The 144,179-nt window shown below is 40.2% G+C and overlaps 7 protein-coding genes and 1 long non-coding RNA gene across 9 annotated transcripts in view; 3 read left to right on the forward strand and 5 right to left on the reverse strand.

The window, feature by feature from the left end:
• The window catches only part of LOC133003753 (carotenoid-cleaving dioxygenase, mitochondrial-like), a 4,423-nt gene extending 354 nt beyond the window's left edge, over window positions 1–4,069 (reverse strand). Inside the window, exons 1-11 of the mRNA XM_061073554.1 lie at window positions 4,033–4,069; window positions 3,709–3,907; window positions 3,082–3,293; window positions 2,789–2,904; window positions 2,521–2,623; window positions 2,254–2,382; window positions 1,465–1,625; window positions 1,209–1,376; window positions 964–1,098; window positions 364–546; window positions 165–275 (exon numbers count right to left, since the gene is read on the reverse strand). Of these exons, the coding sequence (XP_060929537.1) occupies window positions 165–275; window positions 364–546; window positions 964–1,098; window positions 1,209–1,376; window positions 1,465–1,625; window positions 2,254–2,382; window positions 2,521–2,623; window positions 2,789–2,904; window positions 3,082–3,293; window positions 3,709–3,907; window positions 4,033–4,069 (1,554 nt within the window). The remainder of the gene's footprint in view (window positions 1–164; window positions 276–363; window positions 547–963; window positions 1,099–1,208; window positions 1,377–1,464; window positions 1,626–2,253; window positions 2,383–2,520; window positions 2,624–2,788; window positions 2,905–3,081; window positions 3,294–3,708; window positions 3,908–4,032) is intronic.
• Window positions 4,070–20,959: 16,890 nt separating this feature from the next.
• On the reverse strand, window positions 20,960–29,606 carry sdhdb (succinate dehydrogenase complex, subunit D, integral membrane protein b). Its single transcript, XM_061073100.1, has 4 exons — window positions 29,520–29,606; window positions 28,562–28,672; window positions 25,091–25,241; window positions 20,960–22,701 (listed from the first exon to the last, which is right to left on the reverse strand). The coding sequence occupies exons 1-4, from the start codon at window positions 29,566–29,568 to the stop codon at window positions 22,536–22,538; spliced, it is 477 nt and encodes a 158-aa protein (XP_060929083.1). The 5' UTR covers window positions 29,569–29,606; the 3' UTR covers window positions 20,960–22,535.
• LOC133003382 (uncharacterized) lies at window positions 28,190–31,563 on the forward strand. Of its 2 annotated transcripts, none has more exons than XR_009678279.1 (4): window positions 28,190–28,386; window positions 28,569–28,761; window positions 29,544–29,666; window positions 30,880–31,563. It is a non-coding gene; the product is annotated as an uncharacterized LOC133003382 (long non-coding RNA). The 2 variants fall into 2 exon arrangements; XR_009678280.1 differs by having other exon boundaries at window positions 29,544–29,644.
• A 270-nt stretch (window positions 31,564–31,833) lies between these two features.
• Window positions 31,834–35,302, forward strand: timm8b (translocase of inner mitochondrial membrane 8 homolog B (yeast)). The gene is made up of 2 exons (XM_061073178.1): window positions 31,834–32,021; window positions 34,568–35,302. Exons 1-2 carry the CDS (start codon window positions 31,920–31,922, stop codon window positions 34,733–34,735), a joined length of 270 nt encoding a protein of 89 aa, XP_060929161.1. The 5' UTR covers window positions 31,834–31,919; the 3' UTR covers window positions 34,736–35,302.
• Window positions 35,303–36,226: 924 nt separating this feature from the next.
• il4i1 (interleukin 4 induced 1) lies at window positions 36,227–41,541 on the reverse strand. Its single transcript, XM_061073618.1, has 8 exons — window positions 41,497–41,541; window positions 41,219–41,324; window positions 40,185–40,399; window positions 38,689–38,801; window positions 38,416–38,617; window positions 38,065–38,133; window positions 37,827–37,963; window positions 36,227–36,995 (listed from the first exon to the last, which is right to left on the reverse strand). The coding sequence occupies exons 1-8, from the start codon at window positions 41,539–41,541 to the stop codon at window positions 36,227–36,229; spliced, it is 1,656 nt and encodes a 551-aa protein (XP_060929601.1).
• Window positions 41,542–43,127: 1,586 nt separating this feature from the next.
• snx19b (sorting nexin 19b) lies at window positions 43,128–74,187 on the forward strand (the record flags this gene model as incomplete). Its single annotated transcript, XM_061073551.1, has 14 exons — window positions 43,128–43,182; window positions 45,117–45,403; window positions 45,560–45,754; window positions 46,077–47,273; window positions 48,123–48,321; window positions 48,500–48,600; window positions 48,717–48,836; window positions 49,027–49,151; window positions 50,029–50,122; window positions 50,263–50,422; window positions 53,371–53,500; window positions 67,607–67,791; window positions 68,209–68,296; window positions 70,664–74,187. Coding segments are annotated over 14 exons (3,060 nt in total), but the record flags the coding sequence as incomplete, so codon positions are not given.
• Window positions 74,188–80,446: 6,259 nt separating this feature from the next.
• Window positions 80,447–81,544, reverse strand: LOC133003673 (microfibril-associated glycoprotein 4-like). The gene is made up of 4 exons (XM_061073464.1): window positions 81,509–81,544; window positions 81,341–81,437; window positions 81,013–81,183; window positions 80,447–80,706 (listed from the first exon to the last, which is right to left on the reverse strand). Exons 2-4 carry the CDS (start codon window positions 81,420–81,422, stop codon window positions 80,447–80,449), a joined length of 513 nt encoding a protein of 170 aa, XP_060929447.1. The 5' UTR covers window positions 81,423–81,437; window positions 81,509–81,544.
• Window positions 81,545–86,254: 4,710 nt separating this feature from the next.
• Window positions 86,255–100,489, reverse strand: LOC133003676 (microfibril-associated glycoprotein 4-like). The gene is made up of 7 exons (XM_061073465.1): window positions 100,338–100,489; window positions 99,135–99,181; window positions 88,520–88,620; window positions 87,929–88,087; window positions 87,157–87,253; window positions 86,821–86,991; window positions 86,255–86,514 (listed from the first exon to the last, which is right to left on the reverse strand). The coding sequence occupies exons 1-7, from the start codon at window positions 100,487–100,489 to the stop codon at window positions 86,255–86,257; spliced, it is 987 nt and encodes a 328-aa protein (XP_060929448.1).
• Window positions 100,490–144,179: the final 43,690 nt, after the last annotated feature.

Raw genomic sequence — 144,179 nt, forward strand, 5'->3', positions numbered from 1 at the left:
CATCATTGAGATGGGAGGAAACAAGGGAGCTTAGTCTAGACCCCTTTATATATCCATGAACTATATCTTAAGAACAAATTACGGTATTGTGACTGGATTTCTATTGTTTGAGGTTGAAAGAAAATTGTCGCTTTGTCCAAAATCTTTCACTCAACCTGACTGACCTTGTTCGGGGTGATGACAACAGACAAGACCACACCGTCGTCCTCCTCCGTGGCATCAGGCGAGGGTACGAAGATTGGCTCAGATGGATAAAGACCCGGTTGTTCCCACACCTGTCAGAAAATCATCAGGACTCATCAGTCTTGCAGTTCGCTGCATCACAGCCAGTCTCTTACAGTTGGTAACATCTGAGGGACTCACCTTCATGTGTTTTCCATTGAGGTCCATCTTGATTAGTGAGTCTCCTACCAGGTGTCTGAAGCCGCAGCCGTAGAAGTAGCGGTACGGGTGAGTGTTGTACTTGCCATAGTTGATCTGAGGGAACTCCATACCACCATATTGGTCCAGGTCGTCCCCGTGGAGGTCCTCGTGGGTACAGAACACCTGCACCAAGAAGAAAAAGCAGTGTGGGTACGAGGGCAATCATTTTCAAATTAAAGTTGTTATTGTCAAGATTTTAGGCTTGACTGGTTTACTGGTTACTGTGGTAATATTATATGTGCAGTTTGCAGTATTACTACAGCATTTTGTGCATGAGTTTGAATATGTGATACTGTGGAAAGCGTTATGCAGCATACTATACGTACAAGGCCATAAGGTCGTAAACATGTATGTTTGCAAGACTGCATATCCTTTGTGTAAGTCACACCATTTTATCAACCGACCGTCTTAAGTTACTGATGGTTCTTTTGTGTTATCAGTAGGTGTTGGCATCTCTCACTTTTTTACTACACATCTATCAAAGACACGCTTGACATAGAAATGATAAGTGTGTTGATAAGTGTAGATCCCGTAGCCTACCTTGTTCTTGTCAGTTCTTATAGCAGTGGCTGTAGTGTTGGTCCGGTTCAAGTTCTGGTGATAGGGTGTATCATGGTCGACATTGAGAGGCAGCACGAAACGCCGCGGGAACGCTCTACATAAGGTGTTATACACCTGGCGAGGAGATAAGAATCTTTTCAGCAAACCAACTAACAGACCAAAAACTTACCATGAACACAACACGGAAGCATTGAAGGTACAGTTTGTTGACCGTGGCATTTTACCTCATCAAGAGCTTCTCCAGACTTTCGCAGATTCTGGATGTTGTAATTATAGATTGACTGTCCATCATCTGAAGCACACATATCGACGATCAAGAAGCTGTCCTCCTCGTATGAGTTGATCTGGTGGAAGGTTGACAACGCCTGGGCAAGATACTTGACGGAGCTCACCTGGAAGAGACGGGTGAAAGCAACCCACTTTTGGTTGATGTACATTACAACAGACTGCATTTTAGAGGGGTGGGTTTTAGAGACTCACCTTCCCTGTCTTCTTGTCAACCAAGTGGAAAACTGTCTTGAGAGATGGGTCCCAGGAAAAGCCATCACTGATGCTCTTTCCTCTCAGCTTGCCTGTTACAATCGTCATCAGGTTCATCTTGATGGGCTGCTCAATGAACACAATGTAGTTCTCCGACATTGCTGTGATGGATTAAAAAGATTTATATTAGTCTCTACCGTTCAAAATTCTGAGTGCATGATTCAGAATCAACAGCTCAACCCACAGTTGAGAAAATACCTTTCCCTGATACCAGGGCTCTCTCTCTATATATATATATATATCTCAAAATCTATACCAAGCTGCACAGTACTCACTGGGATTGTTTAAGAACTTAAGCAATTGATAAGTAGATCAAGTAATACACAATTAAGTAATCATTAGTCATTTATCCCCCCAAAAATAATGAAAAATTGCCAGTTTCTCATTGTCCTGCCTATCAATGTGATGATTTGCCTCTTTTCTTTTCCATACATCATGTAAACTGAGTATCTTTGGGTTTTGGAATTGAAGAAAAGGAATCTGCACATTCATCAATAATGAAACCAATTGCTAGTTGCAGTACCAAGATCATTCTTAGGAAGGCTAGCCAGGGATTGCTTTGACATTAGAAACTGAGCTGACAACCTGTGACTGAATGTTGGATATCTGAAACTCTGAATTTAATCACATTAAACAGGCAAATTTGTAGAATGCACAAATAGTGATTCTTGCTCCTTTAAATTAATGTTCAGTCAAAGCTCAAGTAATGAAGACTCTGGTTTTACCCACCAAAGCTGTGGTAGTAGGAGGGTTTATTCTTGTCATCAGGGGTAATGCTGCACAGCACTGTGGCTCCCTCCAGGGTGTCATTTTCTGTTTCTTTAGTTGGAGGCACCCGGATGATGTTGTAGAGTCCTCCTGTCAACACAGATAATATATGAAGTTTCTTTCTAAAGGTCTCCAGAGACACAGTAGTATTGTTCTGCCTCCTTGTCTCTCACTGCACAGGTTCCAATGAGGCCAGGTGAACACACTGAGTGATGTTTCCTAAAATACCTTTAGCTGAGTAGGAATTCCCCATGTTGTATGTTGTCCCATCAGGCTCAGTGTGAGGGTGGGCTGTGGCTCCATTCACAGCAATGAATTTGCTCCAGTTTACCTAACAGGAACACATACATGTTAAGATAGATAAAATGTAATTTAGATAAGATACTTATATGATACAATGAGTGACAGTAGCCTGCAACCCTGCTATTAACTCAGTTATATTGTCATTGCCTCTGGAAATCATTCATACACAGTCGTACATAAACCTTGATGTTACCTTTTTGGTTGTGTGTAGTGTCTCAGGATCCACCCGGTGCATGATATTGGTTTCCGTGCTGACATAATAATCTCCTTTGTAGGTCACAAAGCTCACATTGGCATTATCTGAGGGCTCTAGAGAAGAGGAGCAAGGTGTCACAGTTAATAACAAAGCCCAACCTCAACAACAACTCACTGTACAATATAGTATTTCACGTGACTCTATGTATGTGGAGAAAAGTCTCGTCACAGTCTTATTACATCTAACAGCATCAAAATATTTGTGTTCATGTATCTCAGTGTGAAACTCACTTGGCATCTCAAATCTTGACAGGAAGCGTTGGAAGAAGTTTTTACACGGGTCCGGCGTGGTGATCGTCCCAAACTCAGACACTACAATGCGGTTGCTCTCCTTGTTGGCTTTGTAACTGTCACTGGCCAGGAAGCGGCTTTTGTAAGTCACCTGACCGTGAGAAATTTTGAACTGGTGCAGTAGAGCCATACCATCAAACCAGTGGTTGAACCTGAGGAGAATGGAGGGAGCAGGAGAAATGAGGCAGCTGTGTGAGGTAGTGGCTGCACTGACAAGAGTCAAGTGTAATGGAAAATTCCACTGATCAATGTCTTACTACTGTGGAGAATGTGATGCCAGACAGCAGACGTTTCCTGTCTGCTCTCTGTTTTGTTTCCGGTTTATCACATTGTATAAATACCTTCCTTTTTAACTTCTCGTGGTTGCACTCTGGGCCATGTTGCTGACTGTGTAACCCTCTGCAGAGCTAATAATTAAACCTCTAAGACAAATCCGGTCTGAGAAACTTATTATTTCAAATCTTATGATAAATTTCCACGACACAAGGCAATTACATTAATATCTCCCAACATCTCAAATGAAAAATTATATTCTCACATCCCCCAAATTTATGCATTTGGACTCACTTCTGGTTTCCGATCTCGAACTTCCCAGGCCCATTCCTCAGGAAGCTCCCATTGATCCATTCTGGGATTTTGCCGATGATGGCGGTGTTGATGGGATCAAGAGTTTCCTCAACCGAGCTCACAAGCTTCTCAATGCAGGGCAGCCCCTGCACGTCTGTGAAGTGGTTGATTTGCTGCAGAGACTTGGATTTCTTGAGTGCTACAGAAGAACATTTTAAGTGCAAACCACAGTCACATTTTTGTCATATACAGCAAAGGGCACTATTATCAAATATTTGGTATTAAATTAAGTTCTAAAAGCTGCTGGTGCAACCAAATCCTTACCTGGGGTGCTCTTCTGTTGATGTGTGATGGAGTTCATGGCTGTAGCTTTGTATCTTGAGTATGTAGCGGAGTTGGAAGGCCTGCACACACTCCTCCTGTAGCGCTGCTGTTTCTCCCACTCTGGCACTACAGCTTTATATTGCTCTCCTTTCTGTCACACCCCCTGTAAACGGTCAGATAAAGCAGACTGTGATTTCATGCTTATGTAAGGGCTTAAAAAATAGTACTTTGTCATCACAAGATAATACAAGTGGTACAGTAACTTATTGAGCGATAATCACCTCATTAAACCGTGAAGTAGAAAAACCACCACGGCAGTATTTATAGTTTATTTCAAGTAGTTAGTCTGTCCTCATAGTTATCTCTTTGTCATGGTAAATAATGCAGGCAGATATGTGGTTATGAGGAAGGCAGATAAACTAGGATAAGTTGCTTGGAGGAAATCGAACACACCATCTTCCTGTTTATCCTTATTGCATTTTCTATTTCTGGAATAATTTGTAACTTTTTTCTACTTTTCAATATATCTCAAGCATTAGCAAAATACCCAATAGCTGCCTGTCATACAGTATAATTCACGGTACATGAATCAAAATTCGTAATTCACATGTAGCATACATGAATGATGTGTTACAGACACTGTACATGTATTACTGTATAAGTCATGTCCATGCATCAACTCTATATCACACAGAAAGAGGTGCACTAATGGTTTGATTCATTAATATTGTTTTTTTGGCATTTAATTTTTTTTACATTTTGCTTGTATCTTAACGTTGCTGTTGATCGTTACCGTTGCCAGGGAGCTGACGTCCCTGTTTGTCGTCGATTGGCGCAGAGCCAATCTGCATCTTAACAAATGCTCCACTGTAGGATGGAGGATCCATTTTTATGGAATACTAATAATAATAATTTGATCAAGATTTTTTTTTTTAAATCAAAATTTCAGTAACTCATATCTATGATTGTGTGAAATTTGGGTCAGATTGATTACTGAATGTAAGTTAACTTTTGGCCCAGGTATGAGCGCTACTGAATGCCATTCTGTTTTTTCTTATTATTTGTGGCCTTACAAAAATCTCATGTGCTGGTTTGATTCAATTGTTTATTATATTCTTTAATAGATTATTTAATTTAATAATCATTTTAAATTAGATATTTAATATGCATATCTTGACATGTTTAAGTGGTAACAGGCTAGATCATGTTCACAGTTTATCTTCATTACTTGATAGGACAGAACATCTTACAGGCACAGTTCATTCTTGTTTAACCATATAGCTTTATCAGCTCTTACTTTGTCTTATCTATATCAACACCATTGAACATTATGGGCCTGGTCTACCAAAGGTTTGCACGTGTAAAAACGTGTCCTAACTTGATGTCTCTAGTTGTGACTCACAAGAAGGTGAGATCACATTATATTTCCATAGTCATATGGTCATTCCAGAGGGTTCACACACTTTTTCATGCCACTGTATTGATAAAACAGATGACATCAGATTTTGTAGCAGGACAGACGCTTGGATTTGAGGCAGGTCTGTGCTTGACCATGTTTGACTGTTTTTAGTGGTTGTTCCTTTGAAATGTTGATGTTTATCTGGGATAAAGAACACTGCTGGAACACATGTGGTTACACTGCTCGAGGTGATGGACCTTATAGCATCACTGCTTGCTCTTCATGAAAGGACCTACGGCACATTTTCCACTAGGCACAGACAGAATAGCCTTGTTTACATTTATTTTCTAAGTTTACACAGTAACTTCTAAAATAGAATTGTCCCCAGCTATTTTGAGTTGCATGCACACATCGTACAGATGCAAATTACAGCAAACTTTGTTTTTTAGGTTATCTTCTAAACTCACCACCATTCTGCAATAACACTCCCTCTACTGTTCTTTGTGTATGTCACATCGTGAGTTGGCATGGCATTAATTCTTGGTGTGAAACCAATGCTTCAAATAGACAGAATATGCCAGGCAACCAACATGTGCACAAAATGGCAATGTTATTAGCGAGTTTATATCTTCCCTTAGTCACACTTTGTCCAAAGGTATCAAATCCACCTGTCAGCACTTCTAAACTTACTAAATGTTGTTTATTTTTTGCTAAACCTCTAAAAAAAATAACAAACAAAGTATGAGGTTCAAGGTATAAATGTGTTTTTCCATTTTGAAGGGCTATTGGGGATTGTTACTGTTCCTGCAGTTCAATAGCATCACACGGCGGCTCTCAGAGCTACTTCAATAGCATCACATGGCAGCTCTCAGAGCTACTTCAGTAGCAAAGACACAGCGCTACCCACTAGCCTAACCGCTAGGCAGCACTGCTGTTGTAAACAAAAAATGTGTGGTAAAATAACCCTATGGTTGTAAGGACACAATTCGTAGACAACAATACTTACAGAAGAATGACACAACTTATATGAAGAGCTGAATGTTATATACCTTGACTTCCCCAAGGGGGCGCTGTTTGTAACTAAACATTATACTACACATATGAGGGACTGAACAGTGATGATACATTCATTCAAAACATGATCAATACATAGCTTTGCATCAGTCTCCTTTCCCAATCCCTTAAAAATGAAATGTCAGAGCAAGAAAAACCTCAGTGTAACTATTCAACTTCTGGACCTAGTTTCAGGTAATTTCCCTTGAAAATAAAAACTGAATGCATTTCATTTCTACTCAAGCAGCTTCTGTGTGGCACATCCAGGAAATTCCCATAAAAACAACTCATGCCCTGCAGAAATCCCACCACTGATTATGGATTGGACACAATTAGAGAAGCATTATTAGGACATTTGTGGTATTTCCAGTGGTGAGACTGTGGCTGATCAGTCCTGGACCTTCACCTCCATAATCTTGTGAATGCTTCTGATTGTATGATAACATTTGCAACACTATTTTAGTATTAAAGCACATTTGTGTCTAGCCTTTTCAGTACAGTCAACCATTGACTTTTTGTTTTTGTTGGTCATCTCTGTTGAGGATGAGAAAGAAAGAAGTTGAGTTTAGACTGTTTAAACCCTAAGCCGCTAACCCTGTAATGCGATATTTACAAATTATTTAACTCTATTCTATGATATATCTGGGACATTATGAGCTCAAAATACCAATGATGCAACAAGAAACAAAGAGTTTCTTGTCTTGAGCTGAAGAAAAACAGCTGCTAGAAATATCAAGTAGAACAGAAAGCTGACATCATAGCAACAATCAGCTAATTACTGGTGAATGATAAACCAGGATCCATATTGCATCAGCAACATTGTGGAGAAGGTATAGTATCTCATCTCTAAATGTGTAATAGCTACGTTGGTCCACTAGGCAAAATGAAGTAATTTCCCAATTTGACCTCTCAAATTGTGAGATGCCTATGTTTTTATCTGCCCATTGTTTTGCATTGGCCTGTGCCCACGTCACGTGACTCAAATTCCTGTCTGCAAAAAGGAAAACATGGATGACATTCCTTGTATTTTCAGAAAAAAAGTCATTTTATAACATAGTTTGGGCATTAAAATATTTCACGCAGCTATGACATGTTTTGAGATGCGACTGGGTATGCGTATCTCCAAATTGTTCAGCCATTAAAGCACAAGAAAATGTTTTAATGACTTTAATAAAAAAAATGTGATTAATAATATCTTACTCTAAACCATGTTTATTTACTTTTGTTCCAAGTGTCAATTACGTAAAGACTTATAGCTTAACAGTCCCTCCAAAGTAAAAAATATATACAATCAGTAAATCTCAGTTTTTATCACAATATATTATTCTATTTTTAATCTACATTTAAACTGAAATATACGACAGAGGGTAAGGGACACTTAATGAGAAATTATTATGAGATTCTTCCTTCTAATAAAACTAAGACTTTCCTCTCAGCCAAGACTTTATTCTCATAATCAAAATTTCACAACTTTATGCGCATTATATATCGTGAAATTATTCTGGACATCCCAGTTTTTCCCTTGAATATGGCCCCCAATACTCTGTCATAGAAATTAAATGTAAAAATTATGGTTTGTGGTATAAATGGGGTCAAAAAATCCCTCTGCAAGTAATAGCTATGTACCTTTCTTCATCTCATTTGTTGAACTATTGGTAAGAAATAAAAAAGTTGGAAATCCCACTATCAGTTTTATCATTAGCGTAAAGTGCTTTTGATAAATCATGAAGCGGTGCTTCATGGACAGCTGATTTATCCTCATGGCTGTTTTGTTGTCGCCACAGACAAGGAAAGCAGAAAATAGAGGGAAAGGCCCGGCCACTAGCTACGGTGGAAAACGCTGGAGGCAAAGTGCCTAACAAAAATCTGTTCACCGGGAAATAAGTTTCACTTGGCCACAACTTTGGATCTCATGATTGGAAATTTTTGAGGGACTACACCACAATCAGACCTGAGAGGGTTACTCAGTATACTCTAAACATGTCTTATCTTCAACCTGCTCAAACTTTTGAATTCAGTGTTGGATTAAGTGTTGTGCCACTATGTGTGACCACCATGAAGTTTATGTTTATTACATATACACATATACAATGTTGATTAGTATGAAATGGTAGGTGTAACCAATGTATTAATGTAATTAGTTTATATTTCACCAAAAATCCACTTTAGTTCATGCTGTTGTTTTTCTATGTACATTTCTTGTGGGGAGTTTTACTTTGCTAAGTCATGTTCTCCTACTCATGACGTCACTTCCTGTCGATTCGCGCTGTTTCTCTCGGTTCCCGCCCTGCTGCTGAGAAGAGGTAAGGACGTGCTGCTCATTCCAATAGTTCAAGTGTGGTGAAAACGAACTGAAGTGAAAGGAGGCACAGACAGACATATTACTTTGTTCAGGTCACAGAACTGGTCATTGTTTACACAATGTGTGTTTGCTTTATTATACTTTGTATGACACTTTTTCTAACATGCTAGTTAGCTTTCTGAAGCTATAGGCTAGCCGAGCACAGATGGTTTTTCATGCAGTTCATTTTTCCGATAAAGATGTGCATGGAGACCTGGTTATGTGACACCTTGTGTTTCACACAGGTATGTGAGCTCCCCTTCAGTTAGTTTGTCATGTAAATCGGATATATGTTAATAATTTAGATTTTTACAGTTGTTTTATAACAATATATTTTTATATATTTCAAATCATGTTCGCGTTTCAATATAAATCCATAAAACCTTTCGGCTAGGGAGTTGGAAAATAGATGTAAAGGGATATTATGAAGACTTGTGACAAAAAAGTTTGTGTTACTGAGGAGAGATGTGCATGGAGACCTGATTATGTGTAGTTGCTGTACTGGAACCTAGTGTTTTACACAGAAAATAAATCCTCCCACGACTGGCAAGAGAGCAGCTGTGCTGGTTTTATTATCCGCAAGTCACAACACAACGCAGCCTTTGTAGTTTCAGCCAGACACGCTACATATACAGATACTATTTTTGTATTCATTATATTGTATGCCATACCTGCATATACCTATGTACATTAATTTCATATCTCCATATACATATGCACAAATACAGAATACATTATCTTGCAGAGGTGTGGACTCGAGTCACATGACTTGGACTCGAGTCAGACTCGAGTCATGAATTTGATGACTTTAGACTCGACTTGACAAAATGTAAAGAGACTTGCAACTCGACTTGGACTTGAACATCAATGACTTGTGACTTCACTTGGACTTGAGCCTTTTGACTTGATAAGACTTGCTCCTTTCCGCAAAACCCAAAGATTAAAAAGTATGTTATTAAGGAACGCTCTGTATCTTTCATTGTGTATGTGTGCGTCAGGGGTGTAAAGTACGAAACGCAAGGCAATTCTCACTGCAGTGGTAGATGCTGCATAGAGTGGATGACGTTCCCTAACGTGCACGTTCAACATATGAAAACTGATCGTAAAGTTCACTGTTCGCGAAAAATATGCGCGACAGGCACAACACTGCACAGGGATCCACTGCGGAGGGGCTGCAGAGCCGCGGGGTGCAGACCGCTGGCTACGGCGGAAGAGCGAATTGTTTACTGCTCCGCCGTTAAAGAGATGCGGACGTAAAACAGTAGTTCGGCTCTAATATTAGATGCGCCTCGCATTCTCTCCTCCCGGTCGCCAGCCTGTTATGCCTCCGCGCCGGAGGCATAACCGGAGGGGCGCACCATACAGAGAATCACTGCGCTACACAGGGGCAGTCCTAGCATATTTGGGGCTCTATGCAAGAGCCCCCCCCCTCAACAAAAAAAAGTTGAAAAACGGAATTGCAACTTTCAGACGGTATTTTGCCCTGTAAGACTGCATTTCATTTCAAATAAACACAACAACGATCGCAACGACATGGTGCAAGCATTCGTTTTAGACAGCGTCTCTCCTCAGGAGAAGGAAAACATTACGTAACGTTTCAGCTTGACCTCAGATAATATGAACGTGTTTACCGTTCAAATTCATTATTTGTCATTAAGTTGCGTTTAGTTCAACGTTCTCATAAAAATGAACGTGTTCATGGACAACACTGCCTGAAACTCAATAGCCTACTGGCCTACCTGCCTCGGCCGCCTGCGGGTGACTCTTCAGCTGTGCTGGATTGCTGTTCACTGCAAAGTGAACCCGGATGAGCTTTACTCACCTTGAAAATCAGCTGCTGCTCAAACTCAACAAGAAGTTTGTAGACTAGTGCTCTAAAGGTGGACCAAAGTTTAACCAAAAGTTTAAATATACAGTGGGGCAGCGGCATTTTAACTTTTTATTTTAGCTGTCATGTGGTTCATGTCTTGACATGTCCTCCCCAAAGTTCTTAAATGTTGTGTTGACATGTTAAATGTTTAATGTTTGACATGTTTAATGTCATTGCACTTAAATTTGTAAAGATCTCCTTTAATTAAAAATAACTGTTTTTGGATTGGATTTATGAGCCGTTGTCCTTTTTTGCACTGCATAGGAGCGGCTCCCGCAAGTTTTAATAAATAAATAAATAAATAAATAAAGATTTTAAAAGCATACATGATCTGTGTAAATATATTATTACTCTGTGATCAAAAGGACTTGAAAGGACTCGAAACTCAAACTGCAGGACTTGGACTTGACTTGAGACTTGTCAGTCTTGACTTTGGACTTGACTCGGGACTTGAGGGCAAAGATTTGAGACTTACTTGGGACTTGGAAAAAAAATGACTTGGTCCCACCTCTGTTATCTTGCATCCTTGTCCAAATACTCTTCTCTACCCGTATTATTGGCAAATAATTTGTTAGCAAACAAAACATTTTCAGGTATAACTCAAGGACCGTGGATGGGAATATGAGCACAGTCAAAGTCAAATGTGCTCTCTGATCCGTAGCTTCAACAAAACTTACTAAAAAACACACAGGTTGCACGTTGTGACGGAACGGCTCCGTCACTGACCGCCAGTGGTCTTCACACGCGCACCGCAGCCACACACACGCCAACAAACATTTCAACTCTTCCTGTTAAAGTTCCTAGTTGATCACGATCTAACCATCATCTCCTCTGTTTAGCGCTGGGCCGACCGAGGGTGCCCACTCGTTCAGCTCCGCGTCTGGCTTACACACATACACACAAACACACACATACATACATACATACATACATACATACATACATACATACATACATACATACATACATACATACATACATACATACATACATACATACATACATACATACATACATACATACATACATACATACATACATACATACATACATACATACACACACACACACACTCACTCACATACACACACTTACCAGCAGTTAGGGAAGCAGCGCATTCAGCTCGCTGACAACACGGACACAACTTCCTGTCCGGTTAAATAGCTTCTGGTTGTTTTTGGGCTTAAGATAATTAACAAGAGTTGTACTGTTTATGGTTGATACAGTTTTGTTAATGAAAGTCATTTGATTTGTTTAAAGATGTTTTATTTTGTGACAGGTAAATAGGTCATTGTAAACGCTTATGTTTTGGTTCAAGCACTGTATTTGCAGATAAATGTGTTTGAATTGGTAATTAAGCCCGATGGGAGGGGCTAAATGATTAAAAGGGCAGCTTCAAGCCTTTGAGGCTGAGTCTGGAGCAAGTTACAGAGAGGGTAATGTGGGAGCTCATGAGAGCAGTAGACAAGAGGTTTTCCTGCTGATTCGATTTGATTTGATTTAAAGGTATTTTCTTTGTTTTGAGTAATTCTTGTTCATGTCCAGGTCAGCATTTTTTGGAGCCGGCTGAAATAAATTTGAAAACAACATTTTTCGACTACGCCTGTGTTTGCACACTCTTTTGAGGAGTTTTTAAGAGAGACCCCGCCACACACGTCAACCATTTAACCAATCAAAAGCCAGGACTGCCTGTGGTCCCAATTGGTCCTAGTAAAGGCCCAAGCTGCCACGCAGATGTAAAACCGCCAAACAAATCAAGCATGACAGGAATATTTCACAAATGTTCCAACAAGGACATTTAGCACAGGGGCAGAGGCTCTTGGCTGCTCCTGATCCCCCCCGTCTGTACAACAGAGCCTTATTCTGTCTACATCCACCAGAGGGAACCTCATCATGCAGGTCAAGAGAGCACTTTGTACCCAGAAAGGGTTAGAAATTTGACACGATTAAAATCACACGGTTATTAATAATTTCATAAAAATGTACAGCCCCAGATCCTCCTGTTCTCAGCTGGGGTGTATTAAAATAAAACCAGCCCCTGAATCACTTCCCCTGCTGTGGTTTGAAAATATTGAACCCTCCGGTGAATTGAGATTATCACTGTGAACCAGCTGCTGGGTGATCTCTGAGGTTCGTTCACAAATTCAAACAACAGCGTAACTGGCTGACTTTAGTCAAACGAGATAGAAAACCATAAAGCCAATCAGTGAAAATTAAAGAGGTTGTATGTATGGTGAACTTGTGCTGACAGATTACACTGTTATCAGAGGGTTACAGGTGTGTTTTTCTTTTCTGACATTTTGGTTTCAGAGTTATCTCTCCAATTAGATCACATACTCTATATGACCCCTTGCCTTTTCGTTGACTGTCCTTAAGGGGCTTCTTATCTCTCATTGCTGAAGTCAGACAGAGGTAAACCCCTGTTAGACAAGGAGTTAGAGATTATTATAATAAGTTATTGATAAGATAGTCTTCACCCTGAACTCAAGAGCTGATATTTCTGTCACTGGTGCAACGTCATCATCTTTTAATGCAAACATTGGGAGTTTAATTAGCATACTAACACAAAGACATTCGGGGATTCATAAAAGGTGCTCTGTCATCAAAAGAATCTCAAAACATCCTGCTAGGAAGTTTGATCTCTGAGTGACCAACTGATCTGTCTCTTTTTTACATTAAAATAAAAACATCAGTGCACACATCTTCTGCCCTAACTTCATTCAGTTATTTTCTGAGGCTCAGGGTCAGAGCCTCTTCAGCTTTTGCAGGGAAATGGTCACAGATAGAACGGGAGCTGTGCTACCTATGGATGTTTGCATCAGGCCTCACTACTCAGGAGATGAGGTAATGTGCTCTATATGAAACCCCAAAGCATTCTGATGCTCTACTCTAACACTGTGTTAACGTCTGACACTTTCTCAACCAAATATCTTCTGTTCATCGGTTTCCATTCCATATAAATGAAGATATGAGAAGACAGACAGTTGATGTTAGTTAAAGAATGCTGTGTTATTATAAAATAGTAATTGTCAGTAATGAGTAGCAAAAAACTGCTCTAAGTCCAGGTTGATTTGAGTGAATCTAAAGAAACATTTTAAACAAATTAACCAATACTTAAAGTTGTACTACATTACATAGATGTCCTGATGATATTTAACAGGAATTGCTTCTTTATTTGTTTTTTAAACTATAGGGACTACAATGGGCAGTCCCTATAGTCCCTAAACACAGAGGGGAATTTGAGCAATACCGTAAGAAAAATAATACAAATATACCCACACGTATATATATATATTTAAGTATTTGTGCTGTTTCAATACAGGCATTTATTTGTTCTAGCTCAGACATTTAAAGAAATAAAGGAAGGTGTGGAGCCCACTGTGTTATTTACTCCGGCGTATTTCAGCCCTCTGGTGGCGGACTGCAGCACTGTCAGAGCCAAAACTGTATTTATAGTTTTTTATAGGGCTGGGCAAGTTAACTTGTTTCAATCGAGTTAACTCAAGTGATGAGTTAACTCGATTAATTATTTTATCTCGCATTAACTCAGGTTTGATTATTTATTGTTTTATTGTGAAAGTCAGGCTTTTTATTTTGTGAAAGTCTGTTGCTGACTGCTGCAGAACAGGAAAAAAGAAAAGAATTGGCGGATAAACAATCGAGTTAACTCATCACTTGAGTTAACTCGATTAAAACGAGTTAACTTGCCCAGCCCTAGTTTTTTATAAAAGCTTTTCTTTATTTTGCGGTTCTCTCCATTTCTCTGTCTTTTCCCCTTTTTGTTCTGTTTTTATGTTTGCACAGCATATTGCATCTCTATTTTTTATGACATATACTGTATATTAAAGTGCTGTATAAATAAAGTTATTTTTATTGAAACAGAATCAATAAGGGCAAAGGGGTGGATACTTCAAAATACATTGGAAATTAAAATGAACAATATGGAGTCATTAGTGAATCATTAATAAAAAAAATTATCGCATGTCAAAAAACATTAGAGAAACATGAGAAGTGAGAGAATAGGCAGATTTAAAAAACAGGATATGTTTGCACTTGAGGGAAAATGAAGGAAGGAACAGTTTCGCGTTCACCTGATACACGATGAGGCATTGTGGGTTCGTCTCCCGCCCTCAGTTCAAACACACACACACACACACACACACACACACACACACACACACACACACACACACACACACACACACACACACACACACACACACACAAAGGAGTGGCAGGAAACACTGCCCACAATGAGTGTCACCGGTCTCTTGCACCTATTTTAAAAGACCATGGGAAATAATCATTCAACAGTATGTCTGTATTTCACAGCCACTTGGAAATAAACACACAGACACACCCACAGACTGTATAACTTTGGTTTGAAGGCTCTTTGGCAGAAGTCTTGATTTGTCTCTCTGTGTAAAGGTGAGTGTGAAGGTGAACGTGCAGAGGACTGACAGAAGCTCATCAGTTTGCATCTTTACAGGTAAGTTCCAGATGTTTTGTCTATTCATCATTAACTCAGCACTGCTGCATAAAAATCCATGTTATAACACTTACAACTCTCTTCACGTCCGGTTGAATCTCTTCTGCTAGCTCATGATGTCCAGTGTGTGAAGCCTCAGGAAGGACCTCGTTGCCTGTTTTAAATTAAATGTGATCTGATGTTTTTACTGAACCCAAACATCCACAGTCAGAACTGCTGGACAAAATAAGTAGTGAACCCTTATTGGATTTAAACTCATCAAACCTGCCTCAGCAGCCAAAACACAAAACAAGCTCTTATGGCTAAAGATAGGAGGCACTCAACGGAATTTTCAATTTCTCACTAAGGAGGTTATGTTTTCACGCCTGTCTTTGTTTGGTGGCTGGTTTGTAGTTTGTTTGTAAACAAGATGACACAAACTGAATGGATTACCTCCAGACCTAGTGGAAGGATCCACAAATTGAGATGTGGATGTGTGGGCAGATCCAGAATAGTTTTTTTTCAATTCTTACATTTCAACCGTTTTTCCAGCGAAGAATGCAAGCATCTTGATGCGAACAAAACCTGTTTTCAAATGACTCAGCAGCTCTGATCAGCAGGGATCAAAAAATGACACCAAGGGAAACCTGAAAGGAAAGCTCTTTTGCAATGCTGCGGTTTATGTCTCTGACTGGCACTCAACAAATCTTGTTCTTCGCCCATTTGTTTGATTTTATTTGAACTTAAATCCTGAGCTAAAAGCGAAATGGAAAAGTGAGGAAACCACAGAATATATGGCCCCTCATTTGAATGTGGGATGTCAATAAGACTTTGCCAACTTTTCTGTGTAAAACCTATTTTTCACTGGGACATTGTCCCAGACATGAATACTGACCCACAAGCTTTGGCTATGGTTCTAAATGTGCATATCTTTACTTATTCATTGTAAATCATGTAATTTCTTATTGATCTAATGCAAACATCAGCTTTGTTGGAATCACAATAAAACTGGATTGTAATTGTAATCAAAATGTCCTGGTCATGAAATCTCCATCTCTTGATTTATGTTAAATAATAGATAGCTATAATGATGTTGGCCTATAATAATCTTTCTTTTTTTTACACTCTACTGACATCTAATTACATCTAAGGGAGGGTGTAGGTTGTTACATTTCAGAACCGTCTTCCACACCATCTCTACTGGGTTCATGTCTGAGTTCTGACTGCAACAAGTCTATCTGTAGTGACAAAATATGACACATCCACCCCGAGAGAAAATGTACCTCTATCAGGAACTGTGGAAAAATGGTGTAAAACATTCATTATCAGATTTGAGCAATGATTTGAAATAATTGCAAGTAAACTGCAAGAATTAAAAAAGTTTGCATCACTCAATAGTAGCTGTGGATATGTTGTTTTTCACCAGGTCCATGATGGCTGCCGATGACTGCTCCCCTGTTAGATTTTATGGTACATGCATGGACGCCTTCTACTTTGATGGTAAAAGCGATTTCATAATGTTATTCTTTTTCAGGTTACGAATGAGATGGTATTATTGGATTTATATATAACATTGAATGTTTTGTTATATTTATTACGATTTTCACCTAATTCCTGTTGTTTTTGAATGCTGTTATATAATATAACCGAAAATCTAATCAGCTGTTTTCTTCTCTCTGTTTAAAGTTGCTGAAGATGGTAAGGTGCCTCCGTGTCATAATTCCCCACTTAGCCTTCATTTGTAGTAGAAAATAAATGCAGGGATCGCACGTGTCTATGATGTCATATTTTTTCTCTCGAAAACAACCCAACAGTTTTGGATGGAGACGGTTTCACAGATTCTGGTGAAAGCCACACATACAACCTCCGGTGCAAGGACAACAAAATCCTGCTTCTTAATGCTGCAGACCAGTTTCAACTAGAGCACCTACGGACACAGGATCATTGTCATGCCGGTAAAATGCAGCCACATGAGTCATAATACTTTCACTTACACAAGCAACTGAAGATGTGTGATCAGCTCTAAGGCAGGAACCAGTCAGCGGCCTATAACACAATGCATTTACTGTACATCCAGAGAGAAAAGGCAATTGCTAACAGAATGGTATTAACCCAGACTCCGAAAATAGCTATTACATACTGTGAGGCAACTGTTGTGCACCCATGTGCTCCTCGGAAAGCCCAACTTCCCCAGTTGTGCAGTCACTCTTCCAACTTTGTTGTGTTCATGTGCTTTCGAAGTCGAATGTGGAAAAAACACGTAAAAAAAATTCACTTGTGAACAAACATTTTCGGGAATTTTTCCAATTATTCCAACACCACATGAATGCACAATGTGTTAGAGTTAAGCGGTGGCAACGACACAGAAGCCCCTGTTATATATTATAGATAAGTTGCATGAAATTCCTGCTTATTGCCACAACAAATCTTAGCACTATACTCTATTTTTAATCTTGACCTATTTAAACTACCAGTCAATCATAATTAGATCAAAACATGCATGTGACACATGCAGCTAGCAGTCATATATTTGTACATGCTATACATCTTGCACTAAATTTCATGACTTACATGTGTTGCAGTGTTAGCAGTGGAATAACTGTTGGTTACATTAGTATCTAGAATCTTACTCAGTAGAGCCCATATACCTCCGCAAAGGCCCGGCAGTCACCATAAATGAAAACAGGACACGTACATTTTTAAGCTCCACATTGGTGCTAGTTACATGTTTCATGCTCTTTTTGTTACCATACATTGGCTGACATATATTGAGCCTCCATATAAATCCACTTGGTCTAGATTTTTATTTTGATCGACATGAAATTACACGCACTGCATCGATAACAACCCCGGGAATGGTTTTCATCCAGATTCACACAGAATTCTCATTGATAAAACACTTTGCCATTTGGAAGAAAGTGCAGTTCCTGGATCCACCCTCTGACCTCCACCAACTTTGACAGGAATCCATCTATCTTTGTATAATCCTTCTAAGTGACAAACAGACACAGACAAAAACATAAACTCCTAGTTAGTGGTAAAAATAAGAGCTCAACAACCTGCACCTGCAGCTGTGGGTTGTGGTCGGAGAGCCGTGGTTCTAATTACAGAAATTGGTTTCATGGTTTGAGCCTCCGTTTCAGAATCGTCACTTCTAGTTTATGTTGATGCTGGAACAACACTGTGCACGTTATATTAGTTAGTGGTTCATTGGTAGCATTGGGTATCAGCTAATGGGGAACTACACTGAAACGCTGTACAGAGTTTCTTATTAAAGTTAGCTGTAGTGCTTCAGCTCTTGTGAGTATAACATCCTGTAAGTTAGAGGGTGTTTGCATTTCAAGTGGCTAATAGTAGTTGTTACATTTAAGTTGTGGCAGGGTAAGTCATCTGAGGATACTTCTTCTCGTCGTCGTCACTCAATATGATGAAGATGTAACAAGTGATGTTTCCACGTTTTTTCTTAAAAATCGCTCCAAGCCATCCATTGTCATATAAACTGATTGTGAGAGTCAGAGACCTCCGTCTTACTCCCACTGGCCCTTCCCTCCATCGTCCTGTGCACAAGCACAAATACCGTTGTTGCTGATTGGTCGTACTGGTGTAGTGGAGATCGGGTCATCCAGCTTTCTCTCTTTCCCAGTCACAGATCCAGAGTTGTGTATTTAAACCGATTATTTCCAGCATTTAAGCTATAGCTAGCTAGCTAATTATTACAATTCATTAACATGTCACCCCCCCCCCCCCCCCACCATCTTCTCTTGTAATTTTTTTTTAAGATTGCAAATTCAGCATCCACATGTATGATGATTTTTCCAAGGAGGAAGGCCCGGGGGTACCGGTCATGCTGTACGCCAACAAAAATGGCAAAAAGATAGTGGCGTGCTGCAAGGAGAACAATGAAATCTATCCTGAGGCAATGGTGAGGATGACACATAGTGTATTTACAGTGTGTGATGTGATGAGCGAAATGAAGGCCCTCTCTGTCTTCACTAGCCCTGGAAATTAGCTCACTGAGAAGTAGGGAGCGGCCACCTGCAGAGGGGTTCTGCTGCCAATGCAAACACAGAGGACCTGCCAAGTCATAAACATGCAATGAATTATGAGAAAGTTAAAGCTGCAGCAGGTTTATGTGTAAATATATCACTCATAGTAAACTGTGTTAACCTTTTATTTTACGGTTCATGCTGTGCTGCTTAGATTCTCTTTTTCTTTTATCCGGTTTGCTTCAAATGTTGTTTTTTTCTACAGGTTCTCCCAAAGGAAATTATTGATAATGAACACAAGGCCTTGTTCTACCTGACAAACCTCACAGCTAACAAGTTCATGTTCGAGTCCAGTGTGTACCGTTCGAAATTCCTGGGATTCACTTGTGTCGACGGGAATCCCTCTCTGAAAAAACTAGTCTTGCGGAAAAAAGGTCCCGATGGCGTTGAAGAGTCCTGTGAGGCTACTTTATATGAATGTACTGAATGATTTCAAAAAGTCCTCAAAAAACAGACCTTGTTTGTATCATTAAAAATAAATTGCTTCGTGAAAAAACCTGCTGTCCTGCTTGTGCCTAAAGCTTTTTCTCTCTGTGTGGAGCTTCCCAGCAAAGGACGGATCCATTGTCGCTCGCCTCCCACACGGTGTGCTGTAGAGTTATAGTAGCTTTAAAGGGATAGTTCACCCAAAAATTTAAATTCAATCATTATCTACTCACCACTATGCTGATGGAGAGGCGGGTGAAGTGCTTGAGCGAATGTATATATATTTTTTAAAAATGTGTTTACTTTTTTGGAGATTCAGGGGTTAACAGCGTTGCAGACAGATCAAATAGAATGGAAGTAAAGGGTGACCACTTCTTCAAACGTAAAAAAAATCAAAATGTCATTGGGAATACTGAACTTTTGTAATTTTTTAGAAATTGAATTTTCATTTAGCTTACCCTTAAGCATATGCAACTCCAGTGTTTAATAACATTAAATAAATAACATATTAAGAAATAAGTAGTCTGAGGAATTTAATGTGTATGATATAGATATGAAGAAACAGTATATGAAAAATACGTATTGAATCCCCTTAAAAGGAAATGTGACTTGAGCATTCATAGACACTGTTTTATCATAATTATTTTACTTAATTATACATGATTGCTTTTTTATTTTAGATCTTTTCCCCCACTGGTGCAAATGATTTGTGTTGTTTTATTCATAACTACAGTGGCACTCAGTACAGTGCATACCTTCATCAAGGTCCAACAGTCTGCTTATGAAGCCACATTAAAATTCTCTACAACTGGATATCTATTTGGATCTGCACACAATCAGAAATATCAGTCCCTTGGACATGTCAAGCTAAATGAATTATTCTCTGAGTAGTAATATGGAAAAAAATACCCAATCTCACAATGATAAACAATTTGAAAAGAGATTCCTGGATCCGCACCAACATTTAAAGAGTTCTTATCCCTGACCCATAACAAATCTTTTCACCAAGATTCATAGAAATCTATTGCGTTGTTTTTGAGACATCTTGCTCACAAACAAATGGGCAGGGGTGGAGGTGACTAATTACGTATAAATCGTGGTAACATCGAACACACCCTCAGAAGCAGCTTTGGCTTCAGTTCATTGGTCTTGATAATGAACTGACCAATAGTAAAGGTGATGCAGCCAAGCTAACTTTTCCTTCTTATTGCTCCGTTTCATTTCTGCCTTTCCATCTGGTATCACAGCAGTTTCATACAGGCTGCCTTCACTGACCCTCACCTCTGGCAGTTTATTGTTTCTGAAACAAACAGGTATTCAGAAGTGATTGTTGCTTTAAATGTTGTTCTTTAATATCATCCCACATCAATGTGTAAAAGTGAAGATGTGACTTTCCACAGATACATACTTCATACATACTTCTGTTAAAGAGTGTCGATTTCTGCTCAGTGATAATATGTCACAACCAATGAAACCATGAAGACAAGTTTATTCCACTGAAGCAGGAGCAGTGCACTCGTCTCACAATTTTGTGCGTGTAATCTGACAGGACATCAGCTGAACAGATATGACAAATTGACGATGGAGGCAAACAGACCAACACCAAACTCGTTAGCGCTCATAAACATTTACTGCATGAACATTGTGACAAAGGAGTGAATCCGTGAACCCGACCTGTAACCCCGCTCAGTCCAGCCACACAAAAATAACTGCTGGTAATAGCTGCATGCAAGGACTAGCAATTATATGCTGAGTAAATGTCCCAAGATTACATTGACATTTTGCCCTATTTGCCTAAAGGTTGTAAATAATTTGCAAGCGGTGAAAATAAAGGTTTGTTTTTTATCCCCCATTTGAAGTTTGCTGACTCACACAGTGGAAGGAGTTTGCAGTTCATACATTAAATACAACACAAGTCAATATGTTACAGAGGCATTCATATGACTGACACCGTTAAGGTCTTGAGTGATACTTGGTTGGCAGAGGACGGCATTTTGCAGCTGTTAAATTCAGACCCTGCTGTGGCTTCTACACTGTTTGCTGACGAGTGTTCTCTCCTGCAGGAGATGCACAGGTCGGCTGAGAGTTGCTGGATGGCTTGGATTTGAAATCTAGCCTCCCTTACCATTAATGAACCTTCACAAACCGGCCATTACAAGCAAATCCACTCAACTCTGCACAAAACAGTCCCTGCCCACTCGGCTGAGGAACACTTCTCACTTTAAAGCTGCAAACAGCGTTTGCTTCTGTCAGACAAGATACAGGAGTACGCTCTGAACTGTACTGTGATGAGGAAGCTGTTGCAACAATGGAAACATTTACCTTATGAATGGTTTATAAATGGTAGGAGAGGGGGGTGGAGGGTTAAGTCCCTCACAAACAAAGGCTAAATCTGTAAGTGCTGCCCTGTTATTCCTGAAGCGTTTACTCAGAGTGTTTGAAAGAAAGTACATTTAAGACGTCAGCGACAAAAAGGACCCAAACCTGGATAAAAATACCCGACTGAAATGAGAAGCTAATTATATGCATGTCCCTGGTAAGTATAACATCTGCAGATCAAGATACTGGATTTCTTGTATTTTGGAATATTGGGTCTTGACATTTAATAACCGGACATGTTGCTTAGTGAGAACACAACTTCAATTTAGTCGACACTGAACAAAAAGAGAAGCTCATCCCCCACATGCAAGGAAAGATCATGGATTTCTGTTGCCCAATTATTACCCAGACTTAGCTGTGCAAGAACTTAATAAAAAGACAGAGCCCGAACTGATAGACATGAATTGCAATTACACCCATGTCAATCACTGTCAAAATGGTCAACATGATATATATTTATAAGAATTTACATAGAACACCTTGAATTTTTTTTACAAACGGCCTCGTAAGTCCACAGTCATTCATTTGCTCCAGAGCAGGGCGAGGGCTTTGCAGATGCCGACGTCGTTGTAGTTGAAGTAGCAGAGGCCGGCGAAGGTGACGGTGGACAGGAGGAAGAGACCTGCGTTGGCGGCCTTGATCTTTGCGTCACCGTGAACGTAGTCTGTCAACACCTGCCCCAGGCCCCTAGGAGACAAACACAATGTGCAGAAAAGATGAGCAGTGAATGAGTAATTCAAAAATCGAAACGAGAAATACTGTTGAGAGTTGCTCACAATGTTTTTCAGCCTTGTCCTCCCGTTTGGAATTTTCCTTCATAACATCCTCAGTGTCAGTCTGGAGTCTCCAGATAATGTTACCATCATATGAGTTTATATCAATGCCACCAGTTCTTATCCTTTCAGCTAGGTGTTACAAACCCCTCTTTTACCCATGAGCCTCAGCTGCAACGGCTTCAGAGGAGAAGCCAGTCACAGAGCAGGTTCTTAATGTTTCATCATTGCAATTGATCCAGAGACGAAAAGGTAGTAAAACTTAAATAAAGTTAGTTTTATGACGAGTGTTTACAAGCTGTTTTATTTATTGTTGAATTGTTTGCCTCTTCTATGTTAGTGGTTTGGACATGGACCAAACCAAAAAGTCAAAGTAAACATCAAAAATCTAATTTGTTCGAACTTGATTTTTGGTCAAAGGTGACAGACCTGTATCCAAGTTTTGCAACTATTGGGCAAATAACACGCTGCTGATTTTTGAAGTAAATAAGTACAATCCCTGAAATTAAAAAACATTTAAAATAGGGCCGGGAAATTAACCGAAAATGTATCGAAACCGACATTTATAACTTCTAACTTACATGTTAACTATAAACAGCAACAATGATCAGAAGTTTCTAAGACACGTACAGTAAGTGTACCACCAGGATTCTTGAGCTCTCATTTTCACATTATATACTATGACTTCATGTCTTCTATTGAGGCCACATTCACCAGGCTGCCGCTCACTTCAAACATTCCTCAGTGCCATAAAATCCTATTAGGCACAGACACTGCTTATCCCCAGTCCCAGATGTTGTACAACCTTTGCTTTCTTCGACGCCTAAAGACATTGGAGTCTTGATCTAATCTGTTGTGGTCAAAGAGGTCAAAGCTTGACCCTTGCAGACACCAACCCGCCCCTGAGAGACTTGGCTAAAGAAGACTTATCACTAGTAATGCCTGGTCTTTGGCCTTAACCTGCCATGCTGATTGCACTGTAACTGATGGTGGAGCACATCGCTGTGACACTAAGCTAAAGCCACCTTCTCGAGTCTGCTAACAGACGAAACTAACCAAGGCTGAATTAATAGCCGCAGGCAGCTACGGTGAGGCGGATGAAAAAAAGCAAAACCCTGGCACAAAGTTAGCCTTGTGTCCGTTAAATCTTAGTACCGGGTCGAGACCTTTAGGTAAGGAGTTTTGAAGGCTTCAAAGGAATCTGACTCTACCCCAATGCTCTTGATCTGTTAAATCACAATGTGTGTGTGTTAAGATCACAGAGGTGACACTGAGTCAAATTAACGATTTCACACTGGACTGCACTTCCCTGAGGACCTCATGTGATGAAGGAATTCAACCTCCATGTTGGCTTTTTCCCAGGAAAGGTGAGGCTTGTGTGTGTCACTCAATGTCACTGCTTGTCTCAAAGGCTGAAGTTTGTGGCAATGCTCCATTTATTTATGAAGCGTATTTAAAATTCTGTCTCAGAATTGGAGCTATTTAATTCTGAGCCCAGGGTTTTTGAGTGAAAGCATAAATGTCCTAGTCTCAAACTGAAAGATCATGTTTTTGACATTAGTTACATCTGAGCAGGTATTCTCCTGCCCCGGTCTCAGTGAACAGACCAGACTAAACCTGCACCCCGTGCACACGCTGTCTGTGGGTTAAAACCAGTCCGCTCTGCTATGCTCCAGACTGAGGTAGACGGGCTTGGTCATGAGGGATGAATATTGTGATTGTTAACCCTCATGTGCAATAAGAGCATGTGTTCCGCTGAGGTCTGTCAGCCTGCAGAGGAAAGCTTTTGGAATTTCTTTTTATTATAAACGTGTGATGCTACGAGTGAGACTGTAGCAGACCCTCGCGTCACAGCAGCTGCAGGTGTGTGATGATGTGAGAACACCTTTGCACATGTTACCCTAGTTATTAAAAATGTTAAATTGTTTTTTTTTTTATGTGTCACGGACACTTCACAACTGTAAATAGAACATGGTATTCTTGTTGGTTACAGATTAGTGGCCAATTAATGAGCATCAGATTAACGATGTTCTTTTTTTAAATGTGCTTCCCTAAAATTGAACATGATCTTCGAGAAGGTCAAATTGATGTATCTAAGTATCTGACTGTAAATAACGACCCCTACAACTGTGAGATTAACTGGTCTGACTTTCCTAACCACTAACCAACCAGCAGAGTAAAACATGTCTGCTGTGTAGTAACCATGTAAAAAGGAAGTGAATCGCTGTCATTAGAAACCTGTGGGTTAGAGGTGAAGATATGGCACCATTAGAGAGAGTCTGACACCTTCATAAGTATCTTACCAGTGGCCATGCAGTGTCAGGGCAGCCGCCAGGGAATAGTCAATGACAGGACCGGGGCTACAATAGGCCACGGGTCCCATGGCCAGCAGCAGGATGCTCAGCACTCGCTCTGCTGTCCAGTGCATGGAGGCGGCTTTGGAGCCAGCGCCGGCTGAGGAGCAAGAGAAACAGCAAAGGGTCAGCATCCACAATCATTTGCCTGGTAAAACCACACAGTGTGTATCAAGGTGGAGGACAGGACTGCTCCTGAAAAATGAAGCCAATGCATCTCCATCGCCACCTGGTGGCAGTCTGCAGTATAAAGTCTAAACTGTTCCTCTTCCATGTTAGTGAAAGGGACATGAACCAAAGTAAAAAAATATAGTATACATCAAACATGTTTCTCTTAAAGATGATATCTAACATTTAAGGTAGATCTTATTAAACTGATGCAGGTCCAAGTGATCCTTTTTCAGATATGTTGGTTTTAATTAGTTATTTGATGCTATAAAAGGGAAACGTTGTGATTGAGGGGCCTCGCTACTTAGGCTTCATTTACGGATGGAGGGAGGAAGAGGAGACACGTCCTCCATGTTTACAGTCTGAGTTGAAATCAGTTGTGACCACAAACAACGAGCTGGATATTTGAAGAGATTTAGACACTCCTCCTTTGACCTGGCTAGATGACCCTCAAAGAGTTGTAAGGGAACAGGTCAGCACTGCAAAATATGAAGCAGCTGCCAGCCAAAGACAGATAATGAGATAAAGGGACCCAGAGCAACGTCCCCAAACTGAAACAGCACCATGGAGCTACATTTATATCTTATGTGTCTTTGAGTAATATTTTGTAATATTTTTGTGTCAGACAAAAAAGGGACTCTCGTAATGTGCCTGCCTGCACCTTGAAACCTCACTTAGTAATATAACTAAAGTTCAACAAGGGTGTGAATTAATGTGTCTCACAAAAAGTTGAACAACTCTACTTTATTATGTAACAACAGTAAGACACAGCCAGACAACACAATTACAAGAACAAATTAATCACAAAAACACACATCCACACACCTGTGTATAGATGTTAAACATAGCACTTTATTGAAACCACTCTTTTTGTCCATGTCCTAAAATATTGGAACGTGACAGGTGTTTCCTGTTGCCCATGTGTTCCCGTTTCGATGGATTGTAACCATAAAATAGCTCGTAGTGTCTGCTCTTGGGTTTCACCTGTGAATACTGCGTTTGCTGTTAAGAAGGATTAACGAGAGCAGATAGATCATTTTAAAAAGAGAGGAAAATCTATCAGGGCCATTGCATAAAGAGTGGAAATAGCTAATACAAGAAAAACTGAGAAGAACTCTGTGTACAGAGCAAGAGAACCTTAACAGGTCGGCAAAGGGAAAGCTCACATTGTGAGAGATGTGAAAGAAAAAGCTCAAATAAATCCTGGTTTACACCTAAATTATCAGGTATGCGCAGGTTGTTAAACGTAGGTAAACCAGTTTTTAAAAAAGGCGATTAACTCTGTTCCCATTGCCAGTGGAGGAGTTTGCCTTTCCGTTACTTACTTTTCCATGCAACAACAAACACCTTAAGACACATTAATCAACACCTTCTGAACTGGAGCGTGATTGGACGAGACTTCAAAAGGAAAACAAACATGGAGGAGGACCAATATTGTGTGTTTTGTTTTGCAGCAAAAAAAGAAAAATCTGGATTAAGGTGAGTTTTAATGTTGTTTTAAGTCGCAGCTGTACAAGTACACAACATCCGGTTTGTGATGCTTCCCGGTCAGCTTGCTCTCTTTGGCTTTTGCTGGTTTTTCTGTTGGAGCTGATTATCGTACCATGTTTTTCAGAAGAGGCTAATCGGATCTAAAGTCGTCAGATTATCCTCTAATGTGTAGTAGTCAACCAAAATGTCTTCTATGTGACCGACTTTTGGTGTTTGACAGATAAAGCTGACGGTAACTAACCTCACAGTGGGTCACAGTGGTGAGGTCTGCTGACCTGACATGAACCCGGTGTCGAAATACTGACACCACTGTAGCATCTGGTGTGCTAAATGTGGAGCACAACCACACAGGGCTGTGAGCCAGCTGCTGTCCTGTCAGACACAAAAACTGGAGAGGTACTTACACACGCAACATGTTACTTTTATACTGAGCTCTTTTACGGTTTTTGAATTCACTTGATTTAAAATGTCTCTTTTTTTTTATATTCTCTATGACATTGCTCTTATTGCATTGCTGAGCTGAGCTGACCGCTTTCTGTCCAACACTTGACACCCTTACAAATTCATCGGTGCAGGACTGGTCGATATAGCCCAAAATGATATTAAGATAAAAAAGTCCATACCAGCCAATATTGATAAGTATCTCGATAAATGTCACATTATTATTTCTTGCAAGTTTAAAATCAGATTTTTGCTGAGGGTGTGGTTTTAGACTCTTCTTCATCTTCGTTGATCTATAATGTGTAAAACGTCCTCACTTTCTGTTCCTGTTTCAATTTCCATGTACAAAAAGAAATTAGAAAAAATGCTCTGCTGTCTTAAATATTTGCTTTCAAATGAAAATGAGCTCTATTAGATTCTATTATTCCTCTGTATTTTTAGCATGTATTCTTCACTCGCTATATTTTTTCAGTATTAATATGGGAATTTTTCTTTTAAAGTATGTGAAAGAATTCGGATACATTTTTCTTTAAACTTGTGTTTGACTTTCATATTAGTCATTCCTGGTTTCCACCACACCCCATACAGATAACATTTCACTTTATATTTAGTATTTATGTTGTATAATATAAATTAAACTAAACTGTGTCTACACAATGTATAAGCATTATATTGACATATTGAACTTTTGTAATATTACTATTGATAAAAAATATATTTAAATAATTATTAATATTGTTTTACTGCCTGGTCCAAGCGCTACTACTGTAAATGCTGTACAACCAGAGAACAGAGTGGACAAATCCCTATCACACAAGTTACACAATGCATTGTGCGCTGATACCAGTGAGAGCTAAGTTACAACATGCTGCAGTGATAACGGAGTTCAGGTCAGTCGGAGGTGAACCTGTGTTGTGCTGCTGATTCATCTCTGGAATTATTCAGAGGCTGCTGTGAGCCACGCCTTCCGTTTGCTAAGTACTGAGGCTAAAAGACTTGAGTTTTTAACCTGCAAACATTTTTCTGAATTGATCGATTACTTTTCCAGTCTAGAACACGACGGCGAAAAGGCCAATATACTTTTTTTTTCTAGAGCTTATTGTTGCCAAACAGCCTGAACCTCATTCAGCTCAATTTGCCATGAGGTAAGATAGTAAAGTCTCTCTTTTGAGAAATGACGATCGATTAGCTCTTTTGCATTTTTTCCATGAAAAGTTAATCAAACAACTGATACATTTGACTGACTATAAATAAGTTTAACTGCCTGATTGTTGCTATACCAATGCTTGTATGTATGTATGCTGCCTGTATGACACTGACCGTACAGAGCCTGCGACCCATGGATCCTGGCTGTCAGCAGGTGGGGCTGCTCCTGGTAACTGTGAGGAACAACCAGCGGCCTGGACAACAGAGTGCTTTGGAACAACAGAGCTGAGGAGAAAGGACAACATGTCACATTTACAGCTAACATGGAATCAGCTGTATTCAGCTCACACTTAACCACATTTAATTCATATAAAGTAAGTTATTTAATCATGTCTCAACACACCAACGATTATTTACATATCCGACTCTGGTCTGTGATTGAAATCTTTCTGAATGAAATGCAACAATACATACAAACTATTCCACCTTCACCCCTGGCATATTTATTGTTCAATGCTATTTACTACAACTATAATAATACAATTTATTTCACACAGTTGCATGCTTTACAAGTTCAAATGTAAACCACATTATAAGGATGAATTTCATGAATGCATCATCAGAAGATATTTTCTGTTTTGGAGAACTGTATTAAGCCAATTAGAAGCTGAATCTGATTTTCTGAACCATAGAATGGGAACGGTGACTTGCATGTTCATGGTACACGTTGATATTTTAAGAATGAAGTCCCATGTTTAAGGATGGTTCCCACACAGTTTTAGTCAATACGTGCGTGAGAAGTTGTAATTCACAACCGCTGTGCGCAGTGATTAGCGCACAGCACGAACGTCACAGTGAGTTCAGCTGCCTCTGACTGAGCGTCACTGTCTAAACATGAACTATAAAACCCTGCATGACACCAGATGAGAGGGTTTAGTGAGTCAAACAGAGGTGGTTTTCACTAATAATCTAAACTACAGGCGACTTGATCTTGTTCGCTACAGTCGTGAACTTGGGGGGTCTCGAACACACCCGAGGTGTAACACGTCATCTCTGTCCGAACGCACAGTTTCACTGGAGTCAGCGCACACTGAGAAACACTCAAACACCGGGAACACACACAAGAACTCACGTCTCACTCCTCTGCGACACACAGAACTCAACCTGACGATCGCCGCCATGATGATACTCCAACCAAGGTCACCACGGTTACCCGGATGTAGTTGACGTGTCGTCAGCGGGACAAAGATGTTCAGTGTGAGAGATCACAGCCGCTACAGTACTACAACTTCTACTAATAATAATATTACTACTGCTGATACTGCTACTGCTACTACTAATAACATTAACAACAACAACAACAACAACAATAATAATAATAACATAAATAATAATAGTTATAAAACATAGTGACAAGGTGATGCACAAATAGAAAAATAGAAGTACATTTTTTTTAAATGACTAAAACACAAAGAAAAAACAGGTCGCTTTACTAAATAAAAGTGCAAAGATAGCAAATCATAGAAAAAGCCATGCCATACAGCAATGCAATAAAACAAAAAATAATAAAGTACAAACGTAATGCAACAAAACAAAAATAAAAAATAAATTCATATAAGAGAACACATTTGAAGTAACATAAGAACATGTTAAAATGACATTTAAAAGAAAAGGAAGTAGAAAATAAATACAACTAATTTTCTGAAAATTTTGGTAAGAATAATTTATAATATATAATAATAATAATCCTTACAATTTCAATAGGGCCTCACTGTCTGTCAGTGCCTGTCTGTGCTCGGGCCCTAAACAATTAAATTAAATTAATACTGCGCTGTCCACTTCTGTGCAGTAGGTAAAGAAAAAAAATTGTTTAAATTAAATTAAAAAAAATGTATATAATAACAAAAATCCAAATAAATTTCCTGAAAAAATATAATAATAATTATAACCAGGATTGCTCAACCCTTGAAAGTACCAACTATAAAATACAATTTCTAAAATTTGTAGGGCAGCAAGGCAGCACTGAGCGGGCCCGAGCACATGCATTTTGAAGCGGAGATAACTTCTCTCAAACGTTAAACATCTTTGTAAGTGTCACTTCTGGCGTCACATTAAAACGCTGAGTTATAAACTACATGGATGGTTCAGATGAGCGCGGGCCAGCGCAGCAATGCATGCCGGTCTTGCTTGCTCTGACGTCATTTAAACCTTCCAAATATGACCTCAGATGACCGAGGCGGCTGTAGATTTAGGTTTTGACGTTTCAGACACCTTTCACCTTCTGTTCCATACACACAGCAGCCATTCTGACATTAAATAGTAGGTAAACACGTGTAACTAAAAGGGAACCTCACAGATTTCCCACACACTTGTATAGTTACGATATACTTTATGAAGATGAGCACTGTTTATTTCTCGCCTTGTTGCCTGGACCCTGAAATACTGTTTTGTTGTCGAGAGTCCCCCAGCACTTTTTTTATGTCTCTTCACAGACTTTTGCCTACTCTCTGGCTGCGTGACAGAAACATGGGCGTCTCCTGGCCTGGGCATCCGGGGCTGAGGCCAAACCTGGGGGGATGAAACGTCTACAACACCTGAATGATAGAAAACACAACTAAATTAAATTTATGTACAAAGTTTTCCACCAGGCCTCATATTAAGACTCACGTTCATATTTTGATCCCTTCCACTTCCCAGTGAAATCCTGCATATCTGTATTAGAAACATTGTTGTAAGCAGCTCAAAAATATTTATTTGTATTAAAAGAATATGAATGACACCAATCCTGTACTTTTGCTAAACCTTGATGGTTTATATTACGTCGTAAATGTGTCGCAGTTGTAATCAAGAGTGTAAATAAGTTACAAAATGAAAGCTGTATAAAATATCATAATGTGAACCACTTTCACCATAAAATTCATATAACAATTCAAGCAAAAAGTCCTGTTTCACTTCAGATTGATAGTATACCAACTCACTAATGCACCTTTCAAATACTAAGTATTCTAACTAATTATAAATACCACCAGTAAGGAGAAGAGCTTTATATAGTGTGTACAAGATGTATTCATGTATTCCAAAATAGTGAGAGTGGTTTTGAAATTGAATCACACTGATTATGGCTCGTGGGATTATTGTATTTCTTGATATTGACTGTTTGTATTAAGCTTTGTCATCAGTCCGCCTTGCAAATAAACACTTAATAGTTCTGTATGTATATTTGTTCAGAGGCCCCTTCCAACACCATGAGACATTTGATCTTTTATTTACTTGACAGTAATATCAGGTGTTGGAGAGTGTCAGTGCTCCCTGCTGCCGCCTGCTCTCCATCCATTGACCAGAGGGGGCGCAGTTTGTGTTCATTTTCATTTAGACAGCCGCTCCATATGCCTTGTAGATCGGTGCTTTTCACCCACAATCCATTGCGGCCGGCTCCGACCCGCAGAAATCGAAGGTCACCTCGGTCCACCACGTTTCCTCCAGGAGCTCAGCACCGACCTGCCGCTGCCTAGCTACGCTGCGTAACGACGCCATGGACAATTTCGATAATTTCAACGCGTCGGAGAAGGCGGAGGCGTCGGAGCTGCAGCGGATGATCGCGGTGGAGCAGCAGAAAGCCCAGTTCCAGGCCCAGGTTGGTCTTATAACCGGACTCACCTGAACCGGTCCTGTAGCATCCAGTTCCGCAACACGTGAGCTCACACACCGGTGTTGATCTCAGGGCTGAGAGCCTCTCTCCTGCGGTGGGATTGTTGAGACATTCAGCGATTCCTCTGCAGTCTGGGCAGAAATAAGCTGTTAGAATGTGATAAGATACTCCAGCTGTTGTTTATGATATAACACCCTCATGGCTGTACCCGTGCTACGGGGGAGCTGGACTGTAGAGGCTAAGAAAACAGTCAGTTTCAGTTACTTTAAATAAATCTGTTTTTTGAAATCATTATTGACCACAAGGAAAGGTCAAACACAGCTTTCAGCACCGGACAGCGCCCATGCAGCCACAATACATACACAAACACATCCAGAAGAATAGTGTATAGATAAAAAGGGCTATCACAAAACTAAAAATTAAATCAAGAATATCCAAAGTGCAGCCACAATGACAACTGTGTGCAACTTGACAGTACCTTGGTTGTATTTACAAGTATCTTTAGCAAACAAGGATAACTTTGCATTGTTACAGAATAAGTGTCTGTCACAACTTCAGATGCAGGCCCAAGCCCCTTTAATTTAAGGACCAAGCATGGCACAGTGTAAATACATGGCTCATGGTTTTTGTTTGTTACTGCATTAAGAATGTTTTAGATGTTTAGAGACAGTTTACATGGACACCAACATTCTGATATTAACCTGAGTAAGACAAAAGTCTGAATAAGACATTGTCAAGTTAACATTTTCTGAGTACCTTGACAAGAATACGGCCATACTCTGAATAAGCTCTAATATGATGATGAAGTATTATGACCGTAGTTATGTTATATAGGTAATGTATTCATCTTAATTGCATCATAACGTCCTATTGGAGGGTTTTTTCACTAACCTTACCCAACCCATTTTGCAACATCGACATACAGCAATTACCCACAGCTTTGTGACACCTTGGGTTTGATTATAAACAAGTTGTTGGACACACTGTTGTCATGATTCATATCAGAATATGCTCTGTAACATCTCAATTATCATAGTAGAAATAGATAATACAGATGCCGGTGTTTGTTGGCCTCAGTATTTGCATGCAGAGCTATTTGGAAGGCATCATTACATTCCACAGCTGCACTGGCATTAATCACTGTGCCAACGTAACTGGGATTTGGCCAGTGTGTCCCATTACATGTGTAACAAATATCAACTGCTCATAAACACCTGCAGGTTTCCAGTTGACTTAGCTTTGATTCTGTCGCCACAATCTCACAGCCAATGATCAGATGCTGGTTCACTATAAACACATACTGTATATTACCATGATCTTTACTGAAAGGGACCAGCACATAAGGAAAAGACCCAAGGGAGAGACAAAGACCCCCTCCAGTGAAGATCAAGTTCTCAAACTTATGCAATCTTACGTTGGCAACACATTGTTTGCTGTTTGATAACATAGTCAAGCTAATGTTGTAGGGAGTGACACATACAATACATTACCATTCTGATACAAGACACTTGCAGGAAAGCCTTTACAAAATAATAATAATAATAATAATATATACACAGTATAATATAATTTATTTATATGGCACCTTTCAAGTTTTTTACAATTTATTTTTCTTCATTGTCATTAGAGTCTGTTCCAACACATGTGCCTGAATTAGTCCTGTGTCATTGTGTAGAAACGTGCAGAGGTTTGTGTGTTTGCTGTGAAGGGTAAGAGCTGCAGGGGTGGGCGAAGACAGAGGTCGTGCTAATTTGCATCTTTATAGATCTGCAAATACTAAGTCAAATGTGTTGCATGTAAGTTTGCGGTTATACTTGATGGCTTGTTCATGGCGTCGGCCAACTGTGACGACAACACTACTGGTTTCCCGTTTCTACTCGTACCTGAGGTACAGAGACTCCGTGCAATTTTCTCTTTATAAATAACCTCTAAGAAATATTCAACACTGCTGGAAAAAAGTGAAGAAGAGGGGGAAACGGAAACAAAAGTGTTATGGCTCAGGTTTTTTTCCCCTCTAAGGAAAGAAGGGGACGTCTTTAATCAATGCCAATTTGAGAAAGTTTCACCACCAGCCTAAATTACTCTTAACTTCTATTGGGCCATCAAATGCAAGGATTGGAACAGCTAGTATAAACTACCCTATTGGCTATTTTCAGGCCATGAAGGAATGTATATTGTAATTGTAAATATAGGATTTTTAGGAACAGAGATGGGTTTTAAGGCTTTAATTGATACCTGGAGAAGAACTTAAAGACTAATGACAAACACCTCTACTCATTATCTTAATCACAAATCTTTACTAACTAGATTTTTAGGACTAAAGGAAAATAATGTTTGGTTTTGTTACACCTTAATTGCTTATGATTTCTTTCGCCTTTTTTTTTCAGCCATCCCCAGTCTAGCTTTGGATCCTGTCAGTAACCACCTACTGATAATCCAACTAAAATGTCTTTCTGTGATCTGTCCATCCTCATGAATTATTATCCCTATACTTCTGTTAATCCGCTATATTCTACTCCTCTCGATTCCAGGTGCACAGCTTCACTGACATATGCTGGGATAAGTGTATGGAGAGTCCGGGCTCGAAGCTGGACTACAGGACGGAGACGTGCCTGGTGAGCTGCGTCGAGCGATTCATCGACACCACCCTGACCATAACCAACCGCTTCACACAGATGGTGCAGAAGGGCGCTCATTAATGATGGACCACAGATGCCAACAGGACTATATTAAGACAGAAATAAAGTTTTCCCAACACAGTGATGGAAGATAATGTGAAGAGGACGTGGTTTTTATGACTTACTGTTTAGACTGATGGTGCTTGAAGGGTCCACAAAGAGTCGTGCAACGTGACCTTAGTGAACTGACACTGTGATCCTTAGTCTACTTAACAAAATGTGGGACACGCACCTTCCCCTCGGCAGTGTTCATTCACCAGCATGTGGATGGAATATCTTGGGTTACAGTGACTTCTTTTTATTTGTCTGTTTTAGTGTCACACCAGTGAAAAAATCATCTATCTGAGAAACAGGAGGGAAGATGACAATTTATTGAAGCATGGCCACACGAATATCAAGGACAGCTTTGATTAATAACAGACTCATATCATATATTTATTTGAAACAACTGAAAGCTCCCAATCAAGGTCAATGTCTTAGTAAAATGTATTTGAAAAACATTCTCCTCTGTGCAAGTAAATGTATCCTGACACAATCAAAATGAAAATAAATGTACCATAATAAATTAGAACAAAAAAATCCTCATGACATCAGTCTGTTGTCTCTTTGTTTGAAAACGTACTGATTGGCCAAAGGGGTGGGGGGCAATATTATGAATGGATGAACACACATATATATCTATATATTGGCCTTGTCAGTCTTTGTTAAAAATTAATCTTTCTGTTAAAGCTGGCAGTGGCTGATGTCTGTACATGGTGTTATTTCCCTCGACATGCAACAGACAATATTTTAACATGAATGTATAAGTGTATTCTTGTATCAGTATTAAACCACTCCACATGGGCCCTGGGAGAATTCCCCAACAAAATGCCAGTCTGGGGCCTAATGTTGGTCTAATGGATGTTCCAGTTATATCAATATATTTTAGGAGAATGTTTTTCATTGATACTTGAGTACATTGTTTTCTTTTGTAACACCTTTGTCAGACCTCTGACACCCAAATAACATTTAAATCAATAACTTCATGCAGACTTTTTTTTTCTTGAACCAAAGAGTAAATTTAAATACCTGAAATACAAACCAGCTGAACTGAAATTATAACAATAATAATTATAATAACAATAATGAAATACAGAAATTAAAGACTTGATAGGGGTTGGTGTAGAGACATATAATTATCTTCTGATGCTGCTCTTCACCATCTCCCAAGTATCAGGCATTGAATTGATCAGACAATTAACCGATTGGTCGATCAACATGAAATTATCTATCTTGACAGCTAATGAATTGTTCAAGTCACTTTATAAGCTATATTGACAATATTCTGCCTCCAGTTGACATTAAATTTACTGCTTTTATTTTCTAATAGCTCGGTAAACTGAATATATTTTTGCATGGGTGTAGGATGAAAAACAAACAGGATTCCAAGGTTCCAGAAAATGATGTTCTTCATTTCTCTGAATGTGAGTTAATGTGTTCGAACATATGTAAAAAGAAGAGTCAGAAACAAAGCTACAGTGTAAAGCTGTTGATATTTTTCGCTGCCCTGAGTGCAGACTTCATGGCAGTTTCAATCCACCCATGAGGCAACGCTGTGTGTTCTCCTGCAAAGTGCACCCGTCCCTCACTCTGGAACAATTGCCTGGCGTATTGCCCCTGCTGGTAGGGCATATACAGGGCAAAGGCTCCCAGACTGTAAGGATCCAGGCCCCATTTCTTGACCAGCCCCCCTGTCCACAGGTTCCTAATTCCTTCTCCGTGCATCTTAACCAAGTCCTCCAGGACCACTGCCATCACCTCCTCCTCACTCATCCCTTGGAAGAGGGTGGAGTCGTCGGAGCAGGTGTAAGATGCCAGGAGGGCCCCTGCGTCTGTGCCCTGGAAGCTGTGGCTGGGGTAGTAGATGAAGCGCGCGGGACGGTCTGTGATGCTCTTCCCCCCACTGATGCCTTCTTTCTCCCAGAAGCGTTCCCTGAAGCTGAGCACCACCTTGGTGGAGCTGGTGTAATGAATCGAGCGCAGGGCCTCCATCTTGTCCCAGGAGAGAGGGGGCTGGAAGTCAATGAAGAGGGCGGCCTTGGCTGTGGCCGTAACTAGGATGTAGTCCACTGTCAGGTTGGTTAGAGAGCCTGAATTACCCCGATCCTGATATGTTACGGTTACATTGTTGCCACTTGTTTGGTTGATCAGCTTGACCTTGGAGTTGAGAAGGACTGTGGAATTTAACATCTGGTAGAAAGCCATGGGGAGATGGTCAAAGCCATCAGTCACTTCAAAGTACCTGGAACAAAAACACACATTTAAAAACGTAATCACAGTAGGCTACATCATTCAAATTTCACTTGTCAAGAGTTTCATTGAATAAACCCCTGAAATTCTCTCTGTCTTCCTGAAAGTTACATATTTAGCTGATTTTGTCAGTGAGTAATGTCTCTTCATGGCCTTAAAATGGCCTGTATGTAACACTGCATCTTCGCCTCCTTCAATAGTCCTCATATCTTAGATGCAAGTGAGCCCAGCCTGTGTGCAGCTCTGACTCTTCTCACACAAACCTAACTAGTGTACACTACACAATGACAAGCAGAGTAATTCAGACAGACATTGACTCATGATCCGACATGGACCAAACTAAAAAGTCAACATACACGTCAAATTATTTATATATAACAGTTGTTTGTCTGTTTAGGTCGTTCGTATATCACCTGTGTGTTCATTTTTCTGCTTAGTTCAGTTTTGACTTTTGATATTATAAAAAGATGGGAAATGTTATTGACAGCTGTTTTTGGAGCGTTGCTTGCCTGCTCTCTGTGCCTCACCCCTGCCTATACATCTGGGACCTTGTTTTTCTACAAAATCACTAAAACTGGGTAATCTCTGCATGAACATCCTCTTTGAGGTTCTTCTTTTGCGTTGGTTCCCCCTGGGTGTTACAGAAAGTTAACATTAAAGGTGACTTAAAGCTACAGGCAGGAGAGTTTGTGTTATCGTTGCTTGTTGAATTGAAAAATATGCTTTGCACAATATGCTGTATATTCAAATCCGACTGAAAAATTATGCACTCCATGTGTGTTGCCAGACGCATAATACAACGGATCAATTGAATGTTTCTCACTCAGTGTTGTCATTGATGTCTGTCTGTATGAACAGCGTCTCCAGCAGTGATGAGTGGAAGAGGCTGTTTTCATTCAGGATGTCCCCAATCATCCTCATGGCACCGCGGCTCACTTTGGCCTCCTTCACCAGATAGTCCTGTGTGCAGTCGAATGGAAAATGTTTTTCAGGTGGTGAAGGCTTTCATTCAAATTCAAACTATGGCCTGTGGGACAATTTCAAAATCCACAAACTGTTACCATCACTGTGTAGGAATCATATTTAGCCAGCATGGCACTGCAGCCAGAGTTCTTTAGGTCATCCCTCACCTGTGCACATACAAAGAAAGAAGGTCTTTAAGTCAGTCTTTATCAGTCAGACTTTATTTGTATAGCACTTTTCATTGAAAAAAAAGAACATAAAATGTTTTACATAAAAAAATGTGCTTTGCCTAATATCTGTTTGTACTTTAATTTAATGAGATGAGCTGTTTTGTTTGTTTATGTGGCTGTTTGGTTGTTGTGTTAATGTAGTGTGTCAATGATACTGTTGGTGATCATTCTAACAACCTGCAAACATTATGAATTATTCTGAGGGGAAAGTAAACAAACCTTCCACAGTGCCTCACTGAAGATTTGAGCGGCTGACTTCCCCCTCTCGTTTTCGCTCAGGCTATAGTTCAGCAAACCAGGGTTACTTTTCACATCATGGGTTTTCTCTAGCACTCCATTTATCAGATAGTAGGTGTTGATGTCTTCTTGGATGAAGCGGTTGAGGGAAATTGATAATTTGGAGACAAAGGAAAGCAGGATCCTGTGGGATATATACTGATTATATAAAGCTTTTCACTGTACTCAAATATTGTACTTGAGTCACACCCTCACCTATGAAAGTTGGGGATCCTCATGGGACCTAATTCTGCATACCAGCCCTCTCTTCTGTTCCTGAAGGTCTCCACACGTCCTCCGATACGGTCACTCGCTTCTATTATGGTCACCTTGTTGTCCATGGGGACACAGGATCATCATGTTAAACACACAGCATACAATAATTTCAAGGATTCAAGGAATTAATGGGCATTAAAATACAACCTGTGCATTTCAAGAGAATCAAATATCCTGACGTTCTCCAATCAAAATTCACCAGACAAACAACAATGGTGTTCAGAGCACAGACCTCTGCCAAGTCCCAGCATTCGTCATTTTGGACGTCATTTTAACCGCGGGATCGGTTTCATTTATTTGCTCGTCAATGGTGTTAAATGGTCAAAATAAGTAGAAGTAGTCAAAATGGACTATATTCCACATTTTTGTAATGCACTATTTATATCTTAATTGATTTTATTTGTCTATTTCAACTGAATGAGGGACTTTAGTCGTTGGACAACTGGATTGTAAGTTATCAGAGAAACAAGTTGAGCACATGTTAGCAGCAGATTGGCTGACAGCCTTCCTAGACGTCCAGCGTAGAACACCTCATAAATGCATCTTTTTAATGTGAAACTGTTTTATTTAGTGTTTTTACTAGATTTTACCTCGTTATGTTTGTTTTAAAGCAGGGGTGACCTCTGCGGACAATTCTGCCTATCTTAAAAACTTCCTGAAGCATTTACACTGAATAGATTCTAAATGGCCTTGGAAACGGTCTGTATTTATAGAAACCTTTTTTCTAGTCTTGATGACTCAAAATGCTTTACATTACAAGCTGTTGCCATTCACCCATCTGTTCATACAGTGCACCTATGGGCAGCAATTTTTCTGTGTATCTTGCCCAAGGACACTCATGCATATATGGAAGACTGGGATCAAACCATCAACCTTCTGGTTAAAGGACAACTGCTCTACCCGCTCATCCACAGCCACCGTAACAGGCCACAAATGGTAAGAACAAAACAAGCAACAGGTAAGAACAAGTAAGAAAAGATAAGAGCAAAACAAGAAGACAGTTAAAGTTAAAATCTTATCATCACATATAGTTGAGCGGGACAACACTTCAACACCTGTGGAAAAATACCATTGGATGCACACACAAACATGTGTTTACATCTAACTTAGTGAGGACACTCGTTTGCATAATGCGTCCCCCAGCACCTGACAACCCCTGACCATGAAACAGTCCATTAAAAGTGAGTCAGAAATATCGTCACTTTCCCAAAATGTTCTCACTCTGTAAGTTGTATGCTAGGAATGGTACTCACAAATCTTTGTCTCACACAGTACACACACACACACACACACACACACACACACACACACACACACACACACACACACACACACACACACACACAAACACACAGATAGATCAAGAGGTTGACTCAAGGTTTGATCACAATGTTTTCCAGTTCAGGTCATTCTTTCATCACCATCACACATTTTACCTGATGGCCAGCATCTTCTAAATACTTTGCAGCCGTGAGTCCTGCAATGCCGGCACCGATGATGGCCACATGACTGGACGTCTTTGTGGTGGGGAGACCTTTGTTCACCATGTCGAGAAGCTCACTGTAGTCTCCGTCTGTGAGGCAGTCGTTCAGAGGGTCTCCAGTGATCCCACTCACAGCAATCACCACAACCCCCACTAGAACCAGAGGAACTGACGGAGACAGAAAGTACCAATTCATCAAGGGGGATTAATTCAAAGCATCACGAGGTGAATATGGAGAAGTGAGGGGCTATTCAGACTTCTGACCACTCAAACTGAAACCTGCTCAGCTTACAATCGTAGTCATGTCTCTCGCCTCTAAGTACAACACATGAAAAATGACTGTCTTCACATAAATGTTGTGGTCATATTGCGTTTTGCACTAATTCACTTATACTGTAATGCTTATTTAGATTTTTCACTTAGACTCGACAGAGACGTTTCATAATTTATGAAATTCCAATAGCTGCATTGGGATTTTAGACAGATATGCTAAAGTGCTTGCTCCTGGTTGTAACTGTTAGGTTTCTCTATCAATTTTTCAGGTCTTGACCTTATTATGTTATGATTTTGCACTTAAATTTGAACATAACTAAATACCTTTTATTAATTCATTCTACTTTTTGCCATGATTTTTTTTTGTGAAGCACTTTGTAACAATAATTAGATCAGAGCTGTACAAATAAAGTTATTATAATAATACTTATTATTATTATTACTACATTAAATTATAATTCTTGTCTGATTTGACAAGAAAAGCAGGCAAAATAAAAGAGCAGCAAAAAACTGTTAATAAATACATTCACAAAATATGAAAATATCAATTACATACAAAAATATATACAATCAGCTATGCAGTTCTGATTGCATAGCTGCTATTGCACAAAAGTAAATGGTATACATTGAAATATTTTTACCAGAGACATTGAAGTATTGCACCAAATGTAACTATTAAATGAATGTATTGTGTCTTTACATTTTAATACTCACAGAATGTACACAGTGCCATGGGAGGGATCATCTTGAGGATGGAACTCCAACGTCTAGACTTGTTCCCAGTGCTGCTGCTCCTGACACTATAAGAGGGAAACGACACCTACCAAAGACACAGAATTGAATAAGTTAAGTGGATGATTAACAAGTAAAACTTGAATATCCACCTGATCTAAATAAACTCGGACACACATACATTAAATCAGATTTAAAACGAGCAGCACATGCAGAGGTGAACGAGAAATGAGATTTCTCTCAGGCCACATTCCACTCACCTTTATCAATGGTAAATTCTCGTACGTCATCATAAACCTCTGCATGACTGAGGAGAAATGAGCAAGTCCTTGATAAAGCTTCACTTCTAATGCTGCGTCCCCCTATATGGAAGCAACCTGCAAAACCTGGACGCGTGGTATGTGTGAAATTGCACACAACGTCATCTTAATGAGGGGACTGTGTGGCTCCTCGAGACTTGAGTCTGGAAATATTTTCCCACACCGGCTCCAGAGTCAATCATACTGAACAAATCAGATTAGTGAGCTTCTACTAGTCATCTGCATACCTCATTTCCTCCATCTTCATTCATTTCAATATCTGACCTGAAAGTCAGTGGTATCGAAAAAAAATGCCTAGTTCAAATTTAAAGCTGCAATACATCCCATGAATTGTTCTACACTCAACAGCAGTACATTTTTTCAGTTGTTTTAATTTAATGTCATATCATCTGTAATGCCATAACAAAGACGTTCTACTAACCCACCCCAGTCTGTGTCCAACAGGTAAAAGCACAGCTTTCAGATGCTGCAGTAAATCAATGCAAAAGCAGGATGGTCAAAAAGGAGTAAAGTTAAATTTTCCTGACAATATCAGGGGCTGTATGGTGGTGATTCATATTCATAGCTAAATTCTGAATAAACACTTCTGTAGGAAAGGAAAGTGAAAGAAATAAAGCAAAAACACACAATTTTATTTAATTGAAAGACATGTCAAAAACCATAAGGAGCATGAAGTGTCTGGACTTCCAATACTCTGCTGACTTATGCCACAGCCTGGTTTGAAGTGCAACAGTTTCTGGTTCAGTGGAAAGTGGGAATCCTTCACCTGATCAGCAGGTGAGACTATGTCACAGGCTGCAAAACTATCAAGCAGTATAGGAATGGTGTGAAACTGAATATGATGCTGGTATTGCGCAGGTTTTAATTTCACATTTTGTCAGCAAACGGGGGAAAAGACTGAGTTGACTGAACCGATGGGGCTTGTGGAGTGAAACCATCCATGGTAATGAATAATGTGCGTTAAGCTGCTGCTCTCACAACGGCCTGAGGAAAGAGACAGGGGTCTGAGCTACAGTCAGCTCACAGGGTCTGATGAGTGCAGGTAATAAATATATATATATATATATACATGACCCCCACTGTCTGCATGTCAAGTTTCAGGAGACTTTACTTCAGTAGCAGTACCACAGAGCAGTAACACACACACACACACGCACACACGCACACGCGCACACGCGCACGCACGCACACACGCACGCACGCACGCACACACACACACACACACACACACACACACACACACACACACACACACACACACACACACAAACACACACACTTCAAAATGATTTGTCACCGATATATATTTTAAGTTATTAAAGAAAATTCAGCCGACTTTCCCTTTAATTTTCTCAGAAATACATGCATGTATATAAAGAATATTACATTTCATTTTAAAAGTGAATGTATGCAGCTCCAAGGACCTGTACCGTAACACCGCAGATAGACGCGCATTGGTTTTTCAAGCTGCGTCTGGCGCTTTTGGCGTGACCGCGGTTCTCACAAACCACTCGGGACCACGTGAGCGCGCCGTGCCGACGCTCGAAGTTACGTCGCGATACCGGAAGTAAACAAAGCGGACCGCAGTGTTCGACGCCCCCCCCCCTGCTGTGACAGCCTGTGCAGGTGAAACGCAGCTCTGTTGTTTTGGTCTTCTCGTTGAAATATGTGTGTGTTTGTGTGTGTGAAGCGTCCTCAGACCTGTAGGGTCACGGTGCTGTTGTTAGCTAACGAGTCAGATTCTAATGCGACCAGGTTTAGGCCACAAACTACACAATTTAAGGTTGTTATGCGCTTTGGATGATTATAACGAAACACATGACATTATCACAGACTTCTGACAAGTCGACAGCGTCTTGGCTTCACTTCGGGAAAATACTTGACAGAGAAAGAAACTCTTATGTCTCTAATACTTCGACTCCGCCTTTGACACCTAGTCCCTTCCCTCGTCTAATAGACCTCATGTAAATGAGTAGGTCTTACACAGTCAATAGCACATGAAGTGGACATTGTCTTGGTCGGTGTGGATTAACCTGTTTCCCAAATGTCAAGAGGTTGTTTGTGAAGGGCTCAGTAAACTACATGAGGTTTAAAAGCGGATGTTTGTCACGTAACAACTTACTTGTGAACTGTCATATTTCTCTGCGGGTTTTGCTGCAGAGCAAACACGTTTGTGTGCAGCTAACTTTAGCTCATCATCCCCCCAAGCTGTTTGGGGTCCTTATCACGGATAAAGACAAATGTGACAGCTGTGATTCAACTGAACACTGGCTGAGTCACCAGTAAAACCAGTAAGCATTGGTCAGACATCGTGATACCGACGTTAGCTGCTAGCATAAACATGCTCGCAGCTTTATGAATGAAAATGAATCGTTTTTAATACTGTTATTTACACCATGGCTTCTTCTACAGTGACATGTCCACGTCTCTACCACAGGCAGTGACATGAAGCAGCCATAACACCATAACTCCAGTTACATAGATTGTCACACTTCAGTAGTTAAATGAGATGGTTAAAGATCTGGTAAATCATTACATTACATATTACTTTACATATCATTGAATTGACGCGTTTATCCAAAGTGACTCACAGTAAGTGCATTCAACCATGAGGGTACAGACCCAGAACAGCAAGAATCATGCTGTTACAATTAGTCTTCTGCTGATCACCGGTCAAAGGGCCGATGCCTCTGTTTAAACCACTGATTAACATGTGTGATCCAAGGGACCTCTTAGGATCGAATCTTTCTTCCCCGCTCCATAGACACTTAAGGGCTGACTGAGCAGGACACACACTTTAACTTTAGGTGACTTTGTGGAAATCATTTCACGTCACAGATAGATGGCGAAGACCTGCATTAACCAGAGGCTCTCACCTGGGAGTCACACACAGAGGACCTCAGTAGAGGAGCTTATATGCAACCCCATCAGACAGACCACTACAATCCAAGATCTACATTCAAATAAACAGGCCCATCAACCTGTTTGCAAAGATGTCGTTTATTTAAAAAAAGAAGACGTAGTACGTTTTAACTGACCTTGACACTACTGAGTACAGAGAGAAGAAAAAATAAATAACTTCATGTAGAACGTTTGTCGAATTAACAAGAAGGCTCAAATAATTCAGTTTTAGTCGTAGACAGCGTTTCACAAAATTCAGAAAGTTTCTCTTCACTCAACAACTTTAGCACAAACATCGGTTGCTTAAAGAGAGCACAAGCACATCAGTAGCATCACAGATAAACAAATGGTGACGAGACAGCATTTGTACTTACAGCACATCAGATATATACGATCGTTCAAAGTGTCATCAGTAGCCACCTCAGCTCCTTCTCACCTCTGTTGAGAGTAGCACATGAGTGACAGCTGTTTGTTTTTCCTCAACTGAGCATCCAAAGAGACACACGGACACACTCTCACAGGCACACATGCACACGCACACACACACATACACATACACACACGAAACAAAACAAATAGTTTGTATGTCAATGGTTTTTCAGACTGTCTCTGAACAGAGCACGATCTAATATGTATGGGTAATTGCTTTTATTTTTCAGGGTGTGATGTGGCTGTGGCATGTATAATCTCCGTATTCCTTCCTGACGGTGTCAACCCAGACAGTCACGCCGTGGAGGGTGCCATGGCTGAGGTGATGGGACAGAAGAGCTTGCTGGGCTTTGGTGTGGTGTTGGTGTGGCTGGTTCTGTTCCACCTGCTGGTCAACATCTGGCTGCTTTGTCTGTTCACCAGCCTGCTGGTGGTGCTTGGTGGCTGGCTTGGCTCGCAGGCAGTCCTAGATTCCAACAGTGTGGTTCATCTGGAGAGGTTTATCACACTGGAGCAGGTAACTTTGGAACTCACTTTTCTGGTATTTTGCTTTGTAACCATTTAAAATTGAAATGGTAATACATGGTTGAGATACATATAACCGTAAGACTCTTTGGGGAAATAAGCTTCCTATACTTCACGTCATTCTCATTTTGTCCTTTCCAAATTTCAGGTTCCACCCTCCGTGGAGGCTGATCAACACTTGGACCAAGAGATCCACAACACAGTGAGGAAAATCATCAGGGACTTTGTCACCTCCTGGTACTGCACGGTGTCCTCTGAGACTGGTTTTGAGACAGAAGTTAAAGAGGCCATGATCTGTATGGCCATGGAACTGAAAAACCGTGCAAAACATGTCGACAGGAAGGTACGTTAATGTAAATTCCCCTGTGTTGGCAGCTTTTGCATTCTTTTTATGTCATATGGCCTGTAATAGCTCTTGTTAATATTATCGACAAAACAATAAGTTTACATTTACAGTTGCTTCAGACCCCTTCACTTTTTACACACTGTATTCTGTCGTAGATTAATTTGTAAATGAACAAAAGGGCCATTGCAGCAATATTGACACTCTTAATGATAGAAACAGAATTAATAGAAACCACATTTACTTCTGGAAGACCCTTTAATTTTAATTTCTAAACAATTGGACTTCAGAGGGGCTAGATAAACTTTTCAAATCATTGCAGGAGCTGACTCAGAGGATCCTCGATCTGTTTGGCTGCCACCTGCAGGACTACATCAGAGCGAAGGAGCTGGTGACCGAGCAGCGGATGACCATGAATCGTGAAAGTGACCGGTTGTGGAAAGCTTATTCCAGTCTTACCACACCTCATCTTGCCATGACCAATGACAAAGCGGAGCTAAACTACACCAGAGGATTTGTAGATTTGTTAATGCATGTTTTGGTGCCATTGCCGCACTTGGAGACCCAAACTGGACGGTTTGTTGTTGGAGAGCTCATCACCTGCAATGTTCTTCTCCCTCTTTTTGACAAACTGTCTGACCCTGACTGGTTAAACATCCTTATAATTGAAATATTTGGGAGGTCCAGCAAACCCCAGGAATGCATTGCGACAGAGCCGATGACTCCATCACCACCAACAGATGAATCTGATCTCCCTGCATTACAAGAGATTGCACAGGTTCCTCAAAGGAATACTGAAATTCCTCAAGCACGAGCACAGACTGAAATGTTCCCTGAGGCAGAGATGGCTGAGCTTGCTACCTATGACGTCTTCGACTCAGTGGAGGTGGACTGTCCACAGAATAACACTGAAGAAGAAGAAAGTCCTCCACCCTTTCTAGAGCATTTCTTGAGAGGAAGCAAGTCAAACCCATTTTACCAGGAAAATGATTCGGACCTTGATTCTCCTTTGGCTGAATATAAACAGAGTCCCACCGATTCACTGGTCATGATAGGCCAAGAGGAGGCTTTGGATGACAGATGCAAAGAGTTTACCACATCTGTTGAAAATAACATTGGTCTGGACTTGGAGGATGTTTGTCCCTGTCCATTGGATGGCTCCCGCCAAAGCGTACTTGTGAATTCAGAAAATCCAAATGGCTATGGCCCCTCATCAGTAGGGGCATCACAGGGGACTCCAAGTGTCAGCAGCCTCCCGGACCTGGAGAGGGAAGCCAGTTCCCCACCAGTAAACCCAACCAGGGAGCTTCTCCTGAGCGTAGAACAGACTGGGTTGGGTAACCCTAATGAACTAGTCAGTCCCTCGCAGGTCACTTCTCCCATGCCATCATTCAGCTTCCAGCCCCTCAGCAGCCCAGATGGACCAGTCATCATTCAGAACCTCCGCATCACTGGTACCATCACAGCTAAGGAACACAGAGGCACTGGCTCACACCCCTACACATTATACACTATAAAAGTAAGAAGTGTCCACTTCCTCTGTTCACCAATCATTATTTTGTTAATTTGCGACCCTGTACTTTTCCAGGCTGATAAAGGGCTGAAATATGATAATCCAAAGGGAAAGAAAAGTTTCAAAGAAGAGTTACAAATGAAGAATAGTGGAGTTTTTGACTACTAACAGTGCTGTGTTGTAATGTTATGTTAAATGGATCAACCCCATTTTCCTTGAGTTATTCATGCATATGCACAGGCTTGTGCAACCATAAATGCCGTTCTACTGATTGAGACTTTTTGAAGGAAATGCACCAACAAATATACCAACGTACCAACAAAGAGAAGAATGCAATTGGAAATGTGGTTTGCCACAGCCCAACGTGATGTATTTATTCTTATTTCATCATTGTCCAAGACCCATAGAGGTTTACTTTACATTCGTAAATTATGTTTGAAAGTGTCAACTTCAGAGCTGAAGCACGTTTGACTTGAGTGCTGTGACACACCTCACTTCCATTAATCAACTTCAGCTCAAAGAAGCTGACGAAGTGCCAAATGGAAATAAGAAGCAATAATATGAAGAAAAGTGGCCTCTATTTCCCTCGTACAATTAATGCTTTATGCTGGTTTTAAATTTTAAAATGTTAAATTATCTAGGTCAAAACTATTTATATCGGAATTTAGTTCTAATGTTGGCATTTTGGACACAATCTGTTAAACTGCATTGTTTTTAAAACTAAATTGTATTGAACATTGGTACAATAGCATTAGGCCATAAGACATTTCACAAGCTGTGCCACAAACTGCAGGATGTTCTGACAGGAATCAACAGAATATGTTAAGCTTTACCATTGTTTGTGTTGGTGTTCAGTATGAGACAGCAATGGGTTTTGAGAGCCCAGGAAGCCTCCAGTCCGGCTCTGATGATGCCGAAGTCGTACAGACAACTTTAGAGAATCCCTCTCGCATTCAGCCAGTAGCCTATCACATGGTCAACAGACGATACAGCGAGTTCCTCAACCTGCAAACACGGCTGGAAGAGAAAACTGACCTAAGGAAACTCAGCAAAGGTAGGAGTCTGTCCTTTTTGTCTATTTTATGTAAGAAATTAAAAATTAGAAATCTCTCGTGGATCTTAGGAGCCACTACTGTGCTCTGTGGCCAAGTTATCTTTTATCGTTTTGTCCTATTTATGTTTGTTACTTGAGCCAACAACCTTAATTTTACTGTTATCTTACTGTGCTGTAGGTGTAAAAGGTCCAAGGAAAATATTTCCAGACATGCCATTTGGGAACATGGACAGTGACAAGATTGAGGCCCGGAAAGGACTGCTAGAAACCTTTTTGAAGGTTGGTGGGTTGATATTTTATCACTTAAAGAATTAAGGATTTTTATATATATATGCACATTTTACACAGCTTTTGATCTTTGAGGTTGTAAGCTGACATTCTGTTCTCTTTTTCAGCAACTCTGTGCCATCCCTGAAATAGCCAATAGTGAGGAGATGCAGGAGTTTCTGGCTCTCAATACAGACGCCAGGATTGCCTTTGTCAAGAAACCTTTCATTGTGTCACGCATAGACAAGGTTTGATCCTTAATATTTCACTGTGGTAGAGCTGAATAGTTGAATTCACAGTAAGAATATTGTATATGCTTAGTAATAACTATAATCAGCCACAATGTAAAGACATGATAAAAACTTGTTTGATGGTCTAAGCCTCTGCTGAGGTCATAATAGATTTAAAATGCAGCACGTGTGTGTTTTGTGTGTGTAGATTATGGTGAATGCCATCGTGGACACCCTGAAGACAGCCTTTCCTCGTTCAGAGCCTCAAAGCCCCACAGAGGATAACGAAGCAGAGGTGGATGGTTGGAAAATAAGTTTGGACAAGAAGAGCAAGTAATACAAATAACCAATTATAGCAAACACAAGGGGCTTCACAATAAAAAAATAGCAAAATGAATGCAAACAATAGGTTAGTTAATATAATTTAGTTGTCAAAGGTCACTGTCTCCAAATAAACATGTTTTTTGGCCATAGTTATGACAAAATGTCCCTTAAATACTCATCAAGACAAAATGGTTACATATTATATCCAAAAGTTCAGAGGTCAACTTCACTATTACATCATTACGCAGAAACACTTTTCACCATGTGAGCACTATGACTGAAAAAGAGTTTGTGAACAAATTTCCTTCAAATTGATTGGTCGGCTGAGGCAAACAACCACAAGGTGGTAATTCTATTTACAGATGTTTTCTCTTCATACTCTGATAAATAGTAATAATACTGAAGCTTTATTTATAAAGCACCTTTCAAAACAAAGGTACAAAGAGCATGACATTGGAAAATCAAGACTAGAAAATGTAGATATAGCATTGATTAATGCCTATGTAAGATTGTTCCAAAATAATGGGACCCAACTTCAGAAGCCCGGTCCCCTCTGGTCTTGTGGTCCAGAAAAACCCTGCCTAATGCAGCACTCTACTTTGTAGGGGAGCAGCAACCGTGCAATACAATTAGGATGAAAAAATACTGTAAGTGACTTTGTGGGGATCTTGTCTTGCATGAAAGGGGATTACATTACATTTAATTTCACTGACGCTTTTATCGAAAGAGACTTGAAATAAGTGCATTCAACCACAATCAGGATTTGGGGAGTCTGAACCCGCTCTTTTTTGGACGTAAAAAAAGAGAACATTCATAGCAGAGAACAACAGGATTATGGGACGTATTGATTTTACCTTTGTGGTGAAAACTTTTTTTTTACTCTCAGGTCTCGTCTGAAGTTCAGTAGTAAGAACAGTCCCTCTATGAACGGCTCTGACATAAGACCACCAGTTTTGTTCAGTTTGGAGCAAACCAGCACAGTAAGTGTCTTACATTTGAACGACTGATTTTTCAGAATTGGTTGAAATCTACAGTAACTACATTTTACTCAGTTCTGTTGCATTTTGTTTGCTGGTTGACCCGATAATTTCATTTTTTCACCTTTTCTGTTCCCTCGAAGGTTTTCAGCAGGATGTCCTTGGGAGATTTGCAAGCCTTTATCACCGAACAAGAAAAACTGTGTATCAGAGTTGAGTCGGAGAGGGAGGAGAGCCCAGTGGGCAGAGAATTCAGAGGCTATCTGGATGACAGCTTGAGAGGAAAGCAGAGTCAGGAGCGTGGTAAGAGCAAACTGTCTAGATACCTGAAATGGGAAACACTGGCCTTATGCAAAGGCCAGTCAGGTTGTTAGTTGGTAAATTTCCCAGAGTGACTGTTGGTCATTTTAATCAGAGGACTCACTTCAGAGAACACCAGTTTAAAAGTAAAACCCTTATCATCACAGGTCTTCACACCCAACTGCCAACACAACACCATATGAAGCCGAGTTACTGCTTGTTCTCTGCTGCGTCTACTGACTGAGGACAGGTTCTGAGATTTGAACTGTTGATGGCTTCCTTCTAGACTGCTGGAGGACCTGTCATAACAGTGTTGACACCAGATGTTAAGCGTATATTACAAAGAGAGCTGCTACAGCTGGATTGATGATCCTGAATATTTTTGATCAAATATTGTAATTTACCTGAAATCCCAAATTTGTCTAGAGCCTTAAATGATAAGGCCAGCAATTTTCTGTATTCTTCATATTGTCATCAAATATTTAAAGTCTTATCCTTTAACCTCCAGGCCTCTCATCATTATCTGTGCAATCATCATGTCTGCTTGTCTGCGTCACTCTGGCTTGTCTGCTTTCGTTTTCCTTCGTGTCGGACCAGCAAGCTGACTCACTCCCTGTTGTGTCTTCCTTCTTTCCTGTCTGCTTCACTCACCAGTTTCCATCCACCATCTGATCACAATTACAGCAGCGCCCTCTGATCGAAAGCAGCTTGTGTTTTGCAGTCACTCATCAGACTCACCAGACCAGGTTATATAATTTGGCAACCTTTGGCATGCTGCTGTAGCTGAACAGACATAAGCTCAGGAATTGACTTGATGCGACAGACCTGTTTTTTTTATTTTTTTGTTCTTTCCAAACCAAAAAGTTTCCAAAAACAGTGACATGGGTCAGCCTGCAGCTGAACCCAGTTTGGACTCTGCTCGGCTTTGGCAAACAGCCATCTTTGTTGATGGAAACTATATGTGTTGAATAATGTTTTACATTTCAGCATTATATAACTTGACTCATTGGAGAGGAAGACAGCTGCACCATATGAAAGTGGGACTAAGTGGAGGAGAGAAGTGAAAGTGAACATTTCTCCTTTTGTTTTATTCTAGGTTCATGCTTAAATGTTTTAAATACATTTGTGTCCAGTTTAATTTTCTTTAAAAAGGAAGAACTTTAATATCACATTGTTGTATGCATCCATTTGGGGATTTGGGCTTTTTCTACGATTCTATCTGCAGATCTTCTCCAACTCTGTCAGGTTGGATGGGGGCTGTCGATTTTCAGGTGTCTCGAGAGATATTTGACCGGGTTCAAGTCTGAGCAAGCCAATGCTGCATTGTCAAGGCTGTGATTTTACAGGGTCATAGTCCCGTTGGACAGTGAACTGTCAGCCTAGCCTGAGGTCCTGAGCATTCTGGACCCAGTTTCTGTGAAGGATGTCTTTGTACTTTGCTCTGATCAGCCTTGCCTAAAACCTGACTAGTCTCCCATTCAAAACCAACCCCACAGCATGATGCTGCCCCCACCATTCTTTACTGAAAGGAGGCTATTGGGCTATTGATGAGCTGTGCTTGCTTTTTACAGACATGACACCAGTTTAATCCTTGTTCATCAAACCAGAGATTGAGTCCTTAAGGTGCTATCATTTGGGACCCATGCCTTCGCCCCAACTCTACCCCTTAGCTGTCTTTACCTCTGAGATTGTCCCGCTTGTTGCATCACGCACGTCACCGCTCCATCTTTGTCTGTCACTCATTCACATCGTATGGAAACGATCTTTGCATTTGGTTGACATTGGAATAAGAACTTCTCTGTTTAATTGCATCCCAAATGCATTTATTCCTTGTTCAGGCATCTGGCCATTTTCTCACTCACTCTGACTGTCTTTTTCCAGACAGTCCGAGTGAATGAAGGTTGAATGAAGTGTTCTGAACAGATGCTGCAATGTTCCACAACCAATATAACAGCAGTGTGTTAACATTACACTGAATTTTAAGCAACCCAATACCTACATTCAATCCCTGCTGAATTACTGATACTAAATCAATGGCCTTTCTTTCCAAATATATGTAGTTGGAATTTCCCTCCCCGTTTCTCAAAACAAGGGTAAACACAAACACATTGTAAAAAAAGACTTGCAGCTGTCATGCGCTACACACGCACCTAGTGCAGCTAAGGCGTTATGTTTTCACATGCATGTAGGCCGAGGTAAGAAGGCCGAGAAAGAACCACGCAGAACACGTATATAAAACAAATTAAAATGCATTTTTGAATAGTACTGATTTTTTTCAATATTCAAATTATAGTCAACAATTTTTTCCAACAGCTGTTATTCTCAGAATTAGCTAACTCAAACACCAAAATTGAAAATTGTAAACTGGTTCAAGTTTCAAACATGGTTTAAGTTGTGAGTCACATGACCCAAGAAGAAATAATGTCGTAAAATGTAGAAAGTACCATTGAAAATGCACTGTATATCTAAACTCATCACTCTGAATAGAAAATTAAAATGAATTGAAGAATTCAAGTCAAATCATAGATAGATGGTTTCCAAAGTACACTATTTCAGTGCTATTAACTCAGTAGTATAGAAATTGTATTTATATGGAATATTTTATTTTATCACCTTCTTTGGAATTTAAAACTCAAAAGATTTCTAATCATGTAATTTATATCAGTAATCAAGGAAATTTTCTTGAATTCATTACGAACAGGCGATCCGGTTCACGGCAATAATCACCAACTGTCAGTAATTTCTCCGTTTCTGCCACATGAGGGCAGTATTAATGAATCTATGTAGTGCTGATGTAACAACAGAACCAGACGGTTTATCAGATGCACACTGAAGAAAAGACAACATAATTTTGTAATCTGTCTGTCAGTCTATCTAACACAGTAAGGAATTTATGAGTCTGCAGAGTAAAACCGAGTGTTTTTCTTGTGTCTTGTATGTCGTGGGCACAGCCTCTGAGATGGCGCTGGCTGAGGTGGCTCTGAACATCCTGTGTCTGCTGATGAAGGAGCAGTGGAGCTGGCTGTGCACTGAAAACATTCAGAGGACCGTCAGGCTGCTGTTTGGGACCTTTATTAACAGGTGAAATGCCACATTCATTTGAAATACACAAGTTCAGTCACATGTCTAATAGCAGATGTCAAATGCATCCAAAATCAGTTTATCCATGATTGTGCATCTTCCATTCAACACATTTGGGTCTGGACTTTCGCTGGTGTTTGTGCTTCACACATGACACATTGGCTTCACTTTTGGGAGCCATCATGTCTTCCATCTTTACATACACACTGACAACAGGAAAGGGTTTGTCCTCTGAGCTCAGGTTTCATTTAATTTCCCCAAATATGTTAGTTTTTCTTTCATTTCTCATCCATCTAAACCTTCCTCTGCACCATCACTCGTTGGCTTTGCTGAGCAGGGACAAATTATATATAGTACTGTGAGTTATCTCAGTTAAATCCATCCTGCCATTTTTTGCTGTATTTCTGGGTGCAATGGCAGCCATCTAAATAAAGTAGCTCAGATATTTCTCTGTCCAGCCATGAATTGCAGAGTCTTTCCCAGGGTGTGTGATCAGTGATGATTAAAGAGAGACGAACCACATACAGATCCCTGGGAAGAAAACTCCATCACAGCAAAGATGGTGGTTGTATGACAGATACTCCTCCTCATGAATATCAGTGGAATGGGAGACACAGCTAACTAATGGTGTTCTTGGACTGATGCAGGTCAATCCTTGCACATTTGTTGTAGAAATATTATCTGTGGTAAAAATGATGTAGTGAAGTGTTTTTTAGATGTGATTCAGTACATGCAACTCATATTTTCTTGTGATCATTGAAAGAGCATTGTTATATTGGAGCTTGACATTGTTAGCCTGAAATAACTGCAGCCAAGTGGCGACACTTAAAAAAAAGACTTAGGTATAATCTTGCTGGTGCTGTCATGCTAATCAGACTCCCAAATCTATCTACGCTTACTAAGTCCTTACAATTTATATTGCTGTTGATGAAAACTGTGATAATTTGTGATGGTTGTTTTATTACCCTGTCCTAGCCAGTATCACAGATGATGTTGCACCAATAAATCTGTCTCCCTCTTGTGGCCAAGGCTGCAGGCTGATTAGTTGCAGAAAATCTAAAGGCACTTCAATCCATGGAACTGCCAAACATAACACTGATGATTATAATATGATATTGTAATATAACAGAGAAAAAACCTCACTGAGATTCGACACAAACATTGACTTTACCTATTCTTGGTTATCAGCAGATAGCCGCTGCATTTGCACAACCATCTTTCCTCCTGACTAATGCTGCCATAAAGCATAGCATTTGTTATCTCCCCCCTCACGTCGATTGCCACTGAATGACTCTGTCTTCTCAAAGAGCTTTTACTGGCTTTTTCTCATGCAACAAAATATGCAATGGAAACTTATGCATAGGAGGAATTTTTATCCTCAGCCAGGTCAGGATATGGAGACATATGTTTCTTAGTGGAGATTCCACAGGGAGTGAGAGCTGTTAATGAGCCATAGGGACTTATATACAGGCTTTTGTAATTTTGAATGGTCTAAAGTGTTGATATTCGAAAGCGACACTGATTCCTTGCAGAGGTCTATTTCTTAAAAACTCTGTGGCATCACTTGCCATGCAGTTATTAATACAGAAACAAAACAGCTTTTTGAAAAATATGGAAGGCTTTTCACTTCTGCATTTGCAGTTTATGTGCACATGCATGCCTGCACTATTTGGCCCTTAAGAGAATGCCTGACATAAACAGTGAGGTACATATCTCGTGCTGCCAGTAAACTGAACATGTAGACAATGTTCTCAGGTTCTACTGTTCGTGCTGTGACCTCACGTTCCCTGGGGTGTCAGTATCAGAGTATAATTGCTTCACATTGATGCCGGGCCCCTCTATTTTAAGAAGTTCCACCAGCCAAGCATGAACGACCTTGTACTTTTGTTTAGCCTCATCTATATTAGGCAGCAGTCTGTCAACATGGCAGTGACAGCTCTCAGTGTGGCAGGTATCTCCTCTCATCAACTGATTTCTCTGTGCAGAGGAGACAAGATGCTTTGAATTGCTTGTAATAGAAACACCACATGTTCGTTCTGTTCATTTATTATTTTTATAGAAGAGTTGAAGCAAATGCAAAGTGATAGATAGACCACTTTGGTAGAGGGGGTGAGCCTTTAACCTGAAGGTTCGATCCCAGCCTATTCCGCGTGCTGAAGTTTCCTTGGGCAAGATACTGAACCCAAATTGCCCCTGACATTCGCTTTGAAAATGTGCTGCCAATAGATGCACTGTATGATATGTATAATGAGTGTGTGAATGGGAAAAAACGTTACTGTAAAGTGCTTTGAGTGGTCATCTAGACCAAGAAAGCGCTTTATAAATACAGACCACTTACCATTTACAAAAAAACATCAATAAATAAAAACAAAACAAATGAACAATAAAACTTTCCCGGCATGGAGTTACATAAAAGCGAAATGCAGAAATCAAGCAGGAATACCTAGAAAAAAATTACACAAAAGCTCAATTTAAAAACCTCTCTTGTAAATGGAAAAAGGGATTAAAGAATGATGTGAATAATTGTTCAAAATGTTAGCATATGTCAGGGTGCTTTAATGTGTCCTGGCCACAACCTTTGGGTTTTAGCCAGTGTTAAATGATGTTTACCAGAACAATGCTTGGGAATATCTGAATGCACTCCATCGAATTAAGAAACACAAAAGACAAAAGATGTTGGTATTTTATATTTTTCCATTCGTAGCTAATCCTGAAAGCTGCCAGTTTAGCTGCAGGGCAGCAGTGTTGGTGGATCCAGCATCATGGTGCAGACTCGCTTATGTTTCACCTCTCATCCAAGAGGCTTCTTCAGTTCTCCAACTGCAGGGGTGATAAGACACTATGAGATGTTGGGATGATGAAGAAAGTAGAATGGCACTCAGTAGAGTATCTTCAATCAAGAAACGAACCTACTGTAGATAAAACCTACGTACGGGAGATAACTGAGGAGCTCAGTGGAGGAAGTGGTTGTGCTTTCACTCTGTCCTTTATGTTATAACAAGCCATACACCTCATTGTGCATTACTGCTCACACCTGTTTTTTAAAATTAGAAGTGGACCTGTTGTCTGTTTTGGTCCATTCTTCTCATTAATAGACATTTATCCACACAATATCTCATTGAGCTTTTTTTTGGACAGCTGTTGGCTGGAGGGAAATGAAAGCTGAAGGCAGCAAAATCAATGTATCCAGGCCAGTCCACTGTTTCAGTGGATGCACATATCCCAGAATCTAATTCAGAACCCAAAGTGAACAAAGCAAGTGTGTGCTTCTGTGAAACCAGGACCCAATGTACGGTGGCCAAATCCTGTGTGTTTTTGGGACAGATCTGGCTGGAAATGACGGCTCTCTGCTCATATAAATGAGGTCCAAGGTGAAGCTGTCGTTTGGGAGATGTCTGATTTTTATGGACTGGAAAGTGAGACAAGATCAGTATAGTTTTTTTCTCTTAGACAGTCTGGATGGAAATTCCAATTGGAGCCAGATTGTTGTCAGTTTTTAGATGAACTGTGTCTAGATGAAGCAGAGTATAGCCACTTTGTGACAACATCACAAGCATTTCTAAGGATTCTTAACGTTCTTTTTTCTAAAATGTGTCGGTAAATGTTTGGCTTCATTCACTTTCCATATAAAAAGGTGCGTAAGTTCCAGTTGGTGATCGTCTTGAGGCAAAGCTTAATCTGTATAATTACTCAGTTTCGCATCACGGACAGTGTCAGCCTTTAAAGTGTGTGATAGATATATGAGTCAAAAATACACATTGAGACACTGGCTTACATTCTCTGGACAACAGTGGCTGTACTCATGTGTTGTTGAAAATGTCAGTGGTTTCATCAAGATCCATAAGTTGCTCCCTGGCAAATATGTTAAGTTATGTTATGTCACAATGTTTTTATTTGATGCCATAAATATAAAATTGATGGATTTTGCCTTCTACTGGATCACCTCTGCCCTACCAGTCTGTAGCTGCACCTGTCATTGTATGACATGATCCTTTATTTTTACTCCCTTAAATCGCATATTAACACTTCCATAAACAATTCAGTTCACAGCTTGATGAGGTGGTGGTGAGGTGAGGATGAAGGGGAGCATGGAGGCTTTAGAGCTTGTCAACAGTTGTCATAGAGAACGCTTTCACTCTCCGTTTTCTTTTGCTCTCCCTGCCTCTGCTCCAGCTACACTGTTAATTAATACACAGGCATCTCCATCTGACATCCAGTGGGTTGCTTGGGTTTCACTGGCGGTGAACAACAAGCAGTTTGGCTTTGGGGAAAGTGGTTTCTTTCTCACTGCTGCACAGTTTAGCCAATGACCACATTATGGCATTTGGAGAGAACTCAGAAGATGTGGTCTGAACTCCAATATAAACCAAACAAAACATTATACTGGCTTTTATAAGTAGTATATTTTAATGTATGATTTATTATATAGTTCACTGGCACAGTATGTCGTAATTTATTTTTTCTTTCCGAGTCGACAACTAGCTGAACGGTGAACGGGCTGGGGTGTAAGCTTTGACCATGGCAGTAATTATCTTTTACCACAGTTTCATTGCATATCTGTTGAATATGCCACAAACATAAATATTTGCAACACTTAGTGTACCTGTTATGAATAGCAATTCATGAAGAAAGGCCCCCTCTGTAACAATCTTGTGTTAATTAGAGCACCTTGAAATGCTGTTTTAAACATTAAATTTCAGCAATTAAAGGTATACAATACCAGTATTTTTAATAATAACAATACATTTTCTTTGTATAGCACTTCTAAAAGGTACTCAAAGGCGCTTAACATTGTAAAAACACTGACAATTATCACAATAACATTAATAATAACAATAATTGCAAATGGCTTAATTATTGAAGGATGTATGTATTTTTTAAGTGATTGTCTGTTCTATTTACTGTTATATGTCCTGCTGATGAATGTACACACAACAAAATAACATTTTATATTATATTTGTCATTTTATCTTTATTTATAGAGAAACATTGAAGAGTCCAAAAACAGGGTGAGAAAGACGTGTAGGAGACGGTCGTTTTTTTTTCTATTGTTGAAGGGTGGTAGTTGCATAGATCCATTGCATTGATTCCTTTTGAGCTTTCATCAGTAAGCATAACGGCATGTAATTTTTGTTGGACGTAATGTTGCAGCACAGTGCATCACCATGCAGACACACTTTACGGCTCCAGCTAGCTAATGGTGTCATGTGTTGAGCAAATCCATATGGAGTGATGTTTACCCATGTCATTTGCCAGTTTGTCGTTTGTCTGGTGTTGGCTTGACACCTTGTTCTCCAGAGAGAGAAGAATATTTGGTTCAGGCACTGTGGTCTAAAATTACTCTTTGGACGAATATTTGTAGCTAAAATAGCCATCTGTGTCTGGCTGTGAAGACGAGACCGTTTTAGTCTAGTTGTGACTTCATTTCGAGAATTTATTCTTGTGGACATGGTGTTTCATTTGTAGCTCTGCCTGACTTAACAAGTGTCAGAGATCATTTTTCATCCTGTCTTAAAATAACAGAAGACCTCATGCCTTGTTGCAGTGTGAAGACCCAAGGATTCTCAGCGAGAGCGATGTGGGGAATCCAGGGACTAACTCTTCTCAATGATTGGACCCAAAACAGTGGTCTCTCTTCGACCAGGGATAAAACATCTGGTTGTTTTTCGCTGTGAGGAGGTGATACCAGAGTCTTGTTTTCTTTCTGCTCTGGTGCTATGTGCTGACATGTGGGTCCTAATGCCAGACATGAGATGCAAACAGAAGAACCCGCATGGAAGCTCCAAGCTTCTTCTGTCAGCAGGAATTCACTCTGAGGCTGAGTGGGCTGGTGGTCAGACGTGATAGATTTGGCATTGGATGGAAAAGCTCCTTGTTACATAATGGTGCGAGCTACCAGCCTGTGTTGAGAGGGGGAGGTGTGGTATCCTCAGACAGGCTGTTCCTGTGATGAGGCAGATTCAGACAGCTTGTATCTCACGCTGTGTTTCAGCCTTTTTTACTTTATTATTTCTCTGAAGACATTTCTGAACTATGAATGTAGACTTCTGTTACAGGCTGAGAGTATTCTGCAGGTTTGTTCGAATGACTCCAGACCTCCTTAATTTTGTCTAGGGGACATCATAGATCAATTACCTGGGTAACTTCCTGTCGAGCTTATGAAACACACTTATCCCTTCAGCCTCTGTGCTTCCAGCCTCAGCCTCATTTATCCTTATTTAGTGTTGTGAAGTTATAGTTACATGGCAATCCTCCCCTGGCCAGACATGAAAGGTAATACCGGTCATTATTGTCTCCACATTTGATAAAGTTAGTTGAAGGACATGTGCTTCAGTGCTGGAACACTGCTGGGATGTTTGCAGTGGACTTGATGCATAATAAACACTAAATAAGGCCCATTGGCCCCTTCACATCTCTGGGGTGTGTTTTCAACCCTCACCTGAGCTGGGGCTCTGAGATGTGGCTCCTAAGTCATGGTTCATCTTCTGTCTCCGGAGACATACTTGTGCAAGTAGGTCTGTTGAAAACTGGCTGTAGGCTTATTTTAGCTCAAACGTGACCTGGTTATACTTGTCTGTGTTCTCCATAAATGGTCACTAAAACAAACCCCGGTGGAGTCTTACACAGACATAGTTTCAGGACAGCTCAGCTGATTTATATTAATTTGAGTTTTCTTGCATCACACATTACTGATTTCCTGCCAAGTATTTGAAGCATCCCCCCTTTATCTTGATGCTGCTGATTTTAGGAGCTGAGCCCAACAGTTGTTAATTTAATCAGTTGATTTAAACCCTTGAGCACTTGTGAATGTAGCTGGTCTTTATCTTACAACTTTGAATAAATATGCCTGATCGTGGAAAAACCTCCATAGTGTCTTCCAGAGGTTTCTAAAGACACATGGTACTAATGGAGGCCTTGTAAATGAAGGGTGTTATGACTAAATGTCAAACTCGAAATTCCTTTTTGCTAAGAAATTGGTATATACATCCTGGAAATATATTTGTTGGTTATTGTGTCAAACCGTTTCTCAGCATACTAGAAAAAATGTTCAGCGGATGTGGTTTATCGATAAAAAAATATGCAGTAGCTTTCAAAGGAAACAGATCTTGCAAATAAATCATAATGTATGTGAGGCACGTGAAGCAAATGTCACTCAAGCTTGCGAGGAGACTATAATGTTACCAAATATTATATATCTGTTTTCTGGCTGGGTACGATCTCTACTTCTGCAGTGGCTTTGAGGAAAGGGAAACAAACAATTCACATTTGCATATCCCAGATTTCTAAATAAATGTAAATATATGTTGATCATTTAATTTCCTCATACTCTCTGTGATCAGGAATACTGGACATGTACAGTACTTCATTCATTCATTCATCTCAACTGGACCCATGCAGAATAATCTGCAAACACTAGGTGGACCCTCTCCTAAGGCAGAATGGCTCAGTGGGTAAAAAATAATTTCTTGAGGCTCAAGTATCATTGTAGATTATATTTTCTCACAAAAAACTTGATAAGAATTCAAATATCATTGTGACTTTTAAGATATAATATTTAACAGTTCTTCCTTTAGATGTCTAAAAAATACCATAAATATGTTATATATTTTGTTGACTTGCGTAATAACATGATCCAAAATGTTTCCAGCAATGTTCAAACTCAGAGAAATCCCCTATTTTTACTCAAGGTAACAAAACATTTAATTTTGTTGGCTTTTTAATCCCATCATATCCACTTTGATATGTAGGTGATATGTATTCCATGTCGAACTCTCTCTCTTCCTGAGCTCATTTTGGGCTGGCACTGCCTCCTCTCTACCCCTGCTGCTTGTGTACCTTTGGAAACTCAAAATGCAATGCTTGAGGGGATTTTCCTCTCAGGATTATAGTGTGTCACCTGCACTGTAAAATCTCTTTCCTGGCAAGCCCAGCAGAGGAGCTGGGGTAATCACTAGCAGAGAGAAGAGCTGGCTTTGTCCCTGTGTTCTTTCGTGAGAGCCCGCATGTTTTTCTCTCAGGCGGCCTCAGGTCAGCGACAGTCACCTACTGCACAACACTTTTCTTTATGATTATTGTTGTATAGCCTACCTAAAAAGGCCAGGAATGAGGAATGAGGACACACAAATCTGCATGAAGTTTGTAAAGTTATCAGGCTCACATACCAGATTGATGACAAATCCCCACATTTGTATCAGTATGACTTTAAAACAGTTACACTTCACGCTTTGTTTCTAGCCCCATTAGTCTGGGCAAGAGAGAGCAGAACTTTGGTTAAACACTCTCCTATTGCATGAAAGATGTCGTTGACAGTAGAGCTGTTTGTTTTCATGGTAGCAATAATGCTGCACCATGTTAGACTCAACCTGACCACAATCTCTCATATAGAATTACTTGGCATTTGTCAGCTCTAATTGGTTGAAAGCACACAGCTGTGTGTGTGTGTGTGCGCACGCACGCTCGCGACCCATCTCAGTGTTGGTCTTGTGTCAGTTTGGGTATTAATGTGACATGCATGGAGCCAAAATGTCATTAATGTTGATCTCTGTTGGCCACATGTGATTGAATTGGTGCTGAGGGTTATTATGACGCCACGTGTCTGTGTTGACCAGCCACGGGGAAACGAGACACCAAAAGTGTCCCAGTAAAACCAGGCCCAGCACATACTGTACGGCAAACACTCAAACATAACACAGAGAGACAGAGCTGACCTCAGACAGCAGGACAGACGGCTGTAAAACAGCAGCAGTTACCGTTCATATCTGTGGTGTTCAGACCTGCAAGGATTGGATCTATCCATCCATTATCTATATACTATTACATGGCTTCTTCAGACTCACTTTGCACACATTGAAGGAGGTGGAGTCTGCTGTTACCTGCCTGCTCTGATTGAATCATTGGACCAGTTCCCCTCTCATTATTGATTACTTTCAAAATTAAAAAACAATCGAAAGATTGTAAACACAGTACATTTATAAATTGTGTAGAAGTAGAAAGTACTGATATTTGTTGATTTATAAGTGCAGTAAGAGTGAAAAGTACCTGAACATAAATCTACTTAAGTGAAATTCAGATACATGAAAAGTATACGTTAGTGCAGTAACAAAGTATATGAAGCCTACTTTGTTAAATCCCACCACTGCCAGCTGACGTTTTGTGGTTCTGATTTAGCGATCAGTACTTTTCCTATGGAAAGTCATTTGAGTGTTTTTCTTCCCTTATGAAGCGTCTGGTTCGAGCACATGATTAGATTGTTGTATTTTAACAGATGTAGTGTTAATCTTAGCAGTCTCGTCTGTCTATAACTGTGATGGCTCTGAGTTGAGGGTTGGCTGTGAACATGGGACAATTAGCACTTCATCACATTGACTGACATCTAATTTGATCTCTGCTTCTCCGTCTGAACACAGTTGCTTCCGATGACTTTTACTTCTCCTGTTTGAAATGGCCTGTCTGTGGGGGTGAGACTGTCCTTTAACAGCCCCACCCACATTTGGATAGGATTTAATTCTGGAAAAGGGAAGGCATAACTTTTTTTATAATGTGTATGCTGGTTATAGATTTTCTTTATTTTATGACTACATTTGTCTGATATTTTCCTCTCTATTTCTGTATCATTTACAGAGACAGATATCTAGCTGTTTTCCGGTTTATTCAAATGCCGTTAAAACAGACGGGGGTCAAGTGATATTTTTTTAACTAACCACATTGTGTCATTTGTAGATTGATAACGTGCTGCTGATGCTGTTGCTCTGAAATCATGATGGGGATGGAAAAATGATCTCAACCAACCCCCTGGAATATAAATCCCAACCAAATGAGGCTATAGGGGAGACTTGCTTACTTGAGTAGTTACGACTCAGTGTTATTGTTAGAAATGTGCTGTGAAGACACTGAAATCATATATATATATATATATACAGTATATCATCCACAAATGTGAACAGTAATAAAGCCGATTCAGTTTCATGTTATGAAATACTTTGACTATAAAATCTCCATTGTAGATAAACCAGGTATAGGATGAACACATATTCTAACTTCACCCTGCAACATAGACTGTTTTTAAAACTCTGCACATAACATCCAGCACACAAACAATACAAAATTACAGTATATTGTAGGACTAATTCTGAGGTAGCTCCAGAGCATCAACACAGGACAAGAGAACAGACAGACAGACACTAGTTATATTAATCGGGTTGATATTAAAAAACTGGTGTGCATGTAAATGTGCTGCTCATATTTTGAGAGGTATTTTGTATTGATTTTTTCATATTGTTTGTCCTTGTTTAATAGTGGTAGTACAGACATACAACACATTTGGTATAGAGTAATGATGCGTGGGTCCTGTTCTGGGCGTCTGTTTTTGTGTTTTTTGACATCAGCTTAATTTCTGCAGTCAACAGCTTAATTGGTGTTTACTACACAGCAGGATGTTACAGAGTGAATGAAGTAGAATCTGTCGAGTCCACTCCTCTGACTTCACCTCCCAAGATAACACTCATCAACTTAATTGCCTGTCATTGGCTTTATATCCATCCACTCATTACTTTGACGTCAATATGAGGCCTTTTGTGTTTGTTTTTGAGATAAGGAGCTAGTGATGTTGTTGTTCCTGTTGCCTAGATATAGTTGCAAAAGAAGAGGGTTCAGTGAGATGACGTGATTGAAAGAGTGCCAGTTAAACCTCAAAGAAAACATGATGGAAATAATGACACATGTGTTTCATGTATAAGGGTGATACAGTCTCCTTATGGCTTTACACAGATCTGATGTTTGGTCTCTTCATTGAAACACACTGGAAATAGCGTTTAACTTCTTCATGTTCACATTTTTTAATTTTTGCTGTTTCCTCTCACGTGTTTGTCTCACCAACAACAGTGATGCACACAGTGAATTCAGAGAAGGTTGTATGTGTTGATCCTGCTTTCTGTGTCATGTTTCCCACGTGTTAAGCTCTGAAAAAAGCTTTGATATTTTGGGCAGAAGTAAAACTAAACTCATTAGACTCAGATGCCAAACCTAAGATATGGGAAGGTAAAGCAAGAAAAACAACAGACTTGTCTCATGAATGGGGATAGACTCACTTTCACCTCAGGCATTAGATAATTTGTTAATTTGCTGTTTTCGACTCCGTTTCCTGAGTCTGTGCTCAAGTTTTTTTCTGTTTCACATCTTGTTTCTCTCTGGATGTAGATGGTGTCATGTTATCCAGTAAAACAGGCAACATGGAGGAACCTTTCTTTTTTCCATCAACAAGCTCTGTCTGTCTGTTACAGAACCTGATGTGTGGACTTTTTTCACTCTGTGCTCTCATGAATTCAGTATCTTGAATTTTGACAGTTTATTTCAAATGAATACACAGGTTTTTATTATGATTAGCGACAAAACTACTTACTACATCCAAATTCTTTCAAATCTCATTGACTCTAGAAATCATACCAAAGGATCAGAAGGGAGCAAATTTGGGTGGAATATTTTAATAGAAAAATGTCCCATTGATCAGCTAAAACTTTAGGCAACCTGATAATCCCTCACTGCGCTTCAGCTCTTAAGTGGAACTGCCTGCCGGGTATTGTCTCTGTCTTTCTCTATTTTCAGGTGAAGAGACAAAAATCATCATCAACCTCCTCAGTTCTTAATCAGCCACAACAAAAATACATTTCTTATTACTGGTGATAGGTTACGATGCCTTACAACAAACCCATGCTATCCGCTTTTATACATCATTTAGAAAATAGGACAAGATGCATCTATCTATATTTTTTAATTTAATTTTTGCCTTAAATGTCCCCTTAAAGTCAACATAAAATCCAACTATATTCTCTTAGTTACAATGATGCTGCAGCTATTGTGCAAATTCCCTGCAGCTCCCCAAGCCTGTAAAAACTAAACACATACCTTTGTTAGAGGACCCCCCCCCCCCCTTCAGCCAAGTATTTCACAGTAACTTATAAGAAATATTATATAGAAACCAATTACTTTTTAATGGTGTGTTTACTACAGCTCTTAATTACTACCTCAGGTTTTCTGTCTGGACTTAAGGTCGAAGCTCAACGACAACATCACATTTAGTTTTCAAGTAGTTTATGAGAGTGAAGGATCTGGAATGAATGTAAGGAAATCCAAGGTGCCATCATTCAATAATACCACAGAAATGATGTATTTACAGTTTTGACCAAATAAATACATAAACGATAACAAACATAAATTTCAACAGTTCAGGCGGCTGGCGGTGTGATGGTGTCAGGACTGTTTTTCTCGACTCACTTTGGGCCTTAATATCTGCACAATCATGGTTTGAATGTAACAGTCTGATGATTGTTATTGACTTTGTTCATCTCTTTACAGCCGCAGTTAACCATCTTCTAAGGTTTACTTCATGCAGGATAGAACACGACTTAACAAAGTAAAAGTCTCCAAAAGGTGTCGTGAACGTGACAGTGAGTTCAGTGAACCTCAGTGATCCCCTCCGTCACCACATGTGGTAGAACAGCAGATTGGAAGCATAACTGTGCAGCTAGCCAATCTGCAGATATGATGTGAGGCAGTGAGGAAAGTTTCCAACCTCTTGTGGAATCAATGATATGAAGAACTGAGGCAACGAGAGGAACTACCCAGTGTCAGTCTGGTGTTTCTAATAAAATGCACAACTTTACAGAAGCTACTGTCCAGTCTGTATTTATTTATTTTAGCCCTGTACCTTTGTGAAACAGATGGATGGATACTGCATTAAACTAACAAGTCTCAGTTATAATTTTAGTGGGTTTACGTCAATATCGAAAAAAACTGTTTGCGCAGCAGTGCCCTTAACATCAACAGCTTGCTGATGTCTGCTTTAAAAAACAACTGTTCCCTGAAGTGAAGGTTGTGACATCTTCATTTAAACCAGTGTGTTCTCAAACTCATTTTGTGGCTGTCACATAGAAAGAACAACAGCAATTCCTCTAAAATACCACTATTCAGAAGTTGTAGCTTTTTTTTATTATTGAGAAATGGTTCAAGGGATGTTGACAAAATCTTCTTGAAACTTGAAGACTCAAAATCACTTTTAGTGATGGTGTTTTTTACACCAATCTAGATCTAGGAGAAGCCAAATTATAGATTGGCTTCTCCTGCACAAATACCATGAAAATAAGCACAAACGTTGAAGCCAGAAATGGCAGCTGGCACAACTTTTTCCTCCAAAGCTTCTCTGCAAATTGGTGAATGGCCAGAAAAAGCTAATGAAATAACTTTATTAGGGCCCACATGAAGTAAGCAAACATTTAGCAGAACATTAAGCCCTGAGGGAGGTCCTTGGTTTTCTGAAGCTTTAAACAATGTTGCATCACAGCATCTGCATGGCATTAAACATTTCAGGGTGTCTGCAAGTCTTGGAATCTCACAGGATCTGAAATGACGCTAAAACCTTGATGGCATTGAACACCATTATTCTGCATGTAAGTAGTAGCTGTGTCGTCTTTAAGACAACTGCCAATTGTCACCTTCACAGGCTTGACCCATACAATGCTTGAGCTACACTGATGTTATTTTTAGCTTTGGCTGTGTTTCCACTCCTCCTATGGTAAATCTTGGTTAGGGGAAAAGGTCAGGTTGGTCAGAACCCAAGGGTTGAATTTACTGATCATACGACCCTAAATCCAACAGTTATATGGAATATTTCCGGGGAATGGGCTCAGTTTGAGATTGCTTCCAGACTGTGCTATAGGCTGCGCTCCTCTGCTAAGCCCTGCCTTTCAAATCCGTGTGGGAATGCAGTGAGGCACGGGTTACCTCTGATAGGATTGTCTGGTCTGAGGACAAGATCAGTCAGTACTTGTCAGGTTAGGCGTGATGAAAAGGTCACAGCTCACTGAACTTGCAGAATGTCTTGTGGGACCTTAAAGTCAGCAGGTTAATCAGCTGTTGCCGAGGTCACGAGACACTAGACACACTTCTTTGCAGACAGAAGTGTTCCAGCCCACCCAGATTCCAAATCCCCACATATTTGGGTAATGGCCAAAACCAAGGTCTCCAAACATGAGTAACAGGAAGAATATACCCTACCTTGATCTAAACGTTGGTTCTAACTTGATATCACTGTCATGTGTTTGTGAATTTCAGGTGGCTAGATGTGAGCGTAGCCAACCTGACGTCCACAGGGTTCTGGGTGTTCTACCTGCAGGTCATACAGGAGGCTGTATGGCCCGGTGGAGCTCTGCCTACGACCCTTCAACTTGACCGCAGCCAGCAGGAGAAGGACAGCACCAGACAACAAGCCCTGCACTGTCTGATGAGACTCTTACCAGGTACATTGAACAGACAAGCACTGACAAGATGAGGTCAATAGTAATTACAGGAAATAGTGACTAGGCCAATTAAAGACTACTGTGCTGTGATTTCACTTGTAAATTTGCAGTAAAAAAATGTTGTCCTTTTAAACTAAACAACTCCATTACATACAACAATGAATAAAACCTAAAATAAATCCTCAAAAGTCTTTATGTTCTTGCATAACAAAAAAATAACCCTATCAGACATTACATACAAATAAGCCACAACCACCAAAACATATCAGTAACAGCCTCCAATGTCCAGCATCAGTTAGGCTGTGTTGTACTGTATGCTGTGCACACACATGCATGCACCCTGACAAACATATGCAAACACATACACAGCCAGTTACAAAACTATAGATAATTCTCCATATTATTGTGTTTTTACAGATCTGGTCTCAGACATGTTGGGACAAGACAAGTGCAAACTGAGCTGGCAGATGGCACTGGACTCTCTTCAAGACCCCTACATTAACAGGTGAATATACTGTATAATTTTGATGGTCCCTCCCTTTTTGAAATGTAGCCAAGATGGTGGTGGTTGATGGTGCTGTTCTGTTTTCCCTCTGTGCGTTGTGTTTGATGTCACAAATGCATTAGAAACTGAGAAGCTCTCTCACCTTGCTATTGCTGCACTTTGCATGATACAAAGCAAAAAACAAACAGCTGTCGCACGTTGTTCCAAAGATGTAAAAACCAAGTATTGAAACGTTCTTGGCTGTTTACGTTTAAACGCTCAGATGTTCAATGCGCATCATAACATAGCACTGCAAAAGTGCCTCGTCAGCATCTAGACTGCCAAAATAAAGGGCATCATGTTTTGATCAGACCCTGTCGGAGCCAAACCCAATAACACGGATCTACTGCAGAGTCATTTGACCTGGGAGAGAGTAGCGATTGTATCCATTCTCATTACAGCCAAAAGACAGATGTTATTGGAGAGTTTTGACCAGTAGAAAAGGGGCTTATGTTAAAATGCTGGAGTTAGCAAGAAACCACTGTGCCCAACAACAGGCTCACAGAGCTACTAGCATGGCTGTAAACTCTGATTCGACATTGTGAAAGTCTCATAATCAAAATTCTGACTCTGTAGAGGCAAATCTGTGCAGTTTTCTTATCATGAAATCATCCTACAGCATGTATAGGATATTGAAATTGTAATTCCAGTAAATAATGTACGGCATGTCAGTAAGAAGATCTCCGCCGTTGCAAAACACCATGTTCTTCTGGCCTCTCTGCTCCAATCTGAGACAGAGAGAAGTGTGATTCTGTTGGAAAGACCACCTCTAGTAACAATAATGACACCACAGCATTCGCCCACCTCACAGGTCATGTCCCCTTTGATGCCAAAACTGTGCTGGATGATCCTCTTGCATGTGGCTGCGTGCTCTGTGCACTCAGATGCAATTCACATTGTTTGATGATGGAGGAGCTGGCTTGCGTTACCAAGCAGATGCATCTAATTAAGCGGCCTGGGAGAGTGTGAGCTCACTCCAGAGATAGAAACACACTCGGCATCATACAGCGAAGACTCGTTTGTCCACTAAACAACAGGCTGTTGACTGAACTGTTGTTTAGTCTCTAGCTCTTGACTAAACAACAGTTTAAGGGTCGGAAATGGTTCACAGATGGAAACAAACCATACGTTGTTCCCTTCGATCATGATGCTAACCAGGGGACGAGAAGCCTTCACTTTTCCAACATTTCGTTTTTACAAAAAATTGTTGAATTTTGATGGCCACTGGTTTCAAACGTATTGTATGTAATAATGTCCTTTGTAATCATGGACTATATCATTAGTCAGCAGTTTTGTCTCAGTTTTGTGCGAGAGCCTCCTGACCTCCCTTTAGCTCTAACATGGACAGGGAGCACATTGGATACACGTAGACAGATACAGAATATATCTTTTCTTTATCACATTCAGGTGACTTTGTTACTTCTGGTGTTGAACATCAGGATAAGAGTAGGGACATCTACGGGAGGATTGGACAAATTACGTTGCAGTAAATCATTATTTAGGCCAATTTTCACGGAGTGTCTGAACTTGTCGCCCTCTGTTACCACTCTGCTCTGCTTCGTCATCATTTCAGTGATATGTTTGCATGACGATTGCTTCATCAAAAGGCAGCTTTTTACCCAATTTTCCTATATGAGCCTTTTAGAGTGTGAGTGTTACTGTGTTCGAACCACCTTAATTGGGTGGATGTGGACTTAAGGATGAACAAATAAGAATTAAGAGGTTAAAGGTGATTGTGATGTCTTTTGGTCCTAACTCAAGAATTCATACGCCAAATAGGCTAAAATGCTCTTAATATACCCTTCATCAAATTCCTTTAAAGTCTTCATTATATACCTCATGAGTCTGGAAATAAACTGTATGTAGACTAAATCTGCAGTGGTGGGTGAAGGCTTCTAGTTTGATATCCACCCTGAAGGTCAAATATGAAGACCATATTTTGTCCCGATTAGATTATATATATTGGTAGCTGTTGTTTGGTACTTTTTTGCGTTATAAAATACCTGGCTGTGTATATATTATCGTAAGTAATCACCTCTTGATGTTTAAATTACCAACTCAGGATGCACATAGTACAGTTTGGTTATGTTTATCACCTATAGAGGCTAAGCAACATACAACAATGCAAACAAATCTGATCCATTTTGTGTTCATCTACAGCCTGAAATAACTTAAAATGTCCTCTTTACATACAGAAAGACTGTGACACAAACTCAAATAAGATCCTGATCATTTGTTTTTCAATTTACCTCAGCCACTTTATCAAAGTATATCCTGACCAGGTCTAATTCAAATGAAAATAGTAATGTGCCGCTCCTATTCTCTTAGACACCTGGTCTACTGTATATTTGACCTTCTGCTGGAGTTCCTGGTTCCTGAAATACCTGAGGCGGACTTCCAGAGGAGGCTGCTGCAGACCCTCTCTAAAAACCCTGAGAAGTTGCTGGCATGAGGCGACCACCCACAAGAACACCTGCAAACCCAGCTTTTATTTTTCATCATGCTGACTCGTCATTCAGCTCAGATGAGATGCTGTAAAGCAGCGTGACGTCGAGGATGCTCCCGTTCTGCTAACGTTATGTGATCACAGTGTGAGTGAATATTTCTAGTCAGACTGAATATCCTCTGTCCCCACTTTAATCTCCCGAGGTCAGTCTGCCCTGTCTCCAATTATGTATTGATGTACGGCCATGAGTCTCCTGAGCACAGTGTCCTGTATACGAAGACACATGTTTGAGGAAGCATTAATTACACAAGAGCACCTGGTTTGTGTTTGATCGAATGTGTCTGACGTGCGATCCAAACATGTGGCAAAGCACTGTCCGTTGTCTACGTCCAGCTTTGACTAAACTCACTGCAGATGGTTTTTACACTCTGTCCTCATCCCCTCCCACGGGCTCTGGGAACAAGTCCTCACACCTCTATCTGTCATCTAGTGAAGCAGGATTTATCACCCCAAGATTAAGCTGTTGACGACAGTTTCATTCCTCAGTGTCCTGCTGGCTCTGTATAAACCCAATTGTGACTCTAACACAATATTCTTCCTTGTGAGTGGAGCATAGGTCTCTTGCAGTGATTTTAAGCCTGCAACTAACCGAATGTAGGAAAAGTACATGTGAGTTGCAATGAAGAGTTGGCCATAATGTATTTTACTGGCTTTCCAGGTAGGTTCTTTTAATAAGTTCCACGGTGCAGTAAATTTCTAAATAATAAGCGAGCCGAGCCTCACAAAAGCAGGTATACGAAGGACGTCTGCTGTTGGCAGAGCTCCAGTCAATAACTTTTTTGTAGGCTAATGTAAAACAGTGGGCTGGCAGGCTGGTTAACCACAGGCCTTTAAGTGGTGGTAAATTACATAGAAGGATATTCTCTTGTGCAATGAAGAAAAACCAACATAAATTGTTTTGGAAAGACATTGGGTCACCATGTGCCACCAGAACAGCTTCAGTGAGTCTCTGAACTCTACTGGAAGGAAGATTTCCATTCTTCCCAACGATATTTCCATATTTGGGGGTTTGATGACGATGGTGGAGCGAGCTGTCAAACATACTGGTCCAGAATCTACTATTGGTGTTTAACTGGGTTGATATTTGGTGACTCTGAGGACCATAGCTCACAAAATTGTTATACTCTGAAACATAGGCTGTCTATAAAGATGGACGACGAAGTGAAGCCAAAATATAATATGTATATAATTTAAAATATATATTACATAGATATGAGCAGTGGTAGTTGGGTCCTGTCAATGTCCATGCTCGACTAATCACGAGTCAGTCTCAATTGTTAATCATGACATATCACCCTGTTATTAATCATCAAATAACGAATATAAACCAAACTTGTCAGAAACATAAGTCAGTGTTGTCATCCTGTTGTGCTGCTCTTTAAATAACAGCATCTGATCATCGGTACTAACTCACTTATTCTTACTCATTCTGTTGATTATCAAAGTAAAGGCAGGGTATATATGAGCTGTGAGACAGTCAGCAGATAATCATGATCATAGATTCTAAATAAAGATAGATGACATGTTTTCATTTCCCCCAATTGGCCTAAATGAAATCCTGGAATTCCACTTCACAAGCCCCAGATCTGTTTGATGGCCACATGAGCCCGAACCCTCGTCCTTCAGTCACCTTAGAAACCATCTGAAGAGGGTCACCACATAATCTTCAGTCACTGTAAACAAACTTTGAAGGTTTTCATATTTGTGAAAATTGCCTTATCTTATTGCCTTATTTGTGGTCAGTGCCACTTGGATAAAGAATGAAAAGAAAACGTTGTAACCTTAGCATTGTCCCACACACACACACACACAAATGATGTAGCACAGAGTACATCACCATTTTCTGCCAACATTCTTTTTGTTCGTGTTTGTGGTGATAAACAAGGCCATATTTTAATGTTTTGATCATTCCATTTTTTTTGCACTTATACCCGCAACCTTGTCTTAAATTCCATTGTTTCTTTCCATGGTGTTTACTTGTGATTCAGTGTATTTATTAACCTATTTATGTGTTTGAAATATTACATAATGTCTTGTTCTGAATTCCAACCATAAAAGAAGGAGCTGGTGCTGAAGGAGAGGGGCCCCCTGCAGTATTGTGAAGTGCTTTTTACCCCCTAGGTTTTGCCTTACAGGGAGGTTGATGGAAGTTTGGTTTGGTGTGTCCTGCAGGTGTGACCCTGATAAGCAGCCCCTTGTAGCTCCCTGTGGTGAACCTGTTTACTCTTCTTTTTATTGTGAGCGACTGCTGAACTATGAAGCGTTACAGTTGTTGTATGTTACAGTTTTTCTATGTTACAGTTTTTGTATGTTACAGTTGTTGTATGTTACAGTTTTTCTATGTTACAGTTTTTGTATGTTACAGTTGTTGTATGTTACAGTTGTTGTATGTTACAGAATGTTAGGAGGGTCTTATATTTACTTTCTCATTCTGTCTGATGAAGGAATTCCATATATGTTGATATGATTAAACTGCAAAGTGCCACAGAACATGATCACATTGCTTCTTACAACTGGCACAGAGACAGAAACGTACGTGCTCGTTGTATCACTGCTTTAACAACATCCTTTAATATTATAAGATCACATGTTTCATCTTATCTTGATTTTTCATCATAGTGGTCATAAATCTGCACAAAAGAATCTGAAATTAGTTCACAACAATAATGCCAAAAAAATCTCCTGCCTGTTGGCTACTGTGTGTTGCATAGACTGGATATTTTAATCATAACAATGTGCAAAAACTTATGTTACAACAAGAAAAGTCTGTATAACATCAGAACCGGGAACTTTTGGGGTTTTTTGTTTGTGAAAAGCCAACTGTTTTGGTATGTGATCATTTCATATGTAGAAATAACCAGAATGTTGAGATACAACGGAATGAGAAATAATTGTTAAAAGGATCATGTTAAAGCCTCGTCATCATTAACCCAAGTAAGATAGATCGTTATTTGTCATGTGGTGGCTGCTGTATTTTCCTGCTTCAATCAGTAGATGGTAGATGTTTAACTCCTAATTGAAAAATGCACAGTGCTGTTTGCTCTTAGAACTTAGAACAGCAGAGTTTACATGGATTTATAACTCTCCACAAGTTTATGTTGAAGTCTTTCATAGTAATGTATGATAATGATTAACCGTAATTTCCTTTCTCCTCTGCACTGGTGTTCACGTTTGTGTCTTGTTGTCTATCAGACATTTAAACATGTGGTTGTGTTAATATGAACACTTTGAATCCCTTTTTCCTCTCACCCTTTGTGTCACAGTCTTTTAAAATGCCTGCTCGTGGTTCCTGAACATATCTGCCAACACAATAAAGTTACCAAACATGATTTATTAAGACATCCAACTGTTGCTCACATTCGTTCTTTTGTCCTGAGGCTGTTTTACATTTTACAGCAGGCTGGTGAGTAGGTGGCTTATTTTTTATGAGATGTAATTTTATGTGTATCCCATGCCTGGTTCTAACAGTGCTGAGGTTCATCAGAAATCTCTGTATTCCATATAATCTCTATTTTCTGTGCTCTGGCAGCCTGCCACTAATTTGCTGTAGCCTGCAGACTCATGATTCATGTCCAACAACAACAAGGAGATTATGGATAAAAACCTCTACACAAGCCTTAATAAAGATCAGACCCATTTTTTTGGAGAAGTTTGTGTTCAGTTCCACTTCTCTAACAACAAAGGAGGGTTGGGATGAGATGGGAGGCCATTGCAGGGCAGCTTTGCATTACTCCTCAGACATTTGATTTACAGATAAAACTGTAAAGAACACTATTGATAATTTGAGAAACCGAGGAATATAGACAAAGGCATGAGTGTGTTTTGTTGAAAATGTACACAAATCAAATCAAATATGACATTTATGTCCTCATCTGACTTCTGACTCAGGCTTGGACAAGTGCTTCACAGTTTAAATGTCACCATCCCAGTTAGTTTTTGTAACATTAATTGATATAGATTTGATTTTGAAAACATAAATTGATGTATTTTCCTGTGATGTATCACTGCCAGGCAACAAATATCAGCCTGGGATGTGACCTGGATTGGAAGCCACTGACAGTCTGAACTCCAGCTTCACCTGCAGAGCTTATGTTGGTTCTTTCAGAGGTCTGTTTAGAAACCGATACAATCTTCAGACCTAAGTTCACGACTTTTTAAAGTTCTGTAATATACCCTGGAATTATGCACTGGCAACGAAATGGCATTGTGCTTTTACTTTGAAGACAAATTGCTAAAGTCAAAGTGATTCGGAGAATGATGTTGCCATAGTGGAGATCAGCATGTGTGAATGTCTCTTTGAAATAATGTCACACCAGATTCGGCTATACACTTTCTCGGGCAATTACTCACTTTTTCATGAGCTTTCAGCCGTGTTGCATCATCTAGGGATTCATGTAAAGTTCTGTGTTCTGTTTGCAGTCTCCTGAGGATTAAAGCTAAAGTTAAAAATAAATGTCACCTCTCTTGATAAATATCTTGTTGGGGCCCCATGCATGGTAAAAGAACAAATTCAATTGGTCCCCTCATATCCAAGTTTCCATCAAGTACAGTATACACAGCAGAACATAGAGAGAAGCTTTGTGGCAGTGCCTTGAGACCCAGAAACCAACCCAGAGCCACAGCCACCGCTGAATTTGACTGACAATCCAGCTAAAGATGTCCTCTGCTAACAAGCTCCAGGAAATTAACAACACTTATTAGCACCATTGGGCCCATTCAAACAAACTGGCTCCACTATAATTCCTGTAGCACATTTTCAAATATAAAATGCCCACCCCGGTGAAACACTCAGAAAAAAAACGTCTCAGTTCTGTTGTTAGGAGCCAGAAACATTCTATCAATGATTCTGAAGCACGAAACCAAATTTGTAAGGAGCCTCAGGATATCTCCCGTGTCTGTGGGCACATTAGAGCGTTGGTAAAGTGAGCAATACCCAGGAAAGAAAAAGGCCCCGTGCTCAATTTCGTGTCGAAACCAGCCAGAGTCATAACAACGTCTGTTAGAAAAACAGCTAGTGCTGCAAATATTTGTTGATCAATTCCTCGGTCTGTAAAAGAAAAATCCTAAACCAGAGAGAATGTGCAACACAACCTTCTCCAGCCTCAGATCATGTCTTGTTTTGTGAGAGGAAAAGGATTTAAAACAGAGAAGCAGCAGGTCCTCGCAGTGAACCACTGGGACCACAGAACCATTAGAGATTTGGAAAAAACTAAGTTATTGCAGATGAATATTCTTTGGACTGAATAATGAATTGTTTCAGCCACATTTAAGCGTCCGAGACAGTGGACTCTTTGATTTTCTTTGAGGATTTTCTCAACTCTTTTGAATATATGTGAGAGTGATCACATGTGGGATGGAGGGTTTGGATTGGACACAAACGTATGCTTTACTATTGCTTTATTTATTCATTTTCTCTGGATGACATCACTTTTGTTGTGCTGGCCAGACATTTGCAGTCGTGCCAACTGTGTAACTTATTGTCGCTGAATACACACTCAGATTTACTGCTGTGGTGAGATCGCCTGTTCCAGAGCAGTTTGGGAACTGAACACACTTTGAGTTGAGATTGTTCCGTCAGATTCAAACAGCGATTATTTCTAATCGTGTGTGATACAGATTGTTTACTTGGCAACAGAGATGAAAAAGCAGCCAAACATGTAATTGCACAAATTACCTCAGTCAACAACAACCGACAAAAGTCATGCGTCATTAGGGGACGTCCATCTTGTTCCAGACCACAGAGCTAATTGTCTGTATCATCAGCGTGCGGTCCCGAGTGGCAGCATGAAGCCACCGCAGTTAATGGAGTAGAAGCGTGGTTTCACATCAGAGTCAGTCTGCAGCACGGACAGATTTACATGCTAACCACTTATTATAGATTATGTAATCCCCTCTCATCACAGCCCAGTCTGCTCTTGTTTTCTAGAGGCTCACTCCACCTTGTCGTTCTCTGTCTGACTCTTTGTTTTCTTTTATTTCTTACGTAATAAAACACAGATGCACACACACACGCACACACACACACACACACACACACACACACACACACACACACACACACACACACACACACACACACACACACACACACACACACACACACACACACATGGGCCAGCAGCTCTGAGGACATACATGTTAGAGCAGACAGCCCTTTCAGGACAACACCTGAGACTGAACCCCCACACGTACTTTTACTGACCTTCAGCTCTGTCTACTTCTGGAAGCATGAGTAGCAGTTTTTTAAATAAAATAAAATACAAAAGATCTATGAGGCCACTCCGGGATGTTTGGAGCAGATCTTTTGTCAGCCTCATTGTGGCTGTAACACCCTGGAACAAATAAATGTATGAAAAATCAACTCAGGACACTGTGACCAGCCAGAAAGAATCAAACTACTCAGCAGAGTGAGGTCTCCTTTTTAAAATCAATCTGTCCAAGCCCATCAAACACAAACAGAGAGAGAGAGATTAACAATATAAGCATATAAACAATAACCTTTTGTGCTTTTTGCCAAAGTTATGGGCTCATGATTTTCTCTTATAAGGTGAGGTGTTCATTTCTGCCTGCGTGAGAAGTTTGCTCTTTTAACAAAACGTGCAACACGTGATGTTAAACTGGCCGTCTTGGAATCTGGAAATGTTGATCTCCCCTGATGGTCACTGGAGTTTTACAATCTGGCTGAGAACAACATGCATATTTTAAATGACACTATCCAGGAAGAATTTATTGTCTATCAATGTTACCGTGCTCCACCACAGCGCCGTCTTCTGTGTCATAAATAAAGTAAGAACTATTTGTGTCTCATGTCAAAGTGAAAATGCTTCAAAGCTTGAAATGACTTGAAATATAGTGAAAGAAAAAGAAAACATAGTTCAATATGGAAAACAATACAATCTGAGGAGATTCAATCGTGTTAAATGAATAATTCTGCATGCAAGTTGTGTTGTCATTGACTGCATCTTCCTCCCAGTAAGTTCCTCTGTTTTCAAATGGCAGCTTCTGGATCAAACATCAAAAACTGCTTCATGAACAAAATGGAGAAATAAGATATCGGCACCAAGAAATAAATAGGAGACAGTTTAAAATGAAAACTAAAACAAATTAAATTTATCAAATGAAAGTTGCTCTTTAACTGTCTTAGGTGCAATGGGAGACAGATCCAAGGAATTAGAGAACACATTTTTGACCGTTGTAACATCCAGAGCACTTTTAATTACATTTATAACTGACTTTACACTTAGTCTCATGGGCCATACCAAACCGAAAGATTTTACATTGTTTCTGGGAAGGAGCGAGACGTGTGGCTCCTTCGCCTCTAGATGGCAACAAAATCAAACTATGGACCTTTCGTCCATTTTTAAAGTGACCATAGGGAGGCGCTACAGGGCAAAGTAACGGTGACGCACCTGTTACTGCTGAGAACAGAAGGCAGTGGAGGTGAGGATGTAGCAGAGGCAGCTCAGGGGTTGTCTGTATCTTCTATTATTAATAACTATGATCCTCATCAGAAATAGTGAGCGTGGTTTCTGAAGGGGGTTGTTTGGTGTTTACTGTCAGCAGCGAGTTAAAGGAAATGCATCAGTTAAAAGGGATGACAGTGAGGCTACGAATGAGGAAAATAAATGATGGCCTCATGGAGGAGATGGGTGTAAAAAGCACCAACAGTGAGAGAGGGGTTGATTCCCAGTCCAGCCTTTTGTTTTGGTGGTTACCAGCTCTCCAACTCACTGTCGCAATGCAGCCAAACCACAGTCTGAGCAACACCCACAGCTGGGTTGGTAACCAGAATCCTCATCTACTGAATTTGTTTCCCTGCCTGCGTAAATGTCTCATGCTGTATTCGCATGTGTGTGAAACTGGGAAATCCTCCTCCAGTGGTGAAACAGCAGCAAAAACTTCTTTAAACTGTGAATTTAATAAAGATGCTCCTGCTACGCTCACTCACTGAGACAACAAAGTGATGGGGAATGAAACAGGTGAGGAACAATGGCCGCCTGTCAGTGTGCATCATCTGTGAAACAGCAAAACATATGAACACATCAACTCTACTTCAACGGAATCTTATTCTTCTTGGTATGTTCCCTGAATATTCTCCCCACATGTTTCGGAGACTTTTCAATAAAAGTGTGTGGGGTTTTCTTGGCATCTAAAAAAACTTCATAAAAAATACCTGTAACCGTAAAGCTGCCGAGCACAAAAAGCCAGATGAGAAAATCAGCCTCACTCCCACCTCCCCTTGACCATCCTCCTCTAATAAGTATAAAACCAGACTATATTTATATGTACTGCTGATCTGCAACTATAGGAAGGAAGTATGTAAACTTAGTTAAGAAACTTTCATTAGAGTTACTGCCTAGTTACAAACTGTTCATCTGGACTTGAGTGAATGAGTTTGCAAAATGTTAAATGGCAACGTTATTTCTTATATGAACACTTGCTATATTATATCCACCTGTAGGAGGTAAAGAGGAATGAATATGTTTTTTTATTCTTGTTTTTAGGGATCTCAATATAAATCTGACAGTCAGTCATTCTGCAACTTTTGTCAAGCAGTAAACAAAGTCAATGAAATGTACTGAATACTCAACAGATTGCCATGTTGTTGTACCTCTGCCAAAAACGATTGTAAAGTGCGGAAAACATAAGCATATTTTCACTATATATTTGGCTTGAAATGCTTTAAAAAGTGGTCTGTTCTTTTAACCAGTCATTTTAACCAGATTTACAGCAATATTTTGGTTTAAATTTAACATTTAATATTGATATTATCTCTAATATATTTCAAGGGACACATGAGACACATACGACACATGAAAACATATGAGACACATTAAGACACATGAGACACATGAAAACACATGAGACGCATGAAGATACATGAGACACATGAAAACATATGAGACACATGAAGACACATGAAGACACATGAAGACTCATGAGACACATGAGACACATGAAATCACATGAAGACATATGAGACACATGAAGACACATGAAAAACATGAAGACACAGTAAGACACATGAGACACATGAGACAAATGAAGACACATGAAGACACATGAGACACATGAAGACACATGAAAACACATGAAGACATATGAGACACATGAAATCACATGAAGACATATGAGACACATGAAGACACATGAGAAACATGAAGACACACGAAGACACATGAAGACTCATGAGACACATGAAGACACATGAAGACACATGGAGACACATGAAGAAATGAAGACACATGAGACACATGAAGACACATGAAAACACATGAAGACATGAGACACATGAAATCACATGAAGACATATGAGACACATGAAGACACATGAGAAACATGAAGACACATGAAATCACATGAAAACACATGAGACACATGAAGAAACGTGACATATAAAGACACATGAATGAGACATATGACGACACATGAAACAAAGACATCAGGTCACATTAGATTTTTTGCGTAATGTTTATTGAGGACATGCAGCAGGCTATAATTGAACTTCAGTGTTCAAACGTGTGATTTCATTTAACTTTAACTGATGAAGGCTACAGATGTTGAAACAGATCAACATGTGGTCTGCTGCTGCTCCTGGATAGTAACTAGGGCTGCGCAGGATGGATCTTCATGACGATGGACTTCAGAGAGTAGCCATAGGTGTTTTTCCAACTGTGCCATATAACTCCAACAGCAAAGGGAGTCTCCTCCTGCCTCCAGCGATAGACCCCATTAGGGTTTGCATGGTGACATTGGTTGTACCAGAAAGCTCCCATGTATAGAGAGGCACAGTTGCGAGTATCTGGGTCCTGGTCTTTGTCGAAGGTTGAGAACTTCATGCCATTGTGTGTCATCATGGAGTCTCCTACAGAGACACAGAGAAGACGCAGAGAAGACACAGTGTTATAGACTGAAAATATCTGTCATCAACGAGGTATTTGTCTGAAGGAAACATGTCTCTATCTGTCTCTGTCTGTCTCTATTGGTCTCTGTCTGTAAGTCTCTATCTGTCTCTATCTGTCGATTTGATGCCGTCTCTCAGGACAGTGTCCATGGAAAAGATTTAAATAGTTTTCTTTTGACTAAAAGAACAAAAACTGAAAAACATTTTTTATTTTCCAGAATGAAAGAAGATTAATGATAAATGTCTCTCACACACACACACACCTACCTGCTCCTTTATCTGTGAATCCAGACACAGTCAAGTTGTATCCGTTACACTCAGAGCCGACGGAGAACATCCTGTAATGCGCGGACGCATTATTTCCCTCAAAGTCCTTCATGTCCACCTGTAACTCAAACTTCTTGGGTCCTGAGGTCAGATAGTGTAGGTTGTCCAGACCTGTGACACACACACACACACACACACACACACACACACACACACACACACACACACACACACACACACACACACACACACACACACACACACACACACAAGGGGGTTGTGTATTAACAGTAAGGTTCTCAGCTGTTCCTGTGGTTCCACTTCTCACCTAGCCAGTGTTCTCCATCCACCGAACCAAAGCCGACCTTGTACTGAATCCAGGGCCTGTAGAAGTTGACGGTTCCATCCATCCTGGTCTGAATCACCTGAGCAGGTAAACAGTGGAATATGAGTCTGACTGATTTGACGCTTATTGAAAGTCAGTACAAATACTCACTGTCCAGGCTGGTTGGTCTGGACTCTTCTGACAGTACACCTGCAACACATCAATACATTTGATCAATTCAAATGTTTCGCTCACATCTTTTTCACTTTCAACACGTTAGGTGAGACTGACCAATAGAAGCCCAGAGATTCATCTGAAACCAGTGATCATGGAACGAATCGAGTCTACTTCATTTAAACGTTTCCTCCTGAAAGCAGCAGCTCGATGAAAGTCAGTCTGATGTGTGAGTGTGAACAAGAGAAAGTTTCCTCCTTCTCTCCCTGAGCGTCTGTTCTTTGTAACTCTGGTGAGTGGATTCCATCTCCTGTGAGAAGAACTGACTGAGAGTCATAGCTTCAACTGTCACAATCAGCCTGCAGTTGAAGTGTTAGGCTGAACTGAGATCAGTTCAAAAGACTCTGAAGTTATTAAAAACCAGAGTTTATCTCCAATATTCAGCAGGAAACTGTGAAACATGAAGCATTCTAAACAGCATTACCCCTCATGTGGCTGCAGTAGGTGCTGTTGACAGTGTTGGGAAGGATACTTTCAAAACGTATTCCGTTACAGAATACAGAATACATGCACAAAAATGTAATCTGTAACGTATTCCATTACATTAACTAATCTGAGTAACGTATTCTGAATACTTGGAATACTTCCGGTTTGTATTGCATTTTTTAAGTGTATGATTGCGGCGTTGTTATAGTCAGTGGAGCAGCAGCAGTTTAAACTCTCTCTCCGCCGATGCGTCGGGCCAGCTGGATGTCCGGCTCCCATCCACTCCCATCTCTGTGCCGGTCCCACCGGAGGCTGAAGCCCCGCCCTGCGCCAAGGCTGCCTCGCGCCGTGCAGCGATCGTTTCGGCGTCGAGTCTATTTTTTGCGCTTGACGCGAGCATATCGCTCCAGGAAACACACTGAAAAATGATTTTAAACGATATTGATGACATATTTTATATGATATAAATGATAAAGCATGCATCCCATAGTTTGTATTCCCCCTCTGTTGTCCTGGAGTTTTAAATTTACCAATTTGACCGATCACATTATTAAATGCTCCCCTCCATACAGACACACAAGCAGTCATAAAGATAAAAAGAGAGGGGGGGGGGGGGGGGGCGGAGAATACGTCATTTACCCTCGACACCCGACATTGAACGGAGCAAACAGCGGAGAAGTTCTTGAAGATAGATGACATTAAATTGGGACGCTGTTGCAGTTAATGTTGGAGCAACAAGTGACTTTATGCTTTTATACTACTGGGTCAACGGGTGATATTATTTTAGCGTCGCTTCAGCGTCCGGTGTGAACCCTGCGTGCCTCGCTGGTCTCCTGCAGAGCCATGACAGCGGAGCTCTGGGAGCGCAGGTCGGTCTTCTCTCACCAGGCGCTGGAAGGGCAGCTTGCGGATCAGCAGCTCCGTAGATTTCTGGTAGCGACGGAACTCTCTCAGAGCCTCGGTCCCGGGCCTGTAGCGGTCCCGAGCCGGTCGCGGTGAGGCTCCTTCACGCCGCCGGGGTCCGGGCGCTCTTACGGCAGCCCTGGTCTCCAGCTGCTTCCTGGGGGCTTTGCCTCCGGTGGATTTACGAGACAGTGATTAAACTCGTGAAACAGAGAAGTACCGTCATGTAATCCACTGATTTCAACAATGTAACTGTATTCTGAATACCATCTATTTAATTTGTAACTGTAACGGAATACAGTTACTCATAATTTGTATTCTAAATACGTAACGCCGTTACATGTATTCCGTTACTCCCCAACACTGGCTGTTGATCAGTATCAGTGACATGTTGGTTTAATGATTCTACGTATGAGAGGTGAACATGTTTCTGTCCACTAATAAAAACACAAGTGAACGTACTCGGACTTCGAGGTTCTCTCCTGCAGGGTAGATATTGTTGGGGCGGCTGTGGTCGGGATCTCTGATATCATACGTCTGGCTGCAGTCAGTCGGATATCGGGCAACGTAGCAGCTGATCAACGCTGGAACCAAGAGGAGGAGGAGGACGACTTGAAACATCTGGAACAGAACAGATGTTTTCAAAACTTTGACCTTTTGAGTAATGGGGGTGTGGTCACAGTCAACACAGGTGGAGCTTATCAAGATAAAAAAACAGATAGTTTGTCCCCAAAGCCACAGCCACAGCTCACAAACCAACAACACAACAGAAGATCACATGTTCCTGAGTGGAGTCTAACAACATGTATGAAACACGCTTATAAAACATGTATAAAACACGTATATAAAGCATGTATGAAACAGGCATGAAACACGTATAAGACATGTATGAAGTACAGACCTGGTCCTTACCTCCCTTAAGTTCTGTTGTTATAAAGTTAAGACAAATACTCAAGTAAAGTGCAGATATGTTAAAAATATACTTAAGTACAGGAACAAAGTATTTGTACTTCGTTTCCTCCCCCTCTGGTTAGTATTTGTATATTGTTTCACCTTCTGGTCTCCTTGATGCATCAGCTGCTGCTTGACTCCTCCTTTCACCAACTTCCAGGAAACTTCAATGATGAACAGATTTCTGTTGAAACTGGACTTATCTGAAAATAAAACAAAAACACAGTCAACCACTGAGTGAACTCACCTGTCTCCCTACACCTGTCCCCCCTCACCTGTGTGAACTCACCTTTGAGTGAAACTGAAGAGACGTCTTCACCTTCAGAGGAAACAGATAAACTGCTGTTTCTCCTTCACGTCTTTTATACACCACTCTATGACGTCTCATATGTAAACAAACCACCACATATCAGTGTAATGGAAAATTCAACTGACCAGGTGTCCGTTCCTCCCTCTCTCCCTCCCTGGACACTGATAGCACAGATGGTTCTGATGACGATACAAAATTTTAGTTTTTTTATGTGATTTCTTTCCCCCAGCTTGCTTATGTGTTTCTTAGTGATTTCATTAGACAAAAACAGCTACTCTAATTATCCTTTCAACTTCATATTTTATGATGCCTTAATTTAAATCTCTGTGAATTTGTAAGGTTGATGTGAGTTACTTTACAAAGTTTCTACATACTTGAAAAATAATACTTACTAGCAAGAATTCTAAAAGTTTTTACTGGATATTTTCAACCTTAGATATACTATATGGTGACATTTAACGTTATATTACATTTTAATATGAGTTACTTTTGCCAATCAATACAGTATGTTACATTTTGATAATGGTTAGTGAGATGATGATGTTGTTTGACCTGATTTCTTTCCATATTCATTTTAAATGCTTGCCCCCCCCCTCAAACTGTCCCAAGGTGAGACTCTGCTGGTTTCAACAGAGTAGCTGAGTTTTGGTACTAACAGTGAGCAATGATATTGTTCCTGTCATGTTACAATAGATCGCTGGAGATTTTCCCCTCTGTCCTCTCTCATCTTGGGCTGCCAGAATCTGTTGAACTTGTATTTGGCTGTAAACCCTGATGAATGCGCCCTCTGGAGCAGAGAGCAGCAGCACCCCTGGTTCATGTGATCCCACCACCCCCACACACCTCCCACCAACACCTTACAGAAGTACCACATTAATTTCACATGCGAAATATGCATCATTCTCTGTGGTCATAGCGAATTTCTGCTCCTCTATGACCCATTTTAATCCTAAAGGCTCCATCCAGACACATCAAGACACATGAGACACATGAGACAAATGAAGACACATGACATATGAAGACACATGAATGAGACATATGACGACACATGAAGACACATGAAGACTCATGAGACACATGAAGACACATGAAGACACATGAAGACTCATGAGACAGATGAAAACACATGAAGACACATGAGACACATGACGACACATGAAAACACATGAAGACTCATGAGACTCATGAGACACATGAAGACACATGAAGACACATGAAGACTCATGAGACAGATGAAAACACATGAAGACACATGAGACACATGACGACACATGAAAACACATGAAGACACATGAGACACATGAAATCACATGAAGACATATGAGACACATGAAGACACATGAAGACACATGAAAACACATGAGACACATGAAGACACATGAAATCACATGAAGACATATGAGACACATGAAGACACATGAAGACACATGAAAACACATGAGACAAATGAAGACACATGACATATGAAGACACATGAATGAGACATATGACGACACATGAAGACACATGAAGACTCATGAGACACATGAAGACACATGAAGACACATGAAGACTCATGAGACAGATGAAAACACATGAAGACACATGAGACACATGACGACACATGAAAACACATGAAGACTCATGAGACTCATGAGACACATGAAGACACATGAAGACACATGAAGACTCATGAGACAGATGAAAACACATGAAGACACATGAGACACATGACGACACATGAAAACACATGAAGACACATGAGACACATGAAATCACATGAAGACATATGAGACACATGAAGACACATGAAGACACATGAAAACACATGAGACACATGAAGACACATGAAAACACATGAGACACATGAAGACACGTGACATATAAAGACACATGAATAAGACATATGACGACACATGAAACAAATGAAAAGACACATGAGACAAAGACATCAGGTCACATTAGATTTTTTGCGTAACGTTTATTGAGGACATGCAGCAGGCTATAATTGAACTTCAGTGTTCAAACGTGTGATTTCATTTAACTTTAACTGATGAAGGCTACAGATGTTGAAACAGATCAACATGTGGTCTGCTGCTGCTCCTGGATAGTAACTAGTGCTGCGCAGGATGGATCTTCATGACGATGGACTTCAGAGAGTAGCCATAGGTGTTTTTCCAACTGTGCCATATAACTCCAACAGCAAAGGGAGTCTCCTCCTGCCTCCAGCGATAGACCCCATTAGGGTTTGCATGGTGACATTGGTTGTACCAGAAAGCTCCCATGTATAGAGAGGCACAGTTGCGAGTATCTGGGTCCTGGTCTTTGTCGAAGGTTGAGAACTTCATGCCATTGTGTGTCATCATGGAGTCTCCTACAGAGACACAGAGAAGACGCAGAGAAGACACAGTGTTATAGACTGAAAATATCTGTCATCAACGAGGTATTTGTCTGAAGGAAACATGTCTCTATCTGTCTCTGTCTGTCTCTATTGGTCTCTGTCTGTAAGTCTCTATCTGTCTCTATCTGTCGATTTGATGCCGTCTCTCAGGACAGTGTCCATGGAAAAGATTTAAATAGTTTTCTTTTGACTAAAAGAACAAAAACTGAAAAACATTTTTTATTTTCCAGAATGAAAGAAGATTAATGATAAATGTCTCTCACACACACACACACCTACCTGCTCCTTTATCTGTGAATCCAGACACAGTCAAGTTGTATCCGTTACACTCAGAGCCGACGGAGAACATCCTGTAATGCGCGGACGCATTATTTCCCTCAAAGTCCTTCATGTCCACCTGTAACTCAAACTTCTTGGGTCCTGAGGTCAGATAGTGTAGGTTGTCCAGACCTGTGACACACACACACACACACACACACACACACACACACACACACACACACACACACACACACACACACACACACACACACACACACACACACACACACACACACAAGGGGGTTGTGTATTAACAGTAAGGTTCTCAGCTGTTCCTGTGGTTCCACTTCTCACCTAGCCAGTGTTCTCCATCCACCGAACCAAAGCCGACCTTGTACTGAATCCAGGGCCTGTAGAAGTTGACGGTTCCATCCATCCTGGTCTGAATCACCTGAGCAGGTAAACAGTGGAATATGAGTCTGACTGATTTGACGCTTATTGAAAGTCAGTACAAATACTCACTGTCCAGGCTGTTTGGTTTGGACTCTTCTGACAGAACACCTGCAACACATCAATACATTTGATCAATTCAAATGTTTCGCTCACATCTTTTTCACTTTCAACACGTTAGGTGAGACTGACCAATAGAAGCCCAGAGATTCATCTGAAACCAGTGATCATGGAACGAATCGAGTCTACTTCATTTAAACGTTTCCTCCTGAAAGCAGCAGCTCGATGAAAGTCAGTCTGATGTGTGAGTGTGAACAAGAGAAAGTTTCCTCCTTCTCTCCTTGAGCGTCTGTTCTTTGTAACTCTGGTGAGTGGATTCCATCTCCTGTGAGAAGAACTGACTGAGAGTCACAGCTTCAACTGTCACAATCAGCTGCAGTTGAAGTGTTAGGCTGAACTGAGATCAGTTCAAAAGACTCTGAAGTTATTAAAAACCAGAGTTTATCTCCAATATTCAGCAGGAAACTGTGAAACATGAAGCATTCTAAACAGCATTACCCCTCATGTGGCTGCAGTAGGTGCTGTTGATCAGTATCGGTGACATGTTGGTTTAATGATTTTACGTATGAGAGGTGAACATGTTTCTGTCCACTAATAAAAACACAAGTGAACGTACTCGGACTTCGAGGTTCTCTCCTTCAGGGTAGATTGAGTGGGAGTAGCTCCGGTGGTTATCTCCGAATTCATTGATATGGCTACAGTCAGTCGGATATCGGACGTAATGGCAGCTGATCAACGCTGGAACCAAGAGGAGGAGGACGACGACTTGAAACATCTGGAACAGAACAGATGTTTTCAAAACTTTGACCTTTTGAGTCATGGGGGTGTGGTCACAGTCAACACAGGTGAAGCTTATCAAGATAAAAAAACAAATAGTTTGTCCCCAAAGCCACAGCCACAGCTCACAAACCAACAACACAACAGAAGATCACATGTTCCTGAGTGGAGTCTAACAACATGTATGAAACACGCTTATAAAACATGTATAAAACACGTATATAAAGCATGTATGAAACAGGCATGAAACACGTATAAGACATGTATGAAGTACAGACCTGGTCCTTACCTCCCTTAAGTTCTGTTGTTATAAAGTTAAGACAAATACTCAAGTAAAGTGCAGATATGTTAAAAATATACTTAAGTACAGGAACAAAGTATTTGTACTTCGTTTCCTCCCCCTCTGGTTAGTATTTGTATATTGTTTCACCTTCTGGTCTCCTTGATGCATCAGCTGCTGCTTGACTCCTCCTTTCACCAACTTCCAGGAAACTTCAATGATGAACAGATTTCTGCTGAAACTGGACTTATCTGAAAATAAAACAAAAACACAGTCAACCACTGAGTGAACTCACCTGTCTCCCCTCACCTGTGTGAACTCACCTGTGTGTACTCACCTTTGAGTCAAACTGAAGAGACGTCTTCACCTTCAGAGGAAACAGATAAACTGCTGTTTCTCCTTCACGTCTTTTATACACCACTCTTTGACGTCTTGTATGTAAACAAACCACCACATATCAGTGTAATGGAAAATTCAACTGACCAGGTGTCCCTCCCTCCCTCTCTCCCTCCCTGGACACTGATAGCACAGATGGTTCTGATGACGATACAAAATTTTAGTTTTTTTATGTGATTTCTTCCCCCAGCTTGCTTATGTGTTTCTTAGTGATTTCAACTTCATATTTTATGATGCCTTAATTTAAATCTCTGTGAATTTGTAAGGTTGATGTGAGTTACTTTATAAAGTTTCTACATACTTGATCAATAATACTTCCTAGCAAGAATTTTAAAAGTTTTTACTGGATATTTTCAACCTTAGATATACTATATGGTGACATTTAACGTTTTATTACATTTTAATATGAGTTACTTTTGCCAATCAATACAGTATGTTAGATTTTGATAATGGTTAGTGAGATGATGATGTTGACTCATTCACACTTTTCAATTAAGTTGTACGCACAGAAAGCGTGGTAAGGTGTGAAAAGTGAAAATGTGAATGTGAGGGTTTTTTGGATAGTAACACAATTTCTCCAGAGCTCTCTCTTTTTTAAAAGGTGGCTTCAAACACAATAGGACACAATGAGACAAACCATCAAGACTTCATCTTGCTTCTGTTGTTCTAATGATGCCTGAACAGGGAATACAAGTAGATGTGATTAATGTTTCTGGAAGGTAATTTGTTTGGAATAAACAAAGGATAATGAGTCAGGAGCAGTAAACCAATCTACAGAGGACAATGATAAATTCTTGTCTGCCTTGAATTTCAGTTCATATGTCACAAAGTAGCAAGTTTAGGTTTAAAGCCTCAATGGGTTATTGTCTCTCTTGAGTATTTTATTGTTATTAATATTTATTCTAACCATATGTCCTTCAAAAGACCCAGATCTTCCTCTACAGCTGTCAAAGAGGAAAAGGGAAAAAATCTATCTCATTCATCAGTCTACTCCCCACTGCTTATTATCTGACCCACACCATTAGTTTTAGGGTCTTGTTTATTTACAAATGGCCATGGTAAAGCCATTGCATTCTTTTCCTCATGTCTCCAGCTGTGTGACTTAAGGCAAGATTGGAGCAACACACACAGAGGTCTGAAGACATGAGCAACATTTGTGACCTTTAAGTATCAATAAATCACTGCAGAGTCGTTCTGAGACATTAGCGTAATGAATTTATGGCTCAATAGCATTCTCCTAAGAGTAGTCATAACTTTACCCCAGGAAGAGGACATGAAGGGAACAAGCATGGGTGTCTTCTACTGTTCCCAGCCGATTTAACGAGAGTCAGCAAAGACTCAAACCAGAATTCATCTCTGACATCAGAACCAGTTCACTTACTGGAACAAAACAACATGGCCACCTCAATTACGCCACCCTCACATTCCTCAAGACAAATCCCTAAAAATGTTTGCACCCGTCCCCTCTCTCCATGATAGTCATTCTGGACGATTCGTGCTAAATGTTAATGTATATGGAGCAACATTTCCTGACTTCCTGAAACGACATTTCCTTCTTCAACCAAGCTCCTTCCAAAGCTTTCAGTGGTTGCTATGGTGGAAGAGTGTTTGGTTGCCTGACATCCTCTCAGTCCACCCTATCTGACCCATCCTCACCTTAACAACTATTTATTTATTTTGGCAATGAAGTGTTTTTAAGCTGGAACTGAAATATGGTAACAGATAAGAGAGTTGAATGAAGATCATCTGGGTGGTGGGAGGAGGGAGAGTATAGATAACGCCCAGCCAGCAGCACACACTGTAAGGAGATAGATGCAGATGGTGGTGCTTGGTGGGCTGAAGGTTAGAAGGTTTATATGATGCAGCAGTTGTTGAGAAAATGAGTCTCAGGTGAGTCGGTGGGAATCCAGTCCAAAGGCCTAACCAGGAAAACACACACACACACACACCACACACACACACACACGCACACACACCCACACACACGCACACACACGCACACACACGCACACACACACACACATACACACACATACATATGAGGGAAGGAGAAAACACAGGAAAACATGAAAAAGTGGGAAGATAGGACTGGGGTCCGGAAATGTAATGCAACTAAAGGATGATCTATCATGAAAGACTCATACATGTGGTGAGCTCCAAAATTGGAAACTAAGAGATGTGACTCTGCTCAAAAATATTTTTTTGTAGTTATTTTTAAGTGATGAAAAACAGCTTCTGCATCAGACAAAGATCTTTGCAGCCATCTTGTTGCAACATGCCCAAGGAGCAAAGAGCAGTTCTCTCTCACCTAAAGCACAGAACTAGATTAAAGACAATGTTAAACTTGAATGGTTGGGACGGTGATTGAATGATGAGTTGAGGAATGAAGTGCATGCTCTAGGTTTTACAAATGATAACATTATATTCTTGTTGCTGCAGTTAAAGCCACTGGAAGGAAACAGTGCACAGAACGAGTGGAACTCATTAACAAGGCTCAATCTCACAATGTCGGCTTGTTTCATGGCAGAGAGCAGATGCTAATGAAGTCTTACTTCCAACATCATGTTCAGTGGTGAAGAATAGAAGCCTTAAGCTAACGAGGGCACGACACAAAGTTCTGTTTGCAACAAGAAGAGACCGGGGCTGTGAAGGAATGGACTCCATGCTGAGGAACAATGCCACTGGTGTCTTTAGGTGTTCAGTCATCCAAGTCATGTGATATCTCACGGAAGTTTAAGTATGAGTACTTGCTGTTTGGACTTGAAGACATTTCATTACTCATCTGCACAGCTCCGGCAGGTCTGCTGAAAGGTAGGAACTCTGGAGAGACCACACAGCCACTTAGGGACATATCTCATGACAAGACTCATCAGTACACACCTCACCTCAAGGAATACATTTTTGGGGTAAATGGACTGACAGAAGTGAGTAGCACAGGATTTACTGCACACCTATGTCCAGGGAGGGGGAGGATTTTTACCAAGTGTCAGTTTCACACTGATATACACTCTTCCCCTATAACTCTCGTGTAACATGTTGCACAAGCGTAACTCGACCACAGAAGGTAATACAATAGGTGGCATCCTGAATTCATGTTTTGCCTTGAGAATGTGATACCTCAGCAACACCTCACAGGAATGTTTTCAAATTTGGCACACACGTTCACTCGGATTTATGGATTAACTGCTACCATTTGGTGGTCAATGACTGATGACATTCGACTGTAGAGTCTTTAACTGCTTTCACACCTGCACTGAACTCCGGATAATCTCATGAAACTATCCAGAGGGGCTTTATGTGAGAACACAAATGTCTGACAGAGGCTGTGGACAGTCGCCTGTGTTGAGTGAGCCCATGTGAGAATACGTAGATCCTCCAGGAGGTTTAACTGCGAGTGAGTGGGTGTGTTGTGTATGTTTCTAACAAGCAATGGATGCAAAACTAAACAAACTAAAAAGAAGACAACAATCTCAGGATTAAAAAAGACATAGTCCTATAAGACACGTGGACTCATACAAAAGAGACCTTTTAAGAGAGATTACAGAGATTTTAGATAGTTGTGTTACCATGTAAACAATTCCTATGCATTTGACAGCAATATTCTCCATATAACACGAATGCAGTGTATGTCCCCATATGTCTGTTGGCTCGCTGTGAAGTAAAGTAAATCTATGCAGCCTGAAGATTAACTTTTGTCTCAGTCATCATAACACTTTTAACATCAAAGCATATCACGGAAATCATAATTGGACTGTCAGTGAGAGATATTGTTCTTTATGTGGCACCTACGAGAAACAGCAGCTGATACTGATCGCAGGAAACAGATGCAGATCTCACACGTCATCCTTACTAAATGTTCCAGTGAAACCTCAGTGGGCAGTTTTCTGTGGGAAAGTTACAAAACTGATCAGTTTACAGACATATTACACACACTGTATCTTGCCAAAAGTTCACCCTAATCACCGTGGAGATATTATATTGTTTTCATTCTGCTGCCAGTGATTTGATTAAAAGAACATGTTTATGTTACCATTAATGGAGGGGGTGTTCTCGAGCCGAAGCTTGTTTCTTGTTCTCGAACAAGAAAAAAGAAAGAGGCAATGGGGGAGGGACCAAAAAGAGGCCTTGCTAAGGTGGGAGAAGAACATGGGAAAAGTGGAGGAACAACAATGAGCAGGAGTTTTTTTCAGAGAAAACCATCCACTGAATCATTCCTCCTCACATCTCCATAGTTGAGCTGAAGGTTAATTTAAAAAGTACTTGTATGTTTAGGCAACCAGCAAAGGCCCAGTTTTATCAGTAGAATCATCAATTTCCCTCTCTATCGTCCTCCCTTTTTTATTCTTCAAGGAACCTCATAGAGCCTAATATCTAGAAAGAATTTCCCACATTTATTTGTATCTACCGCTGTGGCCATTGTTGCATAGCAAGGTAATGTTATTGTGGCAATCGACGTTGCCACTGGGGTCTCACCACAAAAGCCAGACACAAACCAGTTACAGCATCTTTATTAAATTAACCAGAAAACATGAACAAACCCTTAAACTAAAAGTACCAGCAGTGTCTGCTGGCGACTAGCTTCGCAGCTCAGTCTCTGTGATCAGTCCTCTGCGTTCTCCCTTCTCTCTGACAGCTCCGCTGCTGTCTTTTAAACCTGAGGATCACTCGGCAAACAGCTCTCAACTGCACTGATCGAAGAATCCAGTGGTGCACATTTAAAGGGATTTTAACTCTGTTTGAAGGTAGACAACCGTATGTGGTGTTGTGCAATCACCACAAAATCTTTCCCAGGGAATCAGAGAAAATGTTTGGAATGTAAGCATCATCTAGATGTCATATTGCACATGTGAAATGTAAATGTACACATGTATTTATTGGTCGATGTTTGTCAATAGCCATATCCCACTACAGTATTTTGTATACATTTTATTTTTTAGAATTTTTTGTTTCCAGTGAAACAAGGTGTGAGAGGGGTTTTAAAAAGAGTTCAGCATCCGTAGCCCCATCCATCCATCCATGCATCCATCCATCCATTTTCTGCCACTTTTCTGGATTCATGGCAGCAGGTTCAGAATGGTTGTCGACTCTAGATGTCCCTTGTCTCCCCAGCAACACTTTCCAGTTCCTCTTCAGGGACCTCAGAGAGTTCCAATGTGCACCCATGAGACACTCTTCAATCTCTGCAGAGTACACTGGGTTTGTGTTTGGGAAACTGCCAATGGAAGCTGCCCAGAAGGCTCCCTGATTAGCTGCCCAAATCCCCTCAACTGGTTAAGTGAATGAGCAGCATCTCTAGCTCCCTCCAGATGTTCAAGCTTTTTAGGCTGTTTATTATAAGGAGTCTAGTCACTCAACAGAGGAAACTCATTCTAACTCAAATCCAAATTTATGACCATGTGTGAGAGTTGGAACGTAGATCCACTGGTATATCGAAAGCTTTGCCTTCTGGCCCTTCCTACGCTCCAACTACCTGTCTTAAATTTGTCAACGACAACATTAAATTGTGTCTTGTGTGGTATTTAATTCCACAGGCTACAATTATTTTACCAAAAGCTTTCATCCTGCCAGTTCCAACCTGCAGTGTTGAACATTGTCATTTTTACATGAAATCTCCAAAGATTACAGTGATGAAATAGAAGATTAAACACCCTTCAGATCCTATAGCAGCCTGTGTCAGAAACCAACCTGATTGCTACATACAGTGTTAATATTCTTTATTGTATATATCTATGAAAACTTTGGCAACATAGTTGGTCCAGGTTTGAAGACAGTAACATAGACAGAGTTTAGGAATAATGACGTGTGGGGTTTTTATACGGCTGCAAAGTGTGTGAGATATGTGATATTATTCCACATAGCTAATTGTATTTAATTGTTTGGTTTATAAAAGACAAACATGTGTGTATATAACATCCACCAGTTCACTCTGCATGTCAGGACAAAACCAGGCCATAAAGTTTAAGGAACTCTCTTTGATTATGAAAAGGTACAGATCAGGGCGTAGGACATCATCTCTTAAGCTTTGAGTGTTTTCAGGAGCACTGTGGTCTCAATAAATATGAAACGGAAGAAGTTTCGAACCACCAGGACTCTCCTCGAGTTGGTCGTCCAGCAAAACTGAGTAATGACAATGATCCCAAACACACGGCAAAAGAGTTAGTAAAGAAGAAAGAAGTTAAAACAATCTCCTAGCCAAAGTATTTCTGCTGACTTGAATCTAATAGAACCCCTTTGGAGTATTTTAGAGAAAAGAGCAGCTAGAAAAATAATCTATTCAAAATGACGGAACATGTGGTGTCAAACAACTGGTATCATCCACACGCACGAAGAAAGAAACTATTTTCAAGAATAGGAAGACATTCACAATATAAGGAAGCAACATTAGCTAATGGTGCATGTACGGATTTGACTACCCCTATGTATCTTTACTTTAATATTTCACAATATTTATTATTTTTTAAATCAATTGGCCAAAGCCCAAGAAGAATGGCTTCATTCTTCTCGTCAAACATAATTAGGTTTTTAAAAGAGACGATCCACTGAGGTCAGAGAGGTTTCTCAGCCCAGAAAACAGCATGTAATTTGTCATCCAATCACCACCACCACTAATGTTCACCCTCTGAGATCCTTGGCCTTCCTCAAGAGACACTGTGGTTTGGTGGTTTCCTCAATGTCTTTAATCTGAAACTCAACAGATGGCTGTCAAAACAGCTTCAGACCAAAACCACTTCTCCAGAGTGGTTTCCAGGAGTGACACATGAGTAGAATAATAACACGCTCTCCATGTCAACCCGTGCTGTAGGATGCTTGGTCAATATTCTTTTAATTGCCACCCCACTATCCCAACCCTCTCTGGTTAATGTTAATAGTTTGCCAAAAAAAAGGAAGGAAATAAAACCCTCAAGATCCACTTACAATTTTTTCAGAGGATTAAAAAGCTGATTGTTCCCATACCCAGGCTCTTTCAAATGGTGGATCGGCCCAAATGTAACAAGGTTTTTTCAAGGAATTAATGAAAAAGTTGGCACCATATTATGTTTAAGCACTTAATAATGCTAGGCTAAATGGTTTTCTTTCCCACATCATTTGTTTTGTGTCTTTTATGGTTAGGCTTGGGACCAACTGAAACCTACAAACTGAAACCACACAAGATTGTTTTCACCAATTTCAACAGATCTTTAGTTGCCAGTGATCAACATTTAAACAGTCACAAACACTCATAAACTCTGCAGCTGTTGACACAGATGACACCCAGAAGCTTGTTGCTTTTTATGCTTCGATTTCCCACTGAAAAGGCAAAAAAAAGATCCTCTATCTGAGTTGTCCGGTGCTCTCTCTCACATCAAGCCTTTTGCTCAACATGCTTCTTCTTTCTTTTAGTTACTGGTGCAGCACATTTCCCTTGTGCGACACGAAAGCAAAAACATCAGCTGGCAATGTCACTTGCAAATATGAAACATGTTTAAAATAACCTCCAGCAATTGGAACTAAAGATTTAAGATGAGAATTCAGACATATCACACACTACATGATTTTATTACGACTACGCTCAGACTAGAACAGCCCTGGTTTACCTTGGTAGTGCGTCCCCCTGTGCTTTGGTTAGTCCTAATGATGCTTTGATATTTACATGGGTGGTGTTTTGCTGTGCGTTGAAATGACTCCCGACGTCTTTGCTGCAGAAAAGAACTAAACCATCTGTCTAGCCACAGACTGTGAAATACGAGAAAAACCTCAGGAAAAAAAGTCAGTAAGTGGATCATGAGTTATGGTTTTTTATAGAAAACCACAGCATGAATAACACTCCTACTATAGTAGTATTTATCATCTTCCTGTATGTATTATTATTCTTTATTGTATATAATCTAATCTGATTATCTGATTATCATTGGTCCATATAAAATGTCGGACATATAATTAAATAAAACTGTAATTTCTGAACTGTTTTATTGCATAAACCTTTCAGGATGTGTATTGTTAGCAAAGCTTCATACAAAAAAACGGTGAAATGTGATGCGATGCTCAGGTTTATGAAAAAGCTCCGGGGAGTTCCGACAGCACAGACTTTGGTTTCGAGCCTGGAGTTGTGGATGCTGATGGATGAGGAGCATCTTTTTCAGAGAGCAGCTGAAATCTCTCTATTCTACCTGGACACGAGCCAAATGGATGAAAAGCAAATGTTCCCACTGAGAGAAGAGAGGAGGAGAGTTTTTCCTCTCGCAAAATTCCTCTAAGAGAGCAGGGAATTAGTTAATCAGCTGCACCTGTTGCAGACCCTGGGACCGCTTGGTGGGAAAACACACACGCACACGCACATGCACATGCACACACACACACACGAACACACACAAACACACACAAACACACACACACACACACACACACACACACACACACACACACACACACACAGCTCAGCATTTTCACACACACATATCCACACACCCACATGCATGTAAAACCCCACAAACACACACACACACGCATGTAAAACCACACACATACACACACACACGTAGGAATTTGCACACTCACATACAGACATACCCCTGAGCATTTGCACACACACACATAAACACACTCACATACACATACACACACACACACAAGAAGGCATTTGCACGCATACACATAGAGATCCCACACCCACATGCATTTAAAACCACACGCACACACACACACACACACACACACACACACACACACACACACACACACACACACACACACACACACACACACACACACATACACAAACAAAGAAGGCATTTGCACACATACACATAGAAATCCCAAACCCACACGCGCACACACACATACACACACACACACAGAGATCCAGAGGTTGGTGGGAACATGCCTGTGTGGTTGGTCAGCCTCTCTGGAGGTAGCTAAGGTCAGAAGCGAGTGTTATGCAGTGTTGTGATCACTGCTGTCACAGCTCACCAGTAACAGAGGGACTTTCCAGCGCAGCGAGCTCCAACACAAAATGGTTTATGCATTCATGATGTCATCTTTCAGTGTGTCACAGCACATTTGGAAAACGTTAGCACTTTAAACCGTGCTGCAGCCCAGATTCAGCACAGGCGTCACAGAGCTCAAGAGCACATTACAATCGCCCTCTTCTTACTATTAAAATAATTAATAGAGATAATTGTAATAATGTTAATTATAATATGACGATCTGAATAGATGCTTGACAGTTCTCTGCTTTGACCCACACCACAGCTTTGTTTAATGATCTGCTTGGGCTCCAGCCACATGACAACAAGCCAGAGGAGGAAGAGAGGAGGCATATGATTTTGATGATAATGTCTCCAAACAGTTGTGCGTTTGTTCATGCTCAGACTGAGGGGCTAATGTGGGCCAGCACTTTCCTGGCCCCTATTAATCCGATTATCTGATTGGTCATTGTAGTATTTCTCTCATGAGATTAACATTCCTCTTCTGTTTGACTTGATTGTCACCATTGATTCTGGTCAATACCGTCAGGGAAATAGCTGAGAAGTTTCTCACATTGACAATGAAATGTCCACGGCTAGGAGAGGTGGTTCTGTTGTCAGCGTTTGGCCCCATGGGACGAGCTATTTCCAGAGCCCTCTTGCTGTGTATACAGTGTGAATATAAGCATTATGCAATCCCGTCTGTTTATGTAAAATCAGTATTTCTTATGAGTCAGTGTAGATTGTAATAACAAGCCCGAAGCTATAGATCTGGATTACTTTACGTCACACTGACCATGCCCTTTACATATCAAATGCAGCTAAATCTCTTAAGCCACAGGAAAATACAGGAACCTTCTTGTATCCGTCCATGTGGACCTCCAACGACAGCGTGCATCCACCCGCTAGGAGGTGCTAGCTAGAAGATATGCTAACGTAGAAGGTCTGCTCCAGCTCAGGTCCTGCACTCAGCTCCCGACACACTGGAAACAATTATGACGTCATTGACTTCAGTATAGAAAAGCTTTTAAATGTCATGTAAGCACTGCATCTATATTTGGAGTGCCAGGGGCCTGTCGGCATTAATGAGGATGATGTTGTTACAGCGTTAAGCAAAAATGTGGTGAATAACAAGCGGGCTCAGGCCATGTGTGCCTTACTGGGAACATGCAGGTCGAGAACGAGACCAACATGCAGAGAGAGAGAGAGAGAGAGAGCGAGAGAGAGAGAGAGAGAGAGAGAGAGAGAGAGAGAGAGAGAGAGAGAGAGAGAGAGAGAGAGAGAGAGAGAGAGAGAGAGAGAGAGGTAAAATAAGGGGATTTTGGGTGCTTTGGGTGTGGTGGTTGGATGATGGTGATGATGGAGCATTAAACTCAGTGAGGCGTTTCAGCTATTTGTGTTGGCCAGTGTGCTGTGTGGTTGCTAACCAATGTTGTGGATCTGGCCCATGTCCCTCACTCGCTCCACTCTCACTCTGACAGACACACACACTTGCACACACTCACACAGAGTCACATATGTGATACACACATGGCACTAGCACAAAATCCAGGGTGAAAGTAGGGTGTCCCCACTTCATCCATTAAAGTAAATGGGCCAGACTGATTGGAGTAAACCAAGAGTAAGAACAGTAAATGTTATGTTGTAAATACTTTTGAGGAAATGCTTTTTATTAGTCGTCCGTAGGAAAATGACATCCTTCAATATGTCACTTAATTTGTCCAGTTAATGATTCAGACGGATATGGAGACCCAATAATTTGTTATGAATGCCGTCTAAATGCAATTAGAGTTTAAGGCAATAAAAAAAGGAAAAAAAAGAAATAGTCCTACATTTCAGAATTATTGATTTGTCCCTTCGAGACAGTTAGTTTTTTTCCCCCCCATGGGACAGTTCAACAAGCTGTACAACACCAATACCTCTCTTACCTTGTAAAGTTGATATAGTGGAGTTGTGTATTCATTAGACACAGAGCCATGCATTAGTCGTGTTTTCAGTTACATCATTTGGTCCAATATTAGCTCTTTTTTTGCTTTGTGTCAGTTTCCTGAGAAATGCATCTGTTCTGTTCGGCTGCTGGATGCACCCACTTTGCTCACCAGTAGGTAGATATATGTGTTGGATTACATACACATACAACTAATTTATTAAAACTAATATGTTTTGAGGGAAACATAACTGGAACCAGCTGTTCCCTATAAAGTAATGAAGATAAGTTGTTAATTTATGTATGCAGCCACAACATAATTGGGAAAAAATTTAGTCATAAATGGAAGTAATTTATAGGACCCGGTTGATGATTGATACAAAAAAAAAAATGTATAGGCTAAAGTTAAAGGCTTTTTGTAAAGTTCAGCAGAGCAGTGGTTTTTCAAGCCTATAATTAAACACATACACATTACTTTTGACTCAATGTTATTTTTAAAATATTGATTAATGCAGGTTCAGCTAAACACCCTGCAATGCTGATTGATTTTCCTACATTATGAGCATTAGCTGTAGTTCACAATTAAGAAAATTACAGTACCATGCACAAAATAGGAATACACCTGTACCCACCCAACCACCCACCCGGCACACACACACACACACACACACACAAACACACAGCCAAACACACCCATCTGCACCTGGCTGTGAGTGACAGCTTGGCGGTGGGTGACTCTTTGTGGATGACAGTGGTGACCTCAGACTGGGTGACGTTGCGGCAGCGGCAGCTAGCTGATGCTGCCAGATGTGCTGGCTGTGGCAGGTTTTTACAGCTGTGCAGGGATAAAGGCATGGACAATATCCAGTAACAACCTGTTCTGTTGCTATGATCCCTGGAGACTCGTGGCCATGTGAAAATAAATTCTTACAAGAGCTGCAGTTAAGGGAAGCAACTGTAACACTGTGTGCTACACTTTATTACCTGGAACAGTCAAGAGGTTTTTGTGTGTTCAGCTATGGCTAATATTGGCATTTTAATCTTTTAGAGGATAATATATATTTGTCATTTCAATTTAAAACTAAATCCAATCTGAATGTATACATATTTTAAATGTAGTTTCTGCCAAACCATTCCCATCAAGCATATGTGTTGTTAGGGTTTGTTTGTTAGTGTTAACACTGATAACCAGTATTTGAGTGTGATCTTTATCTTTGGCTGAAAGCTTTGCTGTGTTATATTTCCTGGGACAAATAACAAAGCAGTTCCACAAAATGTTCCCTATACACACTGATTGGCAATAAAACATTTGCTCTTTATTCGATTCAGGGTGTGTGAATGGAATTTAGTTGAGCTGATTGTAATGTAAATACTTCCCACGATGGTTCATTCCCAGAGTGAATATTCCAGGAATTAGGAGCTCTTTTGTTTCAGGCGTTTCAAGTGCGCTCTCCAACTTAAGTATAAGTGTATATGTGAATGTGTTGTAGTATGGCTCTGATTTGTGATGCGTTTTTAATAGAGTGTGGTGCGAAAGGTTAATCTTTCTTGTGCTACATCATGTGGATGAGATACGGACCACGCAGTTCACTCGTATTTGGACAGCTGTCTTAATTTAGACTCCTCTCTCGTGCTCTCTCTCTCTCTCTCTCTCTCTCTCTCTGTATGACATCATGTGATCCATTACGTAGTGCTCTTCACATTGTTGTGCATGTTCATTTCATGTGCACAGCATCATCATTATAGTAACTCTATCAGTAAAGGGATAATGGTGGAACAGCAAACTCCATTCACCCATTGATAAAGTTATAAGTTACAACTTATTAAGCCCTTAATATAGTAGACCTCATTCAACTGTGTTAGGATAGAGCAGTGCTCTAATGGGTGATGTTTTATAAACCATTAAAGATGAAAAAAATGTAAGAGTTGACCACGTTTTAAAAAATCCTTTGGCTTGTGTATTTCCTCCCTCTGCATAACCTGCTTTGTCTTTTTATTTAGCTTTTTAATTCTTCCGTTTGACAACTTAGTCTCTGGAAAAGAGCCACAGACCCAACAGACCCAAAAGAAAAAAACAGCTGCCCACTTGATGGATTGTTTCCCTCTATAAATGGCATAAAACCATGTTAAACCAGTTAACTTATTCTTAGCTTGGATCCCTGCATTACTACATTCCATCTGCATTAGATGGAAATGAAGCCTTGATGAGAGTCACAGTCGTCCGACCACAAGCAGCAACAAGAGTAGTCATCAGCCACTAACTAAGAAGAAAGCCGTTTGATGAGCACACCAGGGTATACGACGGATTAAGTTTTTGACCAGATGATGGTGTTAAAGTCAATATTTTCAATGTACCTTTAAGTCTCACGATCAGAGAAGCCAGATTATCAGAAATACCTTGTGTTCCAGTTACAATATAATGATAAGTTAGTAAACCAGGTATAGTAAGGTATGTGAGTATGTGAGTAATTAATGACAAGCTAATGGAAACTCCAGTACCAGTGACCGTAGTAGATCTATATGCACAGAATTGATTTATTCAGACCCTCCAGACACGGCTCATCGGAACTCTGAGGTCGAATGTAAGTTCTGAGCAGGTTTTTTGACTCTTGCTCAACACTCTCAATGTTACATCCACCACAACACAAAGACCCAATCTGTTATACAGTGGAACTATCTGCATAGTTAAAAGAACAGCAAAGTAAGAGCTTGACTGTCTGGACACTGGGCGGCACAGTGGTTAGCACTGTCACGGCAAGATTGTTGTGTTTTTTAACCTATTGGACGACCACCGTTTTTCTGCGTGGAATTAATGTTCTCCAGCTTTCTCTCACAGTCCGAAGTCATACAGCTTAGATTTATCGGAAGCTGTTAATAGCCCATATGTGTAAATGTTAGGATGACTGGTCGTTTTTTTCTGTATGTCCGCCCTGAGATCGACTGGTGATCTGTCCAGGGTGTAACGTTTTGGTGTTGTGTAAAAAACCAGCGTGCTCTTTGAGGAAATTGTTTTTTTCACATAATTGTAATTGAGAATTCAGTGTAGTTGAGTGGGAACATCACATTTAGGAGAATGTGCCTGAAAATGTTGCTTTGCGTCTCGCTCATTCAGTGGACTGGATCCCAGTCCTTTATAACAGCAGATAATCTGAATAATGAAACTAGGAATGACTGTATGTGCACTCTTATATTGCACATGTCCAATATGACCAGAGTATATGACTTATGATGAATTTTCATGACCAATTGGTTGGATGCATAATGGTCTCTATAACCTTACATACATGTAGAACGTACACTGCGTTGTGTTCTAATGCGTTCTTGTTCTTTCTGTCAATCGCATGTAAAGGGCTAATATGTCCCAGATGACATAAGAATATTAGTGTCTCCCCAGGGGACATGTTAGCCTCCAAATTAGCATCACTGAAAAAACATTTACACAATGTTTCATAAGGTATCGAGTGACGAGAGGATTTCAGTCACACGTTGAGTCAAGGTGGGCTCTAAAGATGTGACTCTTGTTACAAAACAACAACATACCAGATGGATGAAGTCGACTTGAGAAAAAAAAAACTGCGGTTCTTTGTTTTTCTACATTTCAAAGAGAGAACATGAGCTCATTTCACGTTCTCCATCCACACACTGTAATATATTGTTTTACCATTAGACCTATTACAAATATAAACAGACTATTTGAGGGTATGGTGAGTGTGTAGCTAAATGCTGTTCTTCCATTTTGTCACCTCTGTAATGTTATCCCCCGGTGAGATATTGGAATTGTTCAGAATAGAATCTGTGTTTATTCACTACAGATGTTAAAACTGCATTGAGAAAACCAGAAAACCAAATCCGGAGTATAATTCCCTCCTCCTCCCCAGTTTAAATCTACAGACATGTTCATTAGTCCAAAGGAGGAATTTTACAAGGACAAAGACATTTCAGCCGAAACCACAAGTAGCTTGCGTACAGTTGTCTTTAAATAGCCTCAATATGGCCTATGCACAAAGATTTAGCCATTAGTCATGTCTATTTATTTCATAGGCATGTTCCTTATGGTGTGTGAGAAGTAGCAGTAAGTTGCATGTGAGAGCTGCAGATCGCACGCAGCACAAATAATATATGTCAGGTGACAGGATCAGTCAGCTGCATTTGGTTTTAACAGGCAGGGATAGAGAGCAAGAGAAACCACCGATTTGTATACTGTATTTAAGGAAAAGTAATGAACACTAAAGGTGTAAAAGGAACTCATGTTTGTTGTACAATTACATTTAAAGGTGGGTAATCAGGCAGTTTATATCCTGCAGTCCTGCTATACCGACAGCGAATTGTAGAGATTGAGACATTTTACACTTGTTCCACGTTAAGAACATGGATCATAGCTGCGTTCACACTGAATAATTCCCTTTATCATAGCTCTGCCGGTTGGCCAAATGAAAACTGTCCTGAGATCAGATGTAAAGAAAGATATTACTTCAAAGCAAACATGTCAGTGAAAATCTGTCAGTCCAAAGTGTCCTTATACATATAAGGTTCTATAACAGCACCATCATGAATGTAAGATGATTAAAAGTATGTTTAAGCTTTTTAAGCAGGTTTTTTACTGTACGTTAAATGCAGAGCCTACACCGCAGCCCACACAAGTGGCTATCAGTCACTACTGTGTTTTTTTGGGCCCCACACGTATCCAGTAAGAGACAATAAGGTTGTTAGCCAGTGTATCAGAAAAGCTTTTTATCGTCAATATGACTCTAAAGCCATTTGATATACAACACAGGGCTGACACAGTATGCACAGGATGAGATGAGACCTAACAGGAGCTCAGCAGGCAGCAGACTAAACATGTTGAGGCCCATGTTGCCTCATCAGACTGGTTCGCCGTTTAGGCAAACGACAGGGGGCCCAGTGTGCTGCATTATAATGTATTCGGTTTGCTATATGCACTCGGGTAACCCTGTCGATTTGACCACTTACATGACCATTACTGTATATGGCCTTGTGAACACAACTTTACTCACCAAAATAACACACAAGGTGGTAATAGTTAATTTAATATAATGTAATGTAAAGCATTGTTCTAACAAGTGTAAAATGGCCATAATTGTGGAAAACAAACGTATTAATTTTTCCAAGATAGAGGGGTTCCCTTCATTGATGTAGTCATGGATTAAAGTTGCACTTTGTTTTGTTTTCTACTTTGTAGGTTTTTGTTCATTCCAAAAATATAATGACACATTTTGTGAAGGCAGCACTGATATTTACATATTTACATATATGTCTAGAGCTTCTCTTCTCTGGTCGGCCTCTTTCAGAAATGGATGTTAATTCTGTTAAAATTAGAGTCAAAACATGGCAACAACCTTTTAGTCATTCGAACACTTGGCTCTTGGAATGGCTTAAGTCAATTTGTTTAAGACCAAATATATTCAGAAGAATTGCCATAAAATATACAGACCTTCTCTCTTCCCACAGAATAATCCTAATAACACCAATAACCCTTTGTCTTCTTCTCTTGTGTCACTATCAAATTTTAATTAATCAAGTTAATGTTTCTTATTGGATAGGTTCAAGATACAAAGTAGGAGAAACATAACACTGACCATAAAAAATTTAAACAACTCCAAAGCGACACAATTGATCTGTAAAATGACCACAGAGAGATGGTGGGGGGTTACGTCTGTGCCCAGGGGCCCGTGTCCCATAATCCATCCCTGCTAAGGTGTTCAGATGTCTGAGACAAATGTAGGCCTTTGTTGCTGGGGGCCAAGGCTGAGTGACAGCTAGCTTACATTATCCTTATCAGGAATAGTAAACGTATCGAGGAGGTCAGACGGGGAAACTTCATCAGGCTCTGCATAATTTCTGGTTTTGTGTCCCCGCCTGTTGTCGAGAGGAAATGTGATAGACCTTGAAAGCACTCACAGAGAGAAGGGACACATAGATTCAAGCAATCTGTGGAACCTCTGAGATAATGTAACATGAAATTACCTATTTCACAGTCGGCTGCAACAGGCTGGTGGCTCTGATGTATTAGCAAAAGAGTGGGATGAACAAAATAACTGAAAAAAAAGAGAGAAAGGTACTTTCCTTCAGTATGACCGGGCACCAGCTAGTTTTTCCTTGGAGGCTGTGTGTAAGTGGGAAGGTGAGTGCATGTGTGTATGTGAACGGCTCGAGTCCTGCACGTATTACATTTCCCACAGCCCGCAACACCCCCATCTTCACAGCCAGACAGCATCTGTCGGCACTTGTTGCCTTATTCTCTGCCAGAGCTGCAGTCATGGTGGTTTACCCTGGTGCCCAGATACAACGAAGAGAAACAGTGTTGTGACGACTGAGCAGCGGCGTTCCATCAGGAGAACGAGGCAAGTAGGGCCTGTCCAGTTCAACGTAAATACAGAACAGTTAGAACAGAGGTGAAGAACCTTCTCCTCATTACTGTCCATTTCAACATTCTTAAAGGGTCATATTAAATTACTGAACCCATATTAAACTAACATCACTAATGCAGAGGATGGAACTGCTGTTAGAGATGATGATGATGATGATGATGATGATGATCGCAGCTAAAACCTACCCTTACCTTTGGTAGTGCCATGCATGATAGTAAATCCTCCCTCATAAAAACTCAGCAGTGAAGTAGATCTATATTCCCATGTGGCCAAAAATTATTTTCTTTGTTGGTTCATTATTGGATCATTTAAAAAATCGTCTACAGTCAGTAGGACAGGACTCAGGGTTTGTATCTTGTGTCTTGGTTTGGTTTAAGGGGTTTTGGAGGCAGTGAAGCTAGATAAAAACACACTGACACAGACCTATTATCACATAATTTACATGGTGAATGTGTTGCAAGAGTTCTGGAGGACCACTTGATGTCCACATGATGTTTATACTGTAAGTTCAATATACTTTGCTTGGCTGCTGGACAGGTGTGTACAACTAACATTTTCACTTATATAACTTCCTGCTGCTGCTGGAGACGAGGATTACAGGGATGAGACTAAAACAAAAGAAGAATTTGTGGACTGCAAAAACCAAAGCAATGAGCTGAAAGAGGCTGCACGCAGTGAGTCTCAGCAGCAGCACAGGCAGAACGGAGACTGGCTCATGTCTATGCTCTAAACTTCACCCAGTAACATTGAACTGACATGTTAGATTTGTTTCTAGTGACACATTATTGACTTAAAAAACACATTTCTGTTGCTCCTCTACAAACAGTATTTTGTTGTAATGTCAGATGCTCTACATCATTGTCTGAAATAATCCAAGTATATTTGTGTTTTACCGACTAACTACATGTTTATAATCTTGTAGGCAAACTCATTACCTACACCAAGGAGGTTGTTTTAACTTTTTTTGTTATTTAGTAGGATTACACAATATTTACAGAACATATTCCACAAAACTTTAAATCTGTTGACTTTCTTCCTGTAACAGGACACATCCTTCAAAAAATGTCATATCCCCCAAAAAATGTCTTCCGTTCAGTGTACTGCACACCTCTGGAATGTTAGACAAAAAAAACGGCACATAACTCCCGGAGCATGTCTTCGTGCCAAAACAAAATAGTCATTAATTACCCTTGTCCTGGGGCACAGCTAGATATGGCTCTGACTGTGAATTCTTCAATGCAAACACATTACTGTGCTCTGGATGTATTAGGCCTGGGTGTCAAAGATGTTTGGACAATGAGAGGAAATAATTCACATCTGACAGAAGGTAAAGAAAACAATGTATTTTGGCTTACACTAAATAGTATACACAAACAGAGTCAACAGTTGGACTTCATGTGCTTTAGTTTAAACATTGTCACATACATACAGTACCTGCCTGGACCCATTCTCACACACGTACACTTAATTTCCTCTGCGTTTGTCCCCTCTAGTAGCTCAGTGTTTGCAACATGCCATGAGACCTGATATAATAACTTGTAGAGAGTGAGGTGTGGTGAGAAGAAACTGACACTTCCTGAGGTTTCAGCACAGTGACATGTGGAACAGCTGCAGCGGCCTGATGTGGATTCTTCTGTCTCTGCAGGGTGGTTTGATAAATTAACCTCGTGTTGAATTGGATTTTGTTGTTTGTTAGAAACAGGATTCTTCTTGTTGCTGTGGCACACTTAACTCTACAGTGTCAGAGTTTCTTTTTCCGTAACTGCAGGAGCTTTTTGGACATTATTATAGAACAATGTATTTATATAAACAAAAATATACATACAAGTGTCATGAGCTGTTTTTTAACACACACTCACAATAACAGACACACAGCCGGAGACTGAAATCTGATCATCAACAAAGAGTATCGGCCTTGACAGGAAGCGGCTGCTCCAGTGCTCTGCCAGTGCTCGATGAATGATGAAACACCTCCACACTTCACTGCTGCCCTTTCACTTAACTCTGCTGTTGTTCTCTGCGGGAGGACAGACTCATTAAGGAGAGCATCCAGAGATGTTCTGCCATCTTGACCCCATCCCACTGACCTTTCTTCAGTCCACTGCTGCTAATCTGCTTCAATCCCTGACTGCTACCACCAACACTCATCCACACGTGGCTGCTCTCAGGTCAGCCAGAGACTCTCACAAACTAAAAAAAAACCCACGTGATTTTGAAAACACAAGCACACTTTATTCTGCCATTGTTGCCTCTGAATGATTTTTTGTGACGACTTTACAACAGAGTAACATGCAATGCCCAGTTGGGAAAAAAAGACACAGCGACACAGGCAATTGTGCTTATAAGTAACTCTGATTTGAGCTATATTATTCTGTAATTCAGCTCAGAAAACTTTGAGTTGGGGGAAAAGTGGTTTGTCCACTAACCAGAAGGTTGGCGGTTCGATCCCTGTCTTTCCTATCCTCTCTAAATTGCCCCTGACGGCTGCGTCAGCAGTGTATGATTAATGTATAATAGACAAGTGCAGAACAGATGTGCTGAATGAGTGTGTGTGTGTTAACCATAGACTGTATATATAAGGATGTGAACAGGTGAATGGCAAAGCTGTACTGTAAAGAACTTTTAATGGTCATCAAGTCTAGAAAAGTGCTGTATAAATACAGACCGTTTACCATTTAGTTGAACATTTTGGTCTGTTAACATGCACTCTTACAAAAAAATAACAAGTTATTATCTCAATATGTCTCAACAATAATCAGAAGAACAGAGCAATGCCAGATATATAGTTTCAAGTCCAAATGAGGAGAACATATCAAAGTAGAATGACTTCCAGCACAGACATGAGATCAATTAACAGAAAAGCTAATTTCTTCAGACATCTAGTCCCCTGCAAGTTGTTCAGTGTGTGAATAACTTCTGAAGGTCTCAACCACATGCCACTGCAAATCAGAAGAGAAAACACTTTCAATCGACTTGGTGGATGTGAAATCCTAATCTGATTCACACACGCCACATCATACAGTGTGTGGTTGACTTCCAAAGCCTCAGTTATGCAATAACGGTTCCAATGACTCATTCTGCTGGCAGGAGGTTATATTAGGGGCTTTTTTTGGGAATGGGCCTCATCTCACTAGCTCATAGTGTAAGTGATTAAATAGCCCAGTTTACCCAAAGGCATATATTTACCCTCTTATATATGTTTATAGGTTGCTATGTGCTTCAATGAATCCTTTTGACTACAACTGTAAAGCCAAACAATCTCCAGACTGAATCAGAACAGTCTTGTTATTTAGACCGATCTGATATCACATTCTGCATAAACCACTGGGTACAGTGTATTCGTAGACCTATGGGTAATATGCATGTGTGCTTTTGCTATTCAATGTTTATATGTGTGAAATGTAGATACAGAACATGCATGAAAATGTTTGTATGCACATGGGCTCTTCTGTATATTGTTTTATGCAAGCATATGCTACCTCATTTCTCCCACATATAGAGGAATGTCCACTGCCTGGCATGGAACCATTGTAGTATCATCTAGTGCAGCTGTGGAAGTCTGTGCCAATGGCTCTGCTACCCATCAGTCATGGAGTTGTCATAAGCCAACAGCTGACTGTGCAACACACATCGCCATGGAGCTCATTCGGGAATATGCACACACATTAGAAACCGACAAATGATGTCATTGTATTTGATGGAACATAACAGCAGAGCTGGCGTGGCTGTATAGAAACAGAAATTCCATCCCAGCCCACACTTCTGCTAGTTGTTCCCTTGCTGGAACAGTACAGAATATATATATTTTTATATATATAGATAACCCCTTTAATGGACTGTTTTGGGGTTCAGACTTGGTTTTAGGGTTAGAATTAGGTTTAGGTTAAGGGTTAGGCCCGCATCCGTTTTAAAACATTAGTACTTGCGTCCAGTGGCGTAGGGGAGGGGCCCGCAAGCAACGCACTGTTGAAGACTCAACAAAATCCTGACTGTTTGCTGTCCTGGCTCCTAAATGGAAGAATGAGCTCTCCAATGACATCAGAAAGTCAACACATCTTCCACCGCAAACTAAAAACACATCTCTTCCGACTATACCTTGAATAAAAAAAAAGTTTAAACAAAAACTTTAGTAGCACTTAAATGGCAATTACTTTTAAGACTTTGTAGTTTTGCCTTCTTGAAGACATTGTACTTTTTTGATTCCTGTTGCTCTGGGTTTGTACCCTCGTGGATGAATGCGCTTTTTGTAAGTCGCGTTGGATAATTGGGTCAGCTAAATGAAATGTAATGTAATGTCATTTAGTTTGGATGGTTAGGGTTAGGGGCCGGGGAATGCATTATGCCAATGATTGGCCTCACTAAGATAGCTGTACAAACATAGTATGTGTGTTTGTGTGCATGTGCGTGTGTGTGTGACTGACTGCAAACAAAATAACTAACAAAGCATGTACAGATTTTCACCAAACTTGGAAAACCCAAAAAGGTTATGCCTCCAGCCACTGGCTCTCGGCGGCACATAAAAAGAGGACATCATTTATAAGCACACTTCTTATAATGTCTGTGAATATGACTCAATATCTGTAATATATGCATACGTCTGTAAATATATTATCCGTCATGGAGTCACATTCTGAGAGTAGGATCCACAAGCTCTTAAGTTCATAATATATTCATGATACCAGCTACAATCCAATAGATTCAGACCAGTTTAGGCAAGTCTAACTCTTATCACTTGTTTCTCTATCGCATTTTTTTTTGGCCTGGACGTGTCTGTTGCTTGACAAGCGCACAGGAAATGTAAAATCATAGCAGTGCACGCTGGCAACTTGCACGCTGAGTGAACTCCAATTAAACAAGGTCTGTTCACCACATGAGAATCTTTACAGGGGTGGTAACTCAGTTGCATCACACACACACACACACATGCGCGCACACGCCCACGCACGCACCGTCGTTCCAGTCATTCCAGCCTGATGAGCACATCTTGATAAACACTTTGGCGACACTCGAAGGGAAAGGTCAGTGAGACGTCACTTGGAATCTGATGATTTTTTCAGTTCCAGAGCAGTGAGGATTCGTGACAACCAGCTCATCTCTTGGCTCTGAGGAAAGTGTCAACGTACCCTGCTGGCGGGATATAGTGACGTCAGTGTTTTCCACAGTTTGGCTCTTCAGTGCATGGACCTCACATCAATTTCAGCACCACAAAATGCGTCATAGAAGAGGGTGCAGAAAGATTCCACCTGTCTTACCCACAGCACGTCTCCCACATGTCCCTCCAGGACATCATCCCTCACCCTCAACCTATCATTTGGGGAGAGGATAGTTGCAGGTTTTCAAAGTGACAAAGTGAGGTATTGGGATTTTGAAGGTACCCTCCTACACAGGTGATAAACAGACTTACCAGTACATTACGTCTGTTACTGCCATACCTCCCATTTATCCTTCTCTCTCTAACAAAGAAGCATGTGTTTTCTGCATGTGTGTGAGTTACTGGCTTCCATTCCCTCTACACTCAACAGGCGGGCCTTTGCATTTAAATAAAAAAATAAAGCCATTAACAGATTGATATACTGTAGAAAGCATCAAATTATTGTGATTTGACACCCAGTTCCTTTCACTTTGCTTCAGACAGCCTTTTGTCCCTTTTACATAAAAAACTACAACAATAGATATATCAGGATTATTTATTATACTGTATATGACATAATATATGTTGTGCAATAGGAGTAGACTTGACGTTGGCTAATTATTAATAATCATGAAATATTATTATTAAAATAAAAGATTATTTATTAAAAATAATTAAAAATGATAAGGCCATAACTTATCGTAGAGGGGCACCACCCTGGTTACAGGGACCAACGAAATCAAGCTATAAATATCAGTCTCATATGATATTGGTTAAATTAATAATCTTAATAGTTAATATTAACGATTATTTAATAAACAGTGAAGGCTTCTAAGTTTGAGCACAGGCAATCATAATCCAGCTGTATTCACACACATATGCACAAATAATCACAGACTACAGATACTTTAATTACAAAAGCATTTATTAAAAAGGGGAAATAAAGTTAATGCTATTTAATGATTCATCATTTTAACAAACTCCAATATTTCAAAGATAACCACAGCAGCAGCACTTATCACAATTCAGAAAATACATGTAAAACCTGCGGTCTACCTATGTATGTCTGTCTCTGTGTGTGTGTGTCTGTGTCAAAGTGTCTCTCTGTGTGTGTGTGTCTATGTGTGTGTATGTGAAATAAAGTTAGTGTTATTTAATGATTCATCATCTTAACAGACTCCAATATTTCAAAGATCACAACAGCAGCTGCACTTATCACAATTCAGAAAATACATGTAAAACCTGCGGTCTACCTATGTATGTCTGTCTCTGTGTGTGTGTCTGTGTCAAAGTGTCTCTCTGTGTGTGTATGTCTATGTGTGTGTATGTGAAATAAAGTTAGTGTTATTTAATGATTCATCATCTTAACAAACTCCAATATTTCAAAGATCACAACAGCAGCAGCACTTATCACAATTTAGAACACACATGTAACCTCTGGTCCATCTATGTGTCTCTGTGTGTGTGTATCTGTCTGTGTCTATCAATGTGTGTGTGTGTGTGTGTGTGTGTGTGTGTGTGTGAGAGCGAGAGAGAAAAAGAAGGGGGCGTGGCAATGACGCAGTCACGTGGTGACGTCACATCTAAGATGGAGGCAGACAATGACTCAAGGAGTCATTAGGCCTAAAACTACAAAACAAGATGGCGGATTCGTTATGAATTTAGAGCCAGAATTGAGGGCGGGTCTAGAGATGAATAATCTCCAATGGCCGCCGGACCACGTGTGAGACACAAAGGAGGAGGTAGAACAAAAGGATTCTTTGTTCTAGTTTAGCTTTGGAGTCAAAATGGCGGCAAGATGCATTCATGCCCTCTAAATATAGATTTAACTATGTGACATGAACTGTATATACAGATCGGAACGTTTGTGTAAAACAGGTTCAGGAGAACAGAGAGAGAGAGAGAGAGAGAGAGAGAGAGAGCAAGAGAAAGAGAACGAACTCTTAAAAATACGCCAGAGATAAGTTAACAGTGGTTCACCCCTCAGCCCTCAAGCGGACGTTGTGGGTTTTGGTCGGTAAAATCACTGCAGACTTCCACAGACGTTAACAGCGCGGCCGGAAGCGCTTCTTGCGGCCCTATTCACTGTAACACAAAACATTGCCGTCAGACCGGAAACCGGCAGTGAACAATGTCTTGGCCTCTCAGGCGGGCTCCCGTGAGCACCGCAGCTGGGCCGAACCGGAGCGGATCAGTCATGCTCCGTGGCGGGATGAGGCTTCGTCTTCTTCTGCAGCAGCGATGTGCGGCTGCGTGGAGCCGGTTGAAGATCGTGTAGGAAAAAGAATAAAAGTCCGTGTCTCACTCGTTTCGCGAGTGAGATTCCTGTTTGGTCTTTTCAAGTTAAAACAGCAAAAAGTCCTATCAAAATAAAACGTCGACTGAGATAACAGAATAAAGGAAATGAAATGAAATGAATAAAACAAACGTCTTATCGCCTCCATTAGCTTGCTGAGTCGTGTGGTCGGCCTCGGAAGGTCTGTTCACAACTTGAGCAGTGGAGAGAGAGAGGACAAAAAAAAATGATTTCTGTGAACTCAGCCCTTTTGTAGCACCTGAAAGGTACCGGCCCCCTGGAGGAGGGGTCAAGGGTCAGTGTGGCTCTCAGCCAATTAACTATCAGAATTTGGCCACAAGGGGCGGGCTTCGCCCTCAGTGGACGTCTCCGGTTTCATTTAGTTCTCTGGAGAGCTGCTTGCAACATCTCCCCCCCCAGGGCCGGCTGGGGGGGGTGTTGGGGTGTCGACACCCAGGAAACTTTAGGGCTGGTCTCAGGATCGCGTTTAGGCCTCAAGTTTTATGGCCCATTGTTGAAAACTCAGATCACTGGGCCTCAGTCCCAACATATACTATCACACAATAAATGCGGGTATTATGTCTCAGGGTTGGGAAATTGTATTTGTGATGTATGGTTAAAAAAAATCATTAATAAGTAAATGTAAGTTACATCGTACCATATATATATATATATATATATATACATATGACACATGTTGCAGTTAGCATATACGCCTCCTATAGCAGGGCAAAGGATCACCTTCATCACTTGCTTCACCTGCAATGTAACAGCATGGGATAACTGCAGTAAACACAACTATTGTGGTTCTGCTTGTTATCAAAGCCAACTGAGGACAACGCACATTGGACTTCACACTCAACTAAAACCATGTTCAACAAGGGTAAAGTGACTTTAAATAGCAACTTGACAGCGTGCAGAGTTTCTCTAGTGGGCCTCTAGTTCTACGCAGTAAGCTGCACAGGAAAAAAGGTGCTTAGACAAAGTGTGCACATAGGTTATGTATCGATATACTGGGCGTAACAGAGGTTCCTCTTGGATTGGTCGAGACTAGACGGAAGCTGCTGCATATACGCGGGGCAGTGCCTCGTTGGTCTGAGCACAAGGCAGTCCTGCCCTCCTGGCTCGTTGGGTCCTCCTCCTGGCGTTGCGTGTTGATGATACTGTAAACCGCCTGTATGATTAACACATGTCAACAGAGGGATTGTTGAGATATCTATGTTTTGTTCTTTATCTTATGACTATATTCTACATATATCCTGTGAATAAATATTAGCTGTATAGTCTATAGAATCAATAACACTACAACTGTTTCTTTTAATTGGAATGATGTATATCTTTTTGACTCAGACGCAGGGTCAGACACAGAGCACCACCACATTCAGAGCAGACCTAGCAACCAACTGGTAACCATGCACAGGAGAGAGGACGTCTCAGAATTAACACAATGAAGTAATTCATGAAATACTGTGAGAAAAAGGCATGAAAACCTCCTCTAAGTCTAATCTGCTGTGTCTCTCCGCTGTGGCAGACTCCCTGTTTGATAAGGAGCATGAAACATCTGAAGTTGAGAAGAAGAACTACATGACGTACTGTGTGTGTGTGTGTGTGTCAGGTGGCTACGGTGTGTGAATGTGTGTGCGTTTACAAAGTGTTGACTGTGCTACAGAGTGTAGGTATTGCTCAAAGGACATGATGTGTATCTGACCATACGTTAAAGTGTGTGTATGTCAATAACTATAAACATATTAGTATACACATCCAGTGGACAGAACACTAGCCCATTCATGTTGGGTCATGGTTAACGCCACCTGACAAATTTTGAAGATCCCACATTTATCCTCCTTTTGACACTGATTTGGTCTCCTCCACTCCTGAGGGGTGTTTTAATGTTTATGAGAGCTGTTCAGCTGAAAACAGCTGTTTGCTTCTGCTGGTAATGAGGTTTATGAGCGTTGCTACGTGATGATGAGAAAAACAGCAGAGGTGGCTGATAATTTGTGCATGCCCCCAACCAATGGCAAGTTTGTCATTTGACCCATTGTTGACCCAAATACTGCAAACCAATGAGAAGGCAAATACTATGTCAGCACATTTGGCAGCAGCACAAAATGATTTATCATTGCGATTGGCATTCAAAAATAATTGGTCGCATACACAAATGAATCAAGGATCAAAGGACAGGATCAAATTGTATTTTAGTTAATAATCGGAGCATTTTCTGAATGTATGATATTCAACAGACACATCACAACACAAAACAAAAACAATTTAGTTGATGCTTTATTTCAAAGCAACTTCAAAGCAATAAGTGGTTTAAATCATGAGGGTACAGACTCAAAACAGCAAGAATCATGTAAGTACATTAGCTTAAAAAAAGCCAAACTACAAAGTGCTACATGTCAGTGCCATGTGCAACTTGACTTAAAATCAAGGTGTAGTCGGAAACATGTGTTTTTATCCTGCGGCAGAAGATGTGTCGACTTTCTGCTGTCCCTTTGTCATTTGGGAGCTTGGTCCATCATTTGGGAGCCAGGAGAGCAAACAGTTGTGATTTTGTGGAGTGGCTAGCTGTCCCTTGAAGTGAGGTGTCAAAAAGCCGGTTGGCCGATGCAGAGCGGAGACACAAATATATCCCCTGGAGCTGCTTCACTGACAGACTAGGCCTCTACATGTCAGAGTGGCTTTTAGTCATTTGCAACCATTATGAGTTGTCTGTCAATCAGTTCACAGCTTGTTTACCGTTGATGGGCGGCTTGAAACCACAACTTCGAATATCTTTCACTGTTCTTCTGTCTTCAGTTTTGTTCCTTGGCTCCGTGAGATGAAGCCCTTTGAGAACAGAAAACACCTGAACAATATTTTAAACAGTAGTCATTATCACAAAAAGGATAACTCAATGCAGACAAACTCAATGTACCTCCGATCATCTCTGTACAGCTGGAGTTTGCCTTTCAGTTATGGACAACACAGCAGGAGATTCTCTTTGTCAGACTTATTTACAAAAACAGTAAAACCTCAAGTGCTTCCAGGTGACGGGCGGCCTCCAGGTAAAGCAGGCAGGAGGCAGGAGATTACGTATATTATATATATATATATATATATTAAACTGTATAAATCACATCTATCTCTACAGCACATTAACACCGGCTTCACACTTTAATACCAAAAGCTTTTGTATGTAATTTCTTTCTAAATTGACCACTTTGATTGTGTTTTATAGGTGTATGACGCCTCCTTTTCATCCTGAGATAATGGTATTTGATGTTTTTTTCAGTTTTCTGTCTGTCGCCTGTAAGAAATATCATCAACACTGCCTCTCAGTCACGCTGAATACTCTGGAAAATCTACTGTGTTCTCACATTCCTTTAGGGTTCTGGCAGGAAAAACTCCAGAGAATGTCCACAGCATTTTAATCCAACTTTTCTGTCCTTACATACACCCCCTGAGTTCAGTGCATGTCTAAAACCAACTTATATGAAGGGAAAATTGACTTGTATATACACCATTCAAATACAATATAGATTTTAGCTTTTGCTTAAACTATATTTTGTTGGAATCTTTTTTTTTTAATTTGAGTTCTTAGAAATGTTTTTATTATTCCTTTATCCAAATGTACCATTGGACATTCAGGACTGCGGATATGTAGGTTAAACACACAAATTAACAAATTTGCTTAGCTCATTAAAGTGGAATGCATGACCCCAATTAAACATACCTCCGCACATAAAAGCACATACAATGGCTGACTATTGTGGGACTTTATCTCCCTAGGTAGACTGTCAGAACGGCTCTGACAAGATGCATAAAGAATGCAGGAATCAGTCAGAGCAGTGCCACAAGTGAGCTCTCATTCTTCAGGTTTACGGTGCGGTCTGCCTCAGGTCCGTAAGGGGCAGGTGTTGGCTGTAAAACCCAACTGCTAAGCTCCCCCCCGCTGTTTACTGGCTCAGCAGGCCAGGCCAGGCGTGAGCCCTGCTCCACTCGTACATCAGTTCTCAGCTCTACGACAGGTAATTTCTACCAGCTGCTGTCATTCATGCATACATGGGCACCTGAGTTCATGGGACAACCATGCATTAACATCAACCTCCTGAGACATCACACGCACACACACACACACACACACACTATGCCCTCTTGGATACTGTCCAGGCACAAAGAGCTCCTTCTAGTCTGGGCAGCATTTCAAGGAAGTCACACTCAGACACTATTCGTTGGAGATTTATAAGGAGCAATATAATTGACTTACTTAATTTAACACAGTGTGAATGGGCATTTCTTACTCTGTATAAGGTAGCTCCAGCTGGATTGGTTGGCAGCTCCGTCCCTGGTGTCAGAATCTGTGTAGAGCAGATCTACGGAGAATTACAACATGTTGCCATTATTTCTTCAGGACTAAACAAAACCCCTTAACAAGTTTCACATTACATGTAATATAAAACCTAAATGACTTTCCATGGATCTAACAGAATTATAAAGTTATTATAAGACATATAATTATTTATAAGACTGAATTATAAGAATCTACTCTCATCAGACAAAAAATAATGACCATTCTGCTGCACTGAACTTTTTACAGTATTTACCAACATTTGTCGATTCTGTCTTTTACAGTATTGGACAGCTGAGCAAGTAGATAGAGTGTTCTTGCAGGCAGACTGTTGATATCTAACAGTTACACAGCAACATTATCAATCATGTTTCTGGCCACCTGATGAATGTAGCTGTAATATTTACTCTCTGTTATCTCTGTTTCAGACTCCACCAATGCAATTTAAGCCATTTCTTGTTTACTGTGAGCTCTGTAGCTTTGAGCAAAGCCACCCATATTTACATTTACCGGGACAAAACCATTAAAGCACATTGTGTTCTTCAAAAAAGCATAGAATATAGCATTTCTAAAAAAATGCATGTTTAATATCGTTAGTAAATGACTAGTTTATTAAATAAATAGAGAGAACTGACAGGTCAGGAGCACTTTAGGGGCCAATCGGTTAAACCCTAACCCTAAAACAGGTGTTAAAATAAGGCAGAGTTTTGAAGGACAATAACTCATCTAAGTTAGTTTTCATCTGCTCAGCAGGGCACAATATTGTGTCCATTAAACTTTCACCCTTAAACAAATGTAACAGCTTTAAGAGGACTCACCAAAAAGTCATTAAAAAAGGGCTTGACAAGGCATTAGAATTGAATGAACATCCAACTTTCACTTGAAAAAATTGGCGATGAAGTTTGTATCATCTTTTTGCTTGCAACAGAAGGAAATGATTGGGTGGGATAAAGTGGAGCAGACAGAGAAGCAGATGACGATTCTGTCTTAAAATGAGAAACAAGGATGAAACAGCATGTGCAGCAGTACGAGCTTTTTCCCAGAAACGGGTGAGGAAGACACGTAAAAACAGCCAAACAGCTAAACTGTCTTACTTACTTTGCCATTTTCATTGCTAGTTTTCGACTATACAACAGAGAAATCATTACCTTTAAATCCAAATTTACCAAAGATTCATCCCCCTTGATTAACTGTCAATTCTGACATCCCCTCTCTGCCCTCCCCAATCCCTTATGGGGGAGTGTTTGCAGATGGAAAGTTTGTCTGTACAGGTGAGCATCCTGTAGTTAGTGTTGCTTACTCAATATGGATCTGCAGTGTATTTCCAAAAGTTTAAACCACGTGCTGTGACTTTTTTTTTGGAGAAGGGGGCATCCCCTCTGTAAGTATTAACAAATCACCTACTAGATGTACTGAAGTTGAACATTGGCTAATATTTAGTATAATGGTTGCTAGTAGCATCATTTCTAAACTACCTCCTCTTGACGCCTCAAGAGTCATTGCACATCATTAACTATGTGCACAACAAATAGAAAACGATGGTACTTTCAGCAATGCTAAATAAACGTTTGACAGTTATCTGCTTGCTGATTTATGTTTAATGTTAATGTAAAGTGTGCAAGGTCCAAAGGTTAACAAACTAAATAAGGGTAAAATGAACTACTAAGTGTAGCCTATAAAGATAACTAAGATGTGTTGGGCGACATTTAAACCAGCTGCAGGTGTTACAGCCGTACTTGTACCACAGTGACGACCAGCTGCACTCGTGTTTGGATAAGTTAACTCAGACTTGCTGCAGCCAGCCGGGAAACAATGTTAGAAAGCAGCAAACATGGTTTTGTGAGGGTGTTTTTTATGTTTTACTAATGCTGCTGAAATAAACTTGTGGATTTCTTGTTATTCTTGCCTTGTTAAGTGGGTGTAACACGACTATCATAGAAATAAACAATGAATCCAGATATATATTTACCGAGGCCATGTCATGATCACAGCTGTAAATAAATGGGTGTGTTGACAACACAGAATCAGCACAACATAAAACATAGAGTTAAAGTCACATCAAGTCTATTTAGGAGGGGCGTGTACAAAAAATTCTTACAAACAATAAAAACATCAAGTCTAGTACCACAAAAACGATGTGGCTACAACAGGATATCGTGTAAAGGAGCACTCACACAGTATAAACACATCCAACTGAGCAATAAAAAGACAACATCGTCTATTTTGAAGGAGTGAATTGTAAAACATCAGTAATGAAAGACTCATTTTATACAGTAGTTCCACCCAACAGCTTATTAAATCCCTCCCTGAACTGACTATAAGGAGGTGAGAAAAGCGTGAAAGGTTTGAACTGCTTTCTCACTCTTTTTTTTAATTTTCACACAGCAGCAACTGTCACGAGAGGCCAACACCATGAATGTGCCCCATGTCTTTCTATGATAATCTTTCCACTCCTCCTTGAGTTTTCTAATCAAGTATACGTGTTGTATTTAGACTTGAATGAATTCATTGGTTTTCGGGTTTACTCCTCAGCCTCCAGGAACCAGGATGGCGTCCAGCTTTGATGAGTGATTTGGACATTCAGTTCATTTGTACTTTGTGTATCTTTGAAATTATTTTGATTACTAGGCATTACTCAAAATCCGCTGGCAAAACGTACAAATATATTTTGCCATCGAGTGGCTGTGGTTTGATTTCACAATCAGATTAGGTGGGCCAATTGTGGTACTCAGAATAAAACAGGCTTATCACAGTTTAAGCTAGTCAAAGTCAGGTCTTACCAGTTGAATCAATCAATGCTTATTGTTGAGCCTTACTCATGCCCCCCTCTGTGTTTACACTGCTTTAAAGATTAAAAAGATTGCATGCTAGTCTTTTCAGACAGAGTCAGGGCTTGCAAGTTAGGAACACCAACCAGAGTGTGGAGATCATTTTGATGTGTTTAATAAAGAAGATACATTAATTGTCTATGTCAAAGACAACTGGGGCTAAAGGCAAAACAATGAACTCAGACAGATGTTGAAATTAATGAATAGCTCCAATAGACCTGCAGTGAAGCAACTGATTCTGGCCACAGGGGGATTATGAATTAGGCAACTAGTCTGGTACCTGTTGTAAACCTGCCTGTTAGAATGGACTATTCTCTTGTCCTGCGTTGATGTTCTGGAAATACTTCAGAGTTATTCCTTGTCACTAGTGAGTCATCCTCAAACAGTTCTTCAAAATAGTTTGACTTTTTATCGTTTGTCTGTTCGAGTTTGTGTTCGAGTTTGTGTGAAGAGCTTTCAATAGATGTGGCGTTTTGTTCTGTGATGCAGTGACAGTGTTTCAGTGATATGAATTGCGCTCTTTTTACCTGGTTTATCTGCAATGAAGATATTGTTAATGTGTGTGTTTAATACATAAATTTGAACGATTTACTGAACTACTGGTATTTTTTTACACATTTCTGGTCGGCTACTTTCTAGGTTTGTTGAGCAAGTGACACAATGTTCAAACCCAAGTTCACAACTTTTTTAAATAAAAGCTTTGTAATTTAGCACGATATAAAACAAAATGATTCCTATGCCTTTAGTTGACAAAATGCTAGAGAGGAGGTGACTCTAAGCATGTTGTAGCAATGACTGTGCACTTCTGAATATCGGTGTCAGTCTGACATGGTCAAATGAAATCAATCAAACTGTCAAAAAAGATTTTGGCCTGTGGGCTGTACTTCTTTGGACCCAAGTGTCAAGTGTGAAGCTGAAGATGAAAGATTCTCGAGATATGCGCAGATAAAGAGAGATTTCTAGATTTAGTAGACCGATTTTAAGTCGTGAATTCAAACACGTATGTACATGGCAGAGGGAATGCAAGTTTTGCAAGAGGCTGACGTTTGTCAGACAATAGTTTCATAATAGCAGCATATTTCTCTAACTCTGTGATCCTACAGTGATGTTGTCAAAACGGTCTCCTCTGATTTCAAGACCTGTCACTGCTCCAGACAACAACATGTAAGGGTGTGAAAGGTATGAGACTAGCATGATACTTTATCTTTCGAGGCAGATTTAATTAGAAATCGTGTTAAGTATGCAGGTGATCCATCAGAGGCTGTCGAGGCTGGGTCTCCTCTTCTCTCCCTCTCCTCCCCTCACGGTAACACATTGTACACATGGAATCTGAGAATGATGAATGGAGCTGGAAACTGTGAGGCAGTCAAACACCCCTGTCACACCCACGCCTCTTAATCTCAGCTCCTTCCAGCATCCTCACAGCCCTGCTTTCTATCGCTCCACTGCGACAGAGAGATTAAATCGACTTTGTCTTAAATAAACTTTGTTTTTTTTGGTTAGCTAATATTTTGATGTGCATAGCAACAAATCGACAAAGACCAAGTGCACTGATCATAACTTTCATCAAGACAGTGGGAGCATGCCTGAATTAAAGAATTAACTTCCCTGAGGTTTTCTTAGAGAAATCTAATTTCAGACTGAATATATGCATTTGTATTTCCCTTTAATGATCATTGTGACTATAGATACTAAATTTCTAGTCACTATGGAATAGATCACATATGGACAAATGCTCACGTATTTCAACCCCTCAAATGAAATACCTGTTTTGCATGAAGCAATCACTTAACCATACAGAGACCTGACTTGGTCCTTTCACGTAGATTTTGTGAAGTGAAAAAGTGATCACAAAAGACTTTTAAGTTGTTTTCTGTTTTGGCCTGTGGGCTTATCTAGTAGATGTCCCATGTCTGGCATCAACTAGAGCTATCTGAAAATTAATTAACAATTTGTATACTGGGTCTGCACTGGTTCAAACTGTTTCCAGAAAATAGCCATTTGCCGTGTGACTTAACCAAAGCTTTTCAGTTTAACTAAGTGCTATGCTTGTCAATGTTACTAAAATACCTACCTGGTGTAAGCATATAACTTTGAAAGTCTTACAGACATGGTAGTGGATGACAAAGTTAAGCTTGCTGTAGGATGTGCACACAGTGACTGACTGACATATTTTTGCCCCCTGGGGCTTCCCATATATTCTCGACACACATTTCAGAATATATCTAACCATATCCCTTTACTTTAAATATATCAGTGTCCATCTCGTTTCTTTCGTTTGTTACACTCAGTTACCTTGATTTGTATTTCCAGTCCTCATTGGGCTTCAAATGAAGAACTTGCGCAGTAAATCTTGAAACCTGTGTACTGCAATATTCCTGCCTTTGAAAGACATTGCTGGTTCAGGATGAATCTGGTGCAGAGAGGATATCTGGGCCATCTGAGTTCGCTGTACACACGTTAACAGTCGGACTAGTTTCTTCTCTCAAACAAGCCAAACATTTCTCAACACAAAACTCAAACACTTTTTGTTGGTGTTTTAGGTCCAGACGGCATTTTGTATGATCTCTATTAACAGCTATCTGCATATGAATGCAGATCGATTAAAGAGCCCTAATTGATTGATTGTTCCTCCTCTTTTGCTCTCCACACGGCCTATCAACATAGGGGGCAATCAGAGACTGCTTAAATGTGATTGGTCAAACTAGAAACAGAAACCAGAAGGCCCGCTCCATAAACTCTTGTCTGTCGTGGACAGATTCTGCATATTCACATCTGTTTATAAGGATTACTTCTTCTGCAACTTAAAGGTGACTCCTCCTGCTCTGTGACGATACCTCTGCTGGCCTATTCCTTGTTCGTCGGTTTTATAAATGGCGAAGCAGACTTGATGTGCAACAACATTGAACTGGCTGTGTAAAAGTATATGTATACAATATACCACAATTATCCACAGCTCGAAGTAGCAAACATCGTCCCTCCACTAAAACCCCACTCATTGTCCAGATTATTCACTATTTTAGATCTCACATTATATTAAAAGTCTATAACCACACACCACACAGTGCTGTTAGACAGCCTTGACTATAATAGTGTAACAGCAGCATCCCCAGGACCTCCTTCAACAGGGCTTGAATGATTGCTCATGTCACTGCAGCGTAAGAGCGGCCTGATGAACGGCTCCCATGTGGCCTTCATGGAGGTATTTCCACATTACAGTCAATGTAGTGGATGGATTAAAGGCTGGAAGCTGTCAATGAGGGGGCCTGCTGATGGATGTCCAACTCCAACTCCAACTGGAAATGTAAATGGATTAGCCATCTTAGAGGCCTGAAGTCAATAATGATTAGTGATGTGTGTCGTTGTTATTGTTTCTTAAACATATGGTTTTAAAACAAAGGATCTGGCTAAAGGAGTCAGTAGAGTGTAATTAATCATTACTAGATGACCCAAACCTATCTGACGTTTATACTTTAGTGATCATAGCCGACAGGATTATATACTGCATGTCTTTAGAGTTGAGATTTAGCACTGAATATTACAAAATCTACATGCCGTACAACATATACAAATTATACAATTCATGCACCAATAGATGTCAATCAAACGGTAACTTCAGAAGGCTCCTACCAATTCAATCTCACAGAGGCTGAGAAATGTTTTAAAAGTTGAGTAGTGTTTATCTTTATGTCCAAGATCTTTCTGGGGCTGTGTTATGTCCAGCCTACAAGGAATCTGAGCATAACACGATCTGCCTCCTCAACCAGTGCCATCATTTCAGATTTGCAGTCCAAGCAAAATGGATTTCTTCATCAGTCAGGGTAGAGTAGGCATAGAGAAACACAGCCAAAACAACAAACAGAATAATCTGATACTACAAACTATCTAATCTATGTTTGATAAAAAAAAATAAGTCATCTTACAAATCTTTTGTCACACAGTTCTCAAGTGAGTTTGCAACACTGTTTCCTTATATTTCATGGAAGCAGTATCTACAAGATTATACTCGATTTGGATCAGATTCATTTCTGATCAATTTAACCCCAATGTCCTGGCTGTGCGTGTCTGGTCTCATATTGTATGTAGTAGGGGAACTGTGTGCACACAAAGTTATTGTCAATGTTATTAAATACATGTCTCATAAACTCTAGAGCGAATCAAACAAACACAAAGTAGACTTCAGTCTTTTTCAGATCCTAATAACTTCTGATTAATCTTTGTGTTTATTGTTAACGTGTAAAGTGAGTGCAGGTCAGCAGGGGAGTGAGGAGGGAGGATGTAATTAGGTTCACGGGCCGCTGCTGCAAAATTAACGTAGCAGAAACTCAACAGTTCGTGAATGCACTAATTGCGATTTTTTTCTTTCAAAATGTAGTCGTTTCGAGGTTATAGATGTTGGTTTTGAGACACTTTTCGGTTAAATAATATTTGGTCAGTCATTTTTGACAGGCACAAATATGAATTTAGGTCCAGACTGAAATGTCCCAACAAGTATTGTTTGTATTACCATTCATTCAGGGTCCACAGAGGAGGGAGGCCTCTGACTTATCATCGACCATGCATCCATGAAGTTGAAACAGATATTCAAGGTGCACAGAAAACAACTACTACAGACTGTGGTGATAGCTGACTTTTATGCCGGCAGTGTGTGTGCGTGTGTGTGTTGGATAGAAGAAGTGCAGCATATTGTTGCGTTGTGTTAGTGTGTCTTGGACTGTAAAGCGTGTTGAGTGGTTGACTAGAAAAGTGCTATATAAAATCTATTTACCGATTTGTAATCATCTGACCTCTCCCCTTGGGCCACCATGAGGTTGACATTGTGAATTGTGTTGACATCCCTGAAAAATTAATGATCTCTTTCATTGGTTGTTTTCATCTAGCACCATCTTCAGGTCAGAGTACAGGCTCAATATTTTCAGAACAGATCAACCAGTCAGCACTGCAAATCAACAGAAAAGGTCATAAAATGCCCACACATCACTTGGTAGATGTGTATGCCGAAATATCCAAATATCCACCTTTGCTGATGAGCACGGCTTCATTTGGTTGCCTGCATTTTTCAACTGAGTTTCGTTTCCTTATTGAGTTACACTTATGGATGACTGTTAGATGATATCATAAAAGCAGGCTGCGCCAGATGTTTCACATGGCATTTGCACAGGCATTTCTGTGGCTTTACTTCATACAGAACAAATAATGGATCAGGCCTGGCTTTTGTCCTGAGTAGCGAGGTGGGTGAGATGTGGATTATTTTCACTCTCATCTTCTTTCGATCTTTCACAGACACCAAACCTATGCCTGCCAAACCGCTCACCTGCTGTAAAAGTCTGACTGAACTTCAAATCCTTGTGAACAAAAGTGTTTATTTTGTGCAGCAACCATTTTCAAGAGAAATTCAGTTATTGGTCATTGAGGTAGTTCGGACAAAAACCCTTTGAAACACTTCATGTTGTTCTCATTCTTAATTTTTGCATTTCAAGCCCATCGGAAGCATCTAGCTCAGTAGCTTGATTGGTTCAAAATTGTCCTCAGCAGCCCCCCTGACACTCCCTAGTTAACATGGTAACATTCTTTGCATTATCCTTCTACAAACTGTAACTTCCTGGTTATTATGATCACTCCAGCTAACACATCTGGTGAACTCTGTCCTACTATAGCCATATATGGTTGATTTTATTTTAGGTCTATATGTAAACCCATGTAAATAGCAATACTGTCAACCCTGCTGTGAAAACAAGAGGAGATAGAGAAGACAAATTACTTTTGCATTTCTTTTTGTGTGCAGAAGGATCTATGAGATAAATAACTTACAAATTGTTGTGTTTTTCCCCCCAATTTGGATAGAAAATCGAGATGTTTCCATTTTTGTTAATTATGCTAAGCTAGGCTGGCCACCAACCTTTTTTATACAAAGATGTTTTCAGACATGAAATTCAGATAATGTCCGCACAGTGAGGTCCAGACTTTTTCCAGAATCTTCCTTTCCTATATGAATTATGCACTAAGAGATTCCAGTTAAAACGAGGGGTGCTGCAGAGTGTACATTCTTGTTTACGGAACATTAACATTGTCCTGTTTCACCAAAAGCTCTGTTATCTCATTGTCTTTAAATTTTTAGGGTGTTCTACATGTACTTCTCCACTTTTTCGTCTTGAAAAAAAGGGAACGAATGTGTATCCCAAAATTACACATTTCAGTGCCATCTCCCAATAATAATACAAATTAAAATTAAAGTTTGCTTGCCTTTTTGAAAGCTCACGTCAACCAAACATGACAGCAGGACTTTTTCATATTCAGCGTTGTTGTTTTATGGCAAACACTCAGCGTTTCTCCATCCAGAAAGGCTTCCTTCAAAAGTTACACTTCACATCAATATCCATACAAAACTTTGGTACCTATTTTAGAGAAATGTCTGGATGAAAGCACAGGAATGTTTGAATTTTTAAGCCAAGCATCAGCCTTAACACATTACATGTTTTATGCGTAACCGTTTTTCCAAAATCAAAATCACAAAATGTGGTGTGTATCAGAGTTTGCCGTTATTTTATAAAACCTGTTCGGAACTATGAAAGTTTCAGTTTTTCTAATAGTTTATAATACTGTATTTAGACTGAATGACAAACCTAGCAAAGGGGAAATGAGTTTCCACATTAAAACCATTTGTTATCAACCCTCCCGTGTTCAGACTGAATGTGAAGCAGATTTGTAAAACACATGGTCTCTCACAAATTATGTTTATTTACAACTAGTTTTCAACAGCAAAGACTTAGGAAGCATAATTGCAACCAGATTATGGTTTATATTACCATAATGAGTATGTGTCTCTGATTAACATGTTTAGCAAGTCAGGAGTATGTTGACACTGAATACATCGGTAAAATGTTCACTGACAACTTGTTTATTTTCCTTCAAAAGTCAAGTGTTCACTATTAGAGAGAACTGCATTGTTAAACTTCAATGGTTCTGTTTAGGCTCTCACAGCACTTGTTCAAGGTTAGGACGAAATGATGGTCTTATTTAATACAGAAAAGGTTCACAGTAAAATAAAACACAATGAATTTATGAGTTTATCCACATTAAACCAAATCCACGATCTTTCACGAACCTTACCTACAGTGTTTTCATGAAACTAACCATAGAAAGATTGGTGTCTGATGCAACAGTGTGGATGTGTGCCTGAAACAGCTCAGTGGTATAATCCTCCGCAGACTTCTCTCATACACTCTGCCTCTCTTTGTTCTTCATGACCTCGATTGGCATTTGTGCTTAATTTTCTGCCAACTGGGATTTTTAAAGTTTTTGATTTTACCTGTATGATGCCACGTGCAAGTGAAAATCTTTATTAGGTAAAATAAGTGTTAATGTTGGACCAAATTTTGCAGCCTTCAAATGAACCTTGTGAGCTTGTGGTTACGATATTGGAAGTTCTGTACATGATGGGCATTAAAGTGTGTGAAGTCATGAAAACACTGCTGCTGGGCAACAGCAACATGTGCACTGATACAGGACTAAGCCCAGGCTAGTCGTGAGCAGCGCGTGTGCGACACGGCTCATCTTGCTTTTTATTTATGCGCCCTATCAGGTTAGCGCGTCCACTCTCCCTGCATAGGCGTCAATTGAAGACTATCAACTTACCATTCAACTTCCCTGTCCTACTTTTCTGAAAACGCCAGCCAACGTGTCACAACTTGTAAAATCTTAGCTTTTCGGAAAGCTTTTTCAGAAAACTCCATGGTCATCATGAATATCACAGGAAAGAGGCGTTTATATGGATTCTTCTCTCGGTAAACACAACCCTGGTTGAGGGCAACATGGTTGTGGTACCCCGATGAGGTATCCCAGTGACTTTCATGATCCCTAGACTTCTCCTCTATATCACACAATTTCACAACATCTAAGGGATGGACTTTGAGAGACAGAGTTGCTCGGGGCAGAAGCTGGGATATGGATTTCTGTAGATACTCCTCAGTCAAGCATCAAACATGCCCAAATGAGTTTCAGTATATACTGTGCAGAACAGTTTACGGTTAAGGGAGGATTATTTTTCTCCCATAACCCAGTGATGAGACCCCCAGACCAGCTATGAAATCCCTGCCAGAACTGAATTACATCTTCATTCGAGAACAATGTTCTTGTAATGGCAATTTTCAAGCATTACAAAGGAGAAACGTCATTTCCAAAACGAATTAATGGCTTTTAATGTCAGGTGTAGCGGGAACTGAGGACAAACTCATTATCCTGAATTACTTGTCATAAATTTCCAATTCATGACGTTCCATAATGATTCCAGACTGCATGTCTACCTCCCCCACCACTCTCGACTCACCCTGGCTCTCTGTGTTGGACCATCGGACGTCCTGGGACCTCCCTCCCCTGACTGTTGGTGCCTCATTCCAGATGTTTTGGATCCCTGCCTCCTCCACATCCCTCTCTAACCCCTGTGTGTTTGTTTCCTTTTGCTAGCCATGTGCTTGCTTTTTGCCTCTTGTCTGTTTGTGTAGTCTATACTTTTTCCTAGTCTTCACAGAGAAGAGGAGGTCGAGGGCTCAGATCGTATCAGTCGGAAGCTCCTGGGAGTTGCTCGACACCCACAGAGGTCATATATCCTCATTAGTGTTTACAATGCATAATGTTGTCATTTCTGCTTACTGTTTTCTGTTACTGTACTGATTCCAGGGTGGAAAAACACAGGGTGTCATAATACTTGTTTTGATTTTTCAACTCATTGATTACTGGGCAACATAAATAAAATGCATTAACTCCCACTACGCCATGATGGGACCTCCGGAGAGGGGCTGCAACCAGCAATTATTGCTCTGAAACTGCTGACAGACAAAGATTCATTAGAACTAGTACTGAGTGGAATCCTTGCAGAGAATCGGGTTCACTCTGAAAGTGATGATAAGTTGAGTCAACTGCTAATACCTCATGTATTGCAATGTTTTGGGTCATTTAGATTAGACAAAATATTGCACAACATACTGTGTGAAAGTTTGTTTTAGTGATGAAAATGTGCAGCAGCTGCTCATCTCAAATATGATAGCCATTCTTGGCTCCGGTTGCACAAATTTACAATATGTCTGTTTATGAGCATAATGCAATCAATTTGAGTTAGAACTACATGATTCGTTGAGTAATCATCCCTGAAAACATGGAGGATTTGTTCTATAAACACGTGCTTCCAGCCACAGGAAACAAACCCTAAACATGTCCCTTCATTTTTTTTCAGCAGGCTTTTAGCATGAGTATCTATAAGGCGCAGAACACAAGACCTCGCCATCATGTAGAAGTGGGTCCTGTCAGACTAAACTATTTGGAACAAAGCTACATTTGCGGCGACAGTGATATATTGCAGAATGCAGTGGAATGATGAGGGAGTAACCTGAGATTTCCCACACATGTAGACAGACATGCACTCACATGCACCATTCTCCTCTGGCTGACACGCACACACACACACACACGCACGCACACACACACACCCTGTTTCACCACCATACAAGGATTAGGTAATTGTGTATGCCAAGCCTCCTTGGGCATGTTGCAGTTGAGATCATTTTGGACAGCAGGTTTATTGACAGCGTTGACAAAGTCTGTGAAAGAAAAGTATAAAGCGAGGCTGAAGGCTTGTGACCTCCCCTCATTGTCAATTAGAGCAGATCCAGCTCAGAGATCAGACAGTTGCACTGTGATGGATTGTGTTGAGGTTTTCAGACAGGGCTATGAGGAGTGAGGAGCTTCATGCCGACAACCATGACTTCATCCTCTGCTGTTGCCCAGTTCATATCTCCAGTCACTGTGAAAGATCTTGGAGTATGATCTAGAATGGAGTGCACATACTAGAACGCAATGATGTTGAGCTCATCTAAAGCTGACAAACCAAAAGGAAAGGAAAGTCCCGTGTGAAGCTTTCTGCTGTTTTTAGTCATTGTAATACACTGCTTCAGAAATCAGAGCATATTCTCGCTCTTGACTGAAAACTCTCTTCTTGGAACTGTCCTGGTCAAGTTGGTGTCGCATCGGTCACACATGTGATTAAAATTTAACCTGCTGGGCGTCTGCTTTTGTTTTTCACGTGGAAAGTGAAGCTTTCATCTGTAACACGAAGGAGACAAAACACTCCACCTGTCTGTCTCTGTGTCATTTACTGGAACACAACCTCCTTCCCCCCTGTCCTGTCTCCTTGTTATTCTTCTCTGTAAGACACAAGGAATCTGGACACCACACCGGCCAGATGTCAAGATGTCACCAGATGTCAGAATTCAAAACAAAATGTGAAGTGCGGTCTTTACGGCTTTAGCTTAATCGTCACCTCTCTGTCTCATCTGAATTTAATGTAATTGTAGTTGTGCAACTATAACGACAGAATTGACTTTTTTTCCTTATTAAAAAGTAATTTTAGCTATACGAGGAATTTTGGGAAGTGTGCTTTCTTTCTGAGATTAAAGGCTTAATATTTTACACCTTTCTTGGATTTAATTTGAAGTATTGGTACTCCTAAAATGATACATCAGTGGTTTAAAGTAAAAAAACTGCTGAAATGTTTATTTCCATGTCTTCTCTTCTTCTTCTGTCGCTGACCGCACTTTGAGTGACACGCGACCAGGTCTATCACCGGTCTCATTCTGGCGCATTGAATCTCTATGGTAAAAAAGTCACGTTGTTATGTTTGCAGCTATAGAAGACCAACGTTACTGCAACATCACGTTTCTGTAGATTAATGCTGCACAATATCAGGAGAACACGCCCCCTTCTCACTCAGAAGGCGACGCAGGTTCTGGTCCAGGCCCCGGTCATCTCAGGCCAAGACTTTTGCAACTTGCTCCTGGCAGGTCTCCCTGCTACTGCCATCCCATCTCTGCAGCTCATCCAGAATGCAGCAGCTCGACTGATCTTTAACCTAAATCCACCCACACCACTCCGCTCCTCCACTCCCTTCACTGGTCACCAGTGGCTGCCCGCATCCGTTTCAAAACATTGGTACTTGCGTATCGTGCAGTGAATGGATCGGGTCCAGTCTACATCTAGGACACGTTGAAACGTTACACCCCAGCCCGTTCACTCCGCTCTGCATCTGCGAATCGGCTTGTTGCTCCCTCGCTGCGAGCTGAACACTCATCAAAATCACGACTGTTTAGTGGCACTTATCCAGTGCACTAAAGCACTTTCTAGTTAGGCTTTCTTGAAGAAAATTGTTGTTCTGGGTTTGTAATGTTGTTCACGACTTCATCCTACCTATTTCACTTTTGTAAAATATCTACAAGACACCCAAATTCCAGAGTTCAATTTGCAGTAGCATAGACATAATTTTAGCTTTATTTGTACATATCAACACTCAAACATGTGATAAGGAACCTTTAGGATTATAGAGATGTTACTCCCTTAATAATTGACTCAAAATATTGCTTGTTATTATACTTTTTAATAAGCAGAAATCAGATTTCAAACATATACATCTTACCTCGGCATTGCTCACTATGTCCTTCATAGGCTTTAGTACACTGAGATTGCCATTGTGTATTATTATATGTTTAACAATGTGAGATGAAGTACCACCTTGAAATGTTTACGTTTAGGTTTAAAAAATAGGATACTCACCATAGTCAGATCTACAAGTTTAAGTAGACAGTTTTATAATGGCACCAGACTTCCTCCTCAGTAGAGTTTAACTTTACTAATTTAAACATCCACATTATATAAAATGATGAACTACCTTAAGACCACAGTCGGGCTCTAATACATTCATTGCTATTCTACTATATTAGCAAGGCCAACCCAGCCACAGCAGCCATTGTAGTTCTACCAAATTTAGCTTGATACGGTTTTATAAAGGGCAAGCATATATGAGGTCTGTATGGGTTAGTCTGTCTGTTTTTTTGCATATCTTTGTATTCACTCCCATTTGTGAAAATGATTATTATATCATGGATATATCTAGGCATTTACAGTTTCTGTAACTTTTGTTAACGCTCACAAAAATGTGATTCTTAGATGGATACCTTTATTCATATGTTGTCAGAATTTGACAAAGACTTTTACTGTAATTATTATTAAATGGAGTACACTTATATAGCTTTATCTAAAAATTCAGCTATAATTGATAGTTGATAGTGTTGTGCAATTGATACATTAAACGTGACACCATTAAATGGCCTTTCTGCATTCAATAAATTTGGTTATCAAAAAAATATTGAATATTAATATTCAAAGTTTTAATATTAAATAATAACTTTCATTGATTCAAGTTACCTCGGGGCACCAGCCTTCAAACGAAGTGAACAAATAGCCAATTTATTGATTGAGTCTCGTGAAAATGGGCAATATTCTAACTAAGGGGAGAGGAGAATAAAAACATAAATAAATTCATTTTTGTTTTTGAAAAGAAAAAAATATAATATATTCATGTAGAACCACGTCTGATGCCAGTAGCATCTTTCACAACAACTGCTGGCGGCAGCAGCATGTGGAAGCCATGAATCCTTGATGCCTGATTGTGATAATGATGGTTAATGTCACAATCAGTCAGTGATATTGCATTGGCTTCCTTCTTCATGCATCTTTGCCAGAGCTGTGGTTTGATGCAGTTTGCTCTGAGCATATTATCAACAGTTGATGTCTGGTTTCCTTCCATCTCTCTGTCAGGACGGCATTTCTTGTCTTCCAGTCGCTGGCTGTTGTTTGTGTGCTGGCATCAACATCATCAATATGTCATCGGTCATCATGTGCAACACTGTGAAGACTTTCAACTTGCTCATCGGGCATCTGTACAGAAGTCTCCTCTGGAACACTGGGATTGGATGATCTGAGCCGTTTTGCTGAGAAAGTTTAATGTGAAGAATGCCAACAAAATTTCATTGCAATGTCAATCAATACTTGTCATGGCTCTGAGGTAAAGATTTTTTGGATTCTGGGCTTTCTATTTAGTGCTGGTGGTTTTTTGTTTTTTTTCCCCCTTGAGTACGCAGTTTCCTGTTTTATTTTGAAGTTTCGACCCTTGTGTGTCTGAAGCTTTATTACCTGCCTTTGTCGTGTTTCCCGCCCTTGAGATCATCTGCACCTGTTCCTAATGTGTTTCACCTCTGTTCAATCATCCCTGCATCTCTTTTGTATATAAGGCTCTGTGTCGCTCTTCGTCTTTCACTCGTCATTGTCTATCGCTGTCATGTTTCTATTTCTGTTTTCTGATGTTTTTTCAGTTTAGCCTTTGCAGTCTTTTCTGGTTTCCAGGTTTTTTTCGGTTTCTGTTTTTTTTGGGACTTTGTTTGCTTTTGAATCTTGTTGTTTTGTAGTTTTATTTCACTGGCTCCTGCTTCCCCCCAGTTCCCTGAAACTACTAATCTAAGGCTTTTTAGTTCCCTATGGACTGACCTTGTCTGGGGATCTCTTTCCTGTTTCTCCTTCTGGAACAAGTCCGTATTGTACATTTCATTGACTTGATAACATTTGTTCGGGTTCCTATTTTAGTTGTCCTAGTATATGACATAAACACACAGACATTCTGAATGCTTTGACAGTACAGTATTTTAAAAGTACTCTTGCTGAGATAAACATGTATGATGTGTTATTGTGCATGGTACCTGGTAAAATAATTAATACAAAGTTTCAATATTTCATGACAAGCCAATGTTTGTGTCTTGGTTTTTTGACCTTTTTTTTTGACCATGCTGTTATTGCTCATAATCATCTGCCAGTTATACATATATGCATTGATGAGCATAGATTGATGCAGCTGCTTAATACAGCAAGTTTTCCTTTAATGGCCATTGGCTGGACACTTTGTCAAGAGAAATTTATCTGCATATGTTGAAGAGGGAGGTGAGGAATTTGAGGTTGTATTGAGACAAGAACACTTCTGAGTTTACGAAGCTCTGCTTAATTGAGGCAAACCTTCCTTATTGTCCAATATTTCATAGTTCAGCAGGTTGAGCTTTTCTACTTTTCTTCTAAGAAGGGCAATATAATCAAAGTAATAAATATAAACTTTATAGACTATCTGAGGAAATGATTTCATGAAAACAGAAAAATGGAACAGGGTATTGAGAGTGTTACAATACCAGTTCTGTGTTGACTTTGTTTGTCAGAGTTTTTGCTTTTCTGAGCATCACATCTAGATGAGTCTCTGCATCGTCCTCTGATGTCATCCACTGGTGTAATTTGTTTAGTACCTAAACAATATAGATTAAATATGTTTAAGCCACAATATATGATATAGTCACATTAGCCAGGCTTCCGTAGTTCTTGAATACAATGTGATTTGTTCTTGATTTAGAAAAGTTATGCTAGTGAGACATGCAGCAAAGGACAAATAGAGCAAACTAAAACTGGGAACAAGGCAGCAGAACATTTTAGAAAACTGTATTTGACTTTTGGAGTCATGACAATAATCTCGGACACGGGAAAACAGATTATTAATTTAATACAAAATGCCCCCTTAAATTTTAAACATTCTAACATACATTTTGTAAAATTTCACTTTCAGTAATTGATAGTCATATTCATTTTAAACACACAGAAACCCTTTTTCATTTTATTATATTTTCTTTGGCATTTTCCCCCCTTGTCTTAACTTTGTGTACTTGATTAATAACTTTTGAAGCTGTGTCTTGACTAATCATGCTGGTTGAGAGTTTTGCAGTTTTTTTCCCCCATACAGAAACTACCCAATTTTCCCAGGGGATAAATAATATATTTGCACAGTACTGCTTACCAGAGACTTTTTGAGTATGCCACTGGATTTGGGGTGACAGGTCTGGCAGGGTCGTGGGATACAGACAAATAAAACACACACACAGACAAGACAGACAGATGTTTGCTCTTGAAAGAGCCATTGTTTGTATTAATGAAGGACTGCATCGAGGTTAGAATAAGAAGTGAGGGACAGGTTATAAAAGGAGTTCTAGTTTCTCAAGAAACATTAAGATTGTTTCAACTTTTCGATTCAGAAGGCGATTGTGAAAAGCACTGGCTCTCCTGCTTATTTCCTAAGATTTTTGTGAACATTATGACTTTTTTCTTTTTAAATTGACTTTACTCACATAATTGTTTTTCTTATTGAATTGTGACTTAATTCTCGTAATATCACGTCATTCTCAATATCTCAACAACTTGTTTCTTCATTTGGTCCTTTTGCTCTGCAATAGGAAATAGCAGGCAACATTTGCTCAAATTTGAAGCAAGAACCCACAACAACTCTAATGCTAATTGGTTATCAAACTAGGTTGTTAGGTTCAGTTAGTAAGACCAAGTTTAATTTGTATTTATTTTTAGTCTGTGTAAAGGCACAATGGTACCAAAGCTGCCCACCTCACTGTGATGGCATGAAGCAATGCTTCAACATAAATCACAAAATCATCGTGAAATTATTATAGTGAGTAAAAAATTATCCGTTTTATCATTCTCTTTGTGGGCAGATCGAGTGAATTGAGGTGTTGAGTAGAAGCAGATTAGCTGGTACAAATAAACGAGTACTTCACCAACCGTTTTTACTTTGCTTTAAAAGAGATGTTGATATGAGTGCTGATATGTGTATATACTCCACTTTGTGTTTTAGATTAAAGTCAAACATCATCAAGAACTAAATGGCGATTAGCATGGTTAGTCATTCTAATGTAGATTGAGACCTCAACATTAAGAATGAACTGCGCATGTTTAGTTTCACAGAGATTTAACATATAATAACTCACAAGACACAAACACAATTTCTTTTTTAACCCTCTTGTTTAAACTGCAGCAACTGTTACAGGGTTGATGCAGGTCACAGAGAGCTTCATCATGTAAGATAATCATTGCCAGTGCTTTCACTGCTGCAGCTCTGCCATCGAATGAAATCGAGTCCTGATGTGGTCAAAGGATTGGTTTCTGTGATTTGTACCCCTGGCTGTTGCCCATTTCTCTTGAGCCAGAGTCAATTGTTCCTGTGTTCACTTCTGGTTTAGAAGTTGTCTTTGTGGTTTGCCATAGCCCCTGACTATGAGTCCCTGGTTCTTTACGTAACTAGTGTTAAATGTAGAATACATCCTTTTGACATATTAGATGTATGGCTTCACTTCACAAAAGTTCCAGTGTTTGATTATTTAGTTTTGATTAGCAATTAGTTGAATGCTGCAGTTAATCTGTCTTTCCTTATTTTCTTTCTTACTTATATGATCATGTGCAGACACATTGGATGTATTTTTGCAGAGTTCATGGGAATTATCGAAAAAAAAATTGCCGTCAGAGTTGTTCCAAAGAACTGAGAACCTTTTATACAAGACGACCCATCATAAAAGAAAGACCTCTCTATTGGTTCCAGTGCCTGGGCACGCACACTTCACAGATCACAAGGTCTTTATGTTCCAAAAGTGTTATTAAACGCAGATTTTAAAGTTCCTCATGCTCCAGTTAACAGCTCAGTTTGTCACATTTACAGCCCAAAAGGTCTGAATTCCCAAAAGCCATGTTTTTGGTATATTTTGATGGTGATGTTTGAGAACTTAGTCATGTCTTTCAAAGAATTTTTTTTTTATAAATGTTGAATAAATATACTGAATTTAAAACTATTAAATCCTTAATTCAAATATTTAATTCAACAAAGCCTAAGTACTAATGTTTATAAAATTACTGACAGTGTTAACCCTGGGTTGATTTAATAGATTTGGGTTTGATATAGTTTGTTTAATTCAGTTTACATAACATCTGATCATCAGACACCTTGTTTCAGGTCTGAAGAAGTAATAAGGACACCGCCAGTCACCCAGCATGCTAATGCTAATGCTAGCTTTCCAGAGAAACCTGGACACTTGTACTACCTGATGTTGTGTTTTAGTAACTGTCATTGTGTGTGAGTTTGAATATTAATATGTGAAAAAGTTGCATGCACTAAAACGTATTCACTTGTCACTACACTTTTCATCTGTAGTGGCAGGAGGCCTTTGAAATGTCAGTGACTGGCTGTTATCTGTGCACTTGAGGAAAGTACCTCAGGCAAAACCGAAACAAGACATGAATTCATATTAAACTGTTCTTTTGCTCTGTTTAGACTTAAGTGTCCATTAAACCTAAATCAAAAAAGTATGTATTCAACACTGTATTTTACTGAAATACGTCCCTACGTTTGTGATGACCTCAAGTATACTCAGTAAGCGATGTGTATAAAACATTTAATATTATGGAGTTCCATATTATTGTATAATTTTCCATTGGACTTGTACTGGTTTGTCTTAAGCTTCCCAGAGCCTGCTGTGTCACTGCGGGACAATAACAGCCTTTCAACATGCATGTAGCCACCAGTGTGGTGTACTGACTGTATAAAAAAGATGGACGACAATGACTGCTCCCTTAAAATGAGGCCAAAGTGTATTGATTGCAACCTGGTGGACAGCTGCAGTGTAGGTCAGGAATCCAGATGATGGATGGGACATGAGCCAAACTAAAAAGTCAAAGATGTCGTTATTAATAGCTGTTATCCATTTGGTGTATGTTCAACTGCTCATTTTTACTTAAAGTTGTTTTAAGCAAGTTCTTTAATGCAATCATGAGATTGACACATGATTGGTCAAACGTGAGTATCGAATGGGCCTCTCTACAGTGGCTCCATTCCCTGAATTGTGCTACGCAGGTTCTGGCTCCAAACTAGCAAATTGTGTGTTAAAATCTATTAAGGCCATGGAGTTGCAGACTGTTGGTCATAGCAAGTATGGCAGAGTCAACACATCGGCACACTATGTGGGGCACCCACATGGGGAGAGTCATAAATCAATGCAATTGGGTAATTTACAACCAACAAGCCAGTGAGTAGCTTGTTTGTTAGCTAGCAAGTAAGTGAATGGGTTGTTTCTTTGCCAATGTTGTGAAAATCAGTAACATACAAGCTTTTATTTATTTATTTTTTATTTAATTTATCCAATTCCAAGCATTTGTTTTTGATTATAAGCATGCAGAAATGAGACAATGTAATCCTGCTAATTATATTTCCGTTTACCTCTTTGGTAGTTTTGGGTCAGATACTGTATTATGGTCAAGTTTTACCCTCATTTGCATTGACTTCAGACAAGCTATAAAGGTTTCAAAAAACTGTTTTTGTGGAGTACTTCATACATAGAATAAAAACACTGAAGCTGCTGTGGACAAAGCTACTTTACAGTTTGACTCTGGAACCAGTTCCTGGCTGAGTAAGTGGTCCAGTGTGTAGCAAGAGACTACTCTTCAGACATTAGTGATTAATGGTCTGTGTGAGGCTTATGCTGTGCTGGTTACATCACTCTGTTTCTCTCACATTCTATAGCAACATGACACCTGATACCTTGTCAAACCAAAAAGATCATGTCACCATGAGAGTTAGTTTTTCATATGTTTTAGAGTGGTGGTCTTTGATCCAATGCTGTCACATTGAAAACAGACTGTGAGTAGCATGAGAACACCAATCATAAAAAATGGGCTTTACTGGTTGTGCGTATGCAGACTTGACCACATGTTTTCCTTGCTCCGCTGTGTTGTTAAAATGCTATGACACACATACATGCCTACATTTTATGGCATGAGCATGTCTGTACTGTATTTGCACATTTCCTGCAGGTGAAAGAATACAAGCATTATGAAGTGTAACTCAAGCTTGTGGTTTAGATAGTCAAATCAAAATGTTCTCATCGTTGGCAATGCAGTGAAAAGGAAGTCACAACTTTATATGATTGATAACATTGCAATACCAGGGTTTAGCAGTTTGAGCTGGAGATAACTGAGGCTTAAACTTAACACAACACAAGACATGTGATGAGTGATGGACAGATGGGATCAGCGAGCCAAGCCAGGGATCAACCAAGTACAGTACATTCATTTAAGGGCAACGTTAGAATTAATTCACAATAGGACTAACAGTAAGTAATATTTCCCAACTATCAGCCTGTCATCATGTCGCAATCAAGTCAATACTCAGGTTGTCATTTGCAATATTTAAGTTTTAAAATAAGTAAACTCGACCTTTAGGTGAAGTCGAAGTCAGCAGAATCATTGCCAGAATCAGGCCCAGCAAGTAATGCTAAACTGTGGATGAGTTAAAAAAGACTCCGAAGTAATTTAAAATTGATAAATAATATAGATAATATAAAAAATCCAAACAAACTTTGTGTTTGATACAGCGACAGTCGGAAAGCCAAGGATCTGAGGAACATGTTATGAGAGAGAAAATGAAAACTGTGTGCACTTTATTTTATTTTACCTTTTTTAGGATCCTTTCCAGTATAACCACTGACCTTTTCAGGACCAGTAGACCTCATGGGGACCAAAGCCCTGTCCTATTGGGTCAGAACGTCATTTCTAACGTCCTGGTTAAGGTTAGTGGTAAGATGTGAAGTTTTGTTGGGCATGAATTGGTCATGGATAAGGTTTTGGGTAGGCTGTCAACAATAAATGGAAGAGAGTATAAAGTCCTAATAAGGATAGCTGTGTGAACTGTGTGTGTATATGTCTCCTCTAGATTGCTTTGACTCCACCTGACTGACTTCCTGTGAGAGCGTCCTCTGAAACGTCTCCTCCCCTCGGAGAGGCTCATCAGTGTGAGCCGAAGCGAAGCGCTCTAGTGTAAACTTGTTAAGCAAACACAGTGTGTTGTGATTAAAACCATGCTGTCTCACCCCACGCCTTCACTACAGCCGAGGAACAGCTCTCTGTTACTCGATTTCCTCTCCTTTAACTTTAGCTGATTTCTCCCAGTTTCCTCTTTACTCTCTTGTCTCTCCAGTAAACCCAATTCCCAGCGTGACGATACGATGGCTGCTGGCCAAAGCGGAGCAGGAGCCGCTCTGTGGGATCAAAGCCCGTTGCCATCTTCAGCAGATTCCTGCCATCCATTGATTCCACCTCCTTCAGATAACAAAGGGTGTTTCTGTTGCGCAAGAGCAAGCAAGCGTTCAAAATGTGCAGAGTCTCAGCGAGCAAGTGAATCACTCATTGTTGGCGTCTGCAGCATCGACTTGACCTTTTTTGACCAACTGGGAGTCAGTGTAGCACTTCTGAGCACATTGTCACAGTATGCTACAAGAAGAACAGTCTCTGCTTTGGAAAAGCTTGTAAAACATATCAAGATCATTTATTCTTGTGCTATTCACTACATTTTAAGAGTCTAAATGCACATTTTACAAACTGTTGCTATAGACATTACAACTACAAAAAACAAGAGGAGTGGACTGTAAAGAGCTGCTGACAGTGTCGCTTTTAAAAACATGCTGCTTTTCATTACAGCCAAGATGATTGCTGAAACATTAGGTGAGCAGCTAACTAAACCCAGCCCTTATTTTGCAAAGTTTCCATGGCAACTTAAATCTACATAGGCGCTGGAAAACCCCCAATTTAGTCCTCATTAGTAGGGAGCAAAGAGAGGGAAGAAGTGAGAAAGAAAGGATACCGACGGACTTATGTCTCTTTAGATTATTTTGAGGACAGATCAGACTGGAAAAGATAAATTAAACTGAGGAATAGTGACAGTTGAGTTACACAGCGTGTTAGTCTTAAAACATGTCGTAAAACAATTTCAGGAGTAATAACTCATTCATTTTTATGACTGAATGTGTGTAGTCCAGGTATTACTCATTTCTTTTAACAGTCACATGATGGGGGACTCGTCTTCCTTCTGGAGACAAATCAAGTCTCCATTACATAAATCATTCCACAGAGACGTGATAGGGTTACAGTAAGGTTAGGTGTGTGTGTGCTGATGTGCTTTTGACTACATTCTGTTATAAGATTTAATCAACCATACAGCTGAAATGACACAGGCTGTGGTCTGGGGGAATATTACAGTATCTAATCTCCGTTTGAAGACCCTCAATCCTTCACTTTGAAACAAGATTGGTGCGGTCACAGGACACCACCAATAAATGGCCGTGGAAGAAGTCGTCACTGTTCCCCACAATCACAACCAAGATCCTTCACATTTATAGAGTTAAACCACAGCCTCTCTGCCTCCAGAGGAGGAACTCCTGTCCCCGGATCTGAGGTTTAGATATGATGACACAGGCGCCAGAGAAATGAGATAAAGCTGTTTGTGTTTACTTTGAAACTCAGCTGCAAGCCTGTTCCATGTTCCAAGGCTGCAATTAACAAATAAATATCCGAGGATAACTTCAGGTGGAACTCAATCTCCTGAAATATATGGCTCCTTATGCTCCCACATAAAGACCAGACATCAATATCAGCCATCATTTGCTTTTAGACCTTTTACCGTATTTGCACACTCTGGAATTAATATGCTTGCTATATACAAATAAATGTCAGTGAGGTGTTGATTACCATAGGTCACTTTGAAACTAATGCACACACCTTCTGGTCTCAACATGTCATGCAGACCAGTGTGTACTGTGGTGCAAGATTTGTTTATGTAACTTCTATCTGGAGGCAGAAGAAGAAATGTAATCACAATCGTAAAAAAACAAACACTGTAGACGCCTGCATGTGTTTACCCTGAAGGAGCATGACTCAGCCTTTTCATGGAGAGATCTGATATTAAAAATCTGAAATGTGATTGGTTGTGTAAACACAGTCTCTCCAAGATCAATGTGTGGGCTTAATTCTTCCCACAGGAGCCACGGTCAGTTTAAAGGTGTATGTCCTGCCACCATGTTAGTAAACTGACATTAGCATTCAGCTAAGCATTGTCCTGCAGAGAGGTGCAAGTTCCTAACTTATGCTTTGTTTTACAATTGAGTGAATGGGCCACATTTCCGTCAAAACTTTTTCTATTGTCTGTCGACAGTTAACAGTGTCACAGAAGACTTGAATCAATCCTGGCTTACATCACAGGTCCAGGTTACAGAGACAAACAATCACTCTCACATTCACAAAGAGTCTCCAATAAAGTATTTAGACTGTGGCATGAAGCTGAAGTATCTGGAGAAAACACACGGGGAGAACATGCAAACACCACAAGGAAAGGCTCCGGCCGTACGGATTAAAATCTCGAACCTTCTTGCTGAGAGGCCACAGTGCTAACCACTGCACTGTGTCTGAGCAGGCAGACTAGGAAAGAAGCAAACAGAAAATGGGCTGGAACCGGTTGATACTAGGAACAGAAAAGGCATGTCATCAATCTATTATATAGATTACCCGATCTAGTGACTTTTAGGTACTTAGGCTCAGCGAACTTGTTGTTATGCCGTTAAACTTAGAAAAATGAATTTGCACACGCAGTGAATGCATTAGCTCCATGCATTTTGCACATATAGACTAAAATAGTGGCCTTAGAGTTGTGTCTATATTTAATTGTAAGATCAGAAAAATATTTTGACAATTCATTTTGAATCGTTCACTCCTCAAATTGAACATATTTCATCTTTGAGCCAAGGCTGTGAGAGAAACATTGTCCACGACACTTCCAAGTCGAGTTACATTCATTCACAATGGCAGTGGTGTTCACTGAGGAGCAGGGCTGGAGGTCAGAAGAGGAATGGGCTTGGCAGAATCAGTGGTGTGGAAAAGGATATCAGAGAGACATGTAGCGCTTTATCTTAGGCCAGAAAGCTACGGACAGAATTCAAGGAGCTAGCAGTTGACTGCAAGAGTCTGATCAAACCAGTTCCTACAAACTGCAAAGACCAGCATGTTAAAGGTGATAGAGAAATGTACAGCTACAGATTGTGGCAGGGTTAGACGCAGTGGAAGCAGAAGGAAGCAAAAGTGTGCATCACCATCTTCTTTGCTGAAGTATAGATGCTTATCTGCATTTGCATGTAGTCTTGAAAAACTAAGATGAACACATTCTGATCTGTACTAAAGCCAATGGAGATGGATAAACAGAGTGTAAACAAAACTATATCTGGATTTTAACATGTATTTACATTTCTTTTACCTTAAAAGATAATAAAGAAGGGTTTCCTCCATAATTCTGTATGTTTGATGTACTTATTTCCATTTCATCTATTATTTTTCTTTTCACGGCAGACTATGTCTCACAGCCCCAGTGTGACTCATTCTTCCACTTAACCAACATTGCATTTACATGGAATCAGTTTACTTTACTAGATACATAAACAGGACATATGATGCTGGGATTGAGACTTGGCAGGTACAGCATTCAGCAGTTTCTGCAGCTTCCCATGTAGGGATTGTCAGAATAACACATTATCATGAAAGGCCTGACCCCTAAAAGCACCAAGCGTCAAACAATCCCCATTCCCAGCTTGGAAAAATCGGTCTCCCTCTGCCTGTAATGGAATAACGTCAAGGCAAGGGGGGTTAGCAACAGGAGCTTTTGGTCCTCTGAGAAAGCCCAGAATCATCAGTCACCCGAGGGATCCTCTCAAAGACCTCTTAGCTGTAGCTGCTTAGCCTAAAATGGTGTTGTGAGGAGGCTGTGGTGAGGATGAACATATGAATCCATATGGCAAGTCTCCTTCCCCTGTGGTTTTGGACACGTGAACACTGAGTATGACAAGTCTAACATCCCAGAAGAAGGAGGTAAATGTTTGACTTCAGTGCTGCAGCCGTGCTTGGGGATCACTCCCTCAAAACTTATGTTCACACCTCCTATCATAAATTCAACAAGTCTGTCTCTGTATCTTACATCTCTATAAATCAATTATTTTCCTAGTTACCTCTTCA

Source organism: Limanda limanda, chromosome 6 (genome assembly GCF_963576545.1).
Source record: "Limanda limanda chromosome 6, fLimLim1.1, whole genome shotgun sequence".
In the NCBI taxonomy this organism is placed as follows: domain Eukaryota; kingdom Metazoa; phylum Chordata; class Actinopteri; order Pleuronectiformes; family Pleuronectidae; genus Limanda; species Limanda limanda.

Bases quoted from the DNA above. Each gene is read 5' to 3' on its own strand.
- LOC133003676 (XM_061073465.1), bottom strand. From the start codon at position 100,489: ATGCCTTTATCCCTGCACAGCTGTAAAAACCTGCCACAGCCAGCACAT. The intron at 88,621-99,134 runs GTTAGCAACCAC...TTTTATTTTCAG, and splicing joins GGGCCAGATCCACAACATTG to ATAAGTCCAGTTTCAGCAGA. The intron at 87,254-87,928 runs GTACGTTCACTT...TTACCTGCTCAG, and splicing joins GAGAGAACCTCGAAGTCCGA to GTGATTCAGACCAGGATGGA.
- il4i1 (XM_061073618.1), bottom strand. From the start codon at position 41,541: ATGCAGAGGTTTATGATGACGTACGAGAATTTACCATTGATAAAG. The intron at 37,964-38,064 runs GTAACAGTTTGT...GACTGCACACAG, and splicing joins ATGATTCCTACACAGTGATG to GACTATCTGGTGAAGGAGGC. The intron at 36,996-37,826 runs GTGAGAAACATT...TTTTTGTTCCAG, and splicing joins GACATCAATGACAACACTGA to GTACTTTGAAGTGACTGATG.
- timm8b (XM_061073178.1), top strand. From the start codon at position 31,920: ATGGACAATTTCGATAATTTCAACGCGTCGGAGAAGGCGGAGGCGTCG. The intron at 32,022-34,567 runs GTTGGTCTTATA...TCTCGATTCCAG, and splicing joins AAGCCCAGTTCCAGGCCCAG to GTGCACAGCTTCACTGACAT.
- LOC133003673 (XM_061073464.1), bottom strand. From the start codon at position 81,422: ATGGATGGAACCGTCAACTTCTACAGGCCCTGGATTCAGTACAAGGTC. The intron at 81,184-81,340 runs GTGAGAAGTGGA...TGTGTGTCACAG, and splicing joins GGATGGAGAACACTGGCTAG to GTCTGGACAACCTACACTAT. The intron at 80,707-81,012 runs GTAGGTGTGTGT...GTGTCTCTGTAG, and splicing joins ATTCACAGATAAAGGAGCAG to GAGACTCCATGATGACACAC.
- sdhdb (XM_061073100.1), bottom strand. From the start codon at position 29,568: ATGGCGGCGATCGTCAGGTTGAGTTCTGTGTGTCGCAGAGGAGTGAGA. The intron at 28,673-29,519 runs GTGAGTTCTTGT...CTTTCTCCTCAG, and splicing joins GTGTCGCAGAGGAGTGAGAC to CTCTGTTGTTCCAAAGCACT. The intron at 25,242-28,561 runs GTCAGTGTCATA...CTTGCTCCTCAG, and splicing joins TGGGTCGCAGGCTCTGTACG to CCGGCGCTGGCTCCAAAGCC.